Source organism: Ochotona princeps, chromosome 7 (assembly GCF_030435755.1).
Source record: "Ochotona princeps isolate mOchPri1 chromosome 7, mOchPri1.hap1, whole genome shotgun sequence".
Lineage (NCBI taxonomy): Eukaryota > Metazoa > Chordata > Mammalia > Lagomorpha > Ochotonidae > Ochotona > Ochotona princeps.
Genome location: NC_080838.1, coordinates 15,624,667 through 15,768,845, shown reverse-complemented (window position 1 = coordinate 15,768,845; position 144,179 = coordinate 15,624,667). Strand labels below are relative to the sequence as shown.

At 38.4% G+C, this 144,179-nt stretch overlaps 1 protein-coding gene across 3 annotated transcripts; it reads left to right on the top strand.

Annotated features, from left to right (window-relative positions):
- The first annotated feature begins 68,849 nt into the window (after nucleotides 1-68,849).
- Nucleotides 68,850-143,949, top strand: IL15 (interleukin 15). Of its 3 annotated transcripts, none has more exons than XM_058666823.1 (8): nucleotides 68,851-69,242; nucleotides 92,095-92,218; nucleotides 128,963-129,061; nucleotides 130,183-130,280; nucleotides 132,102-132,186; nucleotides 136,768-136,812; nucleotides 138,966-139,103; nucleotides 142,635-143,949. In XM_058666823.1, the coding sequence occupies exons 3-8, from the start codon at nucleotides 129,050-129,052 to the stop codon at nucleotides 142,743-142,745; spliced, it is 489 nt and encodes a 162-aa protein (XP_058522806.1). In that variant the 5' UTR covers nucleotides 68,851-69,242; nucleotides 92,095-92,218; nucleotides 128,963-129,049; the 3' UTR covers nucleotides 142,746-143,949. The 3 variants fall into 3 exon arrangements, with proteins under 3 accessions (XP_036350988.1, XP_058522806.1, XP_058522807.1); XM_058666824.1 differs by lacking the exon at nucleotides 68,851-69,242 and adding an exon at nucleotides 91,389-91,517; XM_036495095.2 differs by lacking the exon at nucleotides 92,095-92,218 and having other exon boundaries at nucleotides 68,850-69,242.
- The last annotated feature ends 230 nt before the right edge of the window (nucleotides 143,950-144,179 follow it).

Below are 144,179 nucleotides of genomic sequence, written 5' to 3'. Positions count from 1 at the left end.
ATATATTTTCCATCCAATGTGGAATTTATAAAGATTTATTTATTTCCATTTGAAAGGCAAATTTACAGAGATGAGAACCTGTGAGAGGAAGAGAGAGAGAGAGAGCGAGCTTCTGTCTGCAAGTTCACTCCACAAACGGTCACAATGACTAGAATTGAGCAGACTTAGAGCTTGGAGCCAGCAGTTTATTGCAGATCACCCACACAAGTGGCAGGGTCCCAAACACCTGGGCCATCCTCCATTGCTTTTCCCTGCCACAAGCAGGCACTTGGATTGGAAGTACTACCACTGGGACATGAACTGGGTGTCCATATGGGCATCTCCACCTGAAAATTGGGGATTAGCCAGTTGAATCATCATGCCAGTCCCATATGTGAAATCAATATACTATATATATACATATATTTATATTATATATAATATATGTGTCATATATTATATAGTATACATATGTATGTATATTGAAAATGTAGATGCATTGTATGTCATCTAAAAATTAAAATTTAAAAAGAAAATAAGCAGCATGGTTAGGTTGAATCTTCCCAAGAAGATAATATAAAAAATTAAAAAAAAATCTGAAGTAGACAAACATGTTAGCCACGGAAAACCTAGAAAAGTCTTCACAAAGTAGTCAATCAAGATAAAGAGCAGCTGTTTCTATAATCCTTTACTGAATTCAGCACTGATGGGCTAAGTTGGAGCAGCAGTTCTCCTGCAAGCCCCGTGACACAGGGTGGACATGAAGTGAACTGTATTCTATAACCTGATTGCAGCTTTGAAAAAGAACAGATGACGAAGGAAAATCCCTGAATTCAGGTTAAAGAAATGAGGTCAGTAGAGACTGGAGTTGGACCTTCAGGTGCGCTGAACTAGGATAGGGGAATATAGGTGGGACACCAGTGGCTCTGATGCCATGTAGTTATTAGGAATCTGAATGAAGGAATACACACAAACATTTCAAAGATAGTGACTTCTCAAAGTTTCCTTCTTTCAGTTCAGGCTTCTTGTAAAACTCTATGTAGTTGTTTCCTTTTTTTATAAAAACCATTTTAATTTATTTATCTGATACATTTGAAAAGAGGAAATGCAGTGATCTCGCCCCTCACTGGAGTACTTTCAACTGCCTCACTGAAGCCATGAGCTGAGAACTCAGTTTGGACCTTCCACATGGATGGCAGGGATTCACGCACTGGAGCCATCTCTTGCTGTCTCCAAGAGTGCGTAATAGCAGGATACTGGAAGTGGGAGAGAAATGGAGGTGGGACTCCACCAAAGGCTCCATTAAGGGATACAAGCATCCCAAGCATTACTTTGACTGTTACAGCAAATAATCATCCTATATATTCTTTTGAAACAATATTTAATGGTAATTTGAATATGATCTTTGATATAAATATTTCAATTACAATGCAAAAAAATCAATAATTCTTAAAACATAGTCTTTAATAATTAGACAATAGAACTGTTCCTGTAGTTATAATTTTTTCTGTTGGCATATTAAAGTCACAATAGAATAAGGAAACTTGCTTAGTTTTTCTCTATGTGCCTTTTCTAAGATCTGACTGTTTAAGAAAATAAAAAATAAAAAAATGCTATGTGTTTGCAACTGCCATATAGCAAAGTCAATATAACAGCGAAAAGAATAAACTGTGTTCTATTTTGTCTCATATATCATTGAAATTGCCCCCTAAGTTCAGACACGCTGTTATTTCAGTTACTTGATGATGTATGGGCCTCCCAGATACAGCTGGAGTCCCAGGTTATAGTTCCATGTATGGCTGATTGTAGTTTGATTTGTAAGAAGAGATAAAATGATATGAAAGACATTGGTAGAAAGCACATAACAGAAAGACACTACTTTAACTGTTCTTCTTGGACTCTGAAGAGTTTCAAAAGCATTTCTTATCTATTATTGATTGACAAATCTGTGAAAGCCAAAAATAACAGTACTTATTTCAGTCCATGACTATTATGGAGGCGGAGTGGATTTCATGATGCAGCTATCTCATTTATTATGACCATTATTAGTTATTGACAAAAGTCTTGCTTTACATGCCCAGGATATGGTTTATGTTTATTTGGCTCATGTACAAGCTAAGTGAGAATTTCAAGAGAGCTTTAAGGTAGCTTTTACCTTCACAATCTCTTTTCTGCACTTTGCACAGAAATCTCTTAGATCTTTTTCTCTTGTCCTATAGGCAAGGGTTGCTAGACGTTGTTGGTAGGGAAGGATTTGAATCCGAGAGAAAACTTCCATCTTTACAATGCAAACTTCCTTGCCTGTCCATCAAATCTTTCAAAATAAAATTGTGATATTAGTTATTTGTTTTACATCACTAGATGTCTGCCAAAACTTGCAAGAAAAAGAAGGAGGGGGATATAGAAAATTAGACACTTGGGTTCCTGGGATTGCTTCTAGGAAGCCAAATAAATATACCGAAGTAAAACTAGGCATGTGCTGTCACCAACCATTGATAAATTCATGTCATATTGTGGAAACAATTCCATTATGAAAGTATCTAGCTTCTGGTTCGAAGTGTGGTTTGAAAAAGTTTACAGAGGGGCAGGTGTTTGACCTGGAAATTAAAATGCCTGTGTCCCATATAACTGCTCAGATTAGAGTCCCAACACCAGATTCCCAGAAATGCAGACGCTGGGAAGCAAAACTTGCTGAGTCACTGCAACCCATGGGGGATGTCATATTATTGTGTTCCAAGCTGCTGCCTCTGATCCCAGCCCATTTAAGCATCTGGGGAGGATTGAGCAAGTGGTAGCTTTCTATCTGTTTGTCTATCTCCATCTGTCTGTCTGTGTCTCTTACTGAAGTAAATAGTTAAAATTCCTGATCGATGCTAGTCATGTGAGTTCTCAATAGGATTAAGATATACAAGAAACCCAGGAAAATGTTTGTTCCTTCTGTGTTCCTGAATGAGCACAGGCAAAGATAAAGTGTTTCATTAACCAAAGTAACATGCAGAAATTTGAGACTGATGTGAGGAAAACACCTCTTCATTATCTACCATTAAGCAAACCTTCTAAACAAGCTTTTGTTATACACTTTTAAAAGATACATAAATGCAAAAATAAATATGCGGTTCATTTTTATGAAAACAAATAACCATTAAGATTAGATCTGAGTGTCCAAAGACAAATCTCTTGAGTACTTAGCCTCAAGCTAATGTACTGTGTGGACTTCTCCTCATTCATATTTAAACTGGAGTCTCGGCTTCTTTCTCCTCATCTCATTTACTTGTGCAATAAACATCTAGTGTGCTTCGACACTGCATGATGCATTCAAAGTTTTAGGCATAAAAAGCATCAGCAAACTCAGTTGTTACCTGGAGATTTTGAAACAAGGAAGCAATATCATCAAAGGTGTTTCACAGCTGTTCCTACAGCTGAGTATTCTGTGGACAGTGGCAGGAAATCACAAAAGGGTCTAAAGTCCAAGCGTGAGATTATCAGCTTGAGTTTGCATGCATTGGTGAAAATGGAGAACCAGCGACAGATTTTTGAATGCTATGCGAATGCTAAAGTCAACAGAATCTGGTGACTGATTTCACTTGCTTAATGAGAAAGTCAATTATGTTTCTATTTTTCTAGTGTGAAAAGCAAATCATACATAAGTGATGATAAAATTTCCTTTCATGAAGATGTCATAGGAAAAATAACAGCGCATCCTATTCCTATTCATACATATGTTAATACTTCGCTAGTCACTGTGGGAATGAAGTTTCACAATACTCATGAAATCAGTACAGAAGTCATAAAGCACCCTGTAAATACATGGTCATCATTTTTGTCCTAGTGAATAGATTTCCAATAATAATTAATGTAAGTTCATGCTTTATAGTTTACGAAGGGCTTTAGTACTCAGTATGCCTTTTCTCCCATAGAGTACGTTGCTAAATGTTTTCTTTGGTTGGGGCGACTTCAGCTGTACTCTTCCTTTCTTCCCAGTGTGAATTCTATCTTTTGCATTCCCTATCATAGTCTGTAAGAAAATACTTTAACTGCAGAACAATCATCATTATTTGCAACTGTGTGTTTATATGTGTGGTGCTACTGCAAATGAAATCCTATAATGTAAAAGCAGGAAACCACCTACCAATTGCCTCCCTTAGCACAAAGTGTCCTTACCTGCCCTTTAACAAAAGGAATTCACTGACTTAAGGGAATGGCCAGCTGGCCGTGTAAGGTTCTTACCACCAGACTCAAGAACACATTTGCTTCTCTAATAGGTAAGAAGTAGGATGACCAGTGTTGTTCCCTGTATGACCTCAGTGCCCAGGGCTAGGCCATGCTGAAGCAAGGGGCCTGGACTCCATCTGAATGGCTGTTTGCAAGCAGTTTTGAATGAGCTTAGAGCATCCTCTGCTGCTTTCCCAGCAGGAAGCTGGGTCAGAAGTGGAGCTGCCAGGGACGTGCAATGGCATCCACATAGGATGCTAGAATTATAGGCAAATTACTTAACCCACTGTTCCACCACATGGACCCCTATCTGCTTGTTTATGATAAGTTCCTGGAAGATCTTCTCTTACAGTAAACAAAGCAATTGGACATGTTTAAGCATACTCTCATGTTTTCCTTCAAAAATTATTGCTCAGAATTTCTCAATATCAGAATTCCTTTACACTCTTAACACTTACCAAGAATCCACAAGAGTCTGTGTTTATATGAGTTAAACATATTTATACTTGTCCTTTTAAAATTACACCCAGGAAATTTAAAATTACACATAAATTCATTCAAAAATATTGGACTGGAACAATGGCTCAGTTGACTAATCCTCTGCTTGCAAGCAAGAGCATCCAATGTGGATGCAGCTTTGTGTCCCAGCTGCTCCACTTCCCATCCAGCTCCCTGTTTATGATCTGGGAAAGCGGTGGAAGATGGTCCAAAACCTTTGGACCTTGCTTCCACATGGGAGGCGTGCAATAAGCTGCTGGCTCCTGGCTTCAGATTAGCTCAGCTATGGCTGTTGCAACCATTTGAAGAGTGAACCAGAGTATGGAAGATCTCTCTTTTTCTATATCTCTCCTTCTCTCTGCAAATCCAATAAAAAATACTTTAAAAATATATGAACACTAAACTATAAGTTAGCATAAATACGTTTTTTATGATAATGTCACAGTTAGTTGCACAGATAGGTAGTTAACCTTAGGGCCGTGTTAAATCAGAAATTGGGGTGAATCTCTTTAAAAGTGTGAAAGGTACTTGCTTCTGCCCAGAAACTGACTTTAGAATACGAGAATATCATCCCCTCTTGCCAGAGTCCGGCTCCAGCTGAGTTTGGAGCTCAAGAAGGGTGTATGGAGTCGGCGGTAAGAAAAGACACGAACACTGTCACTTGGTCCTTCTTGCAACAGCTGAAGAAGAAGCTGTCCTTTTTATTTACTCAGACACATGACAAGCCTCTGCACAATCGTTTGATTGTTCTATTTTTACTTCATGACTAAGTGGGTATGCACAGATGTTTGATTATTTTATGATTTGCTTTATGGTCAACCAGGTGCTCTTAAACATAATCTGTAAGTTACTATAATCAGTTTCTTTAAAGCAAGCCATTATTCATTCTGCAGAAGTAGCCATTGGGTGACAGCCAGAACTCCAAGGCCAAATCACAAATGGTTGCCTACTAATCAGTAAAACATTGCTACTACATTTTATATTCACAACTTACGTATCACTCAGTGGGAGAAATACATCAAAAGGGGGGAAAAAACATAACGATCTAGGAGAAAAAGTTTCAAACAGTGAATCCTCCTACAACTGCAGGCTCCATAACTTCACAAACAAACAATAATCAAAAGTATATCTCTATAATGTTAATATAATCACCCTATAGTTCCTCTATAGCAATATTTTCTGTGCTCTAAAGAGTTGCAAGGACAGGCTAACCTTTAGGGTCACAGTAACTGTATTTTTTGTCATAGCAGAATAGCCTTTACTCCCATCACTTCATTAGTTTGTAAAATTCTTATTAAGCCATTTCCCAGAAGGCATGCTGTATGTGTGGGCCAGGTTCTGAGGCAATGGTTAGGCACCCAACAAGATGTCCAGAAATGGCATGGGCTTAATTGTGCTCCTGTGTGGAAATCGTCAAAGGCCCACTCACCAAGACATTATCAGCAACATTAACTCTCAAGCTCACATCGGTTACAAAGCCATCTCACAGGGGCAAACAATGCCTCAATAAATTACAGAATTCTTAGTGGGGTGCTTGAGCTCTATGCAAATGGGGTGGGGGGGCAGTAAATATGCATCAAGGTGGTCAGAGAGACATCCACTGGGTCCTGCCAAACAGCTGGAAGCTCCCCTGGGCCCTGCCAAATAGGGGAGCTGTTCTCTTCACACCTTCCTGTCATCCACACACACTGCATGGACCCCAGCACCCTCTCTTGGGTTTCCAGTCCTACCATGAGAACGGCAAGGAGGTAGAGATTACACAATTCTAAATTTTCGCTTTTCATGAAAATAGAGACTTTACCAATCAAACTATTGTAATGGCTTTTTGTTTAATCACGAGATGCTAGACAGTCCTTTGATCAGCTTTGTTCCTGCCCTCTGATTGTTCCCTGCTGCTTTACTTCTTTTCTTTAAAACTGTGCTTCAGCCTTCATTGTCACCTTTCCTCACTTTTTTTCTAAGACACCCTCCTTCTGTTGCAGCTGGAGGTTTCCTGTCTTAAATACATCTTGCTTTGCTTAATAAAAGCTTTGTCTAAATGGAAATTCTTCTTTCCTGTAAGACAAGAACCTAGGCCATCTTCCTGCCATTTTACCTGTTACAACAGGAAAAAAATCTTAGAATTTTATGAAGCTTTTGTAATTTACTTTACACTTCTGCAACTATCCATAATTACTACTGTTACGGGTTGTGAGCGAGGTCACGCCAGACAGGTCTAAGGTTTATTAAGGAGTCTTTATTAACCAAGCGTGGGGATAATAGAGCACACTAGAAATAGCAAATCACAAGCCCATACGGCAATCCAACCCATCATAATCCAACCAATCATAATCCAATCAAACATAGCCTGTGTCCCAGCTTCCCCAACAATATAAGTTATCCTAAGAGACATGCAACAAATAAACTGGACATACTGACAAAGCTGCAGACACCCATCTTCCCTGGCTTCTCTGCCCACATTCCACTACTGATAGGCCACACCTCCCCTGGAATCCGTGACAGCACACAAATCAGAAATAACACTGCTATATCCATTGTCCCATTTAAGCAGCATGCAGGGACCATGCTCAGGGGATCACCTGTCCTGGGTCAGCCAAGAGTCAAGGGAGGTGCAGCCAAGAGAGGTGCTAGAGCAAGAGAAGCAACTGACCAGAAAGAGCAAAGCCCCTGCCTCATGAGCCTTAAAAGGTGCTTGAGAGGGGAGTGGTTATACAACAATACGATACCTTCCCCTCTCAGATGATAGGCGTGTCGCAGGTGGGCAGGAGCCAATAACTAGGTGGTGGGGGAGAGTGGCTGAGGATGGAATTAACATTTAACTGCTATTGGAACCCACTTTCAGGACAGAGGGTAGATGGCACAGCCACATTTCATTTGCCCACTGTGAATGGGTGCTGGCTATCACTGGCTGCACCCCATAATATTCCCCACTTATCTTCTAACACCTGGGTCAAATCATTGACTCAGTCACGTATAACACTACCCAACAGAAGGGTGCTGGATCCCCAAGGTTATTTTTACAATCAAATCTATTTCAATGTGTTGTATTTGTTCAGATTATAATTAAAAAACAGCCTTATGTGAATACATACTTGGAAAGGACAAAATGTTTTAATATCCCATGTAAGAAATTTTGAATTGTCCCTAAAGCATGGTCACTGTCAATTTCTTAAAGATTAGTTACATTATGGAATCTGACCCAAATTAATGAACATCTTATATATTGTTACTTTAAAACCCAATGTCTAACTTGCATTTTAAAATAATATTTACTGTTATATAATTTTATAAATCCATACATTTGGAAAATATTAGCCCAGTGATTTATGAAGATCTTCCTAAGAGTTTATGTATTCGACTATACATTAAGAATTAACTTTATTATTTAATGATCGCATTAGAACATTTCTTTTTTTAAAAATTTTCTTAAATGACTTTTTTTTTTAAATTGGAAAATCAAATATACAGAGAGGAGAGACAGAGAGGAAGATCTTCCATCCAATGATTCACTTCCTAAGTGGCCACAACAGCCAGCACTTAGCCAATCCCAAAGTCAGAAGCCCAGAGCATCTTCAGAGTCTCTTAAGTGAGTGCAGGGTCCCAAGGCTTTGGGCCATCCTTATTGTTTTTCCAGGCAACAACCAAGGAGCTGGATAGGAGCGGGGCTGCTGGGGTTAGAACCGGTGCCCATATGGGAACCCAGTGTGTACAAGATGAGGACTTTAGCCACTAGTCTACTGTGCTGGGTCCCGCATTAGGACATTTCTTAAGTATTGCAGAATTGTCAAGTTCATGGTAATGAGTACAAGGTTTTGCAAATTAAAAATTTCACCTGCAAGCTCAAAATTTATTATTGCCTCTACATAAGATTTATATGGACTTGGGCAGGCAGCTAGTTCAGGGTCACGAGTTTGGAAGATACACTTCTTCCATCTATGTAATCTTTCCTGCCCTCCTGTCAGTCAAATGACACTGACCGCTCTTTACCTGGGACCTGAGGGGGTTGGGTAACCACTGTGCCCTGTGCAGCCCCGTGGAAGCCCATGCTGAGCAGGGGGATGCTCTCTTGGTCTCTCACATACTTGCTCACTTGCTCACTTGTGCTTCCCACAGACTGAGAATGGAAGGTAGCAATCTCTCTTACCACGTTTCTTCCTAGACCATTTTACCTGAACTTGGCCCACATGTGTTGTATCCCTCCTCTTCTGAATAACTCTTGCCACCTTCTTAAGCCATGTCAGTGCCTGTGCTTAAAATGCTCTTTAAGTAAGAGGCAAGGACCTAGGAAATAAATATTGGGCCCTAACCTAGACCACATAAGTATGAACTATTTCCTTTGATCGTTACTGAAAACTCTAGTTTGTCCATTTCATGATTTCAAGCAAAACATGTTTCATGAAGAAAGCCACAAAAACTAAGAAAATCGCAAGCATCTTTCCTAGAAACAACTAATGAACTTCAGCGTTAAGCAACGTGCTTCACACACACTTTCCATTTCATACACAAAGCAGATGAAAGCAAGATTGAATTGATAACTTAAATTTAATTAAGCAAATAATTTTACCATTTAATCCAAGGCATTCTGAAATGAAATTGGATGTTTTCCTTTTGCTGTTGAGCCTGTGGAGGTGAAAGTTTCAGTGACTTTCAATATATTTTGGTGCTTAATCAATAATCTGTTGTACCTTCCACTTCCCACTGTGTCCCCAAGCTAAGAAACCTCTATCAAATCAAAAGAACACAACACAGTTCCAGTTATTTAAACAAGCCAATAACGTCTTCACTCGAGAAGCAAGGAGTACCCCACATTCTTGATAGAACAAAAGCTGTCTTCCACAACCTCAGAGAGTTCATCATCTTTGTAATCTATTGTTGTCAATCTGCGCAGTGGTAAGTACTGGAGGTTTGGTCATCTCCATGACTCGAGGGTCAGAATACCTCCTTCATGTACAATTGAAGAGGAGGTGATTGATATCAACACACGGAGTATCTTGTCACTATTTGAAGGTATCATCAATCATTCAGACAAAAGACCTTCACTGATTAATTGGTACATGGGTAAGATGAATACAAGCACAGAGCAAACTTTGCCAAATCTGTACATTTATCCATTTGTACAGCACAGTAAGTAAGATATGAACTTGAGAAACTTCATGAAGCAAAGTTTTAATGTCATTTAGAAAGTGGCAATGTCACGATTTATTTCACTTTTTTTTTTAGTAGGAATTCAACAGTTTAGATGCAATCATGCTCTGTTAGTCTCTCGGCTATTGCCTTTTATGACAGTACACTATATGTTATCCTGTAAAATACCTCAGTAGCTTCTTGATTTTGAGGGTTAAAAGTTGAAATGGTTCCTGGCTTTAAAAACAACTCATCACACAAAACCTTCAATCATCCATATCTTTACATTAAAAGCCCTGAATAGACTCAAAATTAAAGCACAGCTGAACTGGCATTTTTATGCTCGTTGAAAATGTTTTATAGAATAAGGAACAATAAATTAAATTGGTAGCATTGATTTCCTCCTAGCAAAATGTGGCTTTTGTCAACAAACTTTTATTTCATATTTACAAGAAATAATTTGACTTAAACTCATCTTTCTCAGCATCTTGTGATGTTTTCTTTGCATTTGTGGAATGAGAAACAGTTTTTTTTGCTTCTGTCTGCTAAGCCAATGATTCAATGGACAACAATATGAGAAAAAAAGCATAAATCTTACATATTAAATATAAAATATTACTTAGTTAACTGTTTTTGACTTTTTTAATTTAGAAAAATTTTTAAAAATTAAAATATCAGCATCAAACAAGGAAATGAAATATATTTTTCTGTGTTAGATTCTTGTATAGACATAAAGAAAAGTTAAGATAAGACTGCAAAATATAATGATATTTTGAATAATAATGAAGGAGGAAATTATATGAAGTATAATGCAAAGAGGAGCCCAGTAGAGCTACTGAGAAACATAAATTGATCTCATTGGTTTCCTCTGTAAGTGTCCCCAATGGCTTGTGGCCTGGGAAAACAGTCTATCGATGACAGTCCAAAACCTTGAGACACTGTACCAGTGTGGGAGACCCTAAAACGGCTCCAGGTTCCTGGCTTCAGGATCAGTACACTCCGGACATTGTGGCCATTTGGGAAGTGAACCATCAGATGGAAGATCTTCCTCTCCATGTCTCCTATCTGTATATCTGACTTTCCAATTAAAAATAAATAACAATAAAAAAGAATAAAGAAATTTAGAATTTCGAGTATATATGACAGGGCTTTGATTATATAAATTTTAACTCATCCACGCAATGAAAATACTACTGAATCTGTAAAAACTTACCATTGTCAGAGACAGAAATCTGAGACATTTGGGGTAATTAAAAATACAACATGCTACAGAATGCAAAGGTAATATTTTCCAGTTTAAAAAAATAATAAACATGGTTAAATAAATAATAGAATATATGAATCAGAAGCTAAATAATGTATTGAGGTTGAGTGAAATTACTGGTAACTTTTGATTCAGTTTAATGTAAGTCAGTGGTTTGCAATGACATGTATGGGAGGCAAAACTTCAAAAACTTGTTGATTTCAACAATTGGGAGAATGCTACCAGCATCAGATGGACAGCAACTAGGATGATATGTGCTATCCCACAATTACCAAGCCCTAAATTTCAATTTGTCAAGATTTTTTCAGTAATTCAAGCTCCTTCAATTTTTCAATACTTATCAAACAAACATTGTATTGGACAAAATTATATTTACTGAAAAAATATTGTATTGGAAATACAATTGTAAATCAGACTTACAGTGATTTCTGTAAGAATATAAGTGTACTAGTTTAATTTGATGACCCCATTCAAAATCATAAAATGACATTAATTAACAGAAAATGAGTAAATTTCAGGGCCCTGCATGGTGGCCTAGCAGCTAAAGTTCTCACCTTGAATGTACCAGGATCCCATATGGGTACCAGTTCTAATACCGGCAGCTCCACTGCCCATCCAGCTCCCTGCTGGAGGCCTGGGAAAGCAGTTGAGGATGGCCCAAGGCATTACGACCCTGCACTTGTGTGGGAGATCTGGAGGAGATTCCTGGCTCCTGGATTCGGATTGGCACAGCACCAGCTGTTGTGGTCACTTGGGAAGTGAATCATCGGGTGGAAGATCTTCCTCTCTGTCTCTCCTCCTCTCTATGTATCTGCCTTTCCAATAAATCTTAAAAAAAAAAAAGAAATGGAGTACATTTTAATGATTTTTAATATTACTAGTGAGAGCTTTTTAAGAACACGTTTGTACAAATATTTTTGTACATTATTTAGTGAATTAGTATTTCCAATAGCATAATGTTGGAAACATATAACAGTAGGGATGCAGTAAAATAATGAGATGATCAACTGTGCAGTTTCTTTTTTTTTTAAAGATTTATTCAGTTTATTACAAAGTCAGATATACAGAGAGGAGAAGAGACAGAGAGGAAGATCTTCCATCCGATGATTCACTCCCCAAGTGAGTCGCAATGGCCGGTGCTGCGCTGATCTGAAGCTGGGAACCTGGAACCTCTTCCGGGTCTCCCACGCAGGTGCAGTGTCCCAATGCATTGGGCCGTCCTCAACTGCTTCCCCAGGCCACAAGCAGGGAGCTAGATGGGAAGTGGAGCTGCCGGTATTAGAACTGGCGCCCATTTGGGATCCCGGGGCGTTCAAGGTGAGGACTTTAACCGCTGGGCCACGCCGCCGGGCCCAACTGTGCAGTTTCTTATATTCCACATTAAAAAATACTTATCTGAGGACTATTTATTATATGCATTGTTTTATTACTCATATGGCTACAATACCTGGGGCTAGGAGTTTCATCTGGGTTTCCAATGTGGGTACGGAGGCCCAAACACTTGGGCCATTTTCTGATGCTCTTCTCAGGCTATTAACAGGGAATCAGAGGGGAAGCGGAGCAGCTGGGGCATGAACTGTGCCCCTTTGGGATGTGAGCATTGCAGGCAGTAGCTGTACCCATTATACTGTGGTGCTGGCTTCCTTTTTCTGTAGTTAGGAAAGAAGATATGTCATATTGACTTCTGTATGCAATACTGCTCATTAATACAAAGGAAAATAAGCATGTTCTTTTTGGTTTTGCTGAAGCTAATATATAAATTAAAGAGATGAGTCTTACACATGTTGGAAGCATGTAAGTAGTAATAATAATAATAGTAATAATAAAGCACAAATTTAAAATATCGGCTAGTCTGTGCTAGATACGATCACTAATACTTGCATTTTACATTACCAGCAACTGTAAAAGGCTGTCATCCACATCTTAGTAGTGAGAAAATTGTGGCTCATTCAGATTAAGCATCCCGCCTCAGGCCACATACAAACATTGATTACGTGAGGATATAATGCCACATCTGAGCCATTTTTGTAAAAAAACGGATTGTGTCCATTTTGTGTTACACTTCCATTCTGGAGGTTTAGGAAGACATGCCTATGCTCAGAAGCTAAAGCATTTCAATGGGAGCTGTGAACACTCAGCCATTTCTACGCAGAGTCATAGGATAGTCACACCAATCAGAAAAGATTTAAAAATGCTTCTTAATCACTTCAAAAATAATGCAAGAATGATTTTGTGTTCGGTGTGCTATGAATACAACATCCTAATGTTCCTGATGCATTCTTGCCTTAAAGACTTATCTTGATGTTTTGCGTAGTCATTACTTGCATGATGACTGATGACTGAAGGCAGGATTCCTCTTGGACCATCCTCTTATCTACAGGTCATACAACTTGGCAGTAAGTCAGCAAATGGAAGTTTTAATCAGTGCTGCTTTCATTTGTGACCGATTCTTGCCTGAAAGGGAGTGGGCAGTCCTGTGTCCTTCCTTTCTTTCCTTTGTGTTATCCATTTTCTTTGACACAAGACAAGGGTTTATTCAAAATAATGGCTCTCATTTAGATAGGGCACTTTGATCTATCACCATGTCCAGACAGCACTACCAGACTTAATTCTCTCTCTGTTAAACAAATAAAGCATCACTCTTTCGTCTGATAGTGAAAAATGTCTGGAATTTAAGACTTATTCACACTGCAACGAATCTAGAATTTTCTGCTTAGCTGAGAACTTAAACCATGTAAAAGGATTTGGGAATGGATAAGAAGGAGGAAATGGGGGCCTGGCACAGTAGCCTAGCAGATAAGTCCTTGCCTTACATGCGCCAGGATCCTATATGGGCCCCGGTTCTAATTCCACAGCCCTGCTTCCCCTTCAGCTTCCTGCATGTGTCCTTGGAAAGCAATCAACGATGGTCCAAAGCCTTGGGACCCTGCACCCACATAGGACACCTGGAAGAAGCTCCTGACACCTTGCTTTGGATTGGCTCAGCTCCAGTTGTAGTGGCCACTTGGGAGTGAACCAGCAGATGGAAGATCTTCCTCTCTGTCTCTCCTTCTCTCTGTAGGTCTGCCTTTCCAATAAAATAATTAAATCTTAAATTTTTTTTTGAAAGATTGTAGAATTCAGTCCTGTAGTATCTATGCTGACCAAAGGCTGTTAAGTGAAATTTCACTTGGGTCATGGACTTCATGCAAATTAAGTGAAGGAATTAAGTATTATATAGGTTTAAAATTTCTGGTCATACAGTGGATATAAAGCACTAACATGCCACTGTGAGCCTTACATGCTCTCTCTCTCTTCCTTTCTTTCTCACTATAAATGTATGTACAGCCCTTGGGTTTTATTCTTGGGTCCAGCCTTTAAGCAGCTAAGTGGCTGTCAGGAATTGTTAATTTCACTTTCCCTGAAAAGGTGAGTGTTTTCCTTAATGAGCAACTATTTTATCAATCACAAAAAATATGAAGTTAAAAGCAGAAATTAAAAAAAATTAATCTACATTCACTTCATTTTGAACTGAAGGTATGGAGAAACACTTAAAATTATTGGGATTCATTAATATATTTGGTATTTCTTGTATATATAATGTTTTTTTTTTAGAATGACATAAACAGCTCAGCTCATGAATCCAACTTGGTTTTTTTTTTGAAAAATTTATTCATTTTATTACAGCCAGATATACAGAGAGGAGGAGAGACAGAGAGGAAGATCTTCCGTCCGATGATTCACTCCCAAGTGAGCCGCAACAGGCCGGTGCTGCGCCGATCCGAAGCCAGGAACCTGGAACCTCTTCCGGGTCTCCCACATGGGTGCAGTGTCCCAATGCATTGGGCTGTCCTCAACTGCTTTCCCAGGCCACAATCAGGATGGGAAGTGGAGCTGCCGGGATTAGAACCGGCGTCCATATGGGATCCTGGGGCTTTCAAGGCGAGGACTTTAGCCGCTAGGCCATGCCGCCGGGCCCGTATATATAATGTTTTACAGAGTAATGTAGTGAAAAATCTCAGCCACAGGTTGAAATTCATCAGCAAATCTGGAATTGTGCTTTTATTTGTTTTCTTGTTTTTAATATTTTTGGTAGCTTGCAACTTCTTTCTTTTTTAAGATTTATTTATTTTTATTGGAAAGGCAGATATACAGAGAGGAGAAGAGACAGAGAAAGGTCTTCTGTCTGATGGTTCACTCCCTAATCAGCCACAACGGCCTGAGCTGAGCCAATCCGAAGACAGGAGCCTCCTCCAGGTCTCCCACACGGGTGCAGGGTCCCAAGGTTTTGGGCCATATGTGACTGCTTTCCCAGGCCACAAGCAGAGAGCTGGATGGGAAGCGGGGCCACCGGGACTTGAACCGGTGCCCTTATGGGATCCTGGTGCGTGCAAGGCGAGGACTTTAACCACTAAGCTATCGTCCCGGGTCCCGGATTTGTGTTTGTATGTATCTATTTGAATTTTTATTTCTTTATTTAAAAATTACACTGATAGAGAGAGAGAGATCTCCTATTCTCTGGTTTGCATCCCAGATGGCTGCAATGACCAGAGCCGGGCCAGATCTAGGCCAGAAGCCAGGAGATTGATGGCTTCCAGGTGGGTATCAGTGTGACAGCAGCTGGATTAATAGGTAGCTTGGGCCGTGTCACTGTTAGAATGAGAAAGGACAAGTCTGTTTAAAAGCGTACAGATGCTTGCTTCTACTGGAAGGTACTTTAAGCAAGACAAAAGTGCCATCCTACTCTTCTAATTTGCTGGTTTTATCATAAGAACAGAAAGAAATGATTGATCACACCCTTCTGATTCAGGCTTTTTGTTTTACTGTGAGCAAACTAAACGGGGTGACAGTTCTGGCATTCTGAAGGGTTTTGTTCCCAGCCTTTGTTGATCCTTAGGTGTTAATCCTTGTAAACACCGATTTGGACTTAAAAGACATCACTTGCACTATTTTCTCTTTCTCTCTTAGAAGTCCCTTCCTGATTCCTAGAGCAGGAAGTTTCTGTCTTTGCTTATTGATTTGTGTGAATGGAAATTTTTCTTTCATGTGAGACAACAGCCAAGGGAATCTTTTGCACTAATGTTTTCCCAACCACAGGGGTCCGATCACTTGCTTCATTTTTTACTGCTTTTTGCAGGCCGCTGGTAGGGAGCTGAATAGGAAATGGACCAAAACCAGTGTCCACAATGGCGTTACAGGTTACCATTTTGCTGATTTTACTTCCAAGCTGGTCCCTGAAATTGTGCTTTTAAAACTCAAAATATACCCGAGAAATTGATTGGGTTTGTAGACATATGAAACTGAGGTTCACTGTCTTTATAAATTTACTTTGTGTTGCTTACATGGCTTTTTAAAAAAGATTTATTTATTTTTATTAGAAAGTCAGATAGAGAGGAAGGGAGACATAGAGGAAGATCTTCCGTCCAATGATTCACTCCTCAAGCGGCCACAATGGCTGGAGCTGCTCCGATCTGAATCCAGGAGCCAGGAGCCTCTTCTAGGTCTCTCAAGTGGGCGCAGCGTCCCAAGGCTTTGGGCCATAGTTGACTGCTTTCCCAGGACACATGCAGGAAGCTGGATGGGAAGCAGGACTGCTGAGATTAGTACTGGGGCCCACATAGGATCCTGGCGCATGCAAGGTGAGGACTTTAGCTGCTAGGCTACTGTGCCTGGCCCTACATGGCTGTTTTAAACCCACAGCCTGATTAGTTTTGGTGGGACTTTGATTTTGAGTTGTCAGGAAGATTTTTAATATCAAAATATCAAACATACTAAAATTGCACTTACAGTCTAAAGTATTGTAGAAAATCTAATTATCTGATTTTGCAAGTGGGATTGTTCCAAGTGGTTTATTCAACTTGAGTTAATGGAATATCCACCAAAGAAAATTATTATTAGCTTGTATAAATATTAAAACAAAGTTTGCTGTTTAAATTAGAAGCTTAATAGAAGCTATTTTCCTTTATATTTAGATATTTATTAAAAGTTGCACTAACTTAAAAACCATGTGCTTGGAACTAGTCCTTTCAATGCACAAAGATTTTTTTCAGACAGTAGAGAGTTCACATTGATGATCTGGACATAAAATGTACACTCAATCATGGTTGTCAGCTATATATTATCTGTAATTTTATACTTAATAAATCATTCATAATTAAGATCCTGAATTGTATAAGTTGTTGGTGTTAAAAATGAAGTGAGTTGTGGGTTATTTTATGGTGACATCAGCATTCTTCTTTGTTTTGTTGCATATTTTCTTCAGTGGAAGTTATATATGAATTGAAGTGTACTGAACTATGTGATAATAATGCTCTGCTTAGTAGCTTACTCAAGAGATACTACATGACTGGAAAATTGCAGCAAGAAAGCAATAATGAAGCAAAAGATACACCAGAATTTCTCACTACTTTTGGCTCCTCATCTTTAGTATATCATTTTTTTCTTGGAATATTTGCATGCACATTTCTTCGTTTTTATTTCCATTATTAAAGTTCCAGGGAGTAGGAACTGACCAATCAAATTTGAAGTATGAAAATTTCAGGTTAAAATTTTCATCGTTCTGGTTTTGTGTCAAAGAATAGAAGTCAACTAATAAGCAAAATGTCTGCACTTTTCTACCAATAATGTTAATTCTCTAAGTGAAGAAAGCTTTCAGTAATGAAAATAATGTTGGTAATATTACAAAATAACATAAAAATCATTTCTTAAAAGTGAAATTAAAAAATGCAGAATAGGTTTTATATATAACCTATAATTCGTAATGAGAAAACATGATAAGGGGAGAAAATAGTTCCCTGATTTGCTTCATTTCCTGATCCCCTAGTTGCAGTAGTCTTGAAATCATGGCCAATTTCATCTCTGAACCAGCTCTCAGACAAGGGTATTTCTAACTTTCGCATGTAACTTCTGTTCTGGCTGGTGATCATACCTGCAAAACCAAGTCATAAACACGTAAGTTTTTTTTTTTAACTTATTCTCCTTTACATTGTGTGAACATTAATCTTAAATGGGCAGTAATGGGATTCCAAGTAATTTGTACTTTCTCTTTACTCCTGAAACTGCAAATAATGCCTTTCCTGTTTTACTGTCACCAAGAAAAAGAATGCAATCACATGAACAGTACACACCTCCTCCTCTCAGGAACTCCCCTCCAAACACCCTGCTCGATCTTCCACTCTGCTTTTATCTAAACCTTAGTGCCACTCCTCTAATTCTTCACCCTCTGCTTCAGTGCAGCAGTTGCTTGCTGTGTGCCAGATCAACACGATAAGTTAAATTGTGATCATTGCTAACCGTTTTTAAAGCCTCTCTCAGCACCACCACGGACATCAGCTGCTTTTACTACTTCTTTGCCCCCTTTTCAGTAGAGGGACTCTCAGAAGAACTGTATGTCCTCATGTCTTCAGTGCCTCTTCTGTCCCTCTCAAACTCACTCTGGTCTCACTTTCGCTAGAATCACCACTTCATCAAAAGTGCTTTTTATCAGAGAAGCTGTTGTGCTCATCCATCCCGTTCGGATTTTATCCATTCTCCTGTCCCCAGCTTAGTAGGGAAACTGTCAGCAGTGGCGCCATGAAGAGCTCCTCTTAGGCCATCAGAAAGTCACACTCAAGTGAAGAGGAATCCAGAAGGGAAGCACGTCACCTCTACCGTTGTTCAGTAGTGCCAAATAAATTCTTGGCTGATATCATACCACCACTCCATTTCCCCTTTGGTAGATAAGTTTAGAGCTCTGAAACGATGGTTTCCTAAGATTTTCTTGTGGGATTAAGCTGTAAATTGTCACTTATGGATACTAACACACTCATAGGTTGCCTTTCAAATCCGCTGAGCTACTTATTCTCAAATTCTTGTCTAAGTTCTGTTACTGTGGGAACTAAATGTAAGTCGCCAGTGACTTGCGCTTCATTAAATTGAGAAGAGTCAATTCTCAATTTTTTTCTTCAACAGGATCCGACACATTTGTATGCTCCCTTCTTCTGAACATATATTCTTATACTTGAGTCTAATCAATTAATTAATTGCCTTTAATAATGGCTCAATATATCCTCAGATTTTTTTCCTGTAGCACTCATTCTCACTCTCTTAACGTTGCTACACCTTCACACATTTCCTTTTGCATGGCTGTCCTTGATTGCTTCTCTGTCAGTAACTTTCCTAATTAGATATGTCACCTTGTGCCAAACACAAGCCAACTGAGCTCTGTAACACACTGTCCTCTTCTGAAGTTTCAAGTGAATATGTGCAATTAAGTACTTAACATTTACACTTGGATATTCAATGGTCATCTGAAACTCAATATATCCAAAGTGGAAATTTTCTCATTATTCCCATGAACCTGCACTATTCACAGCATTTCATTTCTTATATAAGTGTTATAGCATCCTTGTGCTTGTCAGGCTATTGAATTATGTAGTTTTGATTTATTTGAAATGTAAAATGCAGAGTTACAGAGAGAGAGAGAAGGAAAAGCAGAGAGAGAGAGAGAGAGGAAGAATGAGAGAGAGCTTTCATCTGTTGGTTCAATCCTCCAAAGGCTACAGTGGTTGAGGCAGACCTAGGCTGTAGCTTAGATATACGAATTCCATCCATGTTGCCCAAGTAGATTTCAAATACTAATTGTTGATTCTCAGGCATATTAGCAGGTAGCTGGACTTGAAGTGGAGTATCTGGGCCTGAAAATCGTGCTCACATGTGATGTTGGTATCAGAAGCTAAGACTTAACTCATTATGCCACAAACTGGCCCCTTGGATTTATTCTTGACTCTTCTATTTCTCAGGAAAATTTAAATTTGGCTTAAAAACACATCCAAAAATTCTTATCCCTATGCTGCATTCATTCTGATTCAAACTATCATCATTTCTTTTATAAAAATATATATATTTTAATTTTTATTGTAAAGGTAGACATAGAGAAGGAGAGACAAAGACTTTCCATTCACTGATTCATACTCCAAGTGGCCTCAGTGATCAGAGTTGAGCCAGGCCAAAGACAGGAGCCAGGAACTTTTTCCAGATCTCCCACACGTGTGAAGCGTCCCAAGCCTTTGGACCATCCTTTGCTGCTTTCCCAAGCTACTAGCAGGGAGCTGGAGAAAAAGAACATATTTCCTTAGCTGGATTGCCTCAATAACTCTGAACAAGTATCTGGGCTTCTATTCTTGCTCCTCTACCATGTATTCCCAACATACAAACTGGAGAGATATTTGAAAAACGCTTCTGACAGTTTACTTTTCTACTCAAAACTGAACACAATGACCAATTTAATGTGTTAACTGGAGTAGGCTAATGGGTGCCCAGAGAGCTAATCAAATGATTTCTGGGTGTGTTCCGAAGGGCATTTCAGAAAGAGATTAGCATTTAAACTGAATAGGTTGATATCTACCCTTACCTGTACAAGTGGGCATTGTCTAACCCACAGAGGACCTGAACCATCAACATCTCTCAGCTTTGGATTTTGTATTTTTAGGACAATCCTTTGAATTATTCAGCAGTTCTCTATAAGGCAAGGCTGTGGTTCTGCCCACTCTACTTCCAGTGGACTTCTGGCATTGTCTGAAGACTCCATGGTTATTGAAACTTAATGAGTACAGACCACCACCACCACCAACAACAAAACCCAACAACAACAACAACAAAAAAACTCTTACAGCAAAAACCCATCTGTTCCAAAATGTCAATAGTGTCAAGTGTGCAAAAACTTATTATAGCCTAAAAATTCTCCCAACAGTCCTCTAAATCCAACATGTCTGTCCAACATTCAACTGCTGAGGGTTGCTCTGATAAAATGTATCAGTGGTCAAATTGCCCTTCTGTGAAGATTTCTAACACTTCACAGTAATGAGACAGGTAATTGGTTATGAAGTTTTCACTATGTAATAGACATTAAAGCATTTACACCTCAGAACAAATCTGGAGAAGTTAGTACTTTCCACATCGTTCAAAGTGGGATAAGCTGAACTGGAACACACACGCCCCGGAATGCAGAGACACTGAGGATCAGGGAAAGGAATTAAGTCAAGGCTGTTGGTGCAGTCTGTGCTCTTCATCACTACATCATGGAGGTGCCAGGTCGAAACTCAGGAACATTTTCTATTAAATACTTTATTTCCAAAGAAAGTTCAGCCGTATTTAATGTACTGTATCCAATGCTCCAAGTTCAGAAATTGTTCATGTAACTCCCAGTGTTTCACTAATTTCCGCTAACATAATATTCAGGAAGTGTATGGTATAGAATAAAATGTAATTAGCAGTATTAAATGGAACTATAAAAATACATTCCTTTACACATAATCTTGAATAACCCAGTGAAAATTCATTAAACCCAAATGTCTAGTAAATGATTCGAATAATACCACACATAGGTACTATAAAGATCAACTGAGAAAAAGCAACCAAATTTGGACAAACCACAAAAAAAGAAAAAAATAACCAACAAGCTATTGTGGTTTAATGCACAACAAATTTTATTCAATTTCTTGAGGAATTTGAAGACAGAAAGATTAAAAAGAAAAAAAAAGCACGGTAGCCTAATGTCTAAAATCCTGCGTTCCTAAGCACATTAATGTGGAGGTGGATTTATTGCTCAAACTCTTATCACCAGGCCAAATCTCTGCTTGTATCATGGCATCCTACATGGGCACCAATTCTTTTCCTAGCTGCTCAACTCCCAATCCAATTCCTTGCTTATGGCCTGCAAAAGCAGTGGAGGATTGCTAAAATCCTTGACTTCTGGACCTACAGAAGAAGCTCCTGGCTTCTGACCTCAGATCTGCCCAACATGGGCTGTTGCAGCTACTTGGAGAAATAAACCAGTGATAGAAGATCTGTCTCTCTCTGTCCCTCCTTCTCTCTATAATTGTCTTTCAAATAAAAATAAAATAGAACTTTAATAAGTGTCATGTATCCAGGATTGTTAAAAGAGGTTTGACAGATATCTCAAGAGGTCAGTTAACAAGTTTTCAAAATTTACCTATTTTAGTAATAAGGGGAAGGCCTTTCAATCTAGGGTAGAACAGAGTATGTTAAACATGAAAAAAAATGAATTAAGTAGTAGACCCCAGAGAGTATGGCACCTGGAGAATTGGATGAGTTCCAGTCAATTCCTAATATGGGCAACCCAAGTCTAAGAGCAGAGTACAAGATGAGGAGTCACAAGCTTCAACATGAGAGGCAAGCAGAAAGTGTAGTGGCCAAAAACTAGAAGCTGGGGAGGAATCTTGAAGAGACCAAGGAAAGTATGAGTGCTGTGAACATTGCTATAATCTGGCACCCAATTCATCTCCCAGGTGTTAATCCAGACAGGGACAGTAAAATCCCTGCTGCAATTCCAGGACAAGATTCAAGCATAAAAAAGACTGAATGGCATCTCAAAATACTCTTCATATTTTTGTGGTGATGAACGTTTGGGAGCTGATGTTGCCTTATTTATCTAGATCCTCACTCTGAGTCCTCCAACCAGTTTCAAGGTTAGCTTAATCTGTGCTGCTTCAGCAAAGCAACCAAGAGTGGACAACTCAGATATAGAGAAATAGATTTCTCACTGTTATGGAAGCTTGGAAGTCCAAATCAAGGGGCTAGCAGTTTTCTATCTGATGAAGACTTTGCGTATGCTTCATCAGATAAAAAGTTGCTAGCCCTTGATTTGACATCTTGTTGGGAGTCCCCACTTGGCATAAGGGGCAAAATGATCTAGTAAATTTCATCTATCCTTTTTATAAAGCTTTAATCTTATCCATGGAGGTATAAAGCTCCTGGTCTAATCACTCTCAAAAACCCTGCATCTAAGCACTGTCACATTGTGAAGTTCAACATGTGTTTTAGAAGAGATACCAGCATATAAAAACAAAGCAATGGTGTCTTGTAGAGAACAATTGAGGCCAGTTACTCAGAGAAACACATCTGCCTTGCATCTGAGAACAGTATAAAGAGAATTTGTACTCACCATTTATATTTTGTAAGTTTTTCATTGCTGCATATGTTTATTAAATAATTTTAAAGATCATTTTATGTACAAGTGATAAAATTAGTCTAGCATTGTTTTACAGGTCATTTAATTTTTTTCTTTCGAATTACATGTATCATATATTCCCCGAACCAAAGGAATCCTACAGCTTAAAGGAGGGGAAAACATCCCTTTATTTTTGTCAGAGGAAGGCTATTGGGAATAATATTTTCTCAGTTTCCTTTTCACAACAATGTAATTCATGATAATTTGGAACATAGAGGGCAGTTCATTCATGAAATAGAATGGTGGTTTGATGTAATTTTTAGGGAATTCTCATGAAAGGCTCACTTTTAAAAATCTTGTCAAAAAGCATATCGTATTTTTTGTCTGTAACTATCGGGTAAATGATTTCTAAGGCAAACAGTATGTTTTTCTGCTATATAAATGAATAGTTAAGAGTGCTTTTACTGCTTATAACTCATCTGTGTTCTTATAAAATAGTTATTAACTTAAAATAGATAAGTGCTGCAAAAAGAAAAAGTCTTTCATTTACTTGAAAATAGCTACAGATATGGTTTAAAATAACCAAATACACAATGCCACAAACCTCTCTCAGTGTTTTTTTTTAATGAAACTATGCATTTAAAATAAACAGCTCAAGGAAGGCGCTTTTAACAAAGATTACTGCAGTAAAGTTTTTATTACATTCTTTTTTCTAGAAAAAAAATAATTAAAGCTTAACAGTTATTTTCTTTAAGTTTGCTGTGCATTCATAACAAAATGCTGTGCAAAAAAAAAGTAATGGCAAGGGACCATTTTAGAACAAATGACTGACAAAAATTTCAGCAAAAAAAGAGTGGTTTTTAAAATATCTATATTCATTTTCACAAACTAGGATCTAAACTAGTGTATACATTCTTCAGCAAGGATGTGGAAACAATTAAAAATGAAAGCGTCTCCTGGTAACTCAACTTGAAAATAAACTCAGAGAACTTATTGTTATCTGAAAATACCTCAGTCTTTAAACAGGAGAACTTGACTGTTTCCTGCCAGGTTATATACATTCTTCAAAACATTTTCTGCAAAGGCCTGACTGTGGGGGTTGGATGACCAATTAAAAAAATAGAATGCGAGTAATGTTTCTGCCCAATCCAAGCACTGCCCAAAGAGGAGGAAACCCTGACTACAGGCGTTAAGTCACCCAATCCTGCGGTTGAGTTTGTTCTGATCATTTGGTTTCCCCACTACTCTCAGTAGTTCTCTCACAAGTCTTCTGATTCAGATTTGTTTCTCCCTCTTTATGCCTATCTACAGAGAAAAGAACGCTTTGCTATTAACAGCACACTACTTTATTTCCTAGGGAAATTATGTTACAATAAACAGCTCTTCTATTACCACATCAATTTTGGTTATTTTGTTGATGTGAGTCTGACATTAGCAGATTAATTTAAATGAGCACAGTCCAACAAATAATGAATGGACTTGAAACCCAGAAAGAATTACCTAACTGCTGCTATTTTCTTGGTGGCAGCAATGGTGTTTTATTTTTTAATTAGTCATGGTATTTCTGTGTAATAAGTGCTGAGTCTTCATTTTCTGCCCCTAAAGTGAAGATAGCAGTGCTTCATCATCCTGCTGGTTCTTCGCTTGTGAAACACCATAGGTTACAAAATCCATAGTTATCTGCACCCAACCTTGATCCTATTTTTCCAATGTCATGGCAGGAAGAACCTGATACTACAATAGTGAACAGAATAGTTTTTGTTTTATAAAGCTTCTCTTAAAACTAGAACATGGCGGTGTTACTCAGTCCTGGTCAGCAGACTCCTTAAGGGAGTTCTGGGAGTTTTCTTTCCTGTCAAATGGAGGCGCATATGGAATGATTTTAAAACTGTGCTTGTCTTTGGATACTGTCATTGGACATACAATACCTTGAGGCTCGAGGTTCATCCTTTAACTGAGGATGCAAGAAAGGCTGCAGATGAAAGTTATCTCAGTTATTGACTGTGGCAAAAGCAAAGATGGGAAGACTTGTTCTTTGATGACTACCACAGATTGAATATGTGTTTGTCCTACACCTATAGTTATGTACAATGAAGCCCTAGTATTTGGAGGTGGGAACTTTAAGAGATAATTAAGTCATGATATACAGTCTTTATGGATGGGACTGATGCTTTTGAAAGAGAAGGCCACGGAATTAGTCAGCTGTCATTTTGCCTTCTGGGAAGAAAACAGAGCCCACAGCATAGAAGAACCTTCACAAAACAGTCACTCTGGTCCCTCGTCTTGTACTTCCAACACTCCCCTCTCCCAAATTATAATAAATAACCTTTATTGTTTATAAGTGACATGCTCATTGTTTCTATTTAGAGCAAACCAAGTTATACATCTAAAATGAACGCAGAACTCTACTGATAGATTACACCTAACTAGGCCCTGAGCAGTAGCCTAGTGGCTAAAGTTCTCACCTTGCACGTGCCAGGATCCATGTGGGCACCAGTTCTAATCCCGCTGCCCACTTCCCATCCAGCTCCCCGCTTGTGACCTGGGAAAGCAGTCGAGGACGGCGCAAAGCCTTAGGACCCTGGACCCACGTGGGAGACCTAGAAGAGGCTCCAGACTCCTGGCTTTGGATTGGTGCAGCTCCAGCCACTTGGGGAGTGAATCATCGAACGGAAGATCTTCCTCTCTGTCTCTCCTCCTCTGTGTATATCTGACTTTCTAATAAAAATAAAATAAATATTTTTTAAAAAATAAATGCCTGACATATGTCAGATAAAAAAATCCCTGAGCTTAAGAAAGTTGTAGATGGATACTCTGTCATTTGAGTACACTATTTTTTTTTTAAAGATTTATTCAGTTTATTACAAAGTCAGATATACAGAAAGGAGGAGAGACAGAGAGGAAGATCTTCCATCCGATGATTCACTCCCCAAGTGAGCCACAACGGGCCGATGCGCACCCATCCGAAGCCGGGAACCTAGAACCTCTTCCGGGTCTCCCACGTGGGTGCAGGGTCCCAATGCATTGGGCCGTTCTCAACTGCTTTCCCAGGCCACAAGCAGGGAGCTGGATGGGAAGTGGAGCTGCCGGGCTTAGAACCGGCACCCATATGGGATCCCGGGGCATTCAAGGCGAGGACTTTAGCCACTAGGTCATGCTGCCGGGCCCTGAGTACACTATTGATGTAATGGTTTCACTGAATGATATTAGAAAGATTAGTAATATCTTAATAAAATGTTCTAAGATTTAACTAAGATTACCAATATGAACCATATGGATTCTTGTGTGAAGGTGAATGTGGCTTCTGAAATCATCAATAGATACGAACACAGTTTTTTACTGCTTTCAACAAAGTTGGTTTCTTTTAAGAATAGTAAAATGAATCATAGTGACTAGGTTTCTAGGTCATGCCTGAATAATGAAAAGACTAACAATGAATTTTTAAGGACCCTAAAAAGGGACAGAAAAAAATGCACTTGAGATGAGTCCCTTTGCATTCTCCTCTGAGGTAGTGGTTTATAGAAGGGACATGGCTTACACCTATTTCCTTCAGCAGGTTTAAAGAAAAATGTTGCCTTTTAGTGCAGGAAAAAAATGAGAGTCCAAGAAGGACCTGAGTTCTCTGTGAATGTGGTGTGATTCTTCCCTGAACTGAGAATTACATCTTCCATTCTCCTTATCACTTTGGTATTGACATAGACCAGGGATCAATTTAGGTAGAGACCCAAGTACATTATCAAGGTAAGAGGATGCATATACACAAATACAGGCACTGTGACCTCATAATCAAAACAGATACCTCGAAGTATAACTACTTTAATGAGAAAACAAACTGGCCCGTAAGTGTAAAGGAGAAATATTGGAATATATTAAATGAATTATAAATAGTGATGAAAAAATTTCACAAGGGATAACAAGGAATAAATTGAAACTATGAAACAAGACTTCAAAATTACCTTTAATTGAGAAAAATGGGGAGTGAGAGCAATGAAATAAGAGACTGTTGAAATGAAGATCAGTGTAAACTGAATAAGTAGTTATATCAATAGTAACTTTAAAATTAATATGTTGAGCATCAAGTGAAATTCTTCCAGAGAGCAAAGGGTGATATAAATGGAAAGCTAAAACTTAGGGAGACTAGAAATCCTAGCAGCCAAAGTTGCAAAGAAATAGGAATCCCAGAGAAAGAAAAATGTAAAGGATGAGTCATAGAAATGATGAAAATCATTTTCAAAAATTTTGAAGTGTGTAATATTGTTTGAAAGCATTCATAGAGAAATTGAAGAAATGTAAAACTGGAAAGAAAAAAGTTTGTTTTAAAGATTCATTTATTTTCCTTGGAAAGGCAGATTTACAGAGAGGAAAGACAGGGAGAAGGATCTTCCACCCACTGATTTACTCCCCAAATGGCTGCAAAAGCTGGAGCTGAGCTGATTCAGTCAGGAGCCAGGAGCTTTTTCCAGGACTCTCACACAGGTGCAAGATCCCAAAGATTTGGGCCATCCTGTACTGCGTTTCCAGTCCATAAGCAAATTCCTGGATGCGAAATAGATCCTGGTGCTTGGAGGTGGAGGATTACCCCGTTGAGTCAATGCACTGGCCCCAAGAAAAGAAAAATTTAAACCTTTGTACATTAGGATGACACTGAAGAAAATTTAAGATAAGTTCTAAAAGTTTCCTGGAAAGAGATCATCTCCAAAATATAATCAGATTTGCATCAAATTTCTCAGCAGCAACAGTGGAAACAAGAAGATATATAATACTTTGAAGATATTGAATGAACTCCTTTTGCACCTAGAATCTTACACTTAGTCAAATTACCATTCAAAGATAATGAGGAGAATTATGAGCTCACTCCTTGGCACCTTGCACACACACTTGTCTAGTCACCTAGTCTGTAAATACACTGAGTGGTATTTATGTGGAATAATTGTGTTATATCTAACAGTTGACCCTAAGAAAATACTTCTATCTTGGTCGACCTAATCTAATCATGTGAGCCAAAAGACAGAAGAAGTCAGAGTTTCAAAGAGCAGAGACTACTTCTGTGGGATCTATAAAAGCATCTGCCACGTTCTGGTAAGGGTAACATGGCACCAGGAAGAGCAGGGAGATCCTAAGCGAGGTGATGATCCTCCTGGTGACAGGAGATGAGGAAAAGGGGAACTCTCTCTGTCCATGGAAGTGAAATGTCCCTGCATCTTTCAGAGGAGAGTCAAGTAGGACTCCCAACTCACAGAAACTGAGCTAACAAATGTGGGTTGCTTCAAGTTGCTGATTTATGATAAATTGTTAGAAGGCAATAAACACTGACCCAGTAGTCTTTCTACATAGAGGCTAGCTAAAAATCAGCTGGAGTATTCAAGGAAGCAGCCAAGTTTAGCAAATTATTTAAGATTAGGACAAATATAAAGAAGATTTCAGCATTCCTAAGTGAAGTTTTAGCTAGCTAATTCTCATTGTGGATATGAGGATTAACTAAAGTTGCTTTGGAAGCAGAACAAATTGCCTCAAACTTTATGGGCATAAAACATACCTTTTTTTGCTGTTGTTTGTTAGGCATTTATACATCAGGAATGTGGAAAGGACTGAATCAAACAATTGCTACTTGGGGTCTCATTTTGTTATATTTATGTGATAACTCTTAAGCCTTTGTACAAAAAGTAGGTGCAGAACATGCTTACCAATGTATTAAAAATTGGGAGGAATTTTAAATTATGCTTGTGGTCTGACCAAAGAGTCCCTAAGACTGTTATCTTGGTTGGGACTCAAAAATCCTATTTACCAGTAAATGCTAAAAAAATCATTGGATTGTTCCCGCTGCTCTCTGCTTTTCCACAGAAACAAGGGCCCCTGTTATATCTGGAAGCCCTGGAACAGCACAATCTGCAGTTTAATCTGATATGAAAATTTCGCACTTATTTTGTACTTCCGGCAATTTCATCATCTATTTGCCAAGCACTGAGTACAATCCTAGTTATCAAAATGAATAAAATATATTGTTTACCCTGGAGGAGTACCTGGTCTCCAGGTAGAGCCATACTATCAAGAGCTAACTACAACTGTACATAACTACCTCTACAATAATGTGAGAAAACCAATATGAAAAATCTCACCAAAAAATACCCAGCAAAGAACCATTGAAACAGGACTAATTCAATGACAAAAGATAACACAAATCAAAGAAAGCAGTGGGGTACATCATAACTATGCAACAGAAAACTTTATTACTTTTAGCAACAGTCTCTTGCCAATTCAACTTATTTGACTTATTTGACTTAGAAGTAAACAACACATCAAAGAATTGTAAAACCTAATGTGCTTCTAAGGCCCCATGATACTTGGAAATGGGGAGGGAGAGCAGAGAAATCTTACATCACCCTAGAAAGTGTGAGGAAGACAGGAAATATAACCTATCAGGATCATAACTGGTAACTCATAGACAACAGACTCTAATTAGCATTAGACAATAACAAAACTACAAAGGAAAATGGGGGAATCAGGAGTAATCCTAACAACCTCTAAACAGGAGGTCATGTGCATAGAGCAGGGAGGGGTCCCCAGAGTGGAGCAGGCGGACAGGAGGAGCTTTTATCCCAAACCTGAAGACTCCTAGATCCTCACCAAGGACTATCAGTATGAGCACCAAAGACTACACCCCTACTGCCAAGGAGACCACGGGGAAATGGAGTGCCTTCAGAGACCAAGAAATCTGAGGTCACCCACCCCCATTTGGATCTACCACACAGGATGGAAGAAGCCCAAATCCTGCCTTGCAGGATCCAAGCTCATTGGAACAACAGCCAGGATCCCTGAGCAGTCCGCAGAAACAGAAGAACAATAAACTTCCTTCGGGACTAGTGAGAGGAGCTTTCTCTGGTCCTTGCCTGCCTCCAATTTTGGGTCCCCACCCCCTCTCATAATAACCATCAGGAGCGCTCCAGAAACCCCTCAAAACAAACAAGCAAACAAACAAACAAAACTAGAATAGATAGAGAACAATAAGGAAAGCTTAGAAACAGATAGGAAACGGCCAGCGGGGATGCACTTATAACTCACTGGGTGGGACACAAAGATTAGTTACTCCTCACTGGGGTATGGAAGATTTCTCTGCACACCCCTCCTAAACATGCTCACCTAAACTGTTGACATATATCCTGTTAGAATTACAGAGTTAGACTACCCGAAAAACAGCCAGGTTCAGCGAAAACATGCTTCATTGCTATAAACTGCTAAATACTAAAATTAAAATAGGCATGAGACAGCTGAATAACAATCTAAGCCATTTTAAGGTGTATAGAACATGGTTGAATATAAACCAAAATTGAAATGTCAATGTAGAAGTCACAGGTTGTGGTTGAGAATCTGCATTTTCCTATTAACATATTGGTTAATCAATACCATGTCAATTAATGCCACAATGTTGTAAATGGTTGGAAATATTATGTTGGGGCTTTTAATTGATTGGGATGATATTCTGCCGGCTCTACCTTCAGACCAGAGATGGTCTCACCAAGAAACCATTGAACTTACCAGGACAATAAGATGCTGGACTTTATGCTTGGTAAATACCTCCATTGAAAGAATGTCAACTGAATTTGAACTATGGAAATGCAACAAGGTGGAGCAATCCGCCGTGGGGGGAGGGTGGGGGGAATCCCAGTGCATAAAAAATATATCACATAATGCAATGTAATTTTTTTTAAAAAAATGAAATGCAACAAAAATGTTTAAAACAACAACAACAACAAAAAAAACACAGTTTCTGGATGATCTTTGCCTGGCTTATGTGTTACTTTGTTTAAGTGTGCTTGCTGTAAGACAATGTGTACTTACACGTAAAGAGGAATATGATTTTGTCTTTTAAAAGATCCTTGCCTACAATGTCAGGATACACTTAAATAGCAGATTGATGGACTTAACTGATTGTGAAGGACTAGCCTATTTTAATGTAATGGTGGTGCTGGGGAAATCAGGAACTGGGGGGGGTAAAATCTTGGAGTCTACGAAACTATCTCATGGAATAATAAATAAATAAATAAATAAATAAATACTTTTTAAAAATTACATTTTTTCCCTTCTTTGAATTTAAAAAATCATGCTGACCGTTATCTTTGATTATCAACTCTGAATGACATGGATGAAATGCCCTGAGATTTATCAGAAAGAGGAAAATTGCAGTTTGAGACTTCATGCAACTGACACAAAGACAGTAGAGCATCAGCTAAAATAAAATGAAGATCTCAATATTACAGAAAGTGAAGTGAATGTGTTCAGAGTTTTGTATTTATTATTTGACTTGCTGCCCATATCCTCAAAAATATGATTTAATCTCAGATGTAATTTTATCAAATTTATCCTTAGAAATTCAGAGTTAGAAGTAACTTAGCTGAAGATGCTGAAGTTCTGAGGAGTTTTGCTTACTCTCCATGTCCATATGACAAAAATTTCACAGCCCATGACCAAAATTGGCTTCAAGATAGATGTATCTTTGTTATTTTTGTTTTTTATGTATTTTTATTTTATTTTTAGCTATTTCATTATCTCAAAATCATTTCCATCAGGGAATTCCTTGTTAACTTTGTAATGTATGCACATACATACATATACCTACAGATACATATGCATACCTGTATACACATAATTTTGTATAAATGTTTTGGCCATCCTAGAATAATTGAGCCTCCCTAGGCATCTAAAATTTTTCCTAAATCAATGTCTAATACATTATGTCCTTTATTGAGTGAAACGAAATAATTGCATTTCCAAGAACCAGTTATGTTCTATTTTGCTTCTGGGTCTTTGAACTTGTAATTGCCACATCCTGTACAATTTTTCCCATCTTTTCAAAACTTGAATGTGTTTTCTTGATATTCAGCTACGAAGTCACCTCCTAGCAGATTAGGCCAGTGGGGTTTTGTTATATCTTCCATCGTGAATTGCATTATAAAGTTTCTAACTTAATTCTAATTTTCTAATTGCATGCTGAATTTTCTATATTAAAAAGTCTGTAACACTATGTTAAAAGTACCCATTTATTTGCAAACAGATTGAAGGCACATATTATCTGTTCATTTTGGAATCTAATGTTGTGTAACATGTCAGGTTAATATAAAAACTTCAAAAATACTCATTAAACAATATTACTTTATTAAGTAATTTCTGGATAGTAAAAACAGCTTGAAAATTCAATATTTGTTAGTACTTTCTTTAAAAATGGTTTGATTCTTTGAATGTGATATTTTTTAAATTATTTTATTTTTATCTGAAAGGTAGAGTTACAGAGAGAAGACAGGCAGAGAAATAGACCTGCCATCTATTAGTTTACTCCCCAAATGGCTGCCATGACTGGAACTTGGCCGTTATGAAACCGGGAACTTCTAGGTTTCCCAAATGAGTGTAGGGTCCCAACGCTATGGGCTGTTCTTTGCTGCTTTCCCAGACCAGAGCAGGCAGCTGAATCACAAATGACCATCAGTACATGAAAGGCTGTGCATGCAGGACACTGGCACCACAGGTGGAGGTCTAGCCTGCTGTGTCCAGAGTCTCCGTTTTTGTAATGTGATTTAAAATTGTATGCTTATATGAAAATACTTTCAAAAATACTGTGGAAAAACGCATATTATAAAAAGGTGTGCACGTCAAAAAATTTTGCGAAAAAAAAATGAACGTAAAATACTTTAAACTTTTAAATTTTTATTTGGAAGGCAGATTTACAGAGAGAGAAGCAGACAGGGAGAGACCCTATTTCACTAATTCATTCCCTAAATGGCCGCAATGGCTGGAAGTGGATCAGTCATAAATGAGGAGCCAGGAGTTTCTTGTAGGTCTGCCATGCGCATGCAGGAGCACAACTATTTGAGCCATCTTCCGCTGCTTTTCCAGGTTATTAGCAGGAAGCTGGACGGGAAGTGTTGCAGCCAGAACTCAAACTGGAGCACACACAGAATGCCAGCACCACAGACAGCAGCCATGGTGCCACGCCCTCAAATGAACTTCTTTTAATTCCATAATTCAATGAACTTTTCTCTCTGATTATATTTTTAAATCATTTAAGAAAAATCATCGTAAATATACAATTACATAGTTAAAATGGCATTTCAAAATACAGTCAAAGAATTTTATTACCTCAAAAAGCATTTTTAAATGTATGACTTAGTAAAACTGAATCTAGGCCAAAGAAAAATGAGATATACATGAGTTTAAAGATCAGGTAAATTAGTAAAATTTATAGTGATGCCCAAAGAACCACTGACCATATGAATGCAAAGCGCAAAAAAAATTATTTTGCAGGGACCTCTTTAAAAGAGTCGAGGCATAGAGATTTCCAATCTTTTTGAAAGATCATGGGAGATGACAGTGATGGAGTAGGGAAAATTAAATTCATTCTAAAACTCTTGCATTAGCATAGCATACAGATATTGATTGGTTCTGAAAATTGATAGAAAAATGTGACCAAAATGCATGAATTTAATTTTAAATGCACTTTTTTTTTTTTTTTTTACTTCAGCTTTGGATGTAGAATACCAAATGAGAAGAAGCTAGGTAATTGAAAAAAAGATAACTATCATTTAAGCCATCTGAAATATTAGATTACGATAGTCAGAAAGAAACCAATTTTTCCTATGAAAGAACAGCTCTATGGCTCATTTCAGTCTCGGCAGAGCAGAGAAAGGAGAAAAAAGCCTCCACAGACATAGGTACAAGAATAGCAAGAAAACTCCTGTGAAGTTTTTAAGAACTAAATTTGGTTTTGGATGGCAATTTTCAATGACAAAAGCCTCAGTCACTGGGGTCTTACGTGTCCGCGAGCCTTCAATGAGTGGTCATGACAAGTCCAGCACAGAGCAAGTGAGCTGAGAGGAAGCCTGGAGGGACCTGGGATTGCCTATGACTAAGAAGAGAGCTCAGAAAATGCCGCTTCCTGGCCCCCGAAAACGCTGTAGTGGAAAGTGCCTGCTGGAGTCCAGGACACAGCAGCTGTGCTGAGCAGAAGCCTCTCAGGGTCCTGTAGAATTCATACTCTCCATGTTGTTAAGGTTAGAGGCGTGCTTGGACAACAGAGACACCATTCCCTTCGCGAGGCTCTGTGACATCATCTGAAGGCAGAAGGGGCAGGGTTCCGATGCAGCCCTCACGTGAATCCCTGCCGCAAACGGGATCAACTGAAAACAGACCCCTAGGCTAGGGAATCGACAGTGTTTACTCTGAGTGGTGTTAATATACCTAAAGTCCAGTACTGAATAAAGTCGGGACATTCAAAGGATCAACAATTAGCATACAATCATCAAACAGAGTCACTAGATATACAGCAAGTGATGATCTAAGTACTAGGATTATCAGATGAAAACCCGAAATTCTGAGTGAAAATATTTTAAGGAGTGTAGCAGGAACAGGTGGCTAATGTAGAATAGATACAGATAGATGCTATGTTGATTTTAATTATCACAAATTTAAAGGTCTAAAGCATTAGAAGTTTATTATCTTGTGGTTCTAGAAGTCAGAACACGGAAAGGGCTGTAAATCAAGTGTCTTTCTTTCAATTCTGGGAGACATTGGGTGTTTGGAATAAGCTAGGATATTTTCCTCACATTAAGGTCAGCTGATATGCAATCTTATTTCTGTCAGAAACCTCAATTCATCCTTGCCAAGTAGCATATTATTAATAAGCTCTGGGGCTTAAGGCATAAATACCAATGAGAACATATTATTCTGCTTTGCTTACTACATGGAATTACATTGGAGAAATGGGTTAGAAAGTGAGCATAAATTGTAAAATTAAAAAAGAAAAAAGAATGAAGAAATCTTTTGAAGGCAGACAGTAAAAGCAGATCCCGTATGGAACCACAAAGTATGTATCAGTCAATGTGAAAGTATTTGAAAGAAACATAGCTGTTCACTGATATTAAATTAGGGAATCAGAGCAGTTAGTTTTGAGGCAAAAATTAACAGTCTGTCATGCTTTTTCAATAATATTAATTTCCCATGAACTTTTTGAAGAGAGAGAGAGAGAGAGAGAGAGAGAGTGTGTGTGTGTGTGTGTGTGTGTGTGTGTGTGTGTGAGCGCGCAGAACAGCCAGGTTCTATGGCATCACGGCTTGATTTGTGTGTTCCTCCAAAAAGATACACAACCATATTTGCAATTCTGTTATCCAACGTGGACCAAATAAACCTTTTATTTTATGTTAGCAGCCTCCATTATTCCACTAAAGTAGAGAAAACTGACTGATGTTACTAATGTTTTCTTTTAAGGTTTATTTATTTATATTGGAAAGGTCAAATTTGCAGAGAGAAGGGGAGACCGAAAGATCTTCTAAATGCTGGTTCACTCCCCAAACAGCCACAACTGTTAGAGTTGAGCCGATCTTCTCTGAGTCTCCCTTGCAGGTGCAAGATCCCAAAGCTTTGTGCCATCCTGTGCTGCTTTTCCCGGCTGCAAGCAGGGCGCTGGATTGGAAGTGGAGCAGTTGGGACGTGAACTGGTACGCGTATGGGATCCAAGTTCTTGCTAGGTGAGGATTTAGCCATTGTATGTCTTTTTGAAAAAAGGACTTTTGGGTACTGAGGCATACATGGAAGAACACTGAAGAAATAGGGAGAACACTACCCACCAAGGAACCTGTGTGACAACCAGAAGCATGCGAAGAGGCGTCAGGAGACTCTCCTCCACAATCTTCAAAGAGCAGCGACCCTCCCAGCATGTGATTTAAAGTCATGGCTCCCAGAACTACGAGACACTAAATTTCTATTGTTCAAACAACCTCATTCCTCATATTTTGCTTTGGAAGCCTCTAGAAAATAATGTACATGATAATTTGATTTTTATTTGTTTTAGGAACTGTCTGGTTGTTCTGCAAATTGGTCATACCAGTCTGTATTGCCACAATAGTGTATTGTATTTCTCTACATCCATTCAATAGATGTTATCCAAATATTTTATTATGATCATTTTGGCATGTAGGATGGACAAAACAGGTGAGTTTTACTTGCATTTCTATGATGACTAATGATTTTAAACAGCTTTTCATGTGCTGATTGCTCATAGTGGATTTTCTTCAGATAATTGTCTCTTCATTACCTTGGTCCATTTTGCCTACTTACTGTTGAATTTTAAGAATTACTAATGCATTCCATATACAATCATTTCTAGAAATTATGTGATTTGGAAATATTTTTCCTCAATTTTCTTTCTAGTGTCCCTTTAAACTCAGAATTTTTAAAATTTTAATGAAGTCTAATTTTTTTTTCTTTTTTTTTTCCAAAGATCCATTCATTTTATTACAGCCAGATATACATAGAGGAGGAGAGACAGAGAGAAAGATCTTCCGTCCGATGATTCACTCCCCAAGTGAGCCGCAATGGGCCGGTGCGTGCCGATCCGAAGCCGGGAACCTGGAACCTCTTCCGGGTCTCCCACATGGGTGCAGTGTCCCAATGCATTGGGCTGTCCTCAACTGCTTTCCCACGCCACAAGCAGGGAGCTGGATGGGAAGTGGAGCTGCCGGGATCAGAACCGGCGCCCACATGGGATCCCAGGGCTTTCAAGGCGAGGACTTTAGCCACTAGGCCACACCACCGGGCCCGAAGTCTAATATTTTTGCTTTCTATTAACTAAAGATTCACTTTGAAATATAAGGCAAATATATGTATTTATTTGTATTTATTTATTTATTTATTTATACCTAAACAGACATGACATTGATTATTTCACAAAGATAAGGCAGCCATTGAGTCATTTGATCAGTGGTCTTTTGGCAATCATGAAGGAACCGACCTATATTTTCTCTCCTTTTCCGTCTACAATGTTGGCGTTCTCATCACAACATTGGAAAAATTGCTTTCCTAATTTGAGGAACATATTGGATTACAATAATTTCTTTTGCTGTTTTCAGCTTCTTGGTTGTGGGGACTGTTTAGTTACCACAGCATAAACACCCTGAACTAATGAAAATGATACATATTTTTTTCTTTTTTAGTACATGTTTTTAAAAAAAAATTATTGATAAAAAGAGAATAAATTTCATTTACTTCCAGACAGAAATCTAAGAAAATTAGGACTTCCCTTCCTCCCTCTTCCTTTGTTATCTTTTAATTTTTGCAATGACATGCTTTCAATCTACTTTATAATAACAGACATAATAATCCATTAAATAAAGTGTCAAGACCATTACCATGGAGCTAGATCAGAAGCTGAGCAGCTGGGGGATGAAGCACAGCATGTCATTTTATTCATGTATTTTTGGTCCTAATTGCCTTGACTTGAATACGTAGTAAAATTTGAGTTTCTCAATGGGAAAGCATGCAGTCAGTCCCTCATTAAGTATCATTTCACAGATTTTTGTAGATGCCTTGAACAAGGTGGCAGAAGTTCCTTTTCATTCCTGGTTTCTGAGTGTTTTTCATAAAATATTTATATTTATAATGTACGATGTGATGTTTTGATAGATGTACATACAAATATGAAGAGTTACTAATGTAAAGCAAATGGACTTCTTCTGTGTGTGTATATATGGGTTTACCTGGTGAGAGAACCTGAATCCTGCACTTGCAGCAAATCCCAGCAAGTAATACAGCATTATAAACTGCAATCACTGTTGTACAATGGATATTTAGGTGTATTTATCAGACATAATTAGATTTTTATTGTTTGATAAACATCTTTAAATTTTCCCCTGCCTTCTTGCCTTTTATAAACTGTTCTGCTCCTTGTATTTGACTCTCCAAAATTTCATTAACATGTGAGATCACATAGGATTTTTCTTCCTGTGTCTGACTTAGCTTCCTTAGCATAAATCTTCCAGGTACATCTATGATGTCACAATGGCAGAAACTCACAAAGTTTACCGGGTAAGCAAATGACTGAATATAAAATAAGCGAATGACCTGAATAAATATTTTTCCGAAGAAGACCCACAAATTGCCAACCTGTGTATTGAAAAGGTGCTCAACCACATCAGTCATCAGAGAAATGAAAATTAAAGCCACAATGAGCTATTATCTGCTAGGATATCAAGTAGTAGAAGAACAAGGGTAAAAATATCGGTGAGGTTGTGCAGAAAGAAACCTAAGTACATTGTTGTTCGGAGTGTAAATTGGCGTAGCAGTACTGGAAAACAGTATGGAATTCCTAAAAAGAAAATAGAACCATTATATGATCCATTAATGCTTCAGAGTTAATAACAACAACAGCAAAAAAGGAGCAGGCATATACCAGATATATCCGTGCTCTAATGTTTATTACAGTGTTGTTCACAGTAGCCGATATGGAAACCATCTAAAGGCTCCCTATATCATGAATGGAAATAAATGCAAGTCTGCCTCTCTCTCATGCACACATGTGCACACACATATGTGTGCATATTTTATGTACAAACTTTTATTATGTATGCAAAAATATATACACAATGAAATGGTAGTCTCAAAAACAGAAATATTACCTGTTGTTGGCCATTTTTTAAGATTCATTTTAGTTGAAAGACATGGTTACAATGAGAGAGTGAGAAACAAAGAGGCCTTGCAACCAGTGGTTCATGCCCCAAATGGCCTCAATGGCCAGAGCTGGGTCAGCCTGAAGCCAGGAACTGGAAGTTTCTGCTGGATCTCCCACATGGTTACAGGGGTCCAAGTACTTGTGCCATGATCCACTGCTTCCTCAAGAAAATTAGCATGGGACTGGATTGGAAGTGGAGAAGCCAGGACTGGGACTGGTACTCCTACGGGATTCTACCGCTGCAGGTGGTAGCTTTACCCAATATCAGCAGTTCTGTCCTCTTGTTGTTGAGTACCTTTTTTTCTCTTCGTAAAGGAGTGTTGGAGTCTCTCAAATGAATTTTCTACATCTATTGAGATATCTTGTCAATTAAAATTCTTAAATATTATTAAGTTTAAATTCTTCAATATTACTATGTATTTATCTCTTTATGTGAGTTATTATGTTAACTCAATTTTATATTAAATAACATTAGATTCATGAATTAAACCCCAATTGGTCATAATGTATAATCCTTTTTTTCTGATTTTCTAACATTGTTTGCAAATATTTTCTGAAGTTTATTGCATCTGCATTCATAAGAGATATTGGTCTGTAGCTGTGTTTTCTTGTGATGTCTTTGCTCGGTCTTAGTATAAGAATAGTAATGATGTCCTACAATGAAGTGGAAACTGTTACCTTCTCACCTGCATTTTAACTTGTGAGGTATTGGTGTTAATTCTCCAACTGTTTAGTATATTTAATATGCAAATCCACCTAGAATTCATCTTGTCTGTATGTTTTTTTGATTGCTGCTTCAAATTCTTATCTACTACAGCTCTGAGTAAGTTGTTTACTTTTTCCTGACAGAGTTCTGGTAACTTGTGCCTTTCTAGGAAATTGCCCATTTCATTTCAGCTACCTAATTTGTTTTCAAATAATTGTAGTATTACATTATCATTCTTTTCATTTTAGTAAGGTTAATAACCATACTACTTCTACTTTCATTTCTGATTCCAGTAGCTTATGTTTATTACTTCCCCTTAGTCCATCTAGGTGAAGGCTTATCATATATTCTTCGATCTGTTCTAGGGAACAGCTTTAATGTTTGATATTCTCTGTTTTTATATATTTCCTGTACAATATCTGTTCACATTTTCAACATTTCTGCCTTCTGCTTGCTTTAGGTTTATTTTTTCTTCTTTGACTCAGCCCTTAAAAAGGAAAATAGCTTTGCAGTTTTTTGCCCATGTTGCTTTAACTCTATTGGATATCCTATCCAGAATCATATGGTAGAAGGTACTTGCATTCAAATGGGTAAAGGAAGCTAGGAGCAGCTTTGGGTGGAGTCCTGTAGACACTTCAACACACCATGACTTCACATCTCGCTCAGATGACTGCAGATGGGCTTCAGCATGGAACTACCCTTGTTCACTCATGAGAGCTTGCCAAAGCGAAAACTGATGAGTTAATTTTTCCTATCAAAAGAATCATTCTATTCAAAATTGTGTCATCTCTCTACTGGATTTTAGCTGAAGCAATCAATGGCACTGCTTCATACCAGGTCATTCAGTTTAATCTTGATGCACTTGAAAGGTAATTATGGATAGCAGAGTTTCTCTAGACTTCTTCCTTGCAGGTGAAGACTAAAACCACATAACTGTCAATGTGACAAATACTGAGCCAAGTAGAAAAGTCAATACAAAACTTTTAAAAGCCCCTGAACATTTAATGTGCATGCTTATGGCTCATAAGGTTTGTTCCAATGGCTGGGCTGAAAACATGGGGCAGCAGGCATGCTTGAGGTCAATATTAGTGTTTACCTTATACCAGTATTTGGATTTCCGGTAGCAATGGTCTTAGCTAAATATTGCATAAAACAAACATGCATTTTATTCTAGCCAGCGTTGATCAAATTAATTTGAGTATCCAAAAGAATGGCATGTTCATAAGATGTTTAACCAGGACCCAATATAGCACAGCAGATAATGGTCCATAATTTGGCGACAGTTCCTTAGAAGTGTTACAGTTTTGTGTTATGCAGCCAGAACCACAGATAGCCTTAGTTCAAAATTATCTTTTTGAAAGTTTTCATAAATTAGACTTTATTTTTAAGAACTGTTTTGGAGTTATGGGAAAAAATAAAGAATACAGACCTGCCTTCCACTTTCACTTTCTGGCTTAAGCTGTCCTCTTTTTAGCATCTTGTATTAGTGTGTACTCATTAAAAATCCAAGAACCAGTATTGTAGCAATTAACTGAAGTCTGGAGTTCACATTAACATCCTCTCTCTTTTTAAAAAAATATTTGTTTATATTTTTTATTAGAAAAGCAGATACACTGAGAGGAGAGATAGAGGAAGATCTTCCGTCTCCTGGTTCACTTCCCAAGTGGCCACCACTGTTGGAACTGAGCCTATCAGAATCCAGGAACCTGGAACCTCTTCTAGGTCTCCTGAAGTGAGGAGCGAGGAGCTCTCCTGGTTCTCCCATGCGGGTGCAGGGTCCCAAGACTGTGGGCCATCCTCGACTGCTTTCCTAGGTCATAAACAGGAAGCTGGATGGGGAGCAGGACTGCCAGGATTAGAACTGGTACCCCTATGGGATGCCGGGGTGTGCAAGACGAGGACTTTACCACTAGGCTATGGACCTGGGCCCCATTAACATTCTCTTTTGTGCTGTAAAATTCTGTGATTCTTGACATAAATGTGATATTACATAAGCAACATCATAGTGTTGTACAGAAAATCTTTACTGCCCCCCAAAGCCTCCATGCTCTTCCTCTTCCTTTGGAGTTCATGGTAATAACTGATCCTTTCACTGTTTCTGTAGTTTGACCGTTCTCATAATGCCACATCTTTACCTTCACAATACAAATACTCTTCGCTGTTTTATCTTGTCTAGGTTTTTTGATACCAATATTTAACTGTATGAGTTTGTTATTCACCTTGGTTATTTCCAATCTGGGGAAATTCTGAATTAATTATAAACATTTTTGTGAAGATAATTTAGGTAGTTACATAAAAGTATGATTTCATCCTGTACTGTAAGAGCATGTTTACTCTTTTGAGTAGGAAACCGAAAAAAATGTCTTACAATGTTGTCATGAATGAGAGTGCTCTTGAACCACCTCGCTGCTCCATTTCCCCACTCCACAGCCCAGCAATGAGCGAGTTGCTCTTAGTTCACACCCAGGCCAATAGCTGATGCTATCAAAGTTTTAGACCTTAAATGGTCTAATACATATGAAATGCTATCTCATGAATTTTTCACTATATTCTAAAGAAATAAATGAGGTTAAGCACATGTGTATGCTTTTATATTATCTGTGTATCTTTGTTCATTATGACAATCTTTTATTAGGTTTGTGTTTTTGCAAATATTTTGTTTCCATTTATGATTTATCTTTTAATTGTATTCGCAGTGCCTTTTGCAGAGTAGAAATTTTAATTTCAATTAACTCAAATTTATCACTATGTTTAAAGATGTATTTATTATTTGAAAGTCATACTGACAAAAAGAAAAGAAAAGAAGAAAGAGACATACACTTTATCTCCACTGGTTCCCCTCCTTAATGGCGATAACAGCCAGTGCTGGGACAAGTTGAAGCCAGGAACCAGGATCTCCAGGCTAGTCTCCCATATGATAGCAGGAGATAAAGGACTTGGGACATTTTATGTTGCTTTGCCAGGGATCTTGACTGTAAGCAGGTCAAGGGGGACTCAAACTAGCATTGTGACATGGCATGACAGTATTGCATGCGGGAACTGAATCAACTGTGCTGCATGTCAGCTCCAAGTTCTAATTTTGTTTTTCATGGATCATATTTGTATAGGTATTCTTGTGTATTCTATCCTATATTTGTCACTTTTACCCTCGCTTGAGATTTCATTCACGTATCATCAAAATCACTAATTATTTCCTTATTTGGATCAGTTCCACTGGAAAGACCATCAAAGAAATTCATCTTCCTGGTTTTTTTTTTTGAATGATTTACTTATTTTTATTGGGAAGTCAGGTATACAGAAAGAAGGAGGGACAGAAAGGAAAATCCTCCATCCAATGATTTACCCCCTCAATTCACCACAATGGCCAGAGCTTCGCCGATCCGAAGCCAGGAGCCAGGCACTTCTTCCGGATCTTCCATGTGGGTACAGGGTCCCAAGGTCTGGGCTGTCCTCAACTGCTTTCCAAAGGCAAGAGAAGTGAGTTGGATGGGAAGTGGGACCACCGGGATTAGAATTGGCATCGATATAGGATCCTGGCCCATGCAAGGCGAGGATTCAGCCACTAGGCTACCATGTCAGGCCCTTCATTTTTGTTTCATAAGTATTTTTTACTTGTGCTGTGTTTCATATTGATTCAAAGAATGTCCATGTTTCTGATTATATCCCTCACTTGTTATTTTAATTTGTTTATGAGCCTGCTGTGGCTTGGATGTGGTTTATCTCTCAATGGAAAGTGTAAACTGGAAATTAGATTCTCAGTGTGGTGGTGCTGAGAGGTCATTGAATCTTTAAAATGTGCGGCTTCATGCAAAGTGATTCTCGACTGCTCTCCCAGGCCACAGGCAGGGAGCTGGATGGGAAGAGGGGCCGCCAGGATTAGAGCTGGTGCCCATATGGGATCCTGGCATGTGCAAGGCGAGGACTTAACACTCTAGGCTATCATGCCGGGATCTACCCTACACAGTTCTACATTTTACCCTGCTAAAAAACCTGGAAATTTTAAAATATGGACTCTAAATTAGAGAATATGATATAGATTTGAAATTATTATTATTTTGTCCCTCAAATTTCTTTTTTTCAAGAGTTGTTTATTTTTATTGGAAAGGCATATTTACAGACAGACATAGAGACAGAAGGAAAGACCTTCCATTTGCTGATTCACTCACCAAGTGGTCACAATGATTGGAGTTGAGCTGATCAGAAACTAGGAAACAGGAGCTTCTTCTGGGTCTCCCACCGGAGTGCAGGGTCCCAAGGCTTTTACTCATCTTCTACTGCTTTCTCAAGGAAACAGGCAGTGGCCTGGATTGGAATTGGAGCAGCCAAGACTTGGCACCCGTGTGGAATCCTGGTACATACAAGGCAAGGATTTAGCCAGTGCAGCCATTGCACTAAGCCCTCATATTCATTTAATATTATAATTATAATCAGATAATATAAAAAGCTTTCTTTGGATATTCAAGTAGTAATGTTTGAAAGCGAATGTGTTAATGTCTACATTACACCCAAATGTTGTGCCTATATTGTGTGTGTGTGTGTGTATATATATATATATATGTATATATATATATATATTACATGCAGGATATATTTTGACATATAATTGTATGTATTATATAATTAAGATAAAACTCAGTATATATTACACAGTGTATTTTTTATAGCTTCAGGAATCAAACTAAAGCAGAACTCTAAACGATGTTATTTAACACAGTTATTTTAAATTTCTAGGTTTTTCTAGGATCTTAATCATCCTGGATTCTGGTTCTCACTCTTGCTGTATTTATTCACCTTGTTATTTTTTTACTTTTGGCATGTTTTAAATGTGTGATTGTTTTTGAAAGCAAAAGTTTGTTAAAAATTTGCTGAATAATATAGGTGTTTAGTGAAAGCTCTTATGTTTATATGCTAGGATTAGGATTATATTTATTGTCCACCATAGTTTTAGGTCTCTAACCTTAATATCCTCGTTTGTCCGTATTTGCATCCCCCGTTTCTTTGGGTTTTTCTGAAACCTCACCTACATGTTTGAATTTTGCATTTCTTTTCTCTATGATCCTCTGCTGTCTATGTTGAAGTTCTCCTGAAATCATGGTGAGGTATAGGGGAAGTAGCCTACACTCCTCTGATTAGATCTCAGTGCTTCAGTAGACGTCATTCAGAGGCTTATAATTATCGCAGTGCCTCTTGGATCACTTCACCCCTTTGATTAAGAGAAGACCCTACAGAGAAAGGCAGCTGGAACTGGCAACTTCACTTTCCCCATTTTCTCTGGCAAAATCCATGTTCAGTAAGCTCTGGTAAGATAGTGGTCCATTCAGGGCAGGCAATTGTTTTTTGTTCTTTGTTTTAAAAAAATTTTTTTTTTAATTAATTACGTTGCATTATGTGACACTGTTTCATAGGCTCTGGGATTCCACCAGCCCCTCCCCCATGGTGAATTCCTCCACCTTGTTTGGAAAGGCAGATATACAGAGAGGAGCAGAGACAGAGAGGAAGATTTTCTATCTTGAAGGTTCACTCCTTAAGTGACCGCAATGGCTGGAGCTGAGCCAATCCGAAGCCAGAAGCCAGGAGCCAGGAGCTCTTCTGGGTCTCCCACGCAGGTGCAAGGTCCCAAGGATTTGGGCCGTCCTCAACTGCTTTCCCAGGCCACAAGCAGGGAGCTGGATGGGAAGCAAGGCCGCTGTGATTAGAACCGGAGACCATATGGGATCCTGGCGTGTGCAAGGTGAGGACTTTAACCACTATGCTATCGCGCCGAGCCCATGGCAGGCAATTGTTAAGGGGAAGAAATTGCCCTTGCCATTTCTTTTCAAGGCTTCTTTTTTCCTCCTCAGCAGATGAGAGAGGGTTTTTTCCTGGGTTCTTCACCTCTGGAACTAAACCTCAAGACTGGGCAGTCCCACTGTAGCAAGGCTGACTCTCAGTTGCTTCTCTCAGTCTAAGCTGTACACAGTCTCTAGGTACAAATTACTCTTCAAGTATTCCTGCCATTGGCTGACTCTGCTAGAGTGTTCTGCTCCTGAGAAACCTATGATTCTCTTCTGTGTCCACTTTTAGGGGCAGTAATTTGTTCTGCAATCTCACTTCTGAAATCCTAAAATTATACTGACTAAGATAAGAGATGTGAAAAAGTACACGAGGTTTGCTTTAACTTAGGAAAAGTTGTAGAATTCTCATAAATAATATGTGTTATCTAAAGATGTTACCTAAAGATAGTTCAGGGCCTGATAGAACATTTCTCCTGCCTTACCAGTGAGTTTGCAAGCAGTAGACAGAGCACATTGTTCCACAATATGGAAACCGTGGGACCACATGGTTTGCAGAGCTTTCTCAACTCTAAAATGCTATAATGCTATGTTAATGGCAATTCTCTTGAAAGACCTTCTGCTTTTATTGCAAGCAGATTTAAGGGAACTGGGATATTCCTAGCCTTGCACTTTTCATAGCAAAATGTATTGAAGTGGAGCAATTAAGAAAAACCTAAATTATTGGTGCAATCTCACGTGCGTTTCTACCCTGTACCCGTTAACTACTATGGGAGGACGAATGAGGCCTTTGAGTTTTCTAAGCCACAGTTTCAACAAATGTAAAATCATTAAATTATAACCACTTCAGTAGAGTGCTAAGAAATGAGACAACATATGGAAACATCTTATCTGAGAGCCTAGAACTTTGTAAATCCTCAATAGATTCTTTGTTAAAATGAGAATGTATACTATTATTTAAGGAAATATTTTCAAATAATATTTTCATAAAGCGGGAGTTCATATTCTCAAGTACATCACTGTATTAACTTAGGAAACTGAAATGCAAAATAAACATCTATAAGTCACTTTATTCATCATGTTTACAAAATACTGTCTGTTATTTAATAGGCATAGAATGGTTAGAAAGCAACTGTGGTTATGCATGTTTACCCCACTTAATAAAATCCAAAACCTGTATTAATACCAAATTGGAGATTTTCCACGGGGTTTAAAGATGTCAGGTCTTAGTAAATATTAACAATATTGGTAAGTCTCAGGTCATCAAATTTTACTAAATCATTTATGTATGATTTGCATTTGATAAAATTATATGTAATGCAATGTTGTGTTCATCAAAATCAAGGAAAAAGTATATCGTTTTATCTTGGCTCATTCATGCTTTTCCCATTTAAATGTATTTCCAGTAGTGAGGCTTTTTTTGCAAAACAGAAACAAAATAGATCTTGAGATGTATAATATCTTTCTCTTATTTGTTTTTGACAACAGAGCAAAGGAGGGCTGGAGAACAGCGACAAGAAGAGGGAAAATGAAAATCTTCTACCTATGTCACATATGCACACACAGAGCGAAAGGGAAGACTTGTTGTACTAACCTCTTCTTGCTAGTTTCCAAACCATTGGTAATATATATATCCTCTTTTAGGAGTGGATTTAAACATAATAAAAACATACTGGTTCAAATCATTACTTCTAGGAAAACTTCAGATTTAACTGAAAGAGTGGGGCTAATATCACATGTGATTACTTTTGAAGCTGTGAGGTGGGAATTTACCACTGACCCAGAACACGAAATATTTCCTGAGCAGTAATGTTCCCATAAACTCTGAATTCGTAGATAGTAAAAGGTAACAACAGAATACTGGAAGATAATCAGCCACCAGAAAAGTATCAGAGTTAGGCAACTGCATTCCTGTTGCTCTGTGTGTCAGGAAAACCCCAGAAACTGCAGTAAGTGATCATTTCAAGCAGAGCATAAAGAAGACATTCGGTAGACCTGGGTGGAATGCACCTGGAAAACATAAGCATGGGAAACTAGAAAAAAATAGTAAGGAACCAGAGACCATTAGCACCCCTAACACAAAATATGGTATAAGACCTAACAACAACAACAACAAAAACTTACCCTAAGTGAAAGTAATTATCCAACTGTATTTTTATAACCTGACTGTGGAAGAACTGTATAAGGGAGACCATCATACCAAGAGGGAAGACACAGTACAGCATGCATCTCTACTTCCAAATCAAAGGTGGACTTGCAACAAAACAGTTAAATAAGATGCTGGACTCTACCATTGTCTGTTCCTAAATGCCATGATACACTTAAACAGAAGGATAATGGACTATACTATTATAATAATATGGGGGAATGCCGTGGGGACGGTAAATGGGACGGGTGGAAGGGAAAAGCCCTGAGCCTATGGAACTATATCATAAAAAATAAGAATAAATAAAAATTTAAATATCTGAGTCATTGATTTTGGGATTTTCTCTACCTTTGCACTCTTAATGATAATATTAAGGGATAGCTGGGCTCTTTATCTCTCTAGTTCCACCATGAGCTGACCCAGGAAAAAAATATTGTTTGGAGGAACCACTGGAACAAAAATTGTTCTGGGACCCTTGAAGAGTATCTTCATTTCTGCTTATAGAAACTCGACATGGTTGGCACTGCAGAAAGAAAAATGTAGTCACAACTGGAAAGAAGGGCTTGGCCAAGAGGCAAGGAGTAAAAGATACTTCAGAAGGAGACTCCATTTTGAGTAGTCTTTCAGAAATATTCATAACTTTAATCAATTTTCTGACAAACAAAACAAAAGAAAACAAATCCAGAGACAGGTAAGAAAGTTAGAGGATGAAAACCAACGGAAGAAACGTCTTCCTGTTTGCAAGCCTGGACTCACTCTACTTTCAAGTTCGTACCTGACCTATCACTTAATACTTAGTAACAAGAAATGTTAGTATCATTATCCCAGTGGCACAAGAGGATTTTAAGGCCCACGGAAGTATATTTGGAAGTATGTTTTTGTGCTTCAGCTGTTTAAACTGTTAACTTTTACATAAAAATTATCAAAAAGGTAAGCCTAACTTACTTGTAAAACAGAAGAAATAATTAATATTCAGAATAGACAAAATATTAATGTATATAAAAATATCAAGACATTATACCAAATAATATACTATAAAACCTTTTATAATATGTCTGTCATAATTTCCTCATAAAAGAGGAAAATAAGTTAAAATGTCAATTTAATTTATAGGTGTGGATGCAGATCTTTGAAAAAATAAACAATTATTGAATCCATCAAAATTACAAATATACAAAAGAATAAGAAAATTTAACAAGAGATATACTTACAGTTTGATGCTAAAATACAAAGAGCAGAGTCTAAATATGTCAAAGGGAAAAAAGCATTTTACTTTTTAAAATATTTATTCATTTACTTGAAAGGTAGTGTTCTAGAGACAGAAAAAAAAGAGAGAGATAAGGAAAGAGAATGGGGGTAGATCTTACATCTGCTGGTTCACTTCCTAAATTAGTACAATGGCCAACACTTCGTCAACCAGAAGTTAGAAGCCTGTAATTCCACCCAGGTCTCCCATATAAGTGAAACAGGTGAAAGGGGTCCAGGCACTATGACTATATTTTGCTTTTTCTCCAGATATATTGGCAGGGATCTGGATTGGAAATGGAGCAGCAGGAGCTGGAATTGGTGTTTTTTATGATGTCAGCTGTTCAGGCAATTAACTCTCAATTGTACCCCCAAAAATGTTTAATCAGTAAAATGTTTCTATTCTATAATAAGAGAGTTTACTACATGAGGATGTTTATTTTCATAATAATTAATATATTTTGCTTATCTGAAAGAACAAGAAAGAAAAATAGAATTGGGCCGGGCGCGATCAGATCAACCCTAGCTTTTGTGGCCATCTGGGGAGTGAACCAACAAATGAAAAATCTCTGTCTCTCCTTCTCTCTATTAATCTGTTCTGAATTTCCAATGAAAATAAAATTTGAGGCCTGGCACGGTGACCTAACAGCTAAAGTCCTCACCTTGAACATGCCAGGATCCCATATGGGTGCCAGTTCTAGCCCCAGCTTCTCCACTTCCCATCCAGCTCCCTGCTGGAGGCCTGGAAAAGCAGTTGAGGACGGCCCAAGGCTTTGGGATTCTGCACCTGTGTGGGAGACCGGGAGGAGGTTCCTGGCTCCTGACTTCAGATTGGCGCAGCACCGGATGTTGTGGTCACTTGGGGAGTGAATCATTGGACGAAAGATCGTCCGTTCTGTCTCTCCTCCTCTCTGTATATCTGACTTTGCAATAAAAATAAACAAATCTTTAAAAAAAAGGAAAGAAAGAGAATGAGGAGCAAACAGAAAAGAGACAGAAAGCTCCCATTTGTTGATTACTTTTCCAAGTGGTTTTTTTTTTTTTTAAAGACTTATTTTATTTTTATTACAAAGTCAGATACACTGAGAGGAGGAGAGACAGACAGGAAGTGGAGCTGCTGGGATCAGAACCAGCAGCCACATGGGATCAAGGCAAGGACCTTAGCCATTAGGCCACGCCGCCAAGCCCCATTTCCAAGTGTTTTTAACAGCTGAGATGAAGGCAGGCAGAAACCAGAAAGTGGGAACTCCATCCCAATCTCCCCTTGGAGTGACTGGGACCAAGTACCTGCTGCCCCCCTGGGTCTGCCTTACTGGGCAAGTGAAGCAGGAATGGGGCTAGAACTCAAGCCTGGCAACTCTTGTTTGGTACATGAGCATTCCCACTGAAATTTTACCCAGTATTCCCTTGTTCACCTCAAATGATTTTCTGAAATGGACACATTTAAGATAAAAATATTAGAGTAATTCCCAATAAATCAATAAGTAAAGCACTAATATTTATTCGAAGTTGTTCTGAAATTGTAACAAATCTAATAAGAATTTAAAATATTAAAATATGTATTTTGAAAGTTCATTGAATTATGGTTATGTGCACATGGTATGATTAGCCATAACGAATTAAAAAATCCTTCTAAATATGAACAATGTTTAGGACTCCTGAATATTGACATTGTGTATTGATATGTATTTTTACATTTAGTTCAAATAGAAAAAAGTGGAAGTAAGAAGTAGAGAAAAAGCAGGATGGGAAGGAGAGAGTGGATAAAGGCAGAAGTGTGAAGGAGAAAGAGATAGTTCAAAGAAAGGAGGGAGAGAGAGAAATAAAAATAGATGAAAAAGAGGGAGGGAGGAAAACAGGAGAGAGAGAGAAAGAGAGAGAGAAAGAGACACAGAGAAAACATGTGATGCTTATGAATTCATGTTCCAGGTGGAAAAGGGTCTTGATAAAATTGCATAGTTTTCTGGGATATGGAGGAGGACACATGGATTATAAGATTTTAAGGCTGTTAAATATTTAATCACATAACACAATCTGGTCTAAGAAATTAGACCACATTAAATTACCTGAATTCAATAAGGCAAGGTCTTTGGACAGCCAGATGGCTGGCCTCCATTGCCAACAGCCTGATCTCACCTTGTTCATACTAATGAAAAATTTACCATGGATACTATATGAAATCAATTCCCGCTTCACCATGTTTTTCAGCATCTTATAAAACTGGAAATGGCAGATGCAAAATTGGCTGAGATCATACAGAAATTACGAGGCAAATCCAGCACTAATTTGCAGCTATTGAGGATATGCCTACCTGCTTATCGCCCATCAGGCACTCATATATAATTTTAAATTGAATCCCATAAATCAGGAATCACTACACACACACACACACACACACACACACACACACACACACACACAGCGTGTTCTTTTCAACTAACTCCAGTTTTTGAGAAGCTAACCAGTCCAGGTGTATACCACTATCTACTGGAAAAAAGAGCTGTAAACTTGAAAACATTTGGGAAAAAATAGGCATATAAACAAGTGTATTAAAGGATCACAAACTTCATCCAAGGGAAGCTAAGCATTATTTAAGGCAAATATGGAGAAAGTATACTTGGTGAGGAACTCTGTTAATACTTTTGAAGAAAGGATTTTGCTTTGTATATCAACTATTACTCAACAGAGGAGTCAGAGAGACACTTTCAGGGATAAGGTATAGGAAAAAGCAAGACGATGTTGTAGACAAAATAAACCTGCATAAAAATATAAATAAACAAAATTCAATAGTTAACTAAGGAAAGACTTTTTGAGTAACAGCCTAAACATTTATATCTAGGAGGGCGTTAGGCATTTTTAAAAAAAGATTTCTTTATTTTTGGGTCTGGCACCATGGCCTAGCAGCTAAAGTCCTCAAAGTCCTCGCCTTAAACATGCCAGAATATCATATGGGCGCCGGTTCTAACCCCAGCAGCTCCACCTCCCATCCAGCTCCCTGCCTATAGCCTGGGTAAACAGTCGAGGACAGCCCAAGGCCTTGGGACCCTGCACCTGCATGGGAAACCTGGAGGAGGTTCCTGGCTCCTGGCTTCGGATTGGTGCAGCACTGGCTGTTGCGGTCATTTGGGGAATAAATCATTGGATGGAAGATCTCCCTTTCTGCCTTTATTTGTATTGGAAAGGCAGATATACAGAGAGAAGAACAGATAGACAGAAAGATCTTCCATCCACTGATTCATTCCCCAAATGGCCACAACAGCTGAAGCTGAGCTTATCTGAAGCCGGGGGCCAGCAGTTTCTTCCAGGTCTCCGAAGGTTTTGGCCATCCTCTATTGCTTTCCCAGGTCATGTCTTAGGAACAGGAGGGGAAACAGAGCAGCTGGGACATGAGATGCCGGTGTTTGCAGGCAGAGAATTAGCCCCGTGAATCATTGAGCCAGGCCCAAGTTCCCCCATTTAACACATCTCGGAATGCTTGTGTTTGAGTCCCAAATTAAATACACCCATTGGAAGCAACAGGTGATGGCTCAAGTATTTGGGTCTCTAATACCCATTTGAAGATCTGCTCTGAGTTACTGGTTTCTCATTTAGTCCTTGTCCTGCCCTGGCTATTGTAGACATTTTGGGACTGGCTTACTAACTCAGGGAATAGATCTCTATTGTTCTGCCTGCCTCTCTCTCTCTCTCTCTCTCTCTCTGATTCTCTCCCTCCTGCTCCTTCTTCCTCTGCTTCCTTCTGTTTCACTGACTTTCAAATAAATCAATTACAATTTTTTAAAAGGAGTAAATTTGTATCTGATTTTATGTGCAATTTTCTTAAGGTTCAATTATCATTGGCTTCTAACATATTAGTTTTTTGTTTCATGTTTTCTTTTGCTAGTAAAAGTAATTCTTTATCATCTATTTCTTCTGTTAATTCAAAAAGTCACCAAGTGAAAATTATATTTTATTGCTTATTTTGAAATTTTGAACCTTTGATGTTAACATAATTTTCGCTCACATATTAAAGATTTTTGAAATCAATTCTCCATTGATTTCCAGAAGACAAATGTCTACTTCACAATTACTTTCAAGAAAGGTCACAAGATCATTTTAATTGGCTATTATTTTCACTTGTTATTTACTCTGTGTCCAAAAAGGTAAATGAAAATCTCTGTGTGTGTTTTAATGAAACACAGCTGGAATTGTGAAACTGTACTTTGTACTATTTTTCATATACACAATCATTTATTCACTATTCATTCATTGTAAGAACAGGCTAGTGGGATAGTTAAAATCAGAGTTTGGTAAAAATGAGTACATAAAGTGCTTCATAAAGTTTTTTGTTAGAACTTTTATGCTTTCTTTATAGGGTAGACTGAACCACATTTAAACAAGACAGTTATGTTGCAAACATCAATCACAATAAAATTTATGGAGACATATCAGGTGTTAATCACCAAGTTGGTTAATGAGTAAAAGAATATAATATGCTCCCCATACTGATGTTATCTGTATACACTGTGGTGAAATAAATGGGTTTGTAATAATTTATGGACAGTCAGACAGTTGGGTCATGAATCTTCCTCCTGCACACATGTGTGCACGCGCGCACACACACACGGCGAAAATGGCCTGAAAACACAGGGCTTACTCTTGAAGGCACAGCAAATGATTTCTGGATTACAGTCAGTGGAAAAGTCATGCTGAGCCTGTGGAACTAATTGTGTGAGGTCTTCACGGCACAGAGCGTCATTGTTGATTTGGCTTCTGCAGTCATCATTTCCCTCTTCAGTTCACGTCAGCACCCTGAAGGTATGACACTGTGATTAACATTAGAAGGCTCCACATGAGGAAAAATAGCAAAATGGAGTCCCCTAGCTCATTTCTGCCTCTTTTGAGTCATTGCTTAGTCTCTTACAACCCAATTTTGTCATATGCAAATTAAAGATAGCATCCCCATTATGTCATCCAGATTTTAAGAATAAAGATTTATTTGAAGCTTCAAACTCATCATATGGGAATAGATATATAGCAGGTACTAAAAATATGAGAGAACCTTAAATCATTTACAAATAAATAGAATTAAATAATGTTTATTTTGATGTATTTTTTTAAAAACGCAATGTACATCTTTCATAGTGAGCATTTGCCATAACTTTGATTTACTAATTCCAAGTTATTCTCATCTGTTTTGTTGTAAATATTTTTATTAAATAAAGGGAACAAAATGAGTTTTTTTTATCGATTTAAAGACTCCTAACATGTAGGTCAATCCTCACTGAGCTAACAATATGTTAAGGCAGTGAATGCTTTGTAGAGCATAATTTGTTCAAACACTGAATTCATCACTTAATCACCATTGTTTGTGATTTTGGACAAATTTATTTGTGGTCCCTAGTTTCTAAATTATTAAAGTATCCTCTTAGGCTAGTAATGTTAAAAATAGGCCACCATTTGAGTGCTTTACATTTGTATTTTTCCCCATTACAAAAGGCTGATTTCACAAACACTAACTATCTAAGTTGATTTATATCTGCAAAATAAGTTTGTGTGACTTTTTGGTACTCGCCTAAATAGCTTAGAAACATCAAACCATTTTTTAGGATTTACACAAAGATCAATATACACCGAGTATGAAAGTTTCCACTAAACAATCACAAAAAAAAAAATAGCCATCTAAAATCACGCTGTAGTTTTTTTCAAACTGATTATGGAAAATTCTGGAAAAGTTTCTTGTACCAAGGTACAAGGTTACATGCAAATCACTCTTCGAAATTCTGCTACACATACATAAATCAGCTATAACATATTGAAAACTTTTTAAAAGGTTTATATATTTTTATTGAAAAGTCAGGTTCACAGAGTGGGGGACACAGAGAAACATCTTCCACCTGTTGATTCACTCCCTAGCGGCCACCACAGCCAGAGCTAAGCTGATCTGAAACCAGAAGTCATGAGCTTCTTCTGGGTCTCCCATGCAGGAGAAGGGTCCCAAGGCTTTGGACCATCCTTTACTGCTTTTCCAGGCAACAAGCAGGGAGCTGGAAGGGATGTGGAGCAGCTGGAATACGAACCAGTGCCCATATGGGATCCAGGTGCATGCAAGGTGAAGACTTCAGCCACCAGGCTATTGTGCTGGGCCCCATTGTAAACTTTTTAATAGCAACAACTATACCACATAACCTGTTGGAGCGAGACTATTGATTTATGCTGTGACTGCAGTTTTTTTTCTTAAAGATGTATTTATTTATTTATAATTGGAAAGTCAGATATACAGAGAGGAGGAGAGACAGAGAGGAAGATCTTCCATCCGATGATTCACTCCCCAAGTGAGCCGCAACGGCCGGTGCACGCCAATCCGAAGCCAGGAACCAGGAACCTCTTCCTGGTCTCCCACGCGGGTGCAGGGTCTCAATGCACTGGGCCGTCCTCGACTGCTTTCCCAGGCCACGAGCAGGGAGCTGAATGGGAAACAGGGCCGCGTGGACATAAACTGGTACCCATATGGGGTCCTGGTGTGTACAAGGCTAGGATTTTAGCTGCTAGGCTACCATGCTGGGCCAATGACTACAGTTTTACAAGATTACCTTCAAGTATGTCAAAAGCTTGTTTCTTATCCAAAAATCGTTGTCTGACCAAACCAAACTTAAGCATAAATGAGAACATTCATTTTTAAAGGTAAATGGTGAAATGTTCAAATGGCAAGCTTCCTAACACATTCACAAATCACAATTATTTATGTATAGAAAGATTGTTGAAATGTCATGTGAGACAAATTTCAACGCTTTCTACTTTCATTGCATATGAATAGAAAAGTAAGCTTTACAAACGTAAGATTTCCTTTATCCAACAATCTCATCTTTTTATGTTTCAAGTAGAACAAAAATTCTAGCATTCCTTTTTGAAATTTTTTGAGAAAAATGACTACTCAATAACTGACTTTTGACTATATCAGTAAACAGTAAATCTAAGTAAAACTCATGACGATTTTTCTACTTTTATTTTTGTTTTTTATTAGAACAACCCAAATATTATGTTACATGTGCTTCAAATTTGTTTTGCTGTCTCAACTACATAAAACTAATTACTTACCAAATTTGCTTTGCTGTCACAACTACATAAAACTAATTACTCAAAGATTTTCTTTTAAATTAATATGCTATTAATCGGTTTCTGATAAGTTTGTATTGTAAATATTTTGGTAGTTAATCATGGTTGTCTTCTTTAACTAAACATTCACAATCCAGGAATTTTAGTTCACCAGAAATTCTAGAATCACTTGTCAGTTATTAAGGCAAATTACCTGGGTCGTCGGTGCTACATGTTAGAGTCCGTATTAGCAGCAAACTAGAGTCAAGACTCAGAGTCAGCAGCCCTGGCCATTGTAGCCATATGGAGCAGTGAATGAGAGTTCTCTCTCTTCAAACAATTCAAATAATTCTGAATTTCTGATAAATAAGTAAATATTTTTTAAAAATAGACTCACCTCAAACTTGCCTGTTTTGATACAGATTAGGCTTCCCAACTGACATCTTAACCACTAGGCTAAATGTATGTTCCCAGTAAATTTTCTATGAGGCTTTTACAATTTTTAGTAAAACTATTATACATATCTATGAGTACAGTAGCAATTTATTAAGTTTTGCAACTATTAAATAATAATATTTGAAAGTTGTAATTATTACAATATCTCAAACATTAGGAACAGTACAGTAAAAGATGCGTAGAATCAAACCACAGCCATTCTGCAGGAAAATAGCTTACCTGTCTGACTGCTATGCCCTTCATCTTCAGTTAACATTGTTAGTGGAATTAATTCTAGGAGAAAGGAATATGCTTTCAACGGAATGTTACAAGCATGTTTTCTTGTACATATTCTATAAAGGAGTGATTGGTGTTTTTCTTTTTCTTTTTTTTTTTTTTTAAAGATTTTATTATTATTGGAAAGCCGGATATACAGAGAGGAGGAGAGACAGAGAGGAAGACCTTCCATCCGATGATTCACTCCCCAAGTGAGCCGCAACGGGCCGGTGCTGCGCCCATCCGAAGCCAGGAACCTGGAACCTCTTCCGGGTCTCCCATGCGGGTACAGGTCCCAAAGCCCCGGGCCGTCCTCGACTGCTTTCCCAGGCCACAAGCAGGGAGCTGGATGGGAAGTGGAGCTGCCAGGATTAGAACCGGTGCCCATATGGGATCCCGGGGCATTCAAGGCGAGGACTTTAGCTGCTAGGCCACGCCGCCGGGCCCTGATTGGTGTTTTTCTTTGAGATGTTTCTTAGATCGCTAAATTTGAGAACTGGAACAAACAATATTCTGTTAAATATTGCTCAGAGTATTTAATGAGTTAATAGTCTTTTTGAGTTGGAAAGTTAATATTGTGACAAAATCTAAATCTTTTTTGTGGTTAAGTAGGTTTTGTTCCTGTTCATGATCTTGCCTACCCCAAGACTGTGTAGATTTTTTCGTTTTTTTTTTTTTAATTTTTAAAAATTACTTTTAGCTTGTGCTTTTAAGCCAATTAATCATTTTGAGTTGATAACCACATATGATTTGAGTTAGGGAACTGGAACTAATTTTTTCCATCAAAACACCTGGTTGCCCCTTCCTTATTTTTTGAAAATTAGCCATCCACTGTCTCATGTAGTCGTAATGCTCTAAATAAATTGATCATTTATGTGTGGATTTAATACTGAACTCTCTTCTGTTCCCTACATTCATCTGTCTTCGCTCATACCATGAACATTAGAGTGGAAGAGTTAGCAACTCCACAATGCTTTGCTTTCCAATTCATGGATCTGGTACTTCTCTGCAAGCCCTAGGTGATGGCTGGCAGCTTTTATTGCAACAGGCTTTTAAATTTTGCTGGGCGAAATGGTTTTCCTGCAACTTCTTAGCTACAGACCCCATGTGTAAACAAATGAGTATAGCTGTATCATAAAAGCGAAAATAAGCCAAAGACCATAGACTGTAGTTTGTCAGCTTCCAATTCTAACCGTTTTCAATTTCACTCAACAAGATCTTACAGTTTTCAGAGTATATATTTTTAAGCTTATTCTTAGGTAATCTATGTTGTGTACTTTCCTAAATTGTACTTTAAATTTTTTATTTTTCAATTATTAATAGTTTATGCACAAAAGTTAGATCTCATATTTATATTTATCTAATATCCTGTGACTGCCAAATTCACTTACATTTCTAAAACAACGATTCGTAGATTCCTCAGGAATAGGTAAAGAACCTACACTTACATATTTTCAATTCTGTTAGATCCCCCTTTGTCCTATTGTACTACTTGAAGGCTCCGATGTCAGCTGAAGCAGAGTGATGAATATTTATCTGTCTTATCACTGACAACAAGGATAAATCTTTCAATAAAATATGAAATATTTGTTATAGGCATTTTGTACATGCATTTTGCCAGGTTGAGAGTGCTTTTCTACTTCCAGTTTTCTGATGGGCTTTATGATGCTTTAGTGCTGACTTTTCTCAAATTATTTCATCTTAGGAAACTGTTAAAAAGTTAAGTCCTATCTGAGGGAGTGCCTCAACTATGAAAGATAACTGTTCAGCATCAGAGTAGTCCTGAGACTGCAGGTGAAGGAACAGGATGAAGGTAGCCAACTTGACGGAGTGTAAGGGTTACAAATACTACAAAACCCCAAATCATATCAGTCTCACAGTTTCAAATAAGTTAAAAAGCATCACAAAAATGCTATTTTATTGTATTATTAGAGAATCCCTAATTCTTTTACAGAGGAGAAGAAAACAATAGGTTGGATAAAGCTTTTATGAAGTTATCAGTCTAGTGTAACTAATATCTTTGAGATATGGGCAAGTACCATTGATACGTAATATGCATGTGCTTTGTGTGAATGAATAATTTATGAGGTAGTGGAAAATACAACATGTGTTAAACAAGTGACAGGTTAATAACCTGCAAAGGCATGTTAAATATAGAGCACATTAAATATATCCCACATCAATCAAAGGCACTGCTTTATGGAAAGAGACAGAATCATGATTATATTCCTGTCTTTTGGAGGTATTATTAGACACTTGTATTTTTTAAATTGCACACACTTTTAATTGAAATGTACAATTGTATAATTTATGGCATATCGCATGATATCTTGATACATACACACATTATGTAAAGTTGAACACAAGATCAACACAGCTGTTTCAAATATTTATTCTTTCTGGTGAAAAGATTCAAAACTTTCTCTTTGGCTTTCTCTCAATATTTACAGTGCTATTTTGTTAACTATAGTCATAACACTTTGAAATAAAATATCAGAACTTCTTTCTAGAATCTAACTATAAGTTTGCATCTGTTAATTAACAACAAACTCTGCCTTCTTCCATCTCTTTTCATATGCTTCCAGAACTTTTTAAAAATCCACATATGAAGGAGATGATATCGCACTTATCTTTTTGTGCCTTGCTGATTTCATTTGAGCTGATGACTTCTGTCAGCACAAATGTTAAGATTTAGATTATTTTGATGGCTGACACCATTGGGTGGTTTACAGGTTTACATGTATCACATTTTCTTCATTCATTCATAAGCTGATGGATACTGGTTGTTAGCACTTCAAGGCTGTTACGAGTAGGGCTTTAAAAAGATGGAATTGAAGATGTCTCTCACAGAATGATTTAATTTTCTTTGAATAAATACTAAGTAATGAGACTGACAGAGTATATGGTAATTCTATTTTTACGTTTTTGAGGAACCTCTGTACTGCTTTCCATAGTGGCTGAGCTGTTTCACATCCCTACCCACGGAGTACAAGGGTTACCTCTTCTCCATATCCTCATTAGTTTTTGTTATTCTATCTCTTTAATAATGGTCATTTAAACTGAAGTCAAATTGAAGTGAAATATTTTCTATTTTGATCTAAAATTCCTTTATTATTAGTGTTGCTGAGCATTTTAAAAATGATCTGGTTGATCACCTCCGCATCTTCCACACAAGTGTCCATTCAACCTGTGACCTGAGAGTGGAGTGCATGTGTCGGAACTGGGCCTCCTCAGTGGCCTAGGGGAACAGTGGACGGCATTCCCAGCTGCGCATGGAGGATTAGGCATTCTATTGGAGCCTGCAGAGGACATCTGGTACATAGCAACAGAAGGAGGGTAGAACAAATTGATCAACTAATCCTCCCAGCGAAGCTTGACAGCAAGTTTCTGGGTGAATGGAGACTCAAAGGTGGATTGTGCCAGCCAACGGACCTTGGAAAGATTTCCTCATCCCCAGATTCATGAGATCGATAGCATATCAAAACTACTGAAACCACTTGAACAAAAACTTTGGAACATGCTTCACATTGGGGATCCTGGGATGACATCGGTTGGCCATTCTCCATCCCCAGATACTGATGTGGTTGGGAGCCTGGGTGTAGTTTCTCCTCTTATCTCCCTCCTCATCACAGACAGGAAGAAGAGAAATAAAATGTGGAAAAATGGTCACACCCATTTCCCCAGAGTCCTCTACCCTTCCCACCCTGATCAACTATGTAATAAATATTAAAAATAACATTTTTTAAAAAGTGCCCATTCAGGTCTATGGCCCATTGTATAATTTGTTTCCATGCAATAGTTGACTCACTCACATATACAGATTATGAACACCTTGTCATATGTGTAATTTACAAATATTTTTCCTAATGCAAAAAAACAGCTCTGAATCTTTGCTCTGTTTCCCTTAACATACATGGACTTTGATTAAATCTCATGTTTTTTGTGTTCTCTGTGCTTTGGGAATCTTCATAAAAATCTATGCCCATTCCAATATTTTAAAGTATTTTCCTTGTTAGCTGTTTCATTGATTCAGACCTTCCATTTAATCCATATTGAGTGGATTTCTGTAAATGATGATAGAGATCTAGTTATCTCCCTAAGTGTGCAGATCTCCTATTTCCCCAGCACCGCTTATTGAAAAACCTCTAATTTCCCCAAGATGTGTTCTTAACACCTCTGTTGTGGCTGAGTTGATTTTACATTTATGGGTTACATCAAACTCTATCCTATGAGTTTTCTAATATGTTCTTTTTGCTTGCTAATGTTGCTGTTTTACAATTTGGAGAGATTTTAATTTTATAGGACAGGCCCAGTGATGATAAACTGTGTTTTTATTCTATTCCCTCACCCTCTTCACCAGTTTTAGACAATTGCTTTTCTAGGTACAGTAATCTTGGTTGCTATTTTCATTCCTTCACGATTGTGAGTAGTGAAATTATCATTCACTTCTTATGTGGGCCATAAGATTTCTGGCAAGAAGTCTGTAGTTAGTCAAATTGTGGTATTGTTATGTGTTACTTGCTTTTTATCTTTTGCTGCCATAAGAATTTTCTTTAAGTTTGAAAAGCTTGATCATTATATCTGAGGATAAACATAGTCAAGTTTAATCTGACTGTCTTGAGATAATAGTATCTTTGGATTTAGGGATTTTTTTTCTGTTGCTTCTTTGAATATGCTCTTACCCTCTTGGTTCTCTGATTTCACTTAAATCCCAATAACTTAGATTGTGTGTGTGTGTATTTAAGTGTTGTTCTAATTTCCTGTGACCTTTCCTCATTCCTCTTTATTTTGTTGATTTCAATCAGTCTGTCTTTGGGCTCACTATTTCATGTTCTGTTTCATGTATTATGCTGTTAATGTCTTCTACAACCTTTTCAGTTTCACTTAAATGTACTTTTCAGGCTAAGAATTTCTGGTTAATTAAAAATTAATTTCTTTCTTTCTTCTTAGTTCAATTACTCTGTTAGATTAATGTATTATTGTATTAATGTATTAATTAATTGTATTAAATTGTATTAAATTATTAATTAATGTATTAAATAATTGTAATTATGTATTATTGTATTAATGTATTATTTCACTGTGTTTTCCTGAATTCTCTTAAAGTAATTGCTTTAAATTCTGCATAGGAGTAGTGCATGTATCAAAAGTTATTGCTTTGGTTTCTAACTTTTGTTTTCATTAAATGAGATTATGCTTCCTTGAAAGTTCTTAAAAAAAAAAGAAAAGGCAAAAAAATTTTTTTTCTTTTAGTTGAAAGGAAATGAAAACAACAGGCAAATATCTTATTTTCTTCCTTCTACTGTGTTATGTTTGAAATAACTGAAACATATAGGCATAGCTGGGCCAAAGTCAGGAGCTCCCCTACAGCTAGCAGGAACTCAAGAAATTGAACCTCCATTGGAGTTGCTGGGATCAGCTCAATGGTTCAACTGACTAACTCTCTGCTCCTATGCACTGGCATCCCACAAGGATGCCAGTTCTTGTTCCTGCTGCTACACTTCCCAACCAGCTCCCTGCTTGTGGCTGAGAAAGCAGTGGAGGAAAACCTGAAACCTTGGGACTCTGCACCCATATGGGAGACCAGGGGGAAGCTCCTGTCTCCTGGCTTAAGATCAGTTCAGCTCCAGCTGTTGTGACCATCTGAGGAGTGAACCAGCAGATGGAGGATTTTTCTCTCTCTGTCTCCTTCTCTTTGTAAATCTGCCTTTCCAATAAAAATAAACAAATCTTTTTTTTTTTTTTTTTTTTAAAGATTTTATTATTACTGAAAAGCCGGATATACAGAGAGGAGGAGAGACAGAGAGGAAGATCTTCTGTCCGATGTTTCACTCCCCAAGTGAGCCGCAATGGGCCGGTACGCGCCAAACCGATGCCGGGACCAGGAACCTCTTCCAGGTCTCCCACGCGGGTGCAGGGTCCCAAAGCTTTGGGCCGTCCTCGACTGCTTTCCCAGGCCACAAGCAGGGAGCTGGATGGGAAGTGGAGTTGCCGGGATTAGAACCGGCGCCCATATGGGATCCCGGGGCTTTCAAGGCGAGGACTCCAGCCGCTAGACCACGCCGCCGGGCCCAACAAATCTTTTTTTAAAAATAGGTGGTATATGCTAGATCTAATCCAGGCACTGCACTACAGGTTGTGGGAAATTCTCACCTTTCTCTGAAAGTTCTTTTACACAACATTGTCTTTGCATCGAAGAACTAGGAAGATTTTCCCCCCAGTTTTCAGAATCTCTTATTTGTAACTCCCTTGCAGAAATTGTCGGAACCTGAGGACACTTCTGCTATTTCAGCACTAGATGGTGTGCTATGTTGGAGTCTATAGTTAGTAGTACATGGCTGGCTGTTTCTGCATGACAAGGCATTCCTACCTCCTCTGCTTGAATCTGCCAGAAGCTGAAAAAATTATTGGAAGGCCTAAGTCTGTTCTGGAGGTACCAGCTTGAAGGCCGGGACCACAAGATTCTGACCAGCAATGGATTTTACAATGACAAGTCCAACAATGAGATTCTGGATCTAGATTTAATTCCTCTCACTTTCCCAGCCAGGAGAAATGGAGCTATACTGCTTGAAGCTGGGAGAGAGATGACATAGCAATTCTTTTTTTCTTTAATATATCTTGTCCTGCTCTTTTTTGTTTTTTAAAGATTAATTTATTTTTATTGCAAAAGCGGATTTACAGAGAGGAGAGACAGAGAGAGAGAGATCATCTGTTCCTTGTGTCACTCCCCAAGTTGCTCCAATGGCCAGAGCTGAGCCAATCCAATGCCAGGAGCCTTTTCCAGGTCTCCCACGTGAGTGCAGGATCCCAAAGTTTTGGGCCATCATCTACTACTTTCCCAGGTCACAAGCAATGAATTGGATGGAAAATGGAGCAGCTGAGACTCCAATTGGCACCCATATGGGATTCAGACACATACAAGGCAAGGATATATGCCTTTCCAACAAAAAAAAAAAAATGAAATGAATCTCAAAAAAAGACAAGAAAATAAATAGCTGCACTCCAATGTTCCTGTGATAAACTAGATTTGTACATCTTATGGAAGTTGGGTCCCCGTCTCCAACTATTAGCAGGGAAGGTTGATATCAGAGAGAGAACACAGCTAAAGATATAAAGATACATAGAGATAAAAGAAAAAGCAGGTAGGAAGTTCTGGAGAAAGGAGAGGGTGCAGAGGAACGGATGGAGATGAAGGGCAGGGGACATTATATAAACGAGTTGGATACTGGAATTCTTTCATTCTAAGACACCCTATCTGAAGTGTATTCATCTTATACTCAGTCTCTTTTATTTGTTTCTCATTGTGTTGATTGTTTTAATAAATGATATTATTTGAGCATATTACTAGGTTCTTCAAGACTTTCTGTTCAGAATTTCCCGGGTTATTAATTGGAGGCTGTCATTTCATCAAAGTAACTCCCCAAACAATAATTACTATAACTATAAAACTAATGGTACTTTAACCAATTACCAGAATCATCTACTGGTATGGTTGATATATGTTCAAAAATTAAAGAAAACTTATCTTGATAAATATTTTAGCTAAAGTTTAGTTAACTCAGTATATTGAAATGCTAAATACATATGCAACCACAAAATTAAGTCATGCAAATTATCAAGTTATTTCATTATACTCTACAAATCCACATTTCTTAAATATCAATGTAAGTTTAGCCTTTAGTGTTGACATATACATATTATTTGTTGTTGATTTACAACTTATTGCTAAAGTTACTATAAGTTATAATAATTGTGTAAGAGTGTAAGAGATTACATCATAAAACCAATTCACAAAATATGTATTTGTCTTTTATCTTCTTGTACATGTGTTAAAAAGGGAATTCCCTCTTTAATTAGTCATTAAAATAAAAGCCTGCAAGATCAATGCACATTGTGTACATTTATAACTTATTCTCATATTATAAATGTAATTATGGTAATTAATTTTTGACCTAGATTTTTGACTGATAAAAGTGACTTTAGAACACTGTTCAGAATAAAATTGTTGGCACATGAATTCATCTGATAATTCTATTTAAACCTCTTCACCCTCTTACTAAGTATCAAGACAGTTGAGGTTATGGGTAACTTTAAATGTACAAAGAACTAAATCAAACATTATTGTTTTCAACTCATCTCCAGGTACAACTTTGCTGTCTTTCCCTTCAATTCCATGAGTCTATTCTGACACATCAATTCTAATGCAAATAGCTATCTCTGTTAGGGATCAGCTAGAATCTCTCCGCTACTGTTCTGCTGTTTCAATCCCACAGCAAGCAATGCTCTGACAACCTACTGTCAGCCACTTTATTCAAACAACCTATGTTTGCAGCCATGCTACAAGCCTCAGAGATGTTTCATCACAATAACACAATGAGATGAGGACACAGAAAATCTAAGTGACTGATGAGATTCCTCCCTGGTGGCAACTGAAATTACCCCAAAGCAAGCAGAATTGATCAAGGGATATTGCCTGAAAAAAGTTAATGGCTTATTCAGTTCAGTTTAGAAGCAATGAAACACAGCTATTAATTTGGAGGCAGCAGAGGAAAGGAATGAGTGTCAAAACCAGCCTGCCCGAGTTCAGGTCCTTTCTGTGTCAAACAACATGTGACCCTAGGAAAGTTACATAGTTTCTCTAGGCTGCAGTTTCTCTTTTTGTTAAATGGGCTTATTAATAGAGTCATCCATAACTCATGAAATTACTGTGAGGATTCAATGAGTTAAAAATACATGTGCCTAGCATAGTGCCAAAGACGCACTGTAAGAAATAAATACCGTCAATACCGAAACTTTCTGCATTGTCAGGATCACTAAAACACAAAGTAGGAAGCAATCATGAGGTACAGGTTCCATATCAGGAATGCTTCTTTAAAATAACAAACAACAACAACAAAACAGATTTACTAACTTGAAAGTAAGGGAGGCGAAGGGAAAAGCAGCTGCAGAAGCTTCCGTCTGCTAATTTACTCCCCAAAGGACCACAATGGCCGCAGTTGGCCAGGGAAAGCCAGGGCCAGGAGTTTCCTGTGAACCAGCCATGTGCGAGGTGGGAGCGCAAGCATTTGGGCTACCACCTGCTACTTCCCAAGTTGTGCTTATCACCTGCTAATTCCCAGATGATTAGATGGGAATCAGAGGTGGAACTTGCTCCCAGGTACTCTGCTACCTGATGTGGATGTTTTCAAACAGTGGTTCAACGTACTGCACCACCACACTAGCTCCAGTTCAAGTACATTTTATCCAGAGCTGAAACTTGAAGGCTGATGGACAGGCCATGCTTTCCAAAGCACAAAGGAACAACATGCTCTTGGCCTATCCTTTAATTTTAGAAATCATAACTGAAACCATAGACATAGACTGAATACTAGATCAGAGAACTACCAAATTTTTAATTCTTCCACATTGGCTCAAAAATTGTACAAAACATGTATTGGTAATTTAAAGATAGTAAACATATTTGGAATACATCATGTATTAGAACTGCATTGAACTATGGTTTTATTAATTCTTTCAATTCAAAGTGACTGTTATGGTCACTTCTGTGAGATTTAGTTAATTTTTACTTCTTCCTACAATGCAGTTTTATTAGTTATTTTATAGCTGTACCAAAGTATTTCATCAATTTTAGTCTTTGCTTTTAATTTATGCAATGGAATTTACTTGCTCATCAGTGTGAGTAATTTTCAACAATCTTGCCAAATAGCCTGTGGCAACTGAAAATACAAGTTGCATTCATTAAGTTTTCCTCTGTGAGTGCCATGAAACAAAAACAAATTATGTTTCAAATCCACCTCATTGAGTTGCAAACACTTATAACTAATTCAAGAATGCTGGGTTTTTTTTCTGTAATTAAGAAAACAAATTTGACCTATATATTTAAGAGGCATGTAGTAGAGTAAAACATATCCTATGGGGATAATCATTTTCAATTTCACTTTACTGTTGATCTGATCTCTACAATATGAAATGAATATTTTATACTATATGAAGATCTCTTAAAAAGCTTATAGAAAACAAAATTGAAAGTTAAATTTATTGTGGTGCAAAACCATCTTAAAAGCTAAGCATAGTTTTGAGTTAACAAATATTCCATATTCCTCTTGAAAAACCCTCATATGTATGGATTTCAAAACATTTGCACCAAAACAAATTTATCTTTTAATTCCATTTTTCACAAAATTTTGTTGCAATACATTCATGTATTGTTCAGCTTGTTTCAAAAATTACTATTCCAGAGTCTTAATCAGTGGTTATAGATCACTTTTAATTTTTTCAAATACTCACACTGGACTTTAGAGCTCAATCAATAGAGACCGCTCCCGTCGGTTGCACAGGGTGCTGTAAAAACTCTCTGGTCGCGTGAACTGTTCAACTCATGGTAGTGGCCACAGTGTGTTTCAGTGTGGGGTCAGAAAGCCATATCCCTCAGTCCTGTGGACAGTCAAAAGAGCAGGATCTGGGGTGCTGCGTGCCCTCTGGCAGCAAGCATACGGCTCTACCTCATGCTGCAGAGTGTGGCCCGTGAATCGTGTTACTGCTTGTACCTCTGCTGCTTCCATCAGCTGCAGAGTACACAGTGTCCACAAGGCTGAAGAAGATAGCTGAGAAGGTCACCTGGCAAGAGTCCCAGGAATTCCATGGCAGTCCTAGCTGCAGTGGACCACAAGGTCAACTCGTCCCCCAGATCTCTACCTTCACATTTATTCACACTGCAGTAGTTCATCATCACCAACTCCTGGCTGTGAACCCAGTGCAGACTCAGAGCTGCACTGCTTCTGCAAGTAATAGATCCTACATATTGCTATAAAAATGCTGATTTGGATTTGAGACTCCTTGTGATTCTCATAAGAAAATGTAACAATGTCTCACTGCTCCAGGCAGAAAAGAATGATCCTTTTATATCTTGTATTTCCATGGTGGGTACTGAGTTCCATGATGGAGTACCTGGGAATACCTAAAACTTGCTACTGCAGATGCTGGAAGGCAGCTGGATGACTCAAACAGTTGGTTCTCTGCCATCCGTGTAGGAAACCTGGAATGAGTCCTCAGCTCTAGGCTTAGTCTCCACCCAGCCCTCGCACTGAGACTGAATGAATAAATCAAAGTGTCTGCTCAAGTCAAAGACCTACACACACATGCACACAAACACATTTTCAAATGTAACTAACTTTTGAACAGTCTTTCAAAAAACTTTATTATATTTTTTAATTTTGAATTTTAAGGTACAATTCTATAGGGTCCTGGATTTCTCTACCAGCCCCAAATTCCCACCCTGACTTATTTTCCCCATATTATTACAATCATATCATCTTTCATAACTTTTGAACAGTCTTAAAATACTTTCTACATATTTAGAGGCTTACAGTTACTTCAGGTATCAAGTAATACAGAAAATGCAAGCTTATGGAAACATGTAGATTCCTCATAAATATGAAAATGCAGACAACTATGATTTATGCAGACATTTGTGTGTTTAATATTTAATCATTTCTAATGCTTTTTGTTTTGTTTCATCTTTATCTGATTGCTGTGGCACAAACAGAACACAGCTGCACGTTCTACTAATCTTCAAGAGACATGTCCTCTGAGCCACATCTAGCAAGTTTTAGATTTTAGTAACTCTCTTCACCTCACAGCTTTCAAAACTGGGGGAGGCCTTTGCTAGTAGCTCTAACAGCTCTGAACCTCCCTCATCCTCAAGGAAGAGGATTCCTTCTCCCAAATGTAAAATACCTCATTTTATGACATTAATATCCCTGCCTTCAATAGAAACGGTATATAGTGTTTGTAATGAAACGTCCACTTTTGAGGTGAAAGTGGTCAAATGTATTTTTTTTAAATGTTAAAATTTAAAGCACAAAAATCAAAATTTAATCAAAACATTTTAAAACATTGTTTTACACCAAGATACACATTTGGCTGAAAAAAAAAAGTGAGCTGAAAGAAGCTCGTCTTTGGAATACCACTGACCACGCCGCTTAATTGAGCCACTGCCTTTCCTAGGCGTCTTCTTGGAATGATTTCTTTAGCTAGACTTCAGACTTCCTCCTTCACGCTCCTGCCAGCAAAGCCGTTGTTGGGTCCAACACCCTTTTCCCTTTCCTCTGGGAGACTTGGCCAGGCGACTGGCCCCTCGGGGTTCCTCCAGCTATGAATGTCTCCCACACAACGTCGGTCGCTGCTGTTTGTGACTGGTGGGCTTGAGCCCCTCTCCTGGCCTAGGTGCTCGGCAGGTGTTCCAGGAGGCTGAGGCAAAGGCCCAAGTTCAGGGCTTGGAAGTTCCACCGCTCTCTTCAAGTTCTGTACCCTGGATCTCTGGCTGAGACATGCTGAACTCCCATGGGGTTGGACACCTGGAACGCTTCTCCCTGAGGTTGCTGACTTTTTGCCCCTCCCTCCACGGTGTTTATCTTGGCCTTGGCTCCCAGTTCTTTCTCTTTCACTTTTCTTTTCCATGGGGTGTTGGGACGCCCTGGGTGGAGGGCAGCAGTGGGGTCCCAGAGAACTCTCTTGCAGCCCTGGAAGCCTTAGGGAGGCAGGTGACTGCACACTCTGGGTGGCGCGAGCTGTCGCCCGTCCAGGGTAAAGCAGACACTCAATGGAGGTACAGGACTGCAGGCGCTGGGAAGGGTGGCGGTAGGATGACGGAATTTTCCCTGACAGCCTACGCCCGGGGCCCCTCCCAGCTGCGGCGCTACTCACGCGTCTCTCTAGCTTGGCCACCCGCCCGCAGCCCCGCCTCCTGACCCCGGCTGAAGTTTTCCCTTTCTCTACGTGCGGAGGGCTTTTCCCTTCTGATTCTTTATTTGCCTCCCGGGTTCTTTCTCCTGGCCAGTCTCTCACCTCCGGAGGAGCGCAGAGTACTTTTCCCCTTGGCCCTGGAGCACGGTTGCCAGTGCACCGTGTGATCCGTGCTCTGGGCTGCGGGCGCCTCTGTGCCTTGTGCTCCTCTGATTGCGAGGCCGCCCGGGCCAGAGTTTGGGGCGTGCGTCTGGTAGCGCCCGCCAAGCTCCCAACTTCTGAGAAGACGCGGTCTGGCAGCTTTGAGCTCTGAGTATTCTGAACCTCACCAAGCTCGGAAAGGTCAAGAAAGGTACCGCAGCTCTCCGCTTTTCACTGGGTCCCCTCCGCAACAGCGCGAACTTGGGCGTGCTTGCGTGCGTGCGTCTGACTGCTTTGTATGCAAAATGAAATTACTTCTGACTTTGATCTAGAGGAATTTTCAAGGGAGTGAAATTCGCGGCCGTAACCCGTACTTGGCAGTCAGGTTTGAGTCGGTGTTAGTTCCAAATCCTCAGGAGCCCATTCTTTCTTTCTTTCTTTCTTTTTTTTTTTTTTTTTAAGATTTATTCACTTTATTACAGTCAGATATACACAGAGGAGGAGAGACAGAGAGGAAGATCTTCCATCCGATGATTCACTCCCCAAGTGAGCCGCAACGGCCGGTACGCGCCCATCCGAAGCCGGGAACTTGGAACCTCCTCCAGGTCTCCCATGCGGGTGCAGGGTCCCAAAGCTTTGGGCCGTCCTCAACTGCTTTCCCAGGCCACAAGCAGGGAGCTGGATGGGAAGTGGAGCTGCCGGGATTAGAACCGGCGCCCATATGGGATCCCGGGGCGTTCAAGGCGAGGACTTTAGCTGCTAGGCCACGCGGCCGGGCCCTGGAGCCCATTATTTCTTAGAGCAGTAACATCTAGAAGAGAAGAACTTGAGAGAAATGATAGTGAACTGCATTGATACAAAAATCAAAATCCATATCCATGATGAATTTAAATGAAAACAGCTGTTTTTTTTCATCTCTAGTACTATTAAGTCTCCACGGTGTAGTGGCACACAATTCAGCAGGTAATTTAAATTTTATTTATGTAAGTGCATGCATTTAAAATTATTTCGACTTCAAAGTGTGTGTAAGGCACCATAAATCTTAAGTGATGCTTGTAACAGATTCTTACATAGGATGAGTCAAAAACTGAAACAGGAAGCAAAGTCGCTATCCCCAGCTGTTTTCCATTAAATATTTTTTAGATGTTTTTTAATGCTGTGATATTAGTCCTGCCCCTTACTTGCACAGCTCGTCATCCTGCTTTGTCAGTGTGGCGAAAGAGGCTGTATTGAGTTGTATTGAATTGTTGGGTACTGGATGGGGATTCCTTAGGCATCTAACTAAGCAATGGCCACAAAGGGGACCAATCCAGAAAGCATCAAGATGCTGAACTATAATAACATGTAAAAGCCTGTCTTTTGTTTTAACAGAACAGTAGTGGACATGGTAGACAGAGGACCAAAAAAGTATGCAGGAAAAATGTAGACAAATATAAAGTGAGTATTCAGGACCCTGCAATGGCCTTTTCGCATTTACAAAGAAAAAACAAACACAAAGAAACAAACCAAGAAATTGAGGTTTAAGTCAGTATCTGAAGACTTACGAGTTTTCAGGATGGTTTCTTGATGTCATATTCCAGAAAGTTTATGAAGTGGTGTCCTTTGAAAATTATATGTGGATTTCAAAATGAGTTTTCTTTTTGCATCACAAATAACCTTAGCTTTGAGTTTAAATTTTTCATGAACTTTTAAAAGTACCCTTGTATTTCCTCCCAGAGTTTCAGTCAAACTGAAAGGGATCTCTTGCATTGTCTGTTGCTGTGCGGCAATGACAGAGAGAAGTAAGGCTGGCCCCTCGTCCAGAACCTTCTACAAGCATGATGTTTCCCCATGTTGAGTTTCATTGCTGTCTCCTCACTGGAGTTAAAATTCCAGAACCTGGAGTGGTAGGTAGTTCAAGTCAAAGTTTCCTGCAGATTGCTGTTAGATTTAATGTGATTTTTGTTTTGTTCTATGAAATTAACATAGTCAAGGTCAGCAGTACATTGCAAGGGAATGTTTTTCAATGATATGTGTTTTCATCACTTAAATAAAGGATAGGGAGAAATAGCTTAAAATTTCTGGAATAAAATTAGCAAATTGAAGACTTCTACTCCAGGAGGTACTCCCATCTTATGCTTGATTCCCCTGATGACTTGAGGAAGGTTGTAAGCAGGGCCAATACAATGGTCTGTGTGTGTGTGTGTGTGTGTGTGTGTGTGTGTGCAGTTCTCTGAAGAAGTATATGTAACTCTAATTAGGTTTTTAAATGGGTTTCCAGCTCAGGACAATTTTAGAACTTTTGGAATTCTTCATACAGCTTTTGGAATTTTTGTGTGTTTGTTTATCTTATACTTTACTGTTAAGATCTATTCATTGTATTAATTATTTTTCTGAAAGTCAAACACCTGGGTTATCTTCCTCTGCATTCTCAAGCACATTAACAAGAAGCCGGATGAGAAGTAAAGCAGCAAGTGCTCAAATTGATGCCTAAATGGGTTTCTGCTGGTGGCAGCTTTACTCAAGTCACAGCTCTGGCCCACCGCCCCCTACAATTTCTATATTCTATATAAGCTTTCGCAAATTAGAATTTGATGTTTATCTTTCCTGGTCTGGTTTATTTCACTTAGCTTAATGATGTCTTTTCATCTGCATCTATTTTTGCTGCAAATATCAGGATTTCATTTTTTTATGGCTGAATGATGTTGCTTGTATACATTACATTTTATTTAGCCAATTATCAGGTGTTGGACAGACATCTAGATTGATTGTTAATGTTGTGAACTGAGCTGGTGTGAACATGGGAGTACAGGATTCTTTGTATTTTGCAATTGATGAAATTGAAGCCTTCAGTGGCTACGTAATTTTGCCTAGGTCGTGCATTTAGAAAATAACGGAACTGAGATTCCAACTCAGATAGACTCAAGAGTGTTGATATTTATGGGGATTATTTCAATAGCATTATTTCCCGTGATCTGTCCATGACAATCATTTACTATATCATTTTAACCTCGCATTATGGCAGAATATCGGTATTAGGTAATTCTTGTATGATAACTGATAGTATTGATTGTGTGAGGATTGCAAACAATTACATTCATGTGATTACATATGTGTGAATGATTCCTAAAAGAAATTTCTTTCATGCTCCTTGAGTGAAATTGTGTAACATGAATAGCTTTCTGTTGAAAGAGCTCAATCAATAGTAGCCAAATGTGCAGTGCTCAATTTATCTGCCATTAGCTGCGTCTCTATCTATCTATCTATCTAATATTCAAGGAGAGGTTAGTCCAGACCTTCACATTTTTTTACAGCTGGAAGCAATGTAGTTCCCTCTCTTGGAAGTCCCCTTTAGAATTTACAGTGGTAAGATTTACAGTTTGGCAAGGAGCCAACTGCTTTTTTCACTTAAACCTTAGCTCTTACATTTGTTTACCCAACGATAGCTATTATTTCATGAGCTTGTTAAAGTTGGACATTGCTAAAATACCTTACTGTCATGTTATTTGAATGAATTGCATGGGAAAATTTCATGCTGAATTTGAGAAAAAAATTGTGGTTTTTATTAAGTATTGGAATGTATTAACTAATAACTATTTGATTGCTAGTCTCACTAATTAACTGTTGTCAAGTATATGGATATATTGCATATATGCATATATGGTGTTTGTGTATGCATAAAGTATTTAAAGATTGAATTTTAAGACTATATAAAGCATATATATAAAGCATACACATTTAAAGGTGTTATATAGATCGAATCATTTGTCAATGACTGTGAACATATAGAACTGTTCATTTTTACGGTTTCCAGATTGTATTGAATAGGAAAGCAAGAGTCATCAAGAAATCTTGGTAGAGAGACTAAGCAGCAAATTACTGGTAGTCACATTATCCCAAATGGAACTTACAGTGAATTTGAAACTGAAAAAAACAAGACTCCTGCTATATTGACAATTAATCTACATGTCCTCCCTGAATTCTAACAACCACTGTGGTTTTATTCTCATTTAAAAAACGTAATAAACAATACTGATAGGCAATTTCTTTTGGATTAAGACACAACTAGTAAGGCATTAATTAATTAATTATTTATTTAAGAGTCAGAGGGAAAGACCTTGAGCTCCTATGCTCATTCACTGCCCAAACACCTGGGGACTAGAATGGATTCCAAGTCTCCCAAGATAGTGGCAGAAATCTAACAGCCAACCAATCATCATGCTGCCTCCCAAGGTCAGCCTTAGCATTTCCAGGGAGCTTTAGTCAGCAACCAGAGCAGCTGATTGAACTGGCAGTAACAACACCCTGTATGAAGTCTTCCTGGGTGTTGTTACTGCCACCCACTCCTTTTATCTTGATTCTAAAGTTAATGTTTTGTGAATATCCTGCTTTATCTTCTGGAAAGGTCACATAAACAAAAATGAAATGGCCATTTTTGTGCCTTGAAATAGATGCTGTTATCATTTGGGGTGATGCAGTATTATCCTGTTACTTTGCTTTATGTCTGCGAATGTCATGTTTTTAATAGTCATACATTGCTAAAGTCAGAGATAAGAAATAAATAGGCTCTGTGAGCTCTGTTGGCTCTAGCAGTATGATCTGTACATAATTCATATCTACTACCAGGATATTTGGAAATGGTGCTTCGTTCCAGGGCAGTGCAATGGGACTGAAACTAGGGACTTAAGAATGGATAGCAAAGTCTGAGTGCAGTACAAATAGTAATGGTTCCTCCAAGTAGGAACAGTGCAGAAAGACAGAGAGTGACAAGAATTATTTGCCAAGTAAAGGAACTGAAAGTGAAATTAGCCCTACAGGGAAAAAAAATATAGTCGTGGGGTGGAAAGGGTTGGGGGATTGGATTCCACTTTTCCTTGTGAGACACAAGAGGAACACAGAACAGGGCCTGGATCCCTTGTAACACAGAATTCCTCTCCTTGCTGCTAAATTTTTTCAAGTGTCGTTTCATTGAAATTCAAAGAAACAAGTTAACCCTTAGGACTTTCCTGGATCTGAAGTTTCAAATAATTCTTTAATGGAACATTCTTCAGTAGAAATTTTTATATTATTGCCATGTTGTGCTATATCTTACCTTCTTTCCTCCAACAAAAATTAGTATAAAAATGGAAAATTTAATCTTATTTAAAGATTTTATTGTCCAAATTATTCTTTTATTGGAAAGGTAGATTTTTTTTTTTGCTTTTGTTTTGTTTTATTTTGTTTTTTTCCTTCATGTCCACATCCCTTTGGTATGTGTATAGGTAAATACTTTCTGAAAGCTAGGGCTGTATATATGGACAGAAACAAAAAAAAAGAAACAGCCCTACAGACAACACTGGCAAAAACACTTGGTCAACAGTTGGTTGTTTCCACCAGTCTGCTAAAGAGTGACTTCTGCCCAAATCATCTAAGACAATTATAGCTATTAAATATTTTATGCGTTTGGTTGTTTTTTTTTTCTTCTAATTCACTGTACTACAAAGCAAGCCCAGAAGACTAAGGACCTGAAATATTGTAATTGCCATTTACCCAGTCTCTTTATCTCTAATTTAGGGACCAGTAAACTGTGACCCACAGGCTAAATCCATCCTGCTATCTGCTTCTAAGAATGAAGTTTTATTGACACACAGACACATTCATTTGTTTACATATTAACTAATGCTCCTTTTGGACTACAAAAGAGGTGAATCGTTCCAACAGAGACCATACGTCCTACAAAGCCTAAAATACTTACCATTTGGTCTTTCAGGAGTGCATTTGTTGGTTCCTGTTCTTGTCACTTCCTCACACATTCTGCATATCACTGCCACATACACTTTTCTAAAATTCCGATTTTGTCAGGTCATTGTACCTCATAAAGATCTTTATTATTATTATTATTAATTACATTGCATTATGTGACACAGTTTCATAGGCTCTGGGATTCCCCCACCCCCTCCCCTTGCCCTCCCCCCATGGTGGATTCCTCCACCTTGTTGTCGGATTACAGTTCAAATTAAGTCAAGATTCTTTCTTTGCTTACCTATATCAAGCATAGAGTCCAGCATCTTATTGTCCAGATAAATTCAAAGGTTTCTTGGGGAGACCATCTCTGATCTAAAGGTAGAGCCGGCAGAATATCATCCAATCAATTAAAAGTCCCAAAACAACATCAACAACAATTTATTACATTATGGCATCAATTTACATGGTGTTGAGTAACCAGTGTGCTAAAAAAATGCAAGTTCTTAACCACATCCTGTGACTACTTCATTGACATTTCAGTTTTAGTTTATACAGAACCAGCTGCTATACACCTTAAAATGTCTATAGGGTACTATTCAGTTGTCTCCTGTCTATTTTCATTTTAGTGTTTAGCAGTTTATAGTATTGAAGCATAATTTTGCTGAACTTGGCAGATTTTAGGATAGTCTAAACTGGCTTATAACTCTAACAAGGCATATGTCAACAGTTGAAGTGCAGAACAGTTTTAGGAGGAATGTGCAGAGAAATCCTCAATACCCTTGTGAAGAATAACTCATCTTTGTGTCCTACCTAGTAAGGTATATATGAATCCATGCTGACTGTTTCCTGTCTGGTTCTAAGCTTTCCTTGTTGTTCTCTGTCTATTGTAATTTTTTGTTTGTTTGTTTGTTTTTTGGGTGGGACTCTGGAGCGATCCTGATGGTCATTGCAAGAGAGGGTGGGGATCCAAAGTTGGAACTAAGGACCAGAGAAAGCTCCTCTCTCTAGTCCCGAAGAAAGTTTACTGTTCTGTTTCTGCGGACCACTCAGGGCTCCTGGCTGTTTTTCCGATGACCTTGGATCCTGCGAGGGAGGATTTGGACTTCTTCCATCCCATGTGGGAGATCCAAATGGGGGTGGATGACCTCAGAGTTCTCGGCCTCTGAAGGCCCTCCAATTCCCTGTGGTCTCTTTGGCAGTTGGGATGTAGTCCTTGGTGCTCGTACTGATAGTTCTTAGTGAAGATCCGAGAGTCTTCAGAGTTGGAATACAAGCCTCCTCCTGTCCATCTGCTCCACTCCGGGGTTCCCTCCTGCTCTGTGCATATGACCTCCTGTTAAGCGATTGTGAGGATCGCTGTTGATTCCCCCATATGACTTTGTAGTTTTACTATTGTCTAATACTGATTCGAGTCTGTTGTCTATGAGTTACCAGTTATGATCCTGCTAGGTTACACTTCATGTGTTCTTCACACCTTCTAAGGAGATGGAAGATTTCTCTGCTCTCCGCCCCCTTTTTTTTTTTTTTTTAAAGATTTATTCATTTTATTACAGCCAGATATACACAGAGGAGGAGAGACAGAGAGGAAGATCTTCCATCCGATGATTCACTCCCCAAGTGAGCCGCAACGGGCCGATGCGCGCCGATCCGATGCCGGGAACCTGGAACCTCTTCCAGGTCTCCCACGCGGGTGCAGTGTCCCAAAGCATTGGGCCGTCCTCAACTGCTTTCCCAGGCCACAAGCAGGGAGCTGGATGGGAAGTGGAGCTGCCGGGATTAGAACCGGCGCCCATATGGGATCCCGGGGCTTTCAAGGCGAGGACTTTAGCCGCTAGACCACGCCGCCGGGCCCTCTCCGCCCCCTTTTCCAAGTAGCTTAGGGTCTTAAAAGTATATTAGGTTTTACAATTCTTTGATGTAGATCGTAAGCAGTCTGACTCACATTGATTGTACATTCATTGGTTATATCACAATATCTTATTGCATGAGATGCAGGCTGTTTGGGGTTGGAATAATATTACAGTTTACAGGTACTGTTTTTCGAATTGACATCATTTCACCTTAAATTAAGGCAAACATGTGGTATTTAACCTTTTGGGGTTGGCTCATTGGAAAGGTAGATTTAACAGAGAGAAGGAAAGACCAAGAGAGGTCCTCCATTCGATGGTTGACTTTCCAAATGGCTGCAATGACCAGAGATGAACCTATCTGAAGCCAGGAGCCAGGAGCCTTTTCTGGGTCTCCCATTTGTAGGCAGGCTTGCAAAAATTTGAGCCATCCCCTACTGCTTTCCCAGGCTACAAGCAGGGCACTGGATGGAAAGCAGGGCATAGGATATTGACACCACAGGATAAAGTGTTAGCCTGTTGAGTCACTGTGCCAGCCTAAAATCACTCTTTTTTTCAATAACATTTCAAGTATTGTTAGAGTGCAAACTAAAAGATCTCAAAACCATAATAAATATCTATAGACATACAATTAAAGCTTTGTTGAATAGGCATAATGGCAGTAGATAGAGTTGATATCAGTGTTTCATTCAAAATATTTCTCTTATATCACCTTCCCAATTGCCCCTATCTTTGGCAGCATGGTGAAACAGTGCATAGAACAGATGGATAAGGAAGAGATGTGGGAGAAGGGTAATCATGAAAGGGAAAGCAGGCTAGGAGAACTTGCCAGAACTCTGTTGGCCTTGGGCATATCATTGAAATATCTCATTAAGACCCCGAAAACACACATAGCTGAGCTGCAATGCTGCCCCAGGTAACACAGAGGCCTGAGAATGACATGAGTAGAATGGTCTTGGTGTCCTACACACATTTGCTGCTCTTTATCAGCCGTTATGGGTCCTGTTCACAATGTCCACCAACTTCGGATCTCACTGTGCCTATTGACTGTCCAGGGAGAACTATGCTTGCCTTTGTGTAAATTCATCTGGTGGCTACCTGCATTTCCCGTAATCGCTTTTACAACTCTAAGCTCATTTTATTACGTATCTGTCTCTACACTTACATTGTCAACAAAGTCAGGACAGTGCCTACCATGTACCTCACAGACAGCTAGCCTCAAAGCTGATTTGCACTGACTCCACTGAGAGCCAGGGTGGCCATCAGAAAGTTTGGAGTCATAGAAGAGTAATGTGAGAGAGTGGGAGACATAAGGAGGAAAAATAAAAGTATCTATAACAATGTAATCAAGACAGCATTTTAGGAAAGTTAGTTTGCGTTAGAATTTATAGCAGAAAAGAGAAATTAGAGATAAGGAGACCAATTCAAAGTCCACCACAGTGAATTGAAGTATATAGTCTCATTGCCATTTTCTGCACTATTGTCGTTTTTTTTTGTCTCTAGTGGGTCTTTTCCATCAGTTCACAGCTGTGCTATATTTTTTTCCATAAAAAACAAAGCAAAACTCTCATTATATTTCTCTTCTGTTTTTTCTTCTGCCTTTGCTACCGTATCTTTGGTTTCTCTATTTCCATTCCCACTACTCCATTGAAAATAATTTGTCAAAGGTGTTCAGAGCCTCTGTTCTGCTCAGTGCATGAGACAAACCTTGGTTCTCCTATGTATTCCATTAACAGGACATTGGAGTTCTTTACTTGACTTCTAGGCTATCCCTGCCTCTGCTTAGTTTCCTCATCTTCTTTGCTGATTTCTTATTTTCCTAACCTGTAAAAATAAACTAGCTCGAAGGATCTGGTCTTAAGTTTTGCTCTGTCTACACTCCCTTGGAGATATCATCCGATCTCATGGCTTTTAATACCTTCATCTTCTGATGATTCATAAATTATGTCTGAGGTCATGTCTTCTCCCTTGAACTCCAACTCATATTCAAAGTCAACTGGATGCAAGTTTCTGTGCTCACATCTGCTTCTCCCATAGTCCTCCACATTTTAACTGCTGTCGTGTTCATGTAAATAAAAATTCAGTTAATGAGACTTGCAGTAATCTTTCTGTCTTCCTTTGTTCATACCCCACATTGCGCCTGCTATGAAATTGTTTAGCTATGCCTTGAAAGCATGCCCCGCCTCTAACATTTACTCACACCACCACGGCTGTTACCTAAGTCCAATCTCTACCAAGTCACATGGCATGCTTTTAAGAATTGTTCCTGCTGCTCTGCTTTCTTGTACTCTGCTGCAGCTTCTACTCAGCACAACAACCACAGTGCTTTGGCGATCTGTCGCTTGAAAGTTCAACCACACAACAATAAAGAAAAATACTGCAAGTCTAAGTGGCTTAAAATAGTGATTTAGTATTTGTTTTAAGTTTTTATGTAGGCTACAGAAAGTATGTTGAATCATTTTGAGCTGTTAGATATAAAGCATCCAGGATATCTTCTACATTCCCATATTTGAAGTCTTGGCTAAGACAGATGGAAAGCCAGTGAGATGTCAGGCATTTCCCTATGTAGCCTCTTCACATGATGAACTAGTGCTACACATGCTAGGAGTCTGTGTGCAAAGGGTGGGGATAGTTCAAGAGTGGGACTTCTAAGTGACTTCCAAGATGGGTCACACAGCATCAAGTTCACACTTAAAGATACTAAATTATATCTGTAACGTGAATAAGTTGTCTGTGGTATAACTTCTTCAGGGTAGAGATCTGTGAAACAAAAACACAGTTTGGCTACTCTTTTCCTTTTGCACCGACATACCAAGAAAAATACAAGGCAATTTCACTTCACAATGCCATTTATGAACATGAAATTGGGGACAGGCATTTAGCCATGTCTGAAGTGTCTGGGTTTGAATCCTATCTCTACTCTCAATTCCAGATTTCTGCTGATGTGCTAGGGCAGCAGGTAGACTCAAACAGTGAGTCATTGTCACTAACCTCTTAGACCTGAATTGAGATTCCGGCTCCAGGCTTCAACCTGGCTTACCCTCAGCTGTTGCAGGCAACAGGTAGTAAACCAACTCTTGTTGGGCTCTCTATTTGTATCTCGAATAAATGTATGCAATATTTTTTTAAAGAAAAGTAATGGAAGAGTACAAGCACGACTGCATGGCAGTTTCACATCCAGCCAGGTACCGTGCCCTAGTTTCCTTCCATGTAGCACAAAGTGTTCCCAAATGAGGTTACAATTTACTCCCTGGGAATGGTTTTCAGCGGCTGTTAAGTTCATTCTTTGCTCTTTCGGTTTCTGCTCCAATTCTCTTCTTCCACAAGAAGTTGAGTTGCCTGCTTCCTGCTGATAGAATTAGGAATCTAGAGAGCTTCTGGTATTCCCTTTTGTTGTTGCTGTTGGTATTTTCTTCTTTCTTATCTTTAAATTTCAGTTCTTTTTAAAATGTTGGACACATTCTCTGAGTTTTACTGGTGTTAGCTTCATTAGACATAGGGCTTCCCACTAAACTCTTGAGGTGGCTTTTCCTTGCTTTGTCTATGAGTCAGGTTGGTGCTGTAAGAAGAACTGTCAAGATTAGAAGCTCTTTTGACCAGTTGCCTAAGCCCATGAGGTACCACTTGAAACTCTTCAGAGCTGTTAATGAATGGTGTTCTAGTTACATGCTTAATTTCATCTTCTAAACATGCACAGAGTTTTAGTATAACCTGGATTTGATCTTTTTCCTAAAAACACTTATTTCTTTGAGAAGCTTGTGTTGTTTGGAAAGGCAAAGATGAGTGCAAATATTATTTTCTTGCCTAGCAAGTGTTGGGTGGAATTGTTTCCTCTAAATTCCACTTGTACATTTCAGGTGTCTTTCTCTTGCAGTACTGAACTATAGAATGCTAAACGAAGCGAATACTCACTTTCCAAAGCACATGTGTTTTGCTCTGTATTATGGCAAGTGATAGTGATGTCAGACATTTTGCTACTGTTTAAACTTTATTGCCCTCTCTGTGGATTCTCACCATTCTGTCACTAATTTTCTGGAATTACTAACAGTGTTCTCAACTATCTTCAGTGAACACTGAGTCCCATTTCACTTTCACAGTCAGTGATTGTCAGAGAATAAGCCACTCCAAAACTTTGTAGTGTAAAATAAGAATTATTTTCTCAGTGCTAAAATTTTGGATAAGACATGGTAGTGAAAACTTTTCTCTACTCTGAAATGTCTGTGGCTTCAAAGAATGTAATTTAATTGGCTAAGTAATGCCTGAGATGGCTTGAGACACTGTGTCCTGTAGATGAGGCCTCAGTACTGACACTTGCTGGATTCTTTGACTTTTCTTGCACCTTCCATCTTGCTAGATTTGACTTTCTTACAGCATTGACATCTCAAGGTTGTCAGATTCCTTTCATGGATAGTCTCCAGCTTCTACGAGACAAGAAGGGGGAGCTGTAAACCCTGAAAGGCCTGCATGAAAAATTACCAAGCTGTCTGTCTCATTTTAATGAGGGAAGCCAGTCAGATGACCCTCCCAGGGTCTACTACCTAATGAGTATTGTCATGCCTGTTCATAGGGGTTAAAGTGTTGATTGGTTGAACGACAACTGCTATCTTTGGAGATACTTGCCTACCATGGTGATACTTTTTAAATATTAATCAGGCCATGTCACTTCTGTATTACAAGCCCTACTATTGCCTTCTCATAGTGTTCCATATGTCCTTAAGTGATATGTAACCCTATTTTCTCATCTGCTATATTTTCCCCTTGACTCACTGACCCAGTCACATGGACAGTTTTTCTAGTCATCAGCCACAATACTATGGTCTTGTCTAAGGGTCTTCCACCTAGAATGCTCGTCACTCAGATGCTGTACACTTCCCTTACCTCATTTGGGGCTCACTCAAATGAAGCTTTCTGTGTCTTGTATTTTTCACACTTCACTGCCATTGATGCTCCCTGCTTTACCTCCTCTGCATTGTCTGACAAACACTTACCTTCACCTGACAGAAAACCAAGTTTGTTGTACCTTATCCCAAACTCTCGGGGTGGGATATGCTTTGTTGTTAGGCTTGTTTTCATATTTTGGGAAGTAATGTAATGTCCTTATATCATCTAGTAATAAACCTTATTCAGTCACCTCCCCTAAAATGAAATAAAAAGAAATCTTATTAATAGACATATGCAAATTCAGTTCATGTTCTATTAGCTGATGATTTGAGAAATTTCAGCGTATAGAACCTTTTGTATTTAAATACTGCAGGAAAGGGAATGCAGACTTATGTTTGTTTGTTGTATTTATTGGTTTATTCACTTTTTTTTGCTGTTACTTATGACAGAGAGAGGCACAAAAGGAAGAGCAGGAGGAAAGGAGAGAAAGAGAGTAAGAGCAAGAGTGAGAAGAGAGAGAGAGAAGACAGAGACAGAGATATCATTTATCTACTGGTTAACTGTTCAAACAGCCTGCACAGCTGGGACTGGACCAAGCTGTAGGCGGGATCCAAGAACTCCTTTTGGGTCTCCCACATAGGTGGTAGGAACTAGAGTATTTGAGCTACCATCTACTGCTTTACAGGCACAGCAGAGTAGCCTGACTCAAAACAACGTTCTAATATGGAATGTGGATGTCGTGATCAGAAGCTTAGCCTGCTGGGTAACAGAGCCTACCCCTGTTTTCATTGTTTTTTTTTTTTTTTGTTGTTGTTGTTGTTGTTAAATATTTATTTGATTTTTATAGGAAAGGCAGCTTTACAGGAGAAGGAGAGTCAGAGAGAAAAATCATCTGTCCATTGCTTTGCTCCCCAAGAGGGCGCAACAGCCAGAGCTGAGCAGATCTGAAGCCACGAGCCAGGAGCTTTCTCTGTGTGTCCCATGTGAGTACAGAGTCCCAAGGCCTTGTGTTGTCCTCCATTGCCCTGCCAGGCACAAGCAGGGAGCCAGCTCGGAAGTGGAACAGCCCGGATTAGAACTACAACCCACATGAGATCCCAGCATCTACAATGTGAGGATCCAGCCATTGAGTTATCTTGTCAGTCCTATATTCATTTGTTTTTTTAACATACCCCGCTACCACTAGAACATGAACTGTAGTGGATGATGTACTTTTTGGTTATTTCATTCATTGTTATATCCTAACCTCTGTCATAACCTGGCATATAATAATATGTTAATAAATTTTTCTGGATTAGTGAATCAGTGCTAAGGCATATTATGACATTGAAAGTCGTAAGAAACCTGTGATCAAGGAAAATCTAATTTATTAGTACATTTTACTTATTCAGTGAATTCAGAAGAATTCAGTGAATTCTTCAAAAGCAATGTGGGCAGGCAGTTTTCCCAGACCTTCCTGATTTGAATTCAAACATAAAATATTGGAAATGTCTCGTATGCTAGTAAATGTGCCAGACTGAAGATGGACAGAGCTATTTGTATGAAATTTTTGCTTTGTGAGTTAACAAGTAGAGAAATACTGATAGAAGCCAAGTATCAGAATAAAATGTTTCACAAGGGAAATGTCTCTGTTGTAAGTTCGGAGTCACTTAAGATGACCAGAGGGGCCGTCACTGAATTTGGCATTTTGGAAGAAGGCGTATTGAGGCATGGTCTTCCAGACAAGATTGAACAGCACCCAGATCTTCAAAACAGTATTAGACTTCATGCCCTCCAGAATTTGGTAGCCTCTCACACAGTTTCCCTGCTGAACTCTTGAAGGGTTTTACAGCCTCCATGTGCTTATTCTTACACACTCACCTTTGCAGAGTGTCTTGCAGTTTTCTTGCCAAATTCCCAATATTATTTATTTTTTCTTCTGGCACTATTGCCTACATCCTTCCTTTGTATATTCTCTACTTAATGGATCCTTCTGTAGCAGTTCTTGCAGTGATTTTCTATTTTAACTACACTCATATGGCTTTACTTCCAGACTAAATATGTAAGATACAAAGGATGCCAAAAATGGTGGAGGTGGAGTTGCATGGGTTGGTATTTGAGAGATAATTTTCCTCATGTGCCTAGCGTTTGTGCACCACATAGTAAATCTACATATAATAGCTGTGTGTGTAGTAGCAGTAGTAACAGCAGTAGTAGTAACAGTAGTAGTAATAGTAGTAGTAGTAGTAGTAGTAGTAGTAATAGTAGTAATAGTAGTAGTAGTAGTAGTAGTAGTAGTAATAGTAGCCTATTTTATATAGCTGATAGATTGAGTAAGGTAAGGTTATGAGAAAACAAGTCTGACTCAAAGTAAGCTAATAGTAATCACCTGGTTTGGGCGAAGTTATCCCACTGTATTTCTTATTATCAAAGTCAGGAATGAAAACAGAATTTCATGAGGGCTTGATGGGGGCTAGGCTACAGAGCGAGTCCTTATGTTCGTTGTTGGGAATAAAAGCTTTTTAGAAGTGTAAAACTTCAGTTAATGAGAGGAAATTCGGGAAAGGCACATCCTATTGCCCAGCTTTCTTAAAATAAAAAATCTCTTATTTTCTTAATTCTATTTACTCAATATTTTGAAAATAGAAGTATGTACTCTGACAGAAATATTATGAAAGTAGTTTTATTGGTATGTTCATTGATATCTCTTCTGATAATCCAATCACACACACACATGTATATACACAAACATATATATATATACATACATACATATATACACATACATATCTATATATATACACACACATATTTATTTCTTAATTTTTTAATTGTAAAGTCAGATATACAGAGATCAGAAAGACACGAAAATCTTCCGTCCACTGGTTCACTCTCCTAGTGGCCACTACGGCTGGAGCTGAGCTGATCCAAAGCTAGGAGCCAGGAGCTCCCTCCAGGTCTCCCACGTGAGTGAAGAGTCCCAAGGCTTTGAGCCATCCTCATCTGCTTTCCCACGCCACAAACAGGAAGCTGGATGGAAAGCGGAACTGCCAGAATTAGAACTGGCACCCATATGGGATCCTGGTGTGTGCTTGCAAGGTAACAATTTTAGTTGCTAGGCTACTGCACCAGACCCTATCAGGTATATTTTAACTCTACTTGGAAGGCAGGATCTTAGTTTTCTCATTTTTTTGAAGAGCATTAAAACTTGAGACAAAATATTGTGATGATGGCTTATTCAATTTGACACTGGGGAGTTTATCTTCTATGCCTACACAGCTTTAAATGCAAGTCATGTTATTCTCAGTTGCTCACTGTACAAAACATGGCTTGCAGGCTAAGCTTGGTAGTTCAGATGGGCTAATGAGGGATCAAAAACGGTTCTTCATTGTACCAGATATTCATCGATCACTTTCTTTCTCAGTGCTGTGAGGAATTAAAACAAAACAAAACAAAACAAAAACAGACATGATACTCCTCAGGGATGTATTATCCAGTGGAGCGATTAGTGTTTGTATGTAAAGAGACATTAGTTTTTATTCATGATGCCAAGCATTTTAACTTATCTAATTCTACTTAATTCACGAGGGACTTTCTTCCTCAACTTTTCAGATGAGTAACGTGAGGCAACAGGAGAATACATGACTGGCCCAGACTCTGATCTCAGGTTTGAATTCATGCTTGAAAAGTATGCAGTTCTAATCCCAGCAGCTCCACTTCCCTTCCACTTCCCTGCCTGTGGCCTGGGAAAGCAGTCGAGGATGGCCCAAAGCCTTGGGTCCCCTCACTCACGTGGGAGACCCTGAAGAGGCTCCTGGCTTCTGGAGTCAGGATTGGCTCAGCTCTGGCCATTGTGGCCTTGGGGAGTGAATCATTGGATGGAGGATCTTCCTGTCTGCCTCTCTTCCTCTCTATATATCTGACTTTTTAATAAAACTAAAATTAAAAAAAAAAAAGAAAAAAGTTAAGGTGAGTTTGGAGAAGCGGGATAATGTATAGCGTACTCTGGGTGCTCAGTATTTTCTGAATAAACTCCAGGGAAGAGAAAAACTTGGGATCTAAAACACATTGTTAGGCCACAACTTTACCACTTTATGTAAAATTGGATTGTATTTTTAATCTCTCTTTCTTTTTGTCCTCTCCTGAGAAATTGAGATGATTGGAGAAATATTTGTTGATCTTATGTCCGATGGTTCTGAAGAGTAACATACATAAATTAAATTTGTGCTGAGACAATCAATATTTGACCTTTATCAAGTTAGTTAGGCTCTAGACTGGACTTTGGATGCCTCCTGTCTAACCTTATTTAACGATAAGGAAATAAAGTTTATGTATATGAACTACTTTGAGGATGTCACTTGCTGTTTAAAAACAAACAAGACCAGGGCACTGCTCTCTAGTTTTCAGTTCATTCTTGACTCTGGGAAGATTTGAGAAGCTCTAGATTTCATGAGGGAGTTTCTATCTCAGTATTGGCTTAACATCAGCTTTGGAAATTGTTAATGCTTATGTGATTAGCCGAATGAAAAGGTGGCTGTCTATATGCAATACTTTGCTTATACAACACATCCAAAAAGAGGCATTTTATGTGTAGAGAAATGAATGTGGATCAAGCACCTGGCGGTGTTACATTTAATGATAATCGCATGGACAATTTTGTGGTATACCTGCATGGATAGAATTTTCTGTTTTGTGTTCTAACTTATGAAATACATTCCATTAGATTTTCCAATTTCTTGTTAGTTTTTATGTTCATTGAAGTTAATAGTATAGCTTTGGATTTTCATGGTTAGCTCTGGCTCAAGAAGCAAATAGTCCAATTCCACCTCTTAAATACTTCCTCACCACAGCCACTCCTCCCACCCTCGCCAATAAAATTCAACAACTTACACAGTAACAATGCAGCCTTCTTACTTATCCTATAACAAGTACACCTAGCGGAAAGGGTTACAATATTTTTATCCATTATTTGCCAATAGAAAATGTGCTATATTACTAATTTGTTGTGTCTACTGGTAGATAATTATCAGAAGATAGCGAGAAATGCCTCATTACAAATCGTCAGATGGTGTTTTGTGCTACAACAGTTGAAGTACATCTTCCATGGCAGCACTGAGTTATCACGGAGAGCTTGGTTGTCATTATGACTGTTGTAAATCTCAACACACACTCTAATAGTTAAACTATTATCCATAGTGACAATTCCGGAAAACTGTTTAGTAATGATTGGCTGATTTTTATAATGAAGAATAATTTTAGAGAACATTTAACGTAAATATTTGATGAATTCATAAGCACATTCATATTAAATGCTTACCTTGAATGTTTTACTTATTTATCTTTAACTGCAAGTGTCCAAGTGTTAGCAGCACATCAAAGCAGGTTTCTATATGTATCATACGTACGTTTAGTGCTTAGAATCAGTGCCTGTATGGGATCCCAGTGTGTTCAGGGCTAGGACGTTAGGCGCTAGGCCACCGTGTAGGGCCCACATTCCTTTATTCTTGAAAGATGAAAGTGTTGTGGCTTCATCCCTCTTTCCTTTATCTTCATAGTATTCCTTTAGTATTGTTCTCTACTAGTCTCTCTTCCCCTAGATAGTTTTACTGCTCTCCATGTAGTAGCTCAGGTTTACCAGCATAGAAACCTCACAGACCCCTCTGTGTCTCTGGCACTTGAGTTCCAGGAGGCTTTGCCTTTGCATGGCAATGCTTTAGAGCCTTATTCAAATTTTACCAACTTTTCAAAGGATACATCTTTCCAATGATACCATTGTAAGTGAAGCATAGAGATGTTTATTTAAGAATAAATAAATATGATCAAGAACTAGTATCAACATGTCTATCAGCCACATCAGTAATACACTTGACATTTTGTTCCTGGAAAGGTGAAAGAGTTTTAGTACAAGTTATATGTGCTGCAATGGACACTTTAGTATAGAATGCCAAGAGCTCTTTCCTCCCTCTGCAGTCTTAGGGGATGGGTGGGAAAGTCTGATATTGAAGGGTGAGATGAATAGTTTTTGGTGAAATGTTAAGTTCACAATGGTGATCACTTCTTTTTGTTGGTTTATTTTTTATTTTTCTTTTGATTGCTCCCTCCCTCCTCATCTCCCCACTTTTCAGTGATCACTTCTAATAAGTGCTGACTGTATGTCAAAAGCCTATTATGCAGTGGATGAGCTCACTTAAAACTCATGGTGACCCTGTGAGTGAGTATTGTCATCTCCCTATTGCATAAATGAAAACCAAAGCAAAACAAAAGAATGAAAGTGTGGCCCTGCAAAAATGAATTAACTAGCTTGAAATCTCACTCTTAGGAGGGGTCAGATTTTAAGCCTGATCTCTGTGATATCAAAGTTTGTATTCCCCGTGGATCAGCGCCACCCAGCAGTTCTTGCAGAGATGAAAATGTTCTCCCCCTGATGCATCTACAGGGTGGCCACCGCCAACATTGACCTTGAGACCTTGGAATGTGCCTGACTCCCCTGAGGACACAAGTTTCTAGTTTCATTTTATTTTAACTGATTTACATTTAAATGGCAACATGTTGTTTGCAGTTACTAAATTGTATAAGGAAACCCGTGATAATTATAAGAAAACTCAACTGACAGATACTGTCCCCTCTGGTTCAGACACTTTTCTAGGCAATAGGTCTTCTCCAGGACCCAGATGTGGTTTCTGTCTTCCAAGAGTTCAGAATCCAAGATTTTTTTTTTCAGGAGTCCCAATGATGTATACTAGACTAAGCCTTTAATGTCTCTGCTGTCTAATGTTTTGTGGTATCCTATTTTTTAATTTTTAAAAATTTTAAGTATTTGAGCTTTTGGATAACATCTTGCTGTGGTATAAATTTCAATATGGAGAAAATGCTTTCTTGTTTTTACTTATGCAATTGGTGCTATTATTTGGTCATGTTGCCCTTATACATACTTTATGTGACCATAAGAAAATGCACACATCTACTTAATTATTTTTTTATAATACAAATTCATACTGTTGAATAACCTTGATCTGACACTTAAAAGCATATCTTGAATGGCTCATCATCCTGTGTTTAAAAGGTTCTCATTATTTTCTGTGGATGCATAATTCCATTGTATAGATGTGCCATTGTTAATTAATTAATCAGTCAATTAATTAATTAATTAATTAATATTAGAAAGTCAGATACACAGAGAGGAGGACAGAGAGGAAAATTTTCCATTTGTTGATTCACTTTCCAAGCAGTCTCAACAGTAAGAGCTGAGTCAATCCAAAGCCAGGTGTCAGGAGCCTCCTCCAGGTCTCTCACGCGGGTGCAGGCTCCCAAGGCTTTAAACCATTCGCGACTGGTTTCCCAGGCTACAGGCAGGGAGCTGGATGGGAAGCAGGGGCTTCAGGACCTGAACTGGTGCACATGTAGGATTCTGGCACATGCAATGAGAGGACTTTAGTCATGAGGCTACCATGCCTGGCCTCCATGATTTATTTAAACAATCCCTCCTTTATGGGCATTTAGGTTGTTTCTATTCTTTTGTTATTACAGGAAATGTTAACATGAGTAACTTTGTCGAGACACTCTAATGTTTCCCAGAACTTACGTTTACCAGAATATATTTTACCAGAACTTAAGTCTCATGAGATGTTTTACATAAAGAATCTGAAGCTAAATGATTTTTGGTGACTGTGAGTAGTTTTTGGAGTTTCATAGTTCCTGTTGTCAAAGGAAGTTATACTGGGCAGAGGGTGAGTTTGTGCTGGGCAGCTTCCTTCTGCTGACGCGCATCTGAGAAGGCACTCGGTTCCTGGCTCTCTTCTGGGAAAGTGGGTATCTCACAATTTATCGTGACCTCAAAAACATCTTTACATCTTTTAGTGCAGTGCAGATCTGTTCTTAAATAGCCTGGGTAGTCAAGCAACTCACTGGGTCTCTTTGGGATAGTTGGCAGCTCTATGAAGTATGGATACTTAACTGAACATTCTTTAGAACACCTAATGTCCTTTATGTCTACTTATATTTAAGTATATAGCAACTGCATTGTGAAATCTGAGTTAAGTTGCACCAAGCATACATACATGGGCACATAAAAGCAGCCAATAAGTAGGTCAGCTCTAATCTAGCTGCTGTTAGTTGGAGACTGAGACAGAGAGGCAGAGGGAAGAAAGGTGGCCTGTCTCCTGAATCAACAAGACAATCTTAACGTGGATTCTTGTTGGTTAACAAGAGTTATTTGTTGATGGATCTGGGCCTCAAGTAGGCTATGTGTATGTTTTACTGCACAGTTATGGTGGTCTTCACAGTGCCCCTGAGGGTTAGCTAACATGCTTTGCGATGTTAAATCTCTTCCTACTCTCCCTCCTGCTCTGGTAATACAGCTCACTAGATCTAGTGATCTTAGTCCAAAAAAGATGCCAGCCTTAATTCTTGAGAAATCCACACTGATTTGCTGGCTCAAATGCTAAAAACAAAGCCTGCATTTAATTTACAGTTAAGCGTGAATTAATGATCCTGAGCTGATTTTTGACACCCAGCTAGTGACTGATCTATATTAGTCACCTGGGGCCACCAAAAAAAAAAAAAAAAAAAAAAAAACCACCAAAAACAAACTACTGCAATCTAGTGGTTTAAATAACAGGGATTTCTGAAGGCTAGAAGGTCCAGCAGCAAAGTCCCAGCTGGTGTGGCTTTTGGTGAGGAAGCTTGTTTTGTCGTGTAGATGGTCACATTCTCTGTGTGTCTTTATATGCAGAGAGAGAAAACAGGAAAGAAAGAGAGGAGGCAGGGATGGAGAGAGAGAGAGTTAAGTTCTTTGAGGCTTTCTCTTATCAGGATGCTTATCTTGTCACCCAAACCTAGTTATCCTCCAGTCAGCCCCATGGCCTAATAGCATCATGTTCGGATTTTAAACTATGAATTTTGGAGCCTGAATTCACTCTCCAGCACCATCTTTCTGGTCTACAATTCCATAATGCTACCCGTGGTGCTCCTGAATGGTTGTTCTAATAGCATCTCTACAATCACTCACTGGTATGTTAGCCTTCTGGGGGTGGAGTAGAGATGACGTATTGGAAGAGTTGGCTGGAAGTTTTAGCAGTACTAGGGGTTTTCCTGCCTCTGAATTAGCTTGGAGCAGGTGACTGGACCTAAGCTACACAATTCTTTAGGACAACTTAATGTTCCTTATGCTTAGTGTTTGATTCTAGTCACCAACTTTAGGGCAAAGGTAAAGTCACATTCAAATCCTATTAAAATGTCCCCTCCCCTTGAACTCTGGGTGCCTGAAAACAGAATTTCTTTGCAAAGCTACAACTATTTATCCTTCAAGATCGTTTTGAATGATACCTTCTCCATGAAAGTCTTTCCAAATCACTTACCTTTCTTAAATTAACTGCCTTTGAAAAGTATTTTAACTAGGGTCCAGCATGATAGCCTAGTGGCTAAATTCTTGCTTTAACATGTGCTGGGATCACATATGGGACTGATTCTTGATCTGGCTGCCACATTTCCCATTCAGCTTCTTGTTTGTGACCTGAGAAAGCGGTAGAAAATGGCTCAAAACCTTGGGACCCTATACCCATGTGGTCCACCCGGAAGAATCTCCTGGCTTCAGGTTGGCTCAGCTCAGGCTGTTGTGGCCACTTGGGGAGCAAGCCAAAGGACATAAGATTAGAACCGGTGCCCATATGAGATGCCAGCATGTGTGAGGCAAGGATGTTAGCCACTAGGCTATCATGCTGGGCCCAATAAATCTTTTTCAAATTATTTTAACTAGGACTGTTTTCATTCTTTTTAACAGAGAACTATCATGCTAGTTTCAGGTTGTCGCCTACTGATTAAGATTCCTAAAGATTAGAACTAGGAAGCTAGCATTTTCATGCAGCTGATTGAGCTTGTACCTGTGGCATCCTACACAGGCACTGGTTCATGTCCTGGTGTTCTAATTCAGCTCTCTGCCAATGTGTCAGGGAGAGCACTGGAGAATTGCTCAACTGCCTGAACCTCTGAACCCACGTAGGAGATTCCTGAACAGCGTTCTGAGCTTCTGGCTTCAGCCTGACCCAGCCCTGACCGCAGCCATTTGAGTGAAGATGTGGGTTAAAATCTCTCTTTTAGTCTCTCTCTTCCTTTCTCCCTCCATTTGAAATGAAGAGTTGCATAGACACAGAGAAGTGGGGGCCATGAGATTTTTTTTTTAATATTTTGGTGTATTAAAACCCTTTCCTAATTACACAGTATAACATGATGTTGCAGTATTGAGTTTTCATGCTGATTATTTCATTGGATAGATACTTTGCCATTTACTTTTATAATAGTTCTTGAGACTTATTTCCAAAATCTTCTTGAGACTATCAGTAACTTGAAATTGAGCAAACAAATAAATGTGAAATCACATTTGATTGTTCCATATTGCTTTTAAATGAGAAGCATTTTGCTATGGTGCTATATAGAGAATTGCAGTTTGTAGTCAGCATTAATACGTGTTGAAGTGTGGGGAACTCTTGAACATTTTAGGAAAAATTCAAAGATTGAATGTTTACTTTGGATTCTTTCTCCTTACTGATCTTTCTATTCTTATATAGCTTGATCAGGTACATAGGTAATCATAAATCTGAGAAAGAGAGGATTACGCTATATTAATTTTTAATCTTTATCTTTACCTTTGACTCTTAGAGAATCTGCTTTGATCTATGGCCATTTTGCTGCTTGCAACCGTGTTCCATCATGTTCTCTCCTGGTGATGTCACATGGAGCACAAAGGTCCAGGTCGGCAGAGAGCCAGGCTACAGAGAGTGGTGTAAGTTTTTCAGTTGTATTATTTCGGGTGGGCATTGTGGCTCCATGGGTTGAGTGTCAGTTTCAATCCTTGATTGCTCTGCTTCTGACCGAGTTTCCTGCTAACGTATCCTGAGAGGCAACAGACGATGGCTCAAGTGCTTGGGCTGTTGTCACTGTTGTGCAAGACCTGGATGGAGCTCTGGACTCCCAGGTGAGTCCTCACCCAGCATGACTCCTTCAGCATTCAGAGTGAGCCAGAATTTTGAAGATCTCTCTCTCTCTCTTTATGCCTTTCAAGATAAAAAACCATAAACTGAACCATAATGCTAAGGGAAATGAGCCAATCCCAAAAGGTTAGATACCCCATGTTTGCCTTAATTTAAGATGAAATGAATATGAAAAATAGTACCTCCAAAATGTAATATTATCTCAACCTCATGTGGTTAAGAAATTGCATTTTTTTAACATATTGGTTACTCAATACTATGTCCACTAATTCCATAACGTTATAAATTGTTACTGATGTTATGTTGGGGCTTTTAATTGAGCGGGATGACACTCTACCGGCTTTACCTTCAGACCAGAGATGGTCTCCCCAACAAGCCGTTGAACTTATCTGGACAATAAGATGCTGGACTCTATGCTTGATAGATGCTTGCAATGAAAGAATCTCAACTGAACTTGAATTGTGGCAATGCAGCAAGGTGGAGGAATCCACCATGGGGGGAGGGTTTGGGAAGGGGTTGGGGGAATCCCAGTACCTATAAAACTGTGACACATAATGCAATGTAATAAAAAAATTTTTAAAAAGTAATACACACACACACACACACAAAAGAAAGTGGTTAAGTGTATTACCCAAAATTCCCATTCCTGTTTTCAGCCATCTCGCCTTACGATGCCCTAGTATTTCGCTTAAATACGGTCATGGATCATTAATTTCCTGGCCTTGAAATCTCTTATTATTTAAAGTGTCACTTAGTAACTTTTAGACATTGAAGTTAATCCAAATAAATGAAGCCAAAAGGTAAAAAAAAACATAAACTATGAAAATGATATGATTAAATATATATACTTTTATGTAATAAGTAAGATAAAATCAATCAGACAAACTTAAATATACTCAGATTTTCATACTTGCCAGTTCTGGCCAAAGTGACACAATTGGGCAACTCATAATTTTAACAACTAGAGTGTTTAAAAATAAGTGACAAATTCAGCTGTCTGATTTCCAAATGAGTTTAGCAATGTAGTTAAGATTACAGAGGATACTGTGTCTTAGATTCTTAAACCAACAATTGAAATTTTTGAAAAATATTTGAAGCTAGCATAAAATCAAGAGCTAAACAAAAACAAGGCCATGGGGTGGAAATCTGAGCACTGGGCTTCTTATTGGTAAAGTGGCCACATATCTTTTGGCTGTAATTCCTAACATTTTGAAACAGAAAAATATTATGAGGCTGCTTCAAAAAGTATGGAAAACACAATTAAAAGGCAAGTTTTTGTTGTCAAAATTTTGAAATCCATATGTATGTTTCTCATAATACATGTTTTGCATAAAATTACTGAAGCCCTCTTTTATACCTGATTTTTAAAAATATGTTTTGTATCAGCATACAGTTCCCTTTTAATTTCGTTTTCTTGAATTCTTACAAGTTCTCTCATGGATTAAGATAAACAGTGAAGACAATAAAAGGAAACTGAAACTCTGAAATAATCCTAAGAGGAAAAGACGGTTCCTCTCCCTTACTGCTTCATTTTTGGCACTAGGAAATAATAATAAGTAGATAAAATTTGAATGAAAAGGTAGGAAAAATATTTTCCTTGGCAAAAATTGCCCATCTACTAAAACTGTCTCCCCGATGTCATACAATTCCTTGAGACGAGTCTGCTTCCTAGAATTTTTATTAATAACTCTCTGGAGTTGAGAATCAGTTTACTGACAGTTTTATGGATGTGAACATGCTGGGGACTGCTGTGTTGAGAGTCCCAGTAAGAAACCGGAGGGCGTTTTAGATATGGAACCATGGAATCTGGGAGACTTTTGCTGATAATAATACAGCACTGATTTACTTTATTTATTTTTATTTGCCACTCTGAAATAGTGATGACAAGAAGCACACATTATTTTTGAGAAATTCCACTATGACCAATTTAAGGACAAATATGCTATGATGGGGGGATTTTCTTGAAATGAAATCATGGATAAAATGTGTCAGAACTTGAAACAGGAATCTCCCCTCGTATTTGAGCCATAAATAAGTTGTAAGAAGTCAGAAGGAAAGCGGCCTGTACTTTCTGTTTTTGATTACAGGAACTGATATTGATTTTTAGGCATTTTGAGCTTGGCATCCTACGTTGAGGTGCTTTAACAGGCATTTGGCTGCTTTATGGTGGCCTGTGGTAGCTAGTCCTGCCTGATGTGAGTGTGAGCCACGAATCTAGTGAAGCTGGATTGGAGCCTCAGCTATTCATTTACTTTGCATCATGCAAGGAGACAATTATGGGTGAGTTGTGGCTTAGTTTGTTCTGCCTTTGCTGTAGCCAGGACTGCAAGGCACTGTTCAGGAAGCAGAACAGTTTATTTGGTTTGGACTCCTGACTGCATGACTGATGCTAACTCAAGCTCATTTAGTGTTTATCATGACCTTTGTTTCACTTTTTATATTTGGAGAATAAAAGGCTCTATAAGGCGGAAGGAGGATGCAGAGCAGGTTAATGCAGGCCTCATTTATGCTCAGTTTCTTTTTTTCTTTCATCCAGGGCTACAGTTTATAAGCTAGGGTGACCCGATTGACTATCTTAGCTCAACTTGCTACAAGATTTTATTTCTCACTTTGTGATTATCAAACTAATGTGTGCTCTAATAGTAAGAGTCAAAACCACCCAAAAAAGTGTAAAGTGGGAAAATATTATCAGCTGTGCAATTATTAGGAGGCAAATCATTATTTGATTCTTTCTTGGGTTATTTTACTAATAGTGTATGTGAGAATGATTGAAAATTTGCCTGTGGCTTTGCTTGTTGTAACAACAAACTGTGACAGTTCCCTGTGGTATTACAGAAATGAAATATAAAATAGTGTACATAAGAACTTCATTTTAAGATATATCACAATTCATTATTAATTCATTTAAATTATTAAAAGTGATATTTTGGACCAGCATCAAGGTAGAGTAGGTGCCAGTCTCTCATATGGGTTCTGGTTTAAGTCCTGCTGGCCTAAATCCTTGGGGCCTCTGCACCCACATGGGAGGCCCGGAAGAGGCTCCAAGTTCCTGATTTTGGACTGGCCCAACTCACCATGGCGGTTATTTGGGGAGTATGGAATCTATCTCTCTGTGTCTCTCCTTCTCTAGCTGTAAAACATATCTTTCAAATAAAAATCAAATACATCTTAAAAAAGGAAGTGCTATTTTAAGAGATGGCATAGCACAATAAGTTAAGCTACTGACTATGATATCAAGCATCCTGTATTAGAATACTGGTTTGAGTCCCAGCTGCTCTGTTTCCTGTCACGCTTCCTGCTATTTTGCCTTTGAAGACTGAAACAAGGGCCATGTACATGGGTCCCTATCACTCTTGTGATCAAATGAGATAGTTAATGTTTCCAATTTCTTATTTCCTCTTTGTGTTTAAACCTGGGGCTTCTCTCTTACAGTTCTCTGTGCAGTGTATGAGACCTTCTTGTGGATTGTAGTTGTTCTTTGCACGGTGCAATACTTGAACTTGGTATTTCTATTTTACTGTGTTTTGGTTCATCTCTCTGTACTCCTTCCCTTAATCCTTCCCAGCCTTTATTAATCACTTAGAATAAGAGAGGGGAGGGGAGAGACAGAGAGAGAGAGAGAAAACGTGGATCCTTCAGCTTTTGGAGGAGCTGCCTAAAAATTACCCCTGGGGTGAACTTGACCTTTTCTACTTGGCTGGTTATATTAATTTTGCTTTGGGAAATTTGAAGTTAGGAACTTAGGGGATTACAGACTTTTGATGATGAGATCCCGCTGGTAGACTGGCTTTTTCATGTTTATGACATGTTCCTCACTCCTGTGTGTCTCACTGCCTTCATCTGTGTTTTGAAAGCAGTGTGACCCCTCAGGTTTTTCCATTTAGTGTTTGCATGACGGATATTTTCCCTTTAGCTTCCTTTCAGCCTGTCTTGGTCGTACATTTTAGACATATCTAGAAGACAGCATGTAGCTGTGTTCACTTTTGTTTTTGTTTTAGTCTGATACTCTTAATCTTACTGAGTGCTTATTCATTTTCATGTAATACATTATTGGTATAATTGTATTATACTTAACATAGTAAAACTTTCATGTTTATTCTATGTCATTTCACAGCTTTTCTTTCTTTCTTTCTTTCTTTCTTTCTTTCTTTCTTTCTTTCTCTTATTTTTATTTGTTGTAATTAACTTTGTTTTTCCTTTGGTCCTTTTAATGTTATTTCATTGTTCTGTTTGTTGTCTTAGACATTACAATACAAATATTTTATAGCTATTGTTTCCTAGGTATTACAATATTTCAACGGTCCTTTGTGAACTATCCCCACTTTATTTTAGGACTATCAATTCAAAACGTTTCAGTAACTTATCACTAGAAGGAATCCTAGTGCTCATTAGTGGGGTAATATATCATTTTACCAAGTAGGGGTCATTCCAGAAAGAAATGATTGGAAATGCTCTCTCTAAAAAAAAAAATCCATCATACAAATTACTCTAAGAAAAAAAAATCATGCATTAAATCTATAGACACAGAATATTCATTTCACACAATTTACTAGAAATTCAGACCTACGTAGAGAGAGAGAGGGAGAGAGAGAGAGACACACACACAAAGAGGGAAATTCTCCATTCGCAGGGTCACTTCCAAATGGCTACAATGGCCAGAGCGAGGCCCATCCAAAGCTGGGACTCAGGAGCTTTTTACTGGTCTCTCATGTGGGTATAGAGGCCTAAAGCCTTGAGCCATCCTCTGCTGCTTTCCTAAGCGATTATCAGGCAGCTGGATCAGAAATGGAGCAGCTGGGATTTGAACAGGCATTGCAATCAGAGGATTAACTTGCTACGCCAGGCTTCAGGCCACCATCGTGCAAATTTTTGAAAAGACAATCCAATTAATTAATAGAAACATTTCATAACCATGAAAGCTTACTATTTATACAGATACATGAGAACACACACACAAACTTTCAGCCAAAAGACAATATCACACACAATTCCAAAACATCAGAGGCATTTCTGTTATTTCTGCTGCAACTAAAAGTGAGATAGTGACACACAACCATCAGCCCCGCCAGTAAAAGCTGTTGCAGAGAAGCCAACAAAGCAGAAAAGAGAAAGGAATTAGAACTGCAAAACTGAAGCACAGGGAAGTGAAACTAACGTTTTCATGACTTAATATTTAGAAACTCCAAGGGAATTTAACTGATGATTCCTAAACATTGCTCAATTCCGGTATTGAAAAGACAAATCTGACTCATTTAGAAAATTCTTTGGTTGGAAATGATATAAACTTACTTTGGGGAGATACAAATTAAGTAGGGGATTAAGTAGGGGATGAAATGCTTACCTGTCAAATCACCAAAAGTTCCCTCTAGTGGGGGGTGGGGAAATATGAAGTAACAGAGTAGGGAACAAAGAACATAATTGGACAATGAGGAGAAATTTTACATTCTCATATCATATTAAGTGAATACAAATTCCAGATTTTAAAATAAAGTCATCATTAAAAGTATAAATAGATTAGAAAATATTTTCTTCAATAAGAGTAGCCAAGGCTCTATGTGAGGGTGAGCATCTCTGTGACGAGCTGTAGTACTGTCTGTACTTCCTTTCACACTCATTGTCCCATACAGTAAGAAGATTAGATGGCAGGTTATCTTATTCTTATTCCTGAATGTATTAGCTATGCCCATAGATACTTGCTACATGGCTTAAAATGAAGAATTATCATTCTATTCCTTTGGTTCAAAATTTATTCTTTGAAACAAAGAGTGGCTGCTAACTTTCGTCAAATGCCTCATCATATCACCAACGCTTCAGTGTTTCAGAGACCATGCCCACAGTCCAACTCTCACTTTGTTATGTCGTATCCCAGCCTTGAGTAAACTCCTTGTACTTTCATTTTGTCATTTGTAAGTATACGAATTCCAGGAACCTCGTTTTAGAGGTTGTATTCCCATCTGCCTCTGAGGCTTCTATAATTTACTAAGGATCTGCAACCTCTATCTCCTTTACATAGTGCTTAGAACTTTAAGAATGTTCAGGGAAGAATCCTGTTATCATTTATTGAGATGACGGTGTGAGTTGTATATAGGACAACTGGACATGAAAGCCAGTCTGGGATCTTAGCACAGGCTGTATTAGAATACACCTCTGTCACCCTGTGTTTGAGCACCTGTGTTACACTCCTTACCTTATGTTTTTCTGTGTCATATGTCACAACTCCTCCATCCTTTTTTTTAAGATATGTAACTTTACCTTGCCCAGTGCTAACGGTGTCCCCTCTCTGGGGTAGCTCCACGCTAAACCCCTTTCCCACCACAGTGCCTGTAATCTGCACCGACCGGTAACCCACTAACAGCAATCAGCACAGAACAAGGATCACCCACCCATTCCTCACCCTGAGCCTGCTTCTTGGGTTCTGAGGAATGATTGTGGAGTTGAATCACATGCTTATGAACACAGTTTGTTGGTTATCTTATATAGAGTGCTACTGTGGAGCTTGTTTATTTTGTCTTGATTTTCTAAAGCATGCAACACTTTGTTGTCATTACCGTTTGAGGATCATTCAGGTGTGGATAGGCATACAGTGTGTAACTCACCATCAACATTGGCTGTAGTGAGTTAATTTGTTGGTTAGGTGAACCTGACATCTTACTGTAATTTTCAGTTTAACATTGAGTAGAAGCCTGACATTGCGAACAATGTTTACCCCATCTTAGTCTGTAAAATTCTTGTATTAATGAAACCTGAGTATTGAAGAAAGTAAGTACCACCCACAGTCTTCTTCTTAATATGTATTGTGTAATTGTTATTAAACCATTTTATCATTTATTAAAACATATGAAATGATTGAGTTCATGGTAGAGCTAATCATACTTGGTTTCAAATATACCTGAAATACTTACATGTCCTGTTCAGAGATGTTTTCTTAAGAATGGAAATTCTTCAAGCAGAGAGCTGCAGTGGCTTCTTGCACGTTTTATGGGGGTATGGGCAAACTTCTCCATTCTCCAACTAACCAAGCTTCCCCTTTGTCCACCACCTCTTGCTGCTTCTTGAATAGAAGTGCTAATTGAGTGGGTTTCTGTCAGGAATTCTGAAAGAAGGCAATGATATTACCCAAATCTCTTGTAAATCAAACCTGAAAGATGTCAGCCTGGGATGGGAACTTGGGGCTACAGAAGAGTTCTGCTCTATTTCTCTTTCTCTTTTTTTATTTATTATTTGTTATTTATTTTTTATTGATTACATTGCATTATGTGACACAGATTTACAGGCACTGGGATTCCCCCCCCCCCCCCCCGCCAACCCTCTGCTCCATGGTGGATTCCTCCACCTTGTTGCATTGCCACAGTTCAAGTTCAGTTGAGATTCTTTCATTGCAAGCATCTATCAAGCATAGAGTCCAGCATCTTATTATCCAGATAAGTTCAACGGCTTGTTGGGGAGACCATCTCTGGTCTGAAGATAAACCCGGTAGAGTGTCATCCCGCTCAATTAAAAGCCCCAACATAACATCAGTAACAATTTATAACATTATGGAATTAGTGGACATAGTATTGAGTAACCAATATGTTAAAAGAGAAAAAAAAAGAATGCAGGTTCTTAACCACATCCTGTGACTTCTACATTGACATTTTAAATATTAGCTTATATACAACCAAGTTCTATACACCTTAAAATGGCTACAGATTACTATTCAACTGTCTCATGTCTATTTTAATTTTAGTATTTAGCAGTTTATAGCGTTGAAGCATGATTTTGCTGAACCTGGCTGTTTTGCGAGTAGTCTAACTCTGTAACTCCAACAAGATATATGTCAACAGTTTAGGTGAATAGTTTTAGGAGGGGTGTGCAGAGAAATCTTGAATACCCCAGTGCGGAGTAACTAATCTTTGTGTCCCACCCAGTGAGTTATAAGTGCATCCCCGCTAACTGTTTCCTGTCTGTTTCTAAGCTTTCCTTTTTGTTCTCTGACCATCTATTCTAGTTTTTTGTTTGTTTGTTTGTTTGTTTGTTTTGAGGGTTTTCTGAAGTGATCCCGATGGTCATTACGAGAGAGGGTGGGGACCCAAAGTCGAAACCAGGCAAGGACCAGAGAAAGCTCCTCTCCCTAGTCCCGAAGGAAGTTTACTGTTCTTCTGTTTCTGCGGACACCTCAGTAACTCATAGACAACAGACTCGAATTAGCATTAGACAATAGCAAAACTACAAAGTCATATGGGGGGAATCAGGAGCAATCCTAACAACCTCTTAACAGGAGGTCATATGCATAGAGCAGGGGGGTACCCCAGAGTGGAGCAGGTTGACAGGAGGAGGCTTGTACCCCAACCCTGAAGACTCCCAGATCCTCACCAAGGACTATCAGTACGGGCACCAAGGACTACATCCCAAATGCCAAGCAGACCACGGGGAAATGGAGTGCCTTCGGAGACCAAGAACTCTGAGGTCACCCACCCCCATTTGGATCTCCCACATGGGATGGAAGAAGCCCAAATCCTGCCTTGCAGGATCCAAGGTCATCGGAACGACAACCGGGAGCACTGAGGGCTCTTTCTCTTTTTAAAGATCAGTAGTTAGGGCAGACCGCAGTGGCCTAGCGGCTAAAATCTTCACCTTGCCCCCACCAGGATCCCATGTGGCTGCCGGTTCTAATCCCAGCAGCCCATCTTCCCATCCAGCTCCCTGCTTGTGGCCTGGGAAAGCAGTCAAGGGCAGCCCAAAGCCTTGGGACCCTGCACCAGTTGTGGGAGACCCGGAGGAAGCTCCTGGCTTTGGATTGGCTTAGCTCGGGCTGTTGTGGTCACTTGGGGAGTGAATCATCGGATGGAAGATCTTCCTCTTTCTCTTCCTCTCTGTATAGCTGATTTTGCAATAAAAATAAATAAATCTTTAAAAAAATCTGTATTTATTGGAAAGGCATTTGTTTTTTGGTAATTATTTTATTTTGATAATTTTTACATAGTTGATTAGGTCATAAAGGTCAAGGGCTACAGGAAAGTGTGTAAGATCATTGTGTCCACATTATTATTACTATTTTCTGTATCTGGGCTAAGGGGGGAGATAAACACAGATTAAAAAAAAACAGGAAGATTTCGTATCCATGGTTTCACTGCCCAAATGGCTGCAGCCACACTGCTGAGCTGATACGAAGCCAGGAGCCAGGGAGTCCTCTCCAGGTTTCCCATGCAGGTGCAGAGTCCTAAGGCTTTGGGCCATCCTCTACTGCTTTCCTTGTCACAAACAGGGAGCTGAATGGAAAACAGAGCAGCCAGGACATGAACTGACACCCAAATGGGATCCCAGAACCTGGAAGGTGAGGGCTAGCTAATTGAGCCGTCACACCAGCCTTGACTTCTACTTTATTTCTCTTCCTGTGCTTCACCCTGACTAAATCAGTGATTTACCTTCCTCCTCGAGAGCATTGCTCCATTTCTGGCCTTCACTGGCAAGTAGCTTCCATTTTCTGCTGTAGAAGAACCTAGACGTAGGGCAAGTTTTAGTTTCAAGATTGGAGCCCTAGGAAAGCTATATAGTAGGTTCATTTCAATGAGGTGTAGCACTGGTTTAATTCCAAGAAGAACAAATGCAGAGGTAAAATCTGGCTGCAAGCCAGGACACCTGTGTTCCTATTTCTGTTATTAGCAGTTGGCTGTGTAACATCAAGTAAGTCATGTGATTTCTTTATTGCTTGGATCTGTCATCTTCAAAATGTTGATAATAATTACCTCTTATAAGGTTGTAACCCAAAAGCTAGTTCAAGAGATAAAAACAGCTTTGAATAGCAACTGAAATGTCCTCAGCACGTGATCTTTATTAACCGTTATTTTTTACACTGCTATCACTTCTTTTTTGTTTATTTTTATTGCAAAGTCAGATATGCAGAGAGGAGAGACAGGCAGATCTTCCATCCACTGATTCACTCCCCAGGCGGCCACAATGGCCAGAACTGAGCCAATCAGAAGCCAGGAGCCAGGAACCTCTTCTGGGTCACCCACATGGGTGCAGTGTCCCAATGCATTGGGCTGTCCTCAACTGCTTTCCCAGGCCACAGGCAGGGAACTGGATGGGAAGTGGAGCTGCCGGGATTAGAACCGGCGCCCATATGGGATCCCGGGGCGTTCAAGGCGAGGACTTCAGCCGCTAGGCCACGCCGCCGGGCCCAATTCTATCCTTTTAAAAGAGGAAAACAGAATTCAGATATTGCAATAAGGAATGTAGATATTTCAAAAAGCATCATAAGCCCTGCATCAAATTTCCACCTCTAATGTTAGTACTATTGAAAGTAAAACATTTTTTTCCTTTTTTAAAAAAATTTTCTTTTTGAAGATGCAGGGCAGACATAGAATTTGGTAATGTGATTGATCTGACTTGAGGGAGACCTGTGACTTCTGGTTGATGACTGTCTGGCAGTAAGATCGGAAAAGCAGGTACTTCATTAGGCAAGATTTGGAATTGTAATACAATTTATTTTTTTCTTCAGTTTTTATATTAAAAAACAGATTTCATTGATATAACTCTAAGAAAACAAACATGCCTCCCTCTTCTCATTGTGTCAGTTCAAGCAAGAACACTTGAAATAATTTGAGTGATTGATGAAGAAAATAGTGCTTTTGATTCTAAATAGCCCGTTAGGATCACATACTGATTGAACTCAGCAGCAGAGCAACGCAGGCTTGGACCACCTTGTTGCAAAGGGAGCGGAGTTGACAAGGACAGAAAGTAGAGGTCCTCGGGGGTCAGGGAAGCTGTTGGTGGAAGGCACTTCTGAGCCCAGTGGTTGCATTGTGTTGAATCTAGCACAAATGGGACAACAGCTTGTTGTCCTGCTGTTTAAATTTTAGATCCATTGATTTTGAGATAACAATGCAAAAAATGAATTTCAGTTTGTATTGATACAGCATGTACTAGATGCATAACCTTATAATTACATGCTATTGCTAAGTCATATGACTATTTAAAATGAGGTTTTTCCGCAGAAATTTTTTTTATGAGATTGTTTTCTTGGAAGCCCTTGAAAGTGATTTCTAAGGATTTCTATCAATTAAATATAAAATTATGTTCAAAAATAGTTTCTTAAATAGCATTGATTAGAATTTAATATAATTATTCATTAAATTCCTAATGTCATGATGCTATGGAAATATAACAAGCTGAGTTTGGCATCAAGTCATTGGCATATTTTTGATTTAAACATGGGACTAGAGGAGTTAAATTTTTTTTCAAACTGACTCAAAAATTGCACTATAGATAGAATTTAAGTAAAACCAGTTTGAGTAAAACCAGTTGATTTCTTTAGTTATATTCAAATTAACTAAAATCAATGGCACAGTATGTGGAAAATTCTTAAACTAGCCGTGATGAAGAATCCATTTATTCCTTCAACTCAAATAGATTACTAGGAAGTTAAACAGATTTTATTCAGAAAATTTTAGAGATTTTAGTTTTAACTGACGTAGGGCCAGTGTTTCCACACGTAGCCTTACCCGCCGCTTGCAACTCTGACCTCCCAGATTCGGATTGGAGGGTTAATTCGAAGCCCCGCTATTCTGCCTCTCTTCTAGTTCCCTATTCCCTGGTTCTCTTCATAGTTCCTGTGAAGACACTGGGTGATGGTCTGAGTGCCTGGCCTCCTGCTACATGGACTTCCTTGCCTTTGGTTACAGCCTGGCCCAGACTGGCTGCCAAAACAAATGGAAAGTGAACCAGGAAATGCAGGATTTCCCCGTTTCTAGTTCCCTCTTGGCCCTCTCATTCTTTTCTCCTTCCTCTCTCCCTCTCCAATCAATCTGAATAATACCTTTGAAAGAAATCTTTTTAAAAGTGCAGCCGGCACATTTTGCTTTTTACAGCAGATTTCTAGAAAGAGCAATCCAAATTTTCTTTAATACAATCTAAAAATTGCTTTATATCCTTCATTTAAGATAACACTGTATTTCAGGTGACCATTTTAAAAAGGGATTTATTTATTTGAAAAGCTGTTATAGAGACAGGAAGAGAAGTAGTTAGAGAGATGTATATTCTGCCCAAATGATCACAATAGCCAAGCCTGGGCCAGGTCTAAGCCAGGCCTTTCATCCAAGTCTCCCATGTCAATGGAAGTGTTACATTCTGCTGCATTTCCCTGCAAGCTACTAGCAGGGAACTGGATAACAAGTGGAACAGTTGGAATCTAAACCAGTTCTGAATGAGATGCCAGCATTGCAACTGGTAGCTTAACTTGTTATACCACAATACCAGTCCCTCAGATAAGTTTTGAAATCACATTCATTTTTATGAATCCAGGGTTTAAGTGACAAATATCAGTTTTAGATAGATTCAATATTGTATCTAGTTCCAGGCACCTTGGTATGTGGAGTATATGAGAGAAACACTGACAAATCAGATTTTACTTACAAAAAGATATGCACATTACAGCTACTCTGCTTCCAACCCAGCTTCTTGCTGAATTCCCAGTTGCTTTGTTTCTGATTCATTTACTGCTGTTTTGCCTGAAGAATGCAGGGGAACATGAGCCAAGTCCTTTGGCCCCTGCCACCTATGACGGAGAACAGATTGGATTTTCTGATTTCATTGTAGCCCAACCATATGTGCTGTGGCAATGCAAGGTGTCTCTTCCTCTGTCACTCTGTCTAGAAAACAGATGAATCTTTTTAAAGAATAAATTGTGCAGCAACTTTTAATCAATATGTTCTCAGGATCTATTCATTTGAGGATTGCGAAGCCTTATTACTTGATCATTACACTCTCAGTATTGTATAGTTATAGAAAGTAAATTTTGTCTTCTAATAGCTGTCACTTTGACTTGTCATGACAAGAAAATAAATATTTTCATTCAGTCTTTCTCTTATCTCAGTGCATAACGAAAGGTTAAAGAGTACATTGTCCAGTGGGGAGCGGTTTTCTGGTCTTTATATAAAACTGGTGGTTGCAGTGTTGCTTCAACAAGATGGTGTTTCACTGCAACAGAAAGAAATTACTTCGCTGTGTTGATATATCTTGTGAGTTTTTTAGTCTCGCGGACTTGTGATTGTAATACCAGAACCTCTTAATGCATATGTGACAGACAGAAAACACAAGTTTGTCCCTTTGAAAAGCAGCATATTTAATACATTGGTGAATAGCAAGAATTCCACACTAAAAAATACACCTGGTAGCATGACTGAAATGAAGATTTTAAGCACATAAAATCAGGGTTAATGAAGAAAAATATACCATTCTATAGTCAATAACTATAGACCACGCTCTGTAGGCATAGGAAATGCGTTTCAATTCCCTGAACATGAAGACAGTTTCTTTTCCCTTGACTTGAGATATGGTGTTGCTCGGCTTGGAATCCTTCCCACATTCCTCTCAAGAATGTCTTATTGGCTTGTTGGTCTCCACTTTAGTTTCACTTAGGAAAATATCATCTTGGCCCATTTTCTTTTTCTTCTTTTTCTGAAGGTTTATTTATTTGTTTCACTAAGCACAATGATTTATGCTCTTTCTGATACGAGATAGCTGATACACATAGTATAATATATATTTATGTACATAAATATGAGGTGTAAGAAGGAAGTTAGCACTCCAGGAAGTAAAGGTATGCATCTCTACTCCTGAATAAAGGCAGGAGGCCCAATGAAACTTACAAATATAAATTAACTTCATGATAATAGGTTTTCTACTTTTTCCTATACTTATCATGTCAGGATACATTTAAATGTCATAAAGTTAAGCCTGTAACTTATACTGAGGGATTATACTATTGTGATAAGCCAAGGACAAATGGTGGAGGGGGAAAATTGGGATATAGGAAGTGGGAGGGATGAATACTATACTTACAAAAACTCTACCATGGAAAATAAAAAAAAATTCAAACTTTTTTTTAAACAAATGATTTATTTGCTTGAAAGTCATAGTTACAGGGACAGAGGAAGAGATAACAGAGAAGGATGTTCCGTCAGCTGGCTCACTCCCCAAGTGGCTTCAATGACGAGGGCTGATCCAGCCAGAGCCAGGAACCAGGAGCTTCCTCCAGGTCTTCCATGAGGGTTAATGGACTCACAGACTTTGTTCATCCTTTACTGCTGTCAGCAGAACTGGAGTAACCAAGACACAAGCTGGTACCCATAAGGGTTGTCAGCATTACAAGTAACACATTTACGTGCTATGCAGCAATGGCAGCCTCTTTCTTGTACATTTCAAAGTTTTAACACTGATACAGAATTGCTGTGGTCTTGTGGGCCTTCCCTAGTAGGATGTGAGCCCAATGAAGGCACATAAGACTTTGACCTTGTTATAACGTCACTCCCCAGCACAGCAATTAGAGTGTTATGGGGAGTGATTTAATGACTCAATTTGGGGCAGACTGTAATAAAATTCCATGCTTACTTGACATATTCTTTATTCAAGCAAAAAGAAAGTAGAAACTTTAGAAACTTGATTTGATAGAACAGGACAATAGGTGCTTGGTATTGAATAAGAAAAAAGGTACAGTGATTTCTATTTACATGGTGTACAACATGTCAAATATTGTGTCTTTAATTTGTGGTTTGTGGAGATCAGTAACAATGTAATGGCTCTTTGAATGATAACTGTATCATTCAAGGTTTCTCTCTCTCCTCTTTCTTTCCTTCCTTCCTTCCTTCCTTCCTTCCTTCTTTCCTTCCTTCCTTCCTTCCTTCCTTTCTTCATTCCTTCATTCCTTCATTCCTTCATTCCTGCTTCACCCTCTGGAACAATAACACTGTTATTCCCTTGTCCTCAGAGTTTTTCAATGTCTAATACCAGTACTTTGACTACTTCTGCCTCTGGCAATGCAATGTATAGATGAATGTTTATGGCTTTTTTGCAAAGTACATCAACTCAGTTTTTAGTTTTCTGCCTTGTCCCTTCTTTTCTCCATTTATGCTTTACGTGGAAAGTGATTTTGCACTTTCATAGCCATAAATTATTTGGACCAGCCAATGGTTGTAGGCAAAGTGAATATTCACAAAGCATTTATTCTTCCCTGTGTAGATCATGAGATTTACAGAGTTTAGCAAAGTCTCTGTCAGATTAGCAGTGCTTCAGCTGATCTTTATACTGGAGAATTCCAATCTAGAACGCTATGAACTTTGTCCACCTATCAAGAGTGCCATTCATTTTAATAATAACTTGTTGGTTTAGTTTTGGTTTTGTTTTGTTTATTTGTTATGCTCAGCTGAATGTGACGCATGTGGAATACAAATACAGATTAGCAAGATTGACATGCATGTGGACTTTGCGGAATCATCTGATCATTTTGTGGATATGCCAAAAAGTAAATTTTTACAAATCTGTGTGTCTAAGATAAAAAGGAAACAAAATATAAGTAATACCTCAACAGTTTTGCAAAAACTAATAGGAAGTCTGACTTAGAAATCTCTCAAGTTTCATGAAATATTTAAAGACACAGTAATTGCATCTTAAATTCTCACTCCATGCTAAATACTGCACTAAGCATATTGCATGCATAATGTCAGTATTATTACAACCATTTATGATTTCTACTATTATTTGCTTTGATCAGTCTAGAAAGTAAATGTATTTTCTATGTAATAATATTCTCTTAATGTGTAGCAAATCATCACAAACCAAGAGATTTAAACTACCAGTTAGGTTACAGTGCTGTGGCATCACAGCTGAAGTCACTGTCTGAGGTGCTCACATTCAAGGCAGGTGTGTGTTTGTGTCCCAGTTGCTTCATATCAGATCCAGCTCCCTGATAATGAACCTGGGAAAGCAGCACAACATGGTGCAAGTGCTTGGGCCCTTGTCACCCATGTAGGAACCTGGAAGAAGCTTCTGGCTCCTGGCTTTTTCTTGTCCCAGCTCTGGCTGTTGTGGCCATGTGAGGAGTGAATTGGTGGATAGAACATCTACACCTGCTCTGTAACTCAGTCTTTCAAACAATTAGACAAATCTTCAAAATGAAAAACAACAACAAAACCTGTTAATTATTCCATAGAAATCCGAAATCCAGGCAGGTTTAGGTGGATATTCTGCTCAGAGTCTCACACGACGGAAATTAAGGTGTCAGCTGGCCTGCATCCTTCTCCACAGACGCCAAAAATAATTTTCTATGAAGAGGAAGAATCAAGTCACTTTTGTTTGTGTGGTTGCATTGCTGTTTCCTTGGGGCTGTCAGCAGGGGCTTCTTATCACTGCTAGAATCCACCTGATTCCACCTCATTCAACTCCTCCATCTTCACACCAGCAGGGATATGTCTAATTCTTCTCATGGTTTCAATATCTGAGTCTTCTTTCTTCTGCCATTTGGGGGTGGGAAATGCTCTGTTCCTAAGGGCTACTCCGCCCACAACAATCTCCTTATCTTGGGGTCAACTATGCCAGAAAACACAACGTAATTAGAGGAGCGAAGTCTGATTGTACACACAGCTATCGTGGAATTGAGTGGTGGAGGACAATATAAGTCTGTTTACCATAAGTAATTGGCAGTGTTGGATGGCAAACCCAGTTTGACAGAACTCTAGGACTTCATCTCTATATGACGATTGCCAGAAGTCCTGTTTTTTCTTTCTTTCTTTTTTTCCCCCTGTGACCATTCTGGGAATCAGCTTTATTGCTGAATAACCAAATGATGTTGATCTCATATACTGCTATAAAAAGTACTGACTCTGAGGTTCCAAGTTTTATGCACACTGTTCCTACAAAATAGGAGATCGTGATGATCAAAGATCAGGTTTTGTTATGCTGTATGTACTGCAGTGACTTGAATTTGATTTTGTTGCTTAGTCTGTCTTACTGCATTTCAAGCCTTTGTCTTTATGTCTTTGTCTCCTTCCTGCTTCTCTTCTGAACACACTTGTGCAATTTGGTTAGAGGAAGCATTTGACCTGGGAGTTGAGCAGTTGAGGTGCTGATGCCCCAAACTGCAGTGTCTAAATATGATTCTTGGTCCTAGCTCTGATTGCTGCTTCCTATTAATGCAGGTCTTAGGAGGCAACAGGTGATAAACCAAGTAAATGAATTCCTTCCACTCACGTAGGAGATCTGGATTTCAATATTAGATCCTGGCTTTAGTGCCAGCCAAGTCTTTCCAATGAGGGATACTTGATAGGAAGTTGATGATCCAGCAGATAGGAAATCTCTTTCCCTCTCCCTGCCCCTTTCTCTCTTGCTCTCTTTCTCTTTCTTATACTTTCATTTTCTCTCTGAATGTGTGTGTGTGTGTGTGTGTGTGTGTGTGTGTGTGTTGCCCTCAGCCTTTCAAGTAGCTACAAAACATCTTACAAACCAACAAAAACAAAACAAACAAAAAACCTTTGGCCAGTAAGTCAAGGCCGCTGTAGTTATTTTTGGATATGTGATTGAAACCATGGTGTTTTTGTTTACTGGAATCCTTTTAGAGGCAACTGAGTCAAACAGCTTTAATTCCCACAGTAAATGTGCTATTGGCGATATAAAAGACACGAAGTCAACTAGGGAAAATTACATCCTGTATCAAACAAGGATGCTATGTATCTAAATACCACATGGATTGTTATAAAGAAAAAAAGTGCATCTACATGTGCACAGATGAAGGGGAAACAAATAAGTGTTATTTTGTCAGTCATAAATACTAATATAAACTATCCGATGCTTATTGGCTGGGCTACTGAATCCAACAGTTTTTGTGAGAACTGTTGATTTTTGTTTTCACACTGTTGTTGACACACATAGGATAGTTTCCCTTTCTCCACTAAGACAACAGTAAGGATTTGCTTTCTGTTCACTCCCAGCTCTACCTTTCACTGGAACAGATGGACCCTCATGGATGATAACTAGTTTGAGAATATTAAGAGTGGTGTGGATTGTGTGAACCAAGTTTTAACCTTGTATACTCAATAGATAAATATTTCAGGACAAGATACTAAACAACTCTGGATCTTGTTGTCCCCTAGTTACAAAAAGCAGCAGTTTGAAAATTTAGTATTTCAAAAATACCTTCTTTGATAATCATTAGTCAATATTCAAGAAATAAAACATACTAATTTGTTGGAAGATTGGTTCTCCTTAGACATCAAATAATTCTAAGAAAGAATCTCTGTGAACAGTATGGTAAAACTGATTAATGTGTCTACGTTATTTAATAAATTTATAGAATTGTCCCTGATGATACTGTGGCACAAGGGTTAAGCCACAACCTGTAGTGCAGACATTCCATGTTGATGTTGATTCAAGTCCCAGGTGCTCCACTTCTGGTTTAGCGCCTGGTTAATGAACCTGGGAGGGCAGAAAAAGATGGTCCAGTTGCTTGGCTGCTTGCCATCCACATGGGAAATCTGGAAGCAGTTCCTCACTCCTGGTTTGGTCCTGGTGTAACCCTGGCTGTTTTTGTTTGGTTGTTTGTTTGTTTGTTTGTTTAACTGGAAAGGCAGATATACAGAGAGAAGGAGAGACAGAGAGAAAGACTCCCCAACAGGCCCCAATGGCTGGAACTGAGCTGGTCCGAAGCCAGGAGCCAGGAGCTTCTTCCAGGTCTCCAATGTGGGAGCAGGGTCCCCAAGGCTTTAGGCTATCCTCAACTGCTTTCCCAGGCCATTTGCAGGGATCTGGATGGGAAGTGGAGCAGGTGGGAGCTGGTGCCCATATGGGATCCTGGGGTGTGCAAGGCAAGGACTTTCGCTACTAGGCTACCATGCTGAACCCAACCCTGGTTGTTTTAACCTGCAGGTGGAAGACTTCTCTCTCTCCATCTCTCCTTCTCTCTGTAACTTTGCCTTTCAAATATATAAATAATCTTTTCAAAAAGTTATAGAATTGTCTTTCTTGATACAATAAAACTTTTTTATGGCTTCCTAATATTTTCACACTTTAGTGTTCTCAGGTAACTGGGATTTTTTTTCAATTGTCTTTTGTTTAACCAGAAAAATACTTGTATTTGATACAACTTAATTACACTTTATGTGTGATTATGCTTACTTTACATGGAAATACAAATATTTCTGTCATCCATTATAAATTATCACAATATTACAAGACAAACACCGCGCTAAAGATGATATCTAACATAGCTACACATTGTCTTCAGAAGAATGTCATAACTTCCTTTGTGAAAATACTGTGTGAAACACTGATATTATCATTTTGGTGTGATTCCCTAGAATGTCAAATTTACGTATCCTTGTGTTTAAAGTACTGAGGAAAATTAAATTGCAAGTTTTTTTTTAAGATTTATTTATTTTATTACAGCCAGATATACAGAGAGGAGGAGAGACAGAGAGGAAGATCTTCCGTCCGATTATTCACTCCCCAAGTGAGCCGCAATGGGCCGGTGCGCGCCGATCCGAAGCCGGGAACCAGGAACCTCTTCCTGGTCTCCCCCGCGGGTGCAGGGTCCCAATGCATTGGGCCGTCCTCAACTGCTTTCCCAGGCCACAAGCAGGGAGCTGGATGGGAAGTGGAGCTGCCGGGATTAGAACCGGCGCCCATATGGGATCCCGGGGCTTTCAAGGCGAGGACTTTTAGCCGCTAGGCCACGCCGCCGGGCCCAATTGCAAGTTTTAAAATGGGATTAGGATAGAAAGTCTCACTCTAGAATGGAGAATAATAACAACATGCAAGTGTGAACAGAGATTTCTGGCAATAAAGTTTGGAAAATACCATACAAAACAAAGCAAAACTATTCGTGTTGTCATTTGGTGTGTAGAGAACAAAAAGGGTTCTCAGTCTGTGTGAATCTATCTTGGTATATATTTGCAATGATGTGTTAGTGCACAGGAAAACAGCTGTTTATCTGTTTTTCTTTGGGATTTAATTTTCCTTTTACATTGCCATTCTGTCAGTACGTGGCTTCATAAAGCTATAGGATTCTGATTGGCAAACTACCAAGTCCATGCACTTTGCAAGCCAATCTGTTGATTTTCTGGCTTGATAGCAACATTTTATTATGGCTGGGGGAGTCTGACTGTACATTATTAGAAGCAGGGAAACCGTGTCCAAAAATCAGCCATTGCCCAAGCTCTATGTGTGTCGTTCCACAGAGTGAAGATTGTCTCCCTGTTTTCATGTTTTCGTCTGAATATCAGAGACTCGTCAGATGTTTATTTTTCTGTCAAATCCTTGATGGAGAACCTCGTTGTAAATTGTCCTACATGGAGATGACTTTATATCTTGGCTATAAAGTTTCATAAAATTTGATCGCAAATTGTCGTTACATGTTCCCATCCTGTGTGCTATTAAGAGCTCAAAGCTTGCATGCTAGTTTGAACTCAGATCTGTGGGTGTCTTGCGTTTGAACATATCCTTCATCTTGCCATGTTTTTCCTACAGAGCATCTCTCCAATCAGCCTCCATTCAGAGCTCAGCTATCTTGTCCAGCCCACCATCTGCACTGAAACCAAGCTCCCTGGGCTTCTTACTTGGATTCTTGCCACATCAAGGACCAAATGCCATTTGTGTGCAACATTTCACCTCTTCCATATCTGCAGCATGACTCCTAAGAAGTGTTTCAGAGCAAGGAGTTGTCAGTGAATGTTATTTGAACATTTTTGGGAATTAATTTTTTTTACAGTGAACATGATTTCATGATAGTTCTTTAATATTAAAATTTCTTGTCTCTGCTTAAAATTATGTGACCTTGTAACCCTGACTTTGTGTCCTTGCTGACTGATAGCTGTGATACTCACTTCTGCCCCTGTAGTTCTGTGACTCATTAATCTTCCTGTTACACTTTAATTGAGGAGTTTGGAGAGTGCCTGTCTTCCAAGTATCCCCAGACTATCTTTCAATTCTAGCTATGAGGTCTTACATGAGATAAACATGAAACACAATTTCCTTTCCTTTTTTTAAATTGTCATATTAAATTAACCTGAGTAAAAAGTAAGAAGCATTGAAAATTTGTGAAAAGATAATCAAAACCATCCTTATTACTTTTCCTGGAAATGGGTTATTCTATGTCCAAAGGGAGTTTAATGGCATGGAAATTCCTTCATGTTTTTGTTTATGAATAAATAAAAGAATGCATAGCAGCCCAGACAGGTGTTCAGTAGTGCTTTATATTTCATGGTAGCACAGCTGTCTAAATGCTCTAAACAGGGAAAATTGTTCTTTCATCTTCTCTGGTGTTAATGTTCTTAGTTTGATGTCAATAGTCAGTTCTAAAACGATCATGGTAGCCTGGGAGAATTAGGGTAAAGAGCAGGACTTTTCACATATTTTTTATTCTCGTATGATTTATGTTTCAGATATTGCACTCAAAACTGAGAAAACATTTGGCTTCTCCAAAAGCAGTCACTCTGTCTTACATTTTCACTCTATTATAAATCTCTGTCTTCTCTCCTTTTTCCACTTAATAATCCACATAATTCTGATGGTGCTTAAGTTAAATCACTGATTGGCTTGATTTAGGCTTGCTAGTGCACAAGCTGGTTTTCCGTGTTGGTTGTATATAACTCTCAGATATTAAATAACATATTTTGCTGTTCCTGTGGCCAAGAATCATCCATTTCTTTTTTGACAGTAGCCAAATTGTGTGCTTCAGTTCACAGACATAGAACTGAGGTAGAAATTATTTCTGCTAAGAAGAGATTTTTTTCTAGACAAATGTTCGAGCCTAGAGTCCATAACAACAGCTACAACATTTGAACTGATATGTCGTATTATAGAGGTTATCCATATGCAACTTTATTGTTACAATGTGTATATTTGCTGAGTTTGGGGTCTTTTTTGAAAATTTGTTTGGAATTAGAAAAACTGAAGTTTATTTTTTCACATATGGCTGGCATTATGGCACAGAATGTTAAAACTTCCACCAGCAAGTCCCACCTGCCTCCAAACCCAGGACCGTAAATCCTTGGGTTGAGTTCTGGCTGCTCTGCTTCTATTTCAGCTTTCTGAAAAGGCACCTGGGAAAGCAATGGAAGCCAGTCCAGACACTTGGCTCCTGCACCTTCATGGAAGAGATGAAAGAAGTTCCCAACTCCTGGCTTTGGCTGGGACCAGCCCCAAACATGCTAGCATTGTGCTGAATATGTGTTATTTCTGAAACTAATAATGAACACATATGATTAGCATATAATCAACTGCAATCCTTACCCCTTCATTAGTCAACAGTCAACAACGGCCCCCCTCTGTAAGAGTGACCATCAATGATTAGTCGTTCAATTGGCAGTACTGCTTACCAGATTAGGGCCTTGTCCCTCTAATAGGTAAATAGTATGCCTGCATTTTTTTTATGCCTAAGAATGGTTTTAAAAGGTGTATTTTTTTCTCTTCTGTTATGCAATGAATTATTGATCGTTGACAAATACAACTGTTGGTAACATCATTGTCTAAGATTCTAAAGTCATGGCTCTTTTTCCAGAACATCGAATCAGATTCTTCTATGTGGCCTTGAAGGCTGCAGGCAATCCAGCTCCGTGTGCTCATGAAAGGCTGGTTCCTTTCATTTCTTGAATCCTTCCAGACAATGGCATTGTGGGGGTTTTCTCATCCTGTAACACTATTGTTTATAGGCCTGCACAGTGTAAAATAATCTCCTTCCCTTCAATGCAGAGTTTATGCCCTGTTAACCTCAGTTGCCTAATTGTCACCAGGAACAAGTCTTTTCCATTGCCAGCAGGCTTTTCTTTGGTGCTAATTGTTTGTGTATTCAATTTCAACAGATGTTTATTGAGTTCCTTCTATGATACAGAGGCTGTCCTAAGCATGAATTCTAATGGCATGTATAGTTGAAGCATTTAGTATACTGAGTTTGCAGTTGAATGTTTATTACCAGTGTAAAGCTAAGCCCATGGCGACAATGATAATGCCAATATTTTAAAAGTTTGTTTTTATTACAAAGGTAGATAAGTAAAAAGAAAGATATATTTATATTTAGGTATCTATCTATCTATCTTTCTATCTATCTATCTACATAAAAAGATCTTACATCTGCTGTTTCACTCCCAAAATGGCCACAATGAAAAATTCCTTATATGGGATGCTGGCACTTGAGAGTGAAGAAATAGTCTATTAAGCCACAGTACCAACCCCAATAATGGCAGTTTTTTTGTTGCTATTGTTATTGTTTTTAATATATGTCTTGCATTGGTAATAAAGAGACCTATCAGGACTGTTCTGTGTCTTCCTGTGGCCACTTGGAACATTGTATCACATGTCCTAAGGTAAAGACAGTTATTTGTGGGCTTCAAAATATTACAGTGGTTGGGCTCTCTTTAAGAAAAGAAATCCAAATTATGGATGCAAAAAAAAAATTTGAACATATTTGAGACATTTATTTTGAGTAAAGAAATTAAATATTACAGATATTAAAAATCTGAAAAATATCATGCTCACCGTAATTTATTATCATTATTAATTAACTTCCTAAGTCATCTTTAGAATATTGTATTTCCTACATATCTTTCAATGCAGACACTCAAATTCTTTCATATGATAATGATTTTCATAATTACTCCAGAGAGAATTGAAGAAAAATTATTCTTTTCTCTTGTAAAATTGGGTTTAAATACACTTTTCATTGTTGATGCTTTAGGAGCTATTCATTTATCTTCATAGTACTCCCATGGAAGCACCATGTTTTTTCTTGCTCATGTTGTCAAGTCTTAGAGAAGTGAATCATTTGAGCCTCACTACGTTATCAGCCAAGCAGTGCCTTGGCAGTGGTCCAATCTGGCCAATTCCCTCTGGATGTCACATCTTCACCTTTGTGTGCAGATAGGTCTAATTGCGAGAGTTGAAGGTAAAGAGTGAGGCATAGTGTCCCAGCAGCCTCATCTGTACATCTTTATGGCCATAAGTAAGATACAGGCTCTCTCCTGCTAAGATTATCAATGGAGTATCAATTGGAGGAAATAAGTGCTGGAAGCCTGCTTGCCAATGGTGGCTGCTGCAAACCCAAGATAGCTTTAGGAAGTAGAAAGCGATCACCAGCCTGGACCCACCCTCAAATCTTCCATTACTAAATTAGTTGTTGTTTTTGTTACTTCACTCTTTAATCACAAAAGAAAGTAATTCTGATAGGTATATTCGGGAAGAATGTCCTTCCTCTATGCTATCCCAAAGAGAGTATGTTTGTAGATAAACCAGTCTTTTACAAAGAAGACTTTGAACTGGGTTGTGCTGAAGTAAAGCTATGGTTGATACTTCCTGATCATATTACCAGGAAGTTACGCTGAAGTCAAAGTATTCTTAAGTAGTGCCTGCCATCCTAAAATCCTAATCTGTTTAGGGAAGGAAGAATTCGTTCCCACAATTTATGACATCACTGTTTGTGTTTTTCCTAACTGAAAATCTTATCTGAGACAAAATTTACTTGCCAAGCTCACTCCCATAGTCCAGGATCAGGATCTGTTCGAAGTGTCCTGGGAGGACTTTGGCAGGGAGTAATTAGAGTGGCTGTGGTCTCCTCTCCACTTGGTGCCACTGTACCAACTTAGGTTGAGATTCCAAAGGACCCAGTCAGTGACTACATGATCACCTTACTTCCCCTCCATCTGCCCAGTCCCATCATATTTTTCTCCACTACACATACTGATTCTGAAGACATTTCTGAAGACTGCTTGTATACAAAATTTTGTCTTTGATACCCGAAACACTATAAATCTTTCAAATATCACTTTTAAAAAAATAACGGATTTTGCAAAGATGAGGCAAGAAATCACACAAAAGATGGGACCCAATTGTGGAAACATCCAAGTGTGTGTGTGTGTGTGTGTGTGTATTTAGTACATTTAAGGAAATACATCCTGCAGGGACCATCAGGGTAAATTAGAGTGCTGTAATTGCTTGCTGGATGATCCTGTTAGCTGGGACCAATAACCTCAAGCAATTAGATGGCTTTTTCTGGAGCCCTTATCTTTAGATAGGTTTAACTTTTCCTTAGAAAGGTTAAAAATGCTTTTCTTTTTCTTTTTTGCCCCAATTCTCACTGCAGTTTTCTCTGTACATGCTGTCTTGGGTTGATCTCTTCTGAACTCCTGGTTTTAAGTCTTTGCATTTTATCTGCAGCCCTGCTGTCATTTGAGTATCTTACCCTTTCATTGAAATCACACCAGTATCCAAACTTTAAGGCATCCTACACCAAGTGAGACATCTTTTCCTTAAAACCAACCTTGTTTCCAGTCTCAATTAGTGGAGTCACTATCCTGATAGTCCAAATCATAAACCTATAAGTCATCCAACACTATTCCTCCTCCCTTACCCTGCCTGTCAAGACAGAGTTCTGCTCCAATGGACCAGGCTTTACAGTTTCTATTTTTATTTCCTCAGTGTGAGTCCTTGTGTGGATGACTCCAGAAATTAAAATTCATCCAGCTACCTTCAGTCTTCTTCTGTTTGCACATATACTATGCACAGCTGTCAAATGAAATGCCAATTGGGACATGTATGACGCTCTTGAACATCACAAACAGTGACTTCTCCTGTCAAATGTGGCTATCTATGACTCACCTTCACTTGTCATAAATCATGTTTGAGCCATTCTGCTTCTCTGCTTTATATGCTAGTAAAATGGAATGCTTGGTAGCCGCCTGCATGTATTGCATTGTTTCTTGCCTTGCTAACTGCATGTTAATTCCCTTATGCTAGGCAATCCCTTCTCTCTTTTCTTAGATGAACGTGCATAGCCAATCCTCCAAAATATTATTTAGAATCATCTCTTCCAGGATTTTTTTCTTTCCACCAAACTCTTTAGTATTATAGTGAGAGTATGTGTGATATTTCTGCAATCTTCTAAAGAACAGGAAGTATGCTTGTTTACGTTTGTAATCCCAGCAACAGAGGGTGCTCAGTAGCTGTGTGCTGAACAAAATCAAATAATCAAGGCCAGTAGATCCCTGAATCCCTTTGCATTTACTGAGTTAACTTTTATTTTCAATTAGTTATCAATACTTCCATGATTCCTTCTGAGAAAATTCAGAAGTTTGTGATTCATTCATATAGTTAAATATTGACCCAACTCTAATTGTGTACACGATACTCAATCGTGATAAAACAATTTGTTTATTTATTTATTTTTATTGGAAATTCAGATATTAAGAAAGGAGAAAAGGCAGAGAGGGGGATCTTCCAGCTGATGCTTCACTCCTCTTTGGATAGGCATCTGGGTTATTTACATACTTTGCTATTGTGGATTGTGGGGTGTAGATTGCTTTCTTATTTGTAGGTTTCAGTTTTTTGAATATATTCCCAAGAGTGGAATTGCTGGGTTATATGGTAGATCAATTTTCAGTTGCCTGAACACTCTGCATACAGATTTCTATTGTGACTGCACAAGTATAAAATACAACCAGCAGTGGAGTAGGGTACCTTTTTCTCTACATCTATGCCAGCGAATGTTAAGATTTCTGAATATAGAAATTCTCATTGGAGTACTAAATTGCTACCTGTCAATACTAACTCCAAACACACATGGCTTAAGCTAAGCAATCAAAAGACCTATTAGTAGACTGCATCGTAAAACAGGACCCATCCATCTGTTGCCTATAAGAAACATATCTCACCATGAGATTTGCTTTTCAAGGCGCATGTTCTTTTTTTTTTTGTATTGTTCACTTTCTCCTACATCATTAGCCTGCTTGAACATCATTGACATATTCTGTTTTTGCTGTGTTTATTGCATTTTATAGATTTCTGAGATTGGTGAGTAGTAATATTTCTACTTTAATGTGATTTCTGTAAAAAAATTACAAAGTTTTCTATGATTTTCTTTTTGTTTTATTTCAAGGTATTTTAATTAAATGCAATTTAAATTTTTAATTTCTTTTACATCCCAGGCTTAGTCAAAAGGACTATTTTATATTTCTAAGTGAATATTTATTTTGCTATTCTTTTTTATCAGTCTCTAACTCAATAGTATTGAAATTGTTATTTCAGTGTTATTCAATTCAATGTTTCAATGTTATTCATATTATTTTGTTGTGAGCATAAAATCTAGAAGGCTCTAGCAAACTTTTGAGATTTTATTTTGAATCTAGGCCATAGACAGCCTTTTACAGACACAATATGTGTTTATTTCTTAGTGGACAATCTCTTGTCATAGAATGGTAACCATGTCTATTTAATTGGAGTATAACTATGTCCTATAGTAGAAGAACTGTTCATTGCGATTTAAAATTGCAACTCAGGTAGTGCTGTGCTAGAGACACTAAATTCAATAAGTGAGGCAGGCACTGTGGAATAGCAGGCAAAGCTTCATCCTCCAACATCAAATGGGTAAATTACCAGGGCTTTTATGAGCTGGCTCTTAAGCAGTTGGTACCTTAAATGGCAACAAGGAGATATTTGTACAATAGAATTGCTAAGTGCTAAAAGTAATAGAATTATTTTTTGACAGCCAATTTATTGCTAGTCCTATTTTTTTATGTCTAAATTTTTAGAAAACATGTTGTTGCAGGGAATTCGACACAAAACATGGCAGCAACCTCATTCCTTATTTCCCACAAAAGATTTTTCATGAGGACGACTCTAGTGTGCAAGGCAAGATTTGCTTAGGAAAGAAAGAAAGAGGTCTCCAGTTATAGTGAAGGCGGGGGAACCAAGGAAGGAAAAGTCCCAAGGAAACAGTGGAGATGGTATATTAAACACCATCTCCGGGAGTCACTCAAAGGATAAAAAAGAGGAAAAACCTTATTCCTAAATGGCAGCAGTGTACCGTCCTGTCCAGAACCAAATGAGATAGGAAGGGTGGGACTGGTGGCTTCCTCATCCCATTGTGATTATGCTAAGAGGGGAATTGATATATTGATTCTGTCCTTTGAAGGGTGAGGAAAGGGGAGATGCATGATTTTATATTTTAAAAGGTAACTTCATCAGGAACCAAAGACTCTAACTGCCTATTATCCCATCTTACTCCTCACAATGTTATGGTAACCACTAGTTACTTAAACCCAGTTATAAATGATTCTTGCTTTCTACGCTGCACTTTTTAATACTACATTTCCCTCTAAATTCGTGTCCTTTTGTATTACAGTATGGAATAATGTCTTCATCTTAAGTATTTGAATGAAGTGCTTTTGGAGAGTGTCTGGGGAATAGATCTCACTGACTATTTCTGGACAGCAGAATGAGCGTCTAACATAGCTATGCCAGTATGAGAAATCTGTCCCTTATACCTAGTCTAGAGAAATGTATTGGCTAGAAAAACATTTTTTTAAGCATTTGTACCAAATGACAACAAAAGCCTGCATCCATTGCTATGTAACTGTGATCAAAGATGGGTAAGAGCATCTCCCAGATGCCCTTTAGCTATGTATTTGCACAACTTTCCTGTCTACTTAGATGACAGACTGCCTGAGGGGTATCTATTTTCATTTTATCTAAGATCCTCTGCTTAATAAATGTTTTGTGGATAGTGGTGACAGCTAAGCTATTCAGATGTTTTTTCTACTTCTTTCCTTGGCTGTTTTTGCCATGGAAATAGTCAACAGAATTACAGTACTTATCTTTTAGAACCATTCCTAAGTACCTAGTCATTTCATTAAAATAAGCATTCATGCACATGTGTATGCATAAAAATTTACATTTCTAAGATCAATTTTTTTTGCTATTTTGATAAGTTTGTCTAATTTTTTTTGTCTCTGTGACAAAACATACAATTCTGGGTCCTCATGAAGCAAAGAGGCTGTGTTATGTTACAATTTTGGAGGGGAGGAGGGAGTCCAAGAACAGGTGGACCCATTGATGTGCCTGTGGTGAAGGGCTCTAGGTGAATGTTACCGTAAGGGAGGGCATGTGTGCAGGTTGGACGTATCACATGACACAATGTGAAGCCAGAGATTTTGGAGCCACGTATTCTCTTTTATAGCAACTTATTCTGCTCAACTGACCTACCAGAAAGACACTAATGCCTTCTGGAGGAGCATCTCTAGTAAGCTGATTACCACCCATTAGCCCTCGTGTCTTCAGGGTTCTATCACTTCTTAGTACTATATGATGGACCAAGCTTGCAACATTTACTGTGCAAAAAACACCCACACATCTAAACTATGACAAAATCCTGTGAACATATTATGTAACCTTGTACAAGCTTCAGGTCTTACAGTTGCACAAGGCAATTTTTTTTTTTGAAAAATTCAGTGGAAATCCATGGTAATTCAGTTTATCATTTTTAGCCTCAGGTCAAACAAAGAGTATGCTTAAGAGAGTTTCTTGTTTTAAAAATTCATATAGGTATTAATAGGGAACATTTTGAGGATAGGTACTGAGAAAATTCCAATATTTTTATGATGGGAAGATTAGAGACATTTATAAGTATTGTTTTCTGAGACAAACTCAAATTAGGTCTGATTAAGAGAGCTGTAGAGGTCAGGAGTTGACAGCAAACCAGCTCCTTATTAAAATAGTGGGCTTGTGGCTTACATCCAGCCACCACATCCTTTGATAAATAATGTGGTATTGGAGCATAGCCATACCTATTCATTTATGGGTTTCATGTGTCTTCTGCAGCTGTTTTCACACTATCGTGCCCGAGTTGAGTGGTTGAAACAGAGACCACATGATTTACAAAGCCAGAAGTATTTATTATCTGGCACTCTGCAGAAAGTACTTAATACCTTGTGCTTTATGCACTGGTTCCAGTGTGTACACTATTACCAGTACTTCCACACTATTAGGGAAATATCTCACTGTTCCCTGCAAAAATATTACACTTGCTTATATACATCCTTGCCTGGATCTTTATCTCTTTTTTTTTCACTTGTGCCTAAAATCTCTCCATTATTCAAGTTAGGATACAAATTGCAATTCCTCCATGAGTTCTCACGATAGAAAGCAAAATCATGCTGTCTGAATAGATCTCACAGTCACTCCTTTATGTACACTCAAAAATCCCTAACCTTTCTCTTGTTGGCATTTTCTTGCCATCCAGACAAGTATAAATCCAGCTCTGCGCTTATTCCTGGAGACCCATCTTTGCAGTTTACTGTTGTTCAGAAAAAAGATAATCAGTCTTTTGCGTAACCTCACTGTATGACGTTTCACAGCCATGGTCTTCCAGTGGATTAGCTTGTCATCTTATACTCACATTCATTCATTCTCCCAGTTACTTTCATGATCATTTAATTTTATGCTTCCATCCACATTCTCTGTTTATGATGTTTATGTCCTAATTTTAATAAGGAAATAAAAGCATAGGCAAGAATTTACACTTATAAGCCATTGTACCTTTAGGCTTTGCATTGCTTCCCAGGCTCATAAACGAGTCAGCTGCATCTTTCAATGCCTGAGCTACCATCCTCAGCCTCACTTACTTGAGAACATCGCTCAGGCACTCCTGTCCCATCTCTCTTCCATGATGAATTTCCTCCTCTTTAGAAGAGCTGGTTACACCAACATACAAATAATATTTTGTATTTCCTCTCCCTTCTGCCTTCTTCTACTCCCTTTGCTTACTGTGTTTGCAAATCATTTTCTAACATTTTAAACTCAACCTGTGTCTTTTGCGCCCATAAAAGTGCTCTTGTCAGGCTCATCCACGACACACACTTTGCCAAACTTAGCATTTTCACCTCATCTCTTATTTCCTCTTTCATGATATTCTTTTCCCAGTTTTCTGTTAAAACGCTATACTGTTCTTGCCTTGACATTGATCAGGTTTTTATAAATTCTTCTTTACTACTTCATTGTTTCCTCCCCTTTTAATATTGAGTTACCCAAACTCAGTCTTTGGTATTTTTCCCTAACCTATACTACTTTGCTGGCCATCTCAACCAGTCCCGTGGATATCATAACCATTTCTATTCCTTACACTTAGCATTTGTTCAGAAGCCTGAGCAATACTCCCACACTGATATCTAGTGGGCATCCAAATTCAGCATACCTACAACAGCCTTGCTTTTCTTATTCTTAGTAGCTCAGAGCAAAAACTCTGGCAGAATTCTCTTTCTCTCACCATCCATTCACATTCAACCTGTAAGGAAATTCTGTTTGCTGTTTCGTCAGAAGGCATTTCCAAACTTTAGCTGAAAGCTAATTTCTCATTGCAGTCATCGCCATCTCTCTCTTGGGCCACTGCTCGGCCCCACAGCACCCTTTGCCACCAACTTAGAGCCAGAGGCATATTTTAAGACTTGTTACATGAGAGAGCAACATGCCCCCCAGTGTTCACTGCAGCACAATCAACAATCACAAGAACATGGAAGCAACTTAAATGTCCATTAACAGAGGACTGGATAAAACCTGTGACTCATCTACACTATGGATTACTACTCGGCTATCAAAAAAATGAAATATAATACTTTTTGGCCAAATGGGCCAAACTAGAGACCATTATGCTAAGGGAAATGAGCCAATCCCAAAAGCTCAGATATCATGTGTTTGCTCTAATATGAAATAATATGGTATCAAATCTAGGGATATTACATGTGAACCTTACCTTATGTCACTTCATACTTATCTGTACCTTTTGTAACAAGAACTTGTGATGTAACTCATTAGTCAACCATCCAGAAGAGATGCCAATGCCCTTTTATCATTGTTATTGCTACTGCCCATAAATAATGAAGATCTAATCCTCATTTCAGTAGGGCCCTGGAATACAAGAATGAACTCACAACGAAATGGCTGACAGTCTCCTAGATGGTTGGGAGACACTCCAATGGCAGCATGAGACTGGAGGGGGGAACACGAGGGGGGCGACTTGGGGGAGAGGGAAGGGGGACTCCAGTGCCAACTGAACTGTATCAAAAACAATTAAAATGTTTATAGATTGATTTATTTGAAATGCAATTACAATGAAAGAAAGTGGTTGGGGAGGGAGAGAGATTTTCCATCTGCTGGAAACTCCCCAAATCCAACAATAGGCAAGGCTGGGCCAAGCCCAACCAGGAGCCTAGAGTTTCATCTGAGTCTCCCCCATGAGTGGCAGGGGACTGCATACTTGGGTCATCTTTTTTAGGCTTTCCAGGCATTTCAGTAGGGGCTGGACTGAAACTACAGCAGCGAGACTCCAGATAGTGCTGATACGGAGTTTTGTCATCGCAGGTGGTAGCTAAACCCACAGTACAAAAATGTTGGCAACGTGAGATAGATTCTTAACAAGACTACTCAGACTGTATTAACTATCTGCAGTGATTTCTCATTTTAGATCCTGACTATCTCCGGACTGCTCTCCTTTGCTCACACTCACTTGCCCCTTTTTTGTCCCTCAAACACAGAGGCAGGAAGCTGCCTTGGGGAGTTAGCTCTGGCTCTTCCCATCACATCAAATCCACTTTTCTAGATATCCTTGGAGCTTATGCAACTGTCATGTGTGTCTTTAGTCCAGTTTTATATTCTCATTAAACTCTATTCTGGACACCCCACTCAAATATGTGACAGCATCCTGCTAGCCTTATTCTACTTTAATTTCCCATAGTATTTGTCACTCTTTCACAAGATCTATAATGAACTTGTTGTTGTATATGTCCTACATGATCTGACTTCCTGAAATAAAGGTCCTTTTTCTTTTCTAATTAATGATGTAACTCGAGGTCATAACAAATCTTCTTAGCCTATAGTAAGTGTTCAGTAAATATTAACTAATTGATCTAAGGTTTGTTCTTCTGTGTTACAGTCTTTATGACCATCCAGTCTTGGCTTGCCTTCTGTTTTGGTTGAGTTTTTTAGTAAACAGATGCTATGTATAGAGAGTAATCCAATACTTAGAACTCTTTCAGGCTTCTGTGACCCACAGGATTTGCACATATGCACACACACACACACACACACACACCCCATATATTTTCAGTAAAATTTTTAGTTCATGAAACAATATGTGGCAGGTTGAATGTTCGAAAAACTCCTGGGAAAACCCAGATTTCTTGCTGTCAGCTCGGAAAGCCAAACATTTTCTTTCGGTGAGTCACAATCAAAACCGTACAATGTTGTTTTCAGCTGCACAGGCTTCCATTATCATTATTTTGTTAGAAGCCTCATAGGAGGCTTCCCCCTGCCTTTCTCCAGTGACCGACCATATTGTACTGTTCCATGTTTTGGCCTCAGCACTTAGTCTTCTTTGCGAGCATTTAGGACAATAGGGAACCACTGGGAAGGGTAGAGCAGGGCAGTGAAGTCCACTGCGACATCCTGGAGACTCATTGCTGCTGAAACATGGAAAGATTCCCATTGTTTACTGCAGTAGCTTCTCAAGGTCAGATTTAAAGTGATATCTCTCTTAGCACTACTCAAAACCAAATCAATGCATACTGTCATTTTCTGAGCAATGTGGAAGTTGGGCTACCACCAGGGATGCAGGCATCTTAAGAGATTTAAGATAAGCTTACAAATAGATTTGGGAGTTTTATAAGAAATTTGAAGCACTGAGATAATACGAAGAGAATGGTTATGAGAGAATTGAAGAGGATTTGCTTTAAATAAAAGAATTAGTGGATTATTTAGATCATATTTAATTGGAGGATTTCTTTAAATATATTTTTAGCACAAGAAAGCAATAACTGCTGGATATATCTTTACAGTGCCTTGCTTAATATCTTAGATAAATGTTAGCTTTTCTCTTAAGATTAATTCATCAAATATTTTTAGGTAATCACTTTTTATGTTTTAGAAGCAACGGAAAAGTATAAAAATTTAGTTATCCACATTCATGAAATTAATTGCATTGAATACTTGCATTCAAGGAATGTGACACATTTGTACTTTTTGTGAAGAGGTCAATGAATGCATACTTTGTATCACATATATCTTGATTTTAAGTATTTTTTTTAACTACATATGGGAAATGTCAATCTTCATCATTCTTTACCTGCCTTGAAACAAAAAAAAAATCAGATTGTGTTACTTATAGAATTTTGAAGCGATATTTTTGGGAGTAGTTATTTATTTCATCAGACTGAGGACGTCTTCTAAATATCTGCATGCATAGTTGTGGCTGTTGTAAGAATGACAGGCAACGGAAATAAGAGTTCAGACACTTGGTTACAAATGTTTTTTGTTTTTGTTTTTGTTTTGTTTTTTACTTTACAAGGCTCTGGGATTTTTCCATTCAGGAACATAATATAGTAAAATGAGCTTGGGCTTTGTAGTTAGTCAGAACTGGTTGAAATCCTGGCTGTCATGTCTTTGCTGTGAGATTTCAGTAGCTTACCCAAATGCTGTTAACCTTGCTCGTGGTATTATTATGAAGATTAAATATGATGCAGCATGTTTCTAAAAACTAAAAAGGCACACATTAAAACAAGGGGCCAAAGAAGCACTTCACTTCACTCATCAGTTAACTACTCTGGAGTATTTACTTTTTTTCTTACAGATTTATTTATTTTTATTACAAAGTCAGATATACAGAGAGGAAGATCTTCTGTCCGATGATTCACTCCCCACGTGAGAGTAACGGCTGGTGCTGCGCTGATCCGAAGTCGGGAACCTGGAACCTTTTCCAGGTCTCCCATGCGGGTGCAGGGTCCCAAAGCTTTGGGCCGTCCTCAACTGCTTTCCCAGGCCACAAGCAGGGAGCTGGATGGGAAGTGGAGCTGCCGGGATTACAACCGGTACCCATATAGGATCCCGCTGCGTTCAAGGCGAGGACTTTAGCCGCTAGGCCATGCCGCCGGGCCCTCGAGTATTTACTTTTTAGAAATGTATTTATTTTAATTAGAAAGGCAGATTTGCAGAGAGAAGGCAATACATAGAGAAAGATCGGTCTGCTGGTTTATTTTCTAAGTGGCCACAAATGTCCAGAGCTGAGTTGAGCCAAAGTCAGAAGCCAGGAACCAGGAGCCAGGAACTTGTTTTGTGTCTCCTATGTGCAGGTGCAGGGTCCCAAGACTTTTGGCCATCTTCTACTGCTTTCCCAGGCCACAAACAGAGAGCTGAATGGGAAGTGGGGTAATCAGAATAGGAATTGGCACCCACATGAGATCCCAGGGCATGCAAGGTGAGGACCTTAGCCACTAGGCTACCACGCTGGTCCCTGGAGTACTTACTTTTTTTTTTTTTAATTAATTATTTTGCATTATGTGACAGTTTCATAGGCTCTGGGAATCCCCCCACCCCTCCCTACGCCCCTCCCCCCTGGTGGATTCCTCCACCTTGATGCAGTATTACAGTTCAAATTCAATCAAGATTCTTTCCTTGCAAACGTATACCAAGCATAGAGTCCAGCTACTTATTGTCCAGATGGGTTGAACAGTTTCTTGGGGAGATCATTTCTGGTCTGAAATTAGAGCTGGTAGAATATCATCCCAGTCAATTAAGAGTCCCAATATAACATCAACAGCAATTTGCAACATTATGGAATTGACATGGTTTTGAGTAACCAGTATGTTAAAAAAAAAAAAAAAAACAAGTTCTTAACCACAACCTCTGATTAGCTCATTGACATTTCAATTTTAGTTTATAACAGGACCGGCTGCTATATAGCTTAAAATGGCTATAAGGTACCATTCAGCTGTCTCGTGTCTATTTCATTTTAGTATTTAGCCATTTGTTGTGTTGAAGTATAATTTTGCTGATCTTGGCAGATTTTAGTATAATCTAGACTGGCTTGTAACTCTAACAAGACATTTGTCGACAATTAAGGTGCAGAACATTTTTGGGGGGGGGGATGGTGTGCAGGAAAATCCTCAACACTATGGTGAGGAGTGACTAATCTTTGTGTCCCACCCAGCGAGGCATGAGCCAATCCACGCCAGCTCTTTCCTGTCAGATTCCAAGCTCTACTTTTTGTTGTTTGTCTATTTATTTTAGGTTTTTTTAGTTTGTATGATTGTTTGTTTGCTATGAGGGGTTTTCGGAGCAATCCTGATGATCATTGCGAGAGAGGGTGGGGGTCCAGAGGTGGAGCCAGGCTCGGACCAGAGAATCAAGATCAAATCTGGTAATTCATAGACAACAGACTCAAAGCGGCACTAAACAACAGTAAAACTACTATACCAATGCATGAGGGGGGAACCGGGTGCGATCCTGACAACCTCTTAACAGGAGGTCATGTGCGTGGAGCAGGGGGGCACTCCAGAGTGGAGCAGATGGTAAGGAGGAAGCTTGGATCCCAACCATGAAGACTCCCAGACCTTCACCACAAACTATTAATACGAGCAACAAGGACTATATCCCAACTGCCAAGGAGGCCACAGGCAATTGGATGCCCTAGGAGGCCGAGTACTCTGAGGTCACCCACCCCCAACCGGAGCTTCCGCAGGGGATGGAAGAAGTCCAAACACTACCGTGCAGAAACCAACATCATCGGAAAGACAACCAGAAGCCCTGAGCGGTCCGCAGAAACAGAAGAACAATAAACGTCCTTCGGGACCAGGGAGGAGAGTACTTACTTTTAACACCTGTAACCAAATCTTGACTCCAGTTTCCTGCAAATGCACATCCTGGTGGGTAGTAGTGATGACTCAGATGATTGGGATCTTGTTACCTATCCAGTTGGGAGAGTTGATTGCGTAGCCAGCTGCTGATTCAGTCTTCTAGTCCTAGATGTTGCAGGCATTTGGGGAGTGAATCAACAGATAGGCAGAAGTACTTTGTCTCCGCCTCTCTTCCCTCTTCTAAAAAAAAACCCGACACAGCAGGTATTAATTGAATATTAACCCCTTCTTTCTCCGATCTATCCACCTGTTTAATGAGTTCTCCTTTGCTCAATTGTTTTCTAGGAGGCATTCTGGATGGATGGCTGTTGGAAACCCATTGCCATAGCCAGCTCTTCTTCAGTCCTGGAGGATTTTTCCTGGCATTGAGTAATGACAATTTCGGTAGGAGAATATTGCTAAAATAGTGTACAGAATTTTCTTAAAAGGTCACTTCCAGCTTAGGTATTTCACAATAAGTTATATGATGATCCCCCAAAGATATTGGGATATCACACATACATATCCACATAAAATGTATTCCTGTTTTGAAGAAAGATGAAAAAGAGTTTTTTTAGAAAAACTCCTTTGTCTTGCTACATAGTTCATGCCAATGTGAATGCATTATTTTACATATCAAACTCTATTTTGCTCTTTAAATGTCTATCTACTGTGGAAATTGTGTAGTTCTTGAGGACAAGACCTTTTATTATTCATTTCTTCAGTGCAAACTAAACAAAACACAGAATTTTGGTGTATAAGGAGGTGGGTAACACTACTTTTGAACTATTAAAGTTTTGATTACTTCAAAGAGACAGATAAAAAATTGAAACACAAAAAAATAAGAAATCGAAATCATAAAAATGATTTTCTGAATCTAAAAAATAAGATTAAGTCTCTCAAGAAGGAATAGAACGTATTTAATTGATTCCGTTTTATCTTTTTTTCTCCAAGGGAAATGTAATTAATTTTATATAGTTACATTAAATTAACATAGAAATAGTGTACCTATGTTAATAATGTATACTTTTATATGCATGTTAGCCTGCTAAAAAAAAGAAAGAAGGATGAAGAAGAGATCAAAGTTTAAGAAAAAAATTAAGTGGTTGTGGGCTCGGTGGTGTGGCCTAGTGGCTAAGGTCCTTGCCTTGATCCCATATGGCCGCTGGTTCTAATCCCTGCGGCTCCACTTCCTCTCTGTCTCTCCTCCTCTCAGTATATCTGACTTTGTAATAAAAATAAAATAAATCTTTAAAAAAAAAAAAAAAAAAAAATTAAGTGGTTGTATTGCTACCATGCAAATCACCTATATGTACCTGCTAAGGATCTGCTACGGAATTTTGAATGCTGGAGTTGGAGGAAGGGGAGAAAAAGTGAAAAAAAAAAACTATATTCCAGTTTCATCATTGCTACCAATCTTCATTAAATTCAAAATTATGATTAAGCCACATTTTGTATAAAAATATGTTTGAGCTTCTGTTTTTGGACAATAATTTAATCTTGCTGTTTGTAACTGTGCTTTTCAGAAACCATATTTGAGAAGTACTTCCATCCAGTGCTGCTTGTGTTTATTGCTAAACAGTCATTTTTTACCCGAGGCTGGCATTCCTGTCTTCTTCTTCAGGTAATTTTATCTTTTATTAAAAATCCTCATTTATTTACTTATTGAGAGAGAGAGAGAGAGAGAGAGAGAGAGAGATTCTCCAAATTACTACAATAGCCAAAGCTGGACTAGGGAAACTCCAGGAGCCATGACTCAGGAACTCCACCCATGTCTGCTCCGTGGCTGGCAGGAACCCGTACACTTGACCATCATCTGCAGCTTCCCAGGTACATAGTAGGAGCCATATTAGAAGCAAAGTCACCAAGACGTCATTTTGATATGGGGCATTGCATCAACTCAGCCATAGTGCTAGCTTCTAGTTTTTTCCTGAGCGTCTTCATATAAGGACCATGGTGATTGCCCTTAAATATCTTCCCCATGAAGCTGCCTATCTTCCACTCTCTTGTTCCCAATGCTTGGTCTTCAGAATATTATAGAGGAAAGTTAATGGAGATTAGGGAGGCTGAGTGAATACTTCAGTAAGATTTCCTACTTCTGGTCTTATTCCCCAACAGTACTGTATTTCCCAAGTAATGTAGGCGTCTCGATTCCTGGCTAATCTTGGAAGTATACCACACACTAATGTGTCACATGCTGTTGACAGCATTAAAAACTGGATACTTAAGATTCACATGCATAAGCTTTCTAATCATGCCTGGCATGGACTCTCCCTGTCCTCAGACTCCTGTCAAATTATAAGTTTTCATCGTTTATTTAAATCTGTTCTTTCTCCTTTATATTTCCCCATGTCTATTAGTTTTCTTCCTCTTCTCATAAATGCAACTAATACAGTGCAGTCAGTGGGCCTAAAGCACCCACACTATTTTTTATGTAATTTGACTCTTGTTTTACTATCATTGTACCGATGTATTATGCCTTGTGATATAAGGAAGCACATTTTTGCGTAACTAAAATCTTCCTCAAAAGATGGAGCAGAGTTGACTGTCATGACTGTTTTTTACAAGACCCATCAGGGAGTGACTTCTTCCTGGAGCTCTAGGAATAACTTAATCATCACTCAGTCAGTGGCAGTGCTTTTAAAATTATTTTTATTGGAAAGGCTGATCCAAAGTGAAAAGCCAGGAGCCTCTTCCGGATCTCCCGTGCAGGTGCCAGGTCCCAAGGCTTTGTACCGTCGTTGACTGCTTTCCCAGGTCACAAGCAGGGAGCTGAATGGGAATCGGCGCCCATATGGGATCCTGGTGCATTCAAGGTGAAGATTTAAGCCTCTATGCTATCGCCCCGGGTCCAGTGGCAGTATTTTATCTCGATTTTAACTTTAAATTTTTACCAAAGTGAGAAAGTATACAATCATTCTGCCTAGATTTGGCTAAGCACTATAAAATTTATGAAGAAAGCTGTTACCAGCGTAGTAGTAGTGTGAACAATGAAAGGGGCTGATTTAACACAGTCAAGAACATGTACGGTCAGAATCATTATGTGAAAACGGTTATTGCTTTTTAAAATTATCTATTTTCTAGACTTAAATTTAAACTCAATTTTACCTATTTGCTAGAATCTCTGCTTAGAGCAATGTAATGATTCACTTGAAAATGTTTGGCAATTTTTCTTTCATTGTGATAAATTGCACAAGATTATTCATGAGTTATGACTCTAATTAGGTTCAAATCTAATTGGTCAATATTCAAGTTATCCTGAGGAGTCAAGGTTGTAAGCTGTTTGATGTTTGTATTCTGCTGCAAAATTCTTGAATTCATAGAAACATGGGCAGCACTGATCTTTTCTGTGACCCAAATTTCAAAAAAGAAATCTTAATTGTTCTTTTCATTTATCCACAATACTATGCTCATTCAAAGTGATGTTTTGTATGCTTTTTTCAAGCTGTATCAGTGTAGGTCTTCCTGAAACAGAAGCCAATTGGCATGATGTAATTAGTGATTTGAAAAGAATTGAAGATCTTATACAGGTGAGTATTCGTTGTTGATAATGTCGTTGCTAAAATTTCTATGACACGTCTCTTCTCATATCTTCTGTCACTTTTAATGAGATCTCATTGAATCAATGTTTTTGTGGAAATGTATGAGCTCTCTGAAGCCTCAAAAATATTTTGCTTACCATCGAAAATTTTTAATTTGTTTAATTTGTCTACCCTAAAGAGCTCTCTGGTTTTTACACATAGGAAATTCCCTTCCCTTATCTCAAGAAACTGGAGAGGTTAGTGGCACCTTCACAGGTAGCGACCCCATCTAGGAAAGCACTTACTCCATTGGGAATCTGATAGAATCAGTGGTAAGACAAAGTGAGAGAGAAAGAGGGAGAGAAGGATTTCCACTGAAAATCATGACCTGGAGAGTTACCTTTCATCCCTGGTGGCTGGTCTCCCATCCTCTATCTAGAGAAATCCAAGATCTTAGCTTAGAAAAGCACCTCATACCACGGTAGCTGAAACCAACATGTGAGAGCCCAAAGCATACCAAACACCACTCCAAAGATTCTGAAAACTTCACTGTCATTGGAATCATCATATAAAAAAATAGGTCAAAAATTGCGTATGAAATCCAAAGAGGCTGTTTATAAAAATGGAAGATTTAGATCAGACCATAATCTAACATCATCGCCAAAACGGCAGTATACAATTCAAAATCAGTCAGCCTCATAAGCAGCAGATAAGTTGTAACTTCAATGAGAAAGGCCAATCAGCAGAGTCCAAAATCAAGGTGGATCGTATGTTGGAATTATCAGACATTTGAAAGCAGTTATTAAAGCATAGTTCAAAAAGGATTAAAAATTCATTTGGAAACCAATGAAAGAGAGAAACCTTAGTAGAGAAATAGAATATGTAAAAGGAGCCAAATGGAACTTAAAGAAGGGAACAATATATAACCATAAAGCATTGAAAATAAATGTTAATTATCAGAATAACTTCTATGGAGAAAAATTACTTACGTGAAAGATGAATGGCTGCGTAGAAAACTGTAAAAAGGCTCAGAGATCTTGGAGACAATCATCAGAGAACCAACATTCCCATTATTAATTATCACAGAGGGGAAAGAGAGTATATCAAGTAAAAGTTGGAGCTGGGCAGAGTTCATCAAAGAACCTAATTTAGTTACTTTAACGATGAGAAACTCACATCAAGTACGGTGGTTAGGCCAGGTGAAACTAAAGAGCAGAGGATAAATCACACTGTAGTTACCATTACCAGCACAGCATGAACAGGTTTGCAGATGGTGTGATGTGCAATTGAGAAAGTAAAAAATGAGACAGACGCAAGATCAAGAGTGAGAAAGTAGGTGACAAGAGGAAAGCCCCTTCTCTGAGGAAGGAGTTTGAACTAGAAGGCTGACTGCCTCAGTTTTTTCTCAAATGCTTACAGAGTCCAATTACAAGAATTCATATGGCACAAATGTTGATAGCTACATATTGATGATAACCTGCCAATGCTTGATGATCAGAAAGCAACAGTGTGGCCTAAGTCAGTACATGACTCAAGGATACATTGAAGTACACAGACCTTTGTCTTCGGGTCATTATCCAACTGGGGACCCTCACCTGCAGACTTTAACCTCAGTCTTGGACGTTTGCCCATCCGTGGGACGTTACCCTCAGTTTAACCTCTGTTTCTAGCACCTAAACTCTGTGAACTCAAGATTCCAGACACAGTCTGTCCTATTCTTTTTTTTCTTTTTTCACAAACTGCCTGTGGCATAGTGAGATGACTAATGTCTTCCCTCTAACTTCCAACCGCATATTCCCTTTTCACCTAGAAGTTCAAATTATGATCTCATTTGGAAGTAGCACATTTTCAGCTATAATTAATGAAGATGAAGTCATCTTAGAATAGGGTGGGCTTTAAATTCAATGACTAATGTCTTTATATAAAAAAGAAAAAGACCCAGAGAAACTCATGAGAGAGGATGTTGTGGACAGATAGAAACAGCTGTGGAATGCTGCATCCGCCGGCTCAGGAAGGTCAGGGGTTGCCAAGTGTCACCAGCAGCTTTGGAAAGACAAGGGATGGTTCTCTCCTAGAGCGTTCAGAATCAGTGTGGCTCCACTGGTGTTTCGATTTTGTTCCTCTTATCTTTAGAATCATATACGAATAAGATTGTGTTATTGTAAACCACTCAGTTTGTGATATTCTGTATGTATCATCTTTTGCAAACTAATATAAATGCACATATTGATTTAAAGTAACAGCTGTATTTATGTCAGGTTTAACAAATCAAAAATCAAATAAAATTACTAGAGGCAGGAGTAACATACAAGAAAAATCTAAGAAAAAATTATAATGATTCTAAATTCATATGCACCAAACAACAGTATTTAAGTTCGTGATACAAAAAGTAACATAACAGGATAAAAAAGAAAAACTCATAATCACAATTGAAAACTGTTTCCACCTATATAATTATAAGAGCTATGATAAATAAAATCGTAAAGTTGTAAATAATCATGAAATAGCCATCCAACAAGATATAATTTACTAAATGAAGCACTTCTTCAACAATAACAGGACATTGTTTTTAAACATGCTTAGAACAGTGATGAAGTCTGAACTCAAATTTTGAAAATTTAACAGAATTTGAATTATACAGAATGTATTCTCAGGCTACTTGGAATCACACTAGAAATTATTAGCATAAATAAAATAGCAATATCTTAAATGTGGAAATTAAAGAATCTAGTTCTAAATATTCAGCGATGCAAAAAAATCATAAATTTCTATGCCTCTGAAGCAATATTGAGAGGAACCTTTAAAAAAACGCAGTATGACACTAGAAAAGAACAAAGGTATCAAGTCAGTAATCTAACCACCTCAGGAAACTAGAAAAATTGGAAACCCAACATAACCAATAGAAAGCAAATAATAAGTATAGTGGCAGAAATAAATAAGTTAAAAATAAAATCAAAATCGGTAAAACAACACAAAAACAGTAAAACACAAAGCTGGCTACATATAAAGATCAATAAAATTGTTAGACTTTCAGGAAGACTGATATAGTTAGGGGATGAAACTAGAGATTATTTTTGTAGAATTAGCAAAGCTAAGAAGGAAATAAAATAACATACAATAGCAAACTCACAAATATGACAACTTAGAGGAAATGGGCATAAGAATATTACTGTATTTTTAGATGCATTCTTAGAAGAGAGAATAAAATCAAAATGAGGTTGTTGGGGGTAGGATGTAAACCAATTTTACTGGTGCTCTCCGAAAAAGTGATTGATATGGATGCACAGATAGAAGACCACGTGAAAATGGCAAAGGAAGATGGCCATGCATTAGAGAGGTTTCAGCAGAAACCAGCCCTTAATGTCAGACGTCCAGTCTTCAGGCTATAAGGAAATTATTTCATGTAAGCCAGCCAGTCTCTGGTACTTTGTTATGATATCCCTAAACAAGTATATCAGCCGTTCAAAATAAAATTTCTCTGCAAAGCAGAAACAAGGAGAACCTCCTCAATTTTGTTAAGAACAACAACAAAAATTACCAGAAATCCCACAACTACCATACGTCAGTGGTGAGTGTAACACTGGATACTGTTACCCTAGTAATGGAAGCAAGCCATGCGTGTCATTCTCACCATTTTGTTCAGCATGGCATTGAAATTTAGCAAATCGATACAGGAAAAAATGAGTGAAGGAAAAATAAATAAAATATGCATACAGATTGGAAAGGAAAGTCATCTGCGTTTTTTTTTCTTTTTTGAAAATTATCAAAGCTGCATATATTTTATTTAGATGATCCAATTAAAGTCCCAGGCAAAGCTATGGGAAAAAAATTTAGACAATCAGTGATTGGCAAAGGTTAGAAGTCTAAATGTACTGTCTTATGCACTGTTAGTGAACATGTGTCACTGTGGATTTGTTAAGATATAGAATGACACAAAAAAGAACACTGTAGACTTAAGTTACCAATATTGACTCACTGATTGTAACAAGTGCACTGCAATAATTCAAAATAGTAAAAAAGGGAAGACCAGGGGAAGGGCTAAGAGCATATGACAGTACTGTAATTTCAGGCTTTTTTTTTTTTGCAAATGCACAGCTTCTCAAGTAGGGATATTTTAAAATCTAAGCATCTTGCATGATTCCTTTTATATAACATTACTGGCGTAACAAAATCACAGGAATGGAGAAGAGAGAAGGGGTTTCCAGTGATTAGCAAGGTAAGGTGGTGATGGTCAGATGTGTGGAGAGAATGATGGGTTTTCCTGTAAAAGAGTAGCAGGACGAACCTAATGGTGATGGAATCACCCCAGCTGGTGAAACGACACAGAACCATGCATGCCATACTCACTATTACATGCTTGTAACTGCTCTGACTATAACAGCATACTGTGGTTTCTCAAGATACTGTAACCGGGAAACATGATGAAAGGTACTCAGAATTTTTGTATTTTCTCTTACAAATGATGTGAGTCAAAAATTAATGCCAGAAATTTAATTTTGAACATTCAAGTTACTGTTTCCAGTAGGTTGTTTTCATGTTCTCCAAAACAAGCCATAAACTTTAAAGTTGTTGAATTCTGTTTCCTTTCAGTCTACCCATATTGATGCTACTTTATATACTGAGAGTGATGCTCATGTAAGTATAGAATCTTATTCAAAATTACTGTGCTTTCCAACATTGAAAAGTTTGAGAGGCATGTTTTTATAACAAATGGAATATGTGTGGTTCAAAATTTAGGATATATTGTAAATACTTATTTGCTAGAAAGATACTGAGCAAGGTATTCCATTCACTGGTTCATGCTCCAGATGCCCATGATAACTTAGAGTCAGGCAAAATCAGGAGCTAGTAATTCCATCCAGGTCAACTGTGTGGGTGACAGGAAGCCAGCTCGTTGACCCATCATGTGCTACCTTGGAGGATGTGGTTTAGCATGAAGCTAGAATCAGGAAGAGGGGAAGCTTGGACCTGGGCACTCCAATGTGGAACACAAACATACTATGTGGCATCATAACTGCTAGGGGAAGGGCTTACTCCTATATTTAATTTCTCTAACTTTTCCTATGTTCTTACACGATCAATAGATTTTCTAAGTGATTGTTGAGGTTATGTGACTTCGGAACAAAAGCTTAATAAATGCTACTTTTGTAATGTTGCCAAATCAAAATATAAAAAAGTCCCCTTCATCAATGTCAAACTAAATTTATTATACATTTTATGATGTAGTTAGATCTTGATGAAATTAGACACAAGAACTTGGTTAACTGATTCAATTTCAAAGTATCCAGCATAACAGTTATTTCCAGTGCTGTAGTGTGTCAGCCCCTCTAATTGTATTTTCTGCAAATTGCTTACAGGCATCCATGCTCCTCATTTTCCAGGATCTCTACATTTGTCAGAAAAGATTTCTGACTAAGTGTTCTGTATGTGAGAAAAGAAACATAATCCATAAACCTGGTCAAAATTCAAAAACAATCTTAAGTATGTTCCATTCAGTATGATGGCATTGCCTACAGAAATAGGATGATAGTCATGTTATTTATCATTTCTCTCTGGATTGTTACTAAAACCAAGAAAACAAGCTGTGTTGTGTTTGTTCAACATCATATTTTGCCTTGGTTAACCTTCAATTAGAATTTCTCTGAACTAGAAAACCTTGTCTTCACTCATATTTTCCATGCATTGCAACAAAGCCACATCCATCAGTGAGAAAAAAGCAGAAAATCACAAGGGAATTGCTGTTTCATGTAGTAATTCCTTCCCTCTTCCGGCCTCAGAATATTTTGTGCTTTTTTTTTCATTTTTTTCAAGCTGAAAGAAATTAACCACAAACACTCAGCAGTTTGAGTGTGTGTGTGTGTGTGTGTGTGTGTTTTGCAAGATCATTCTGTAGCCCATGGGTTATAGAAGGAACTCAATATTGAAATTCACAATTAAATACTAACCACTCACTTCATCCTCAGTTAGCTTGGAAGTCACTCAATGCACCTGAACCTTAGTTTTGTAATTGCTCATATAGTGACAATATTTTCTTTCCATCCTAAACAGCTGCTTTTGGGAATTAAGACTATTACCAATGCTGGCACATAGATCTGCTCGTTTATTTAGTCTTCTATTCAGTGAACGAGTATGGCATGCCCGCAGCTGCTCAGGCACTACACAAGGCCTTGTGGACACTGTCCAGTCAGATTTTGATCAGCTTTCCACGTGTTCATTAAAGTGCCCCTTCCTTGAAATTTAGCATCTTAAAAGAGTAATTGATGTGAGAAATGTATTTTTATAATAATACTTGTGATATGGTCAACTGTGTATAACACTGTATCTGCTTTAGGTTTTCTTATACATATCTGGGAATCATGTTTTTGGAATTTGGGAACTTGCAGAAATAAGATAATACTATTTAAAATATTAACAGAGTCTTATGTTTGAGATATTCTTACAAATATCTGTATTAGTGTGTTGACAGTCTAGGTGCTCAGTATCATCCTTTCCACAGGAGATAAGTGTTTAGTAAGAAAAGATGTTCTAATCTGCTCTTTATACATTTTCCACTTTTGTGTTCTTTGTCCTGTACAATATTCAGATTGTTTTGATTAACTTTATTGGTTGTTTTCATTTTTATTTCTACTCCAAAAGGCAAAATTAAGCCGAATACTCATAAAATCTGAAGGGCATCAGGTGTCTTTATTAAAGTCTTTGACTTTAAGACAATCAAACTTGCCTCACTGCAAAAATGAATGTTGAGAAGTTGTTTTTTCAAAATGGTTCTCTGTAATTTTTATTTGTAGCCCAATTGCAAAGTCACAGCGATGAAGTGCTTTCTCCTGGAGCTACGAGTTATTTCACATGAGTCCCGAGACATGGACATTAACGAGACGGTACAAAACCTTATCATTCTAGCCAACAGCAGTTTATCTTCTAAAGGGGTAAGTTATTGAAAGGCTAGAAAGAGCCAAATCCCATGTTTTTATTTGACTGTGGGACGTTATTAATGGACAAACAAACGTTTCTAAAGTGCACAAAGATAACAGAATTCAAATCTAGTGCAGTGACATCAAAAAGTGGCACCTCTGCTGGTATACAGACCATGCAAACTACTTGTGAATTTATTTGGTTAGCAAATATTTGCTACATGTTAGTTTCATGCTCTGGTGCTAGAGTCATGACGGTGAGCCAGACAGACAGGTCATTCACTTCAAGGTATTTACCATAGGTGTAGCACACAAACAGTAATAAAATTATGTAATCAAGTGTTTCAAATCAAATATAGTAGCTCACATTTATTGAGTTACTATGATGTGTCAGACTCTATTCTTCAAATTTTAACTGGATAATTCATTTAATCTTAGCAATGCATATGTGGGGTGGTTATCCATACTTCTGTATGAAGGTCAAAGAAATTGAAGCACTGAGAACTTTGACAGCACACAGACAGGAAATAGCAATCCATGATTTTTACCCAGGAGGCTTCAATCCAGAGTCAGTTCCTTATTTCCTGATAATGTAAATCATGAGAAAGAATAAAAAAAGTTCATAATTTAAATATAGTTAGTTATATTCCAGGTAACGTGGACATTGCAGTGTTCCATGAAACCACTCGTGGCTCCTATGATAGTTGTATCGTGAGCAGGCAGACTCCCAGATGTAAAAGGCATTATGGCACACATGGCAAGACAGAAAAGGCTAAGAGTGATAGAAAGCAATTTTAAACAACAGCCAGTGCAAGTTATAATGTAGTTGTTGCAGAATTCGCTTATACAGTGGAACTTTAATCATGTTTCATTAATGAAAGGGATCAGCAGTTAATCTTTAAAGGCACAAGTAAAAAAAAAAAGACAAAAATGACCAACTGTGAGGAATTAATAGGATTTTTAGTACTATGGAATTCATCCTGAGATCTGAAGCAAATACACAATCTTCAGACCTAAATTATAGCTTAAAAAAACAAGTGAGGGCCCAGCACAATAACCTGGTTAGTGGTTGAATTCTTGCCTTGCCTCCCCAAGATCCCATATGGGTGCTGGTTCCTATCCTAGCTGTTCCACTTCCCATCTAGCTCCCTGCTTGTGGCCTGGGAAAGTAGTAGAGGATGGTTCAAAGCTTTGGGACCCTGTACCCATTTTGGAGACCCGGAATAAGCTCCTGGCTCCTGGCTTTGGGTTGGCTCAGCTTTGGCCATTTGGGGAATGAAACAGCAGACAGAGGATCTTTCTCTCTGATCCTCCTTTCTGTATATCCTCCTTTCCAATACAAAATAAAAGTAAATCTTTTCTGCTGTGCTCATGAAGAAAGTAAGAAAATTACTCCACTCCTGAAAAAGACATGGAAACTTCATATCATGTAGCACATTCTATACCAGAAAACTTTCATTACTAACATAATGCTAATTATGTTAAACAATATTCTATGAGCAAAGCAAAACAATTTATAATGGAAGTGAAAACAAAATTAGGTCATATAGTAAGTAATTCCCATTGATCAAGACACAGGATAAAAAAGAAATACAATCCTTTCTCATAGATAATCCATAAGAAAATATTTAATTAGGCTGTTAATATATTAAGTGACCAAAAAGAAAGAAAATGGGAACAGAAGTTTTAGTTTAGAGGAATATTAATTAATAAGATGAAATTTACCAAAATTGAGAGTTTGAGCTTTAAAATATCTACAATTTTGTGTTTTGGCAGAGAGAAGTGAAATTTCGGAGACCTTGTGTCTGTGGTGTCAGGAGGCTGTACATTTCATAGTTTTCGTTTATTTGTTCATTTGTGTAAGACAGATGAAGAGCGAGATCTTCCATCCACTGGTTCAGTTCCCAAATGGTCTCGGCAGCCGGGAATGAGCCAGGCCAAAGCTTAGTCAGGAGCTGCTTCCGGGTCTTGCATGTGTGTTCTGGAGCCTAAGCAACACTTGGGTCATCCTCTGCTGCTTTCTCAGGAACATCAGCCAGATACTGGATCAGGGTAGAGCGGCTTGGACACATGAGATGCTGATTGGATTTTGTTTAGAAATCAACTTCTCTGTGATGTCACTGTTGCGGTCCATCTTTGACTTTAGCATTTCCTGCTTCTTCCTTTGCAGGTCCTACTTTCTGACCTATTATATATTTTACATAATAATTATTGTCTGTTTTCTCTCACTAGAATAATGGCTTTGAAAGGGTAGACTTTTTTTTTTCCAGTATGGAATCCCAATTCCCAGAAAAATGCCTTGCAGAGACTAAGGAATCAATATCTTGTAGTGGATAATCTTTGCCTGACCTAAGGAGAGTGAGCCCTGGAGTGGATAACTCATGGCACTACCAGTGTGAAAACTTAACGTTCCTGTGACTGGTCACCCCATCATGACAGTGTGGCCTCTGTACTTGGGAGACAGGCAGGCCTGGAAGGCTGAGATGTTGAGGCTTTCCACAGATGATGTCGATGGGGATGAATCACTTCAATTCTTTCTTCCTCCCTGATGCGATTACCTTCAGGCTCAAATAGGAAAGCTTTGTATGAAATATGACAGTGGTAGGCATTGAGCATGTGCTTGATAAATATTGTCGAATCTGAATTCCAAAAGCTTAATGGAGGTAAAATCTAATTTTGAATTTTGCTGACACAGCCCTCACAGTTCAGATGATCTCTAAAAAGTATATTCATGATTGCTGCATTTCAAATATTCTTATTACTCATGAGTCTGTGTCTGTATTACAGCAATTTATAATACTGACTTAAGTGGTCCCACTGAGCCAAAATGACCAGATGATTATAATGTGCCATGCCCCATGCTAAACGGTAGGGAAACAGAAATGTATAGCCTTTCCCTCCTAGAAGAGAGTGTAGAAAATAGTAGTAAAACTCTATAATACATAATACATGAGAAAAATCTGAACAAGGAATTCTGAAATCTGGAAAAGGCACATGGAATCTGGCACCAGAAGCTCAGGGGTCCCCCAAAGGCTCAAAAAAGCTTCCTGAAAGTAGACAATGCCTGAACAAACTTACATATAAATAGCAGCATTTGGAAAAAGAAAAAGTGTCAGGCAGAGGGAAACACAAAGGCAGCAAGACAGACATCCCATACCATGCTGTGTACATGATGTGCCTCCAACAGTGCAGGCGGTGGAGGAAACTGAAAGAAGTAGATAAGTTACAGTTCATGGAGAGCCTGTGTGCCATGTGGCTGGGCAAGAAGTTGAACTCAATGCCAAGGATGAGAAACCACTGAAGGGCTTTAAACTGGTAGCCCATTGTCTAGCAGACACAGCTTTTTTTTTTTTTTTTAATCTATTGTAGGGGGAAAAAACACCTATATCTAATCTAGCAGTTCTCCATTCTCATGGTTTTTCCTAATATGATACTTATTTGCCTAAGTGTTTATGCCTCAAGAACCATTAAATTTAAATAATGTGATTTCCCTAGAAAAGAAATGGATTCTACATACTAGTCTAACTCTTTCTTTTTGCTTGGCAGAACGTAACAGAATCTGGGTGCAAAGAATGTGAGGAACTGGAAGAAAAAAGTATTTCTGAATTTTTGCAGAGTTTCATCCATATCGTGCAAATGTTCATCAACTCTCCTTGATTGAGACAGATCCTATGCAGTGTTTCCATTATTAAGCAATGCCTTTCTGCTGATTACAGGCAACAAAACACATTTCAAACGAGCTGCTAAAACAAGTTTTCCAACGAGAAGATGGGCAGGATCTTGGATTAAATGTTCTCCTGGAAATAAAAGGCAGAAAAATGACTTTTAATATCATAGTGACTATGAACTTTTTTTCATAGTTTGCTAATCTGTTTTTAATTTATTAATTGTACATATTTTCCACATAATGAAGATGTTCAATAAAATTGTGTGTATATTTTATCATTTGAAGTTGTATTAATATTTTATCTCTTATAGAAAAATAGAGGGCATCTACTAAAGGGTGAATGTTAAATGATGTAATAGCTGGTGGGGCTGAGTACCAGTGCTGCAGGTCAACAACTTTGATGGAATGGTCCTTCTAGGGTGGACCCACCAACAAGGAATCCTCAGGGACCTCCTGGGAGTAGCCCCAGGGGAGGCATTGACTACCAAGGAAGAAAAGAGGAGACATGCCTCAACCCTGATGCTCCACTTCAGAATGTAGCTATTGATACACAGAGTACTTGCCATGTAAGAAAATACAATGCATAGCATGAAATAGGAGGTATTAAATCATAAGTACAAACAGCAATAGTAAGTGGAAGGATATATAGTAAATTTATTGTTCCAAAATAATTTTACCTCATGCTTTCCAAATATGGGAATTTTATTTTCACATTATTTTTTGTCGTGTTTTTAGGGTAAAACAAAATCTAATCATTGGCTGGAGTCAACATTATGTAACAGAAAATAGTTGTAATTTCTGTGTATAATTTGTTATAACTGTTATTTATAAATATATACTAAAATATGCACTAAGATTTGCTAAATTCTCTAGTGTTTCTATTTGTGCAGAGTAAGAAAATGCAGCAATTTAATTCTGACTTTTCCTATTGAAATATTAAGGAAAAGTTAATGTTCCCTTGTGCGATTAGAGTGAGGGAAGGAAAGCCATAATGCAATCATACTGTCAATATTTTATAGTGATCAATAGCTGCTTTGATTAGATAAGCACAAGCAGGTTTTAAATTCGAAGTGAACCTCAGTTCAGATTTATAATTATTTTCATGTCATTATTTTAATGGCTTATTTTATTTGATCTCAGGACCCTCAAGTCGTGGATCTACAATTTCTTAAAATATTCTTAGTTAACTTAAGAATCAACAGTATAAAGCAATTTCAATTGTGTTGTTCATACTTGTGCTTTTACACTTAATGTTAGCCAAAAGGCCGAGAAGCGATCATACTCGTGCTTTTAACAAAATTAGCATTTTCTGCTTAAAAATCTTTCTGTTTGAGTCATCCTCTTTACTTTGTTTAACATCATTTGCCTAAAGAATACTGTGCTTATAATTCACTTGCTATCCTAAATGCTAAAAATATTTGCCA

Excerpts from the sequence above, each read along its gene's own strand:
- IL15 (XM_036495095.2), top strand. Across the intron at positions 136,813-138,965 it reads ATACTGAGAGTGATGCTCAT|CCCAATTGCAAAGTCACAGC; the intron begins GTAAGTATAGAA and ends TTTTATTTGTAG. Across the intron at positions 139,104-142,634 it reads GCAGTTTATCTTCTAAAGGG|AACGTAACAGAATCTGGGTG; the intron begins GTAAGTTATTGA and ends TTTGCTTGGCAG.